This window comes from Caloenas nicobarica, chromosome 3 (genome assembly GCF_036013445.1).
Source record: "Caloenas nicobarica isolate bCalNic1 chromosome 3, bCalNic1.hap1, whole genome shotgun sequence".
In the NCBI taxonomy this organism is placed as follows: Eukaryota; Metazoa; Chordata; class Aves; order Columbiformes; family Columbidae; genus Caloenas; species Caloenas nicobarica.
This window is the reverse complement of record NC_088247.1, coordinates 113,299,154-113,443,332: the sequence shown is the minus strand read 5'-3', so window position 1 is coordinate 113,443,332 and position 144,179 is coordinate 113,299,154. Positions and strand designations below refer to the sequence as shown.

The following is a 144,179-nucleotide window of genomic DNA, read 5'->3' as shown; positions in this document are numbered from 1 at the left end:
AGACTAATAGAATTTCCTCCTACGATAGCATAACAGCCTGTACAGAAAGAGCGATAAGTATCACACACTACAACTTTAGTAAACTGTTTCTTATGACATTCTCATAAACAAATCGGGAATAACATGGTCTAGATAGAACTATCTGGGGCTAAGTGTAAAACAATTTCTTAAACCCATCCCCAGAAAGGTGTTCCCTACGATTCCCAGTCACAATGGCAAAACCATTCTCCAGGGTCACTCCCAGTCCTGGCCAGTATTTATTTGAGTGCTCCAACTAATAGGATAGAATATCCTCACTAAAATTGCAGAAGGGACCAGTCTGGGAGGGACTGTAAGAACAAGATTAGAACTCAAAACTGGAGAAGCAGCTTGCAGAAGATACCATGAAATTCAGTGAGGAGACATGTAAGGATCTGCACTTATAGGATGATCAACTGCAGTAAGGACAGGACAAGAAGACCCCAGGATAGCCCTCTTCTTCTTAAAATCTCTGATTTTAACCCTGCTATCTCACAAGAAATCCCTTAAGCACCTGGGGGTTAGGGCATCTTGAACAAGGGGATCACTCTCCCACAGCAATAATGGTAAGAAAAAATATAAACCAAAAAAGCCCCTACTCTTTAATGCAAATAATGCAGAAGAAGGGAAATGCTAATGTACTTAAAAAAAAAAAAAAAAAGCTCCTAGTCCCTTCCCAGTGTTTTTGGCCATCTGGTGTATGCTAATTCCCACTCAGCTGGCTGGCCTCATGGACCCGCCACGGTCTCTCTGTGTCACCGGGGCTCCGAAACCCGCCTGGCAGCAGTGTTTGGTGGAGTCGTCCTCCCTCCTTCTCCAATGAGGGCTGGAGGAGCGTTACTGTTCACCAGCGATGACAGCTTATCGCTGCTCCCTGGGATTTAAGTGTGTGTTTATTAAGCATGTACAAAAGCTCCACTCTGCTCGGTCGGGGCCCAGGGGTTCAGTGCTTCCTGGTAGATGGAGACATACCCCAGTCCCTCCGGGTAGGTTTCCTTTGTAGAGCAGGCAAGAGGTAGACTTGTGGCAAACAACATTACCCGTAAGTAATTTTCCCTTACTTTATATAAGCAAATGCCTTTGATATACAACAATCCCCGACGTGTTCAGGTTACATGCTTATTTTAAGATCTTTTGTTTACTTTATGATCTTCATAGGTCATTGACATCCCATTTAGCTCTGGTGACCCTGTTTATACAATTGCAATATACATTAAAAAGCGTTCCTTTGGATAACATTAACATTCTTGATCTTAATCCATCACATGGGCTAACAATAGCTCCAGCTCAGATGTGTACGTAACTGTTAAAAGCTTTAATGTAGAATCCAATACACATATCGAGTGGGAGAGGCCTGATCAAACAGATTGGCTTTCTTTTTTCCATTCTAAGTGGTAGAGGATCCAGAACTATGTAAACTCTCATGAAATGCACTGCAGGACCCCTCCAGTCACCACTCTGAGCAATTAGATTCCCTGAAAAACGAGGGTTTTTTTCTTCCCTCCACTCTCCAGCGTGTGATGCCTTTGCTGGAGCAGTCAACCACAACCACCACCAGGAGCTTCAGTTCCTGCTGTTCTCCCACTTGCTGAAAACCCAAGTTGGTGCCAACCTGGCATTTACCAATCTCTCCTGGCAGAGGAGCAAAACTTGCCTGATATCACCCTTAGGGCTGCAATTTCCCACACCTGATGGGCCAAGAGCACCTGCTGGCAACCTCATCGGGAAGCTATGTTGCCTGCTATGTATTTGTTTACTCATCTGACGTTTCTCTACTCCTGATTGCCATATCCTGCACCTCCGGTGGGAACGCCTGGAAGGCCACTATGGGATCTGAGGTACAAGCAAGCTCTGGGCTTCACCTAATGTTGACACATCCAAAAGACCAAAAAAAATATATCTCCACACCCACTGCAAAGGTCTGGCCGCCTCCAGCTAATGGGTGCTCAGTGATGGGAGGTCATGAGCACATGCTGAATGGCTCCTGCAGAACCTGACACATCCATAGGAAAATCAGCCAGGATGGCTTAAAACCACCCAGAAAACAAACATGGTCTTCTCGAATGCTGAAGCAGTGGTGGACCCTGGATGGTATCATGGCAGCAGTGTAAAGCTGTCAAGCTGTGAAACTGAGAAAGACTATGACAAAGGAGAGTTACATGCTTCTTATTTCACTGGGCCTGGTGCAGATAACACAATGGATTGCTGGGTTGGAACAGCACACCATTCATTTAAAAGTCTGCTTCTTTTTTAGTGTTTGGGTATGACTGAATTCAGAGAGATGGAGTCCAAACAGGACTGTGCATACTAGCCTCTGGTTTTTGGTCTAGTTGAGGAATGGCTACTTCTGTGTAGGTAAAGGTTTGGACATGGTGACCTCTTAAGGTCTCCTCCAGCACCACTTGCCATGACTTCTGCAACACTACTTCTGCAGTAGCTCCTATCATTTCAGAAATATCCACCTTATAAATGTGATGAAAGTTACAAAACGTGGCTGTACCTGTGGTGAGATGATCCTTCTTTTTGCCTTTCTTTTTTTCCTTCCCTCCATAGGTTCAAAAAATGACATTTTGGCAGGCGTGTTAATGTATTTTGGGCTCAGCCCATATTTCCCAGGAGACTGGGTTCACTTGCAGGGTAAAAGAAAAAAAGTACTAATAAAACATCTGACACAGTTGACTCTTTGACACACCAAAGGCAGGATGAAAACACTGAAGACGACATGCCACATGAAGAGAAAGGAGAGCAAGAGGCCACGAGAGCAGCAGAGAGAGCCAGGCAACATGTCCTTGAGTCAGATGGTTGCCACAACAGCTCCAACACCTTTGAGCCGCGCCAGCTGTCCCACCGCCAAACCCTCTGTCATGTCAGTGATTCCTGGGGAATAGGAGCAAGATTTGGGAAATTCAGGGTGAGGGCTGACTCTGCAAGCTGGGCTGCAGAGGGACACGGCCAGCACGCCAGTGCCTTTGCAGCTCCCACCTAGCAACAAGCAGCACCTCCAAAAATTAAATCCCTGGTCAGGAAAGCAGAAAGGTAGATGATGTCACTACCAACCAGTAATTATATAAACTGGTTTGTTTAAATTTTGCTTCCTGCTTTTGAGTGGCTGGCATGTTGGCGCTGTGCTCAGACAGAGTCACGCAAACTCCAGTGCTGTGATGCACTTTCAGCATGAAGGTCTTCCTTCTCACAAATGTCCAGTTGTTTTCTTTCTACCTTATTTGTTGGTCTGTGGTTTTTAGGTCTGTGTTTCTTCTGGATACAAACCAAGGCTTTGTTCAAGCTGAACAGTATTAAAATGTTAATTAAAATTAGACCTCTAATTCAAAGGAGAAAAAAATTCCAAGTGAGCAAAAAGCAGGTAAAGCAAATTCTTCCACTCTGACTTGAAAAAGTAAACTTGCATCTAGTCAAAACCATAGGCATCAAACCATAAGTGAGCAAATAACTGCAAAACGGTAAGCCTATAAAATTAGGCAGGAGGCAGCTTTGCTCAGTGACACAGGGACACAGGTGTGGGTCCAAGCTTCCAAGAGTCAGCTCTGTAGGGACGTACCTCATGTTTGCTGCTACAAGTGTGGAGACAGCGCTGCTGGTCCCTGGGATCTGCTTCAGCCATGCTGGCCTATTCCCAGCTGCCAATACCCCTCCAATGTCCCCATTTGGGACCAGAAGTGCTTTATTTACTTGCTCATTCCTTCAAATGAACAAGTTACAGGATGCGTGACATCTGTCCCAGAGCAAACTGAGTCCCAAATTTCGGAGAGGGAAAACTCTCCTGAATTCAGGCATGGGAGTTTTTGCAGCTGATGGTACCTCAAAAAAGTAACAGAGCTAAAACCCCCACTTACTCAGTGGAAGGACCAGATTGCCAGTAGGGTTAAGCATGGCACAAACATCCCTTTCTAGCACAAGAGCAAAGGCAGGCTTCAGCATATATTTCAGAAGCTACACTGCTGTGCCCATGAGAGTCAGGAATGGGGGTGAAGTGTGGGGAGAACTATCGAATCCCACAGCTTCACTCCAGCAATGACAAGATTTGTCTGATGTTCATGGACAGGTTCAAGTCTTGGACAAACTTCGAGCTCAAAAGCAACCTCTATGGGATGGGGAGTGAACCTGCCAGTTTGGCTTTGCCAAAACCACATTTTAAAATACTATAAACTGATTTCACACAGCTCTTTTCAACACCTTTGAGCTGCCTGAACCACGATATTATTTAAGATTCCCCCTTCCTCCTTTGTGGGCAAGTGCCACCAAACAAAATAAACAACCCAATGTTGTAAGGTTTCCCCTGCTTCACACAAGAAAGGAAGAGCAGCAAATCACTGCTGCATCTGGCTCCTACTCTCTGGTAAGCTCTAGGGCAGTTTTACTGGCAGCGTTTCTCCCAAGGAAGGTGTGAACAGCACTGGAAAGCTCTTTATAAATCTGGAGAGCCACTCTCCCCGAGTCCAACCCCTCAGCGAGCCAAGTTCTCCAAAATAACAGTTTCTATTTCCAGACGCCTGGTTCAGCAGCTATGGATAAACTCAGCTGCACCTTGAGAAAGAAGGAGAGTTTTGAAGCGAACCAATGTTCTCCAAAGATGTTTTCAGCTGGTGTAACAAAGCTACAGGAAAAGCCGGAGAGTAGCACAGCAGTTTTTTGGCTATCATTTTAGTTATTATTCTGGAATACAATTGTTATCGCTTCCATCCTAGCTTCTCCTTCTGCTCGCTCCTGCAGGGAATAGCGTCAGGATGGCACTGCACTCTACTGCCATAATAATGAAGATGTCACTAATTTACCATTTAGACTTCACTGCCTATAAAACAGGAGGAGGAAATGGGCTGCAAGCATGATAAGGAGCAAACCCTGATTTGAACACAAATATACTTGAGAGCTGGGAGGGGAGAAGGGAAATTAAAGATGAGCAGCTGAAAGCATCTTTCCAGCCACTGGGCATTGTGCTGAATATATAAGATGGTGCCAGGACCACCAGCTGCAGAAGTAGCCTCTACTCCCCCAGAAGATGGCCAAGATGAACATGTTTGTGATACGTTGGTGCTTAGCAAGCAGTTCTTAGAAGTACTCAGCCATTGTGTTTCTTCACAAATCTGTCAGGTTTTCCTAGTGAGGCCCTCTAATGCTTGTGGAGTCCCAATTAAGTAAATTATTGTAGCAAGTATTTAAATCTTAGCCTGCACTTAAAGCCCTGGTTGAGCAGAGACGCCTTGCTAAAATTAGACTTTATCGGAGGATGTGGGTACTCCTGTTAGAGGAAGGGATAGATGCATAAGAACTAAGATTCACACCAAAGCCAGTTCAGCCCTATCTCCTGATGAGAGAGAGAGGGAGGGAAGCAGAGAGAAGGAAGGAGAGAAAACTCAACCCTCAAGTCTTGCTCAGGTCAAACCTCAAGCTCAAATCTAGGAGATGTCAAAGACTTGGTTTCAACTGATAATAAACTGTCTATAAAGGGGAAAACAATTGCATCAGGAAAGACCAAGAGTCTCATGTGTAAATATTCAGCAGCCTCCAAGTTAGGATGTTCACCTGGAAGGCAGTAGACGTATTAAAACCATTGTTCTCAATCAAACAGGGGGCTGAGAAGAGCTCTGACTGTAGGGCTGCTGAAGCCAAGCCCAAGACTCCAACATCTGCCCATCTCAAATTCCACAATAGAACCAGACATGGCTTTTGAGAGCTGGCCAGTGCCCTAGGGTGCTTGGAGTGGGGGGCACCATGCTCTACCCCACTTTGGAGGTATGCTTCAAGAATAAAACAACCTTGCAAAAAACTCCAAAGTATTTCCTGAAGCTCCTCACAATTTGCCATATTTCCTCAAGATTTTCCAGAGATCCCAAATTCACCCAGGCTATTCAAGCTTAGGAGTGTGAAATCTTATTTTCCAGTTCTTCGCTCAAATTTAATGAACCATCCCCTGTATAACCTCCCTTGGAGAACATTTTGAAGCCCCATGTACTTCCCTCGCCCTCCACGGCCAACACGGCCAGCATCTGGCAAGAACCCCAGCATTTATCTTTCCAAACTGGGTTGCAAGTACTTGGTAATGCTACTCAGATACAAGTTATGCTGGACTCTTCTAGAGGAAAAGCCATCAAGAGAGGTCAGAAGTACAGCAAGGGCATCTATCGTGCTGCTTCTTGGGGAGGCAATGGCTAGAGAGCAATTTGAGCCAAATCTAGCTGCCACTTGGGCTGCAGAGCCTTCAGGAACCTCAACAGATCTGCCCCTAAAATAATGTTCCATTTTCCCTCTAACTACTACTGACTGATTAAATGAACCTCAGCCTACAGTAGGTCTTTGCTGCTGTTGTTATTTTCTGCATTACTGTTTTTTTGGATAAGATATACTTAGGGAAAACACTAGAGATCTCAATTAAGCAGCTGGGTGACTTATAAATATATATTTATGTTTGAAGCCTAAGTGGCCATTGGCTTCCCTACTGTTTTACTTAGCTAACAAAACAACTCTATCAAAGTAAGTATTATTCCAAAACCCAACTTCCTGCGCAGAATGCTCCCATGTGCTCCATCAGTCTGCTTCTCTGATGAACTACATCGTTTCTTATAAACTGTCCATGGCCCATAAATTTCCAAGCATAAAGGCTATTACTGTGCTGTGCAAATCTGCTGAGAATTTTATCCTTATAACTTCATTTTCTTCAGGCGCAAATGAGTTTGGTAAGAAAGTTAATCTGCAAACTTCTCTCTTTTTTTTTTTTTTTTCCTCCCCCGTCTTCTGCTTTTAGGCTTATTTTGAAAAGTAATACTTAATTGATTTAGTCTCAGGGTGGGCTTTGTTTGGACCATTTTTGGTTGGACTGCCTCTGCCTCAAATTTGCTTTCTTAAACTCAGGAAAAAACTTTTCAAGCATTCCTTTCCCCAAAAGCTTAAACACAAAATTCATAATAAATGGGCCACCTACTAGATAAATATTGCAAATCTACTATGTTTCGTGAAGAAAATAGAAGACACTTGCTATTTAGCTATTGGAAGCCATAGCTACTTTATAGAAATCTTTTTTTCCCTTCCTGGCCCAAGACACAGGGTGGTGGGAAACTGAGGAATTTTTTGTGTGTTCATGCAGATGAAAACCTCTTATGAATGTTTTGCTCATTTTTAGCTCTCACAATTGCCTGTTTACGTTCGGACTCCTGTTGTCACATGGAGCAGACAGATCTTCAAACAAATTGTAGTCTCCCTGTCCACCAAGTAGAAAAATGACTGAATTTTGCCATTGGGTGCAGCACGAGGCTTGTGCTTCCCCTGGCTTAATTCCAATTTCCATAACAATACAAATTAGACTTGCTCAAGGCCATCAGAGAGGTAGGGGGCAGAGGGGGGAAAGATGAAATAAGCCATAACTCTCATGGCTTTCTTCCTCCAAGCCCCAAAAGCAGTCAATCACAAGCAATATGGAAAAAAATAATGGGAATAGGGACGTTTTGATATCTTGATTCTGGAGACTTCTCGACTACCTCGTAGTAATTTCATTATGCTCAATTTAAGGGGCTTTTTATTGATAGATACCCCAGGAAATATGGCTTGGAAACAGTGTGCTACCTTGGGATATCACCAACCATTTGACGTTGGGGAACTAAAACAAAAACAGATGTTTTAGGAAATAAGCAGCTTGAATATATCACTCATAAACCAATTAAAACTTTCTGTAGCAAGTTGACATTTCCCATGAAGCAAGCAATGGGAGTAAACGCAAATCAGTTGGCTGCGAGCTATGGAGCAATTCCCAGCCACAGATTTGGTGTGGTTTTTTTTTTTTTTACTGCCTTGAAAATGATGCTTTAGTTTAAAAAAAGAAAGGTGTGATAAAGAAGCAGTCTCACCTTGTCACTCTCAAACCCAGAATCTGTCTTTTCACCTTCACACTTCCATTCATTGCTCATTAAGCAAACAGCGAGATATTCCCACTATTGTTCACCTCTTTGGCAGAGAGTGTCTGTGATTTCAGGTCCAAGTTTGCTTCAAAATAAGGCATGAAAATCGTTTCTGTTTGTTTCAGGTATTTAGTTAAAAATAGTTTGCAGGTTTTTCAGAGTATGAGGGGAAATGAACAGTTTGGGGGGTTGTTTTCTTATTTTAAGCTTTAAAAAAATTCATCCTTTATTGTTTTCTTTTTCCCAGGACACTCTTTTTTTTTTTTTTTTAATTTTGCAGAGCCAAGCAAAAACATCTAAGAACATGCTTAACTTTAAGCATTAAAAAGTCAATGGGATTTAAGCATGTGTTTAAAGGCAAACATATGCTTTAGAGCTCTGCTGAATAGGAATGGTTTCTTGAATCAAGGTTATAGACAGGTTAATAAAATGGGTTAATATATGCGATCTGGAAAAAAAAATTAAACATGTTTCTGGAATATTAGTGTTATAAGCATTGCCTCATTCTAGCTCAGTTCCCTGAATTACTATTGGATTTGTAATGTACTTGACACTGTCTCTCTCCCATTTCTTGAAGAAATGCAGATTATTGTACTAGATTATAATCAGCTGGCTAACGTACAGCTCAAAGTTTATGATTTTATCCAGAGCAATTCAGAACAATACGATCTTACTTCAAAAGGAGTTTATTCACCAAAATTCACTTTCAAAGAAAATCTGCCAAATCTCTTCCACTGTCACATATCTGTAATTCCCTCTGTATAAATATTCATGTGCTGTGAACAAAATGTAGAAAACATTGTGTTATTTTTCAATATTTACTCTAGAATTAGTTCCACAAAGGTGCTTATTGTATGACAAAAGATAAGAGTTTACATTCCCATCAAAGGTTTCTTTTAAATAGATCATAAAATCCATCGTGAATATTTAAGCCAAGAGTAATAACATGGTGTCATATACTCACACAGTAACACTCTGCATTTTGACATCTGCCCAGACAGATGTTTAGAACAAAGTTCCTCAGATTCTTTTTTTTTTTTAAGTTGCATGGAATAAAATGTGGGAATCATCTTTTATATCGAAGCTACTTAGTACAATTTAACTGTCAATAGTTTAATTAATTAAAATGTAGTCTTACTGTGGAAGCCAACAACTCACATAAGCCTTTCACAAAAGCAGTATAAAATGAGAAAACCTCCCAAAATATAGCCAGCAAGATCCTGACCTCAGGAAGGCTGTACATTTACAGGATGCACATAGACCAAGTACCTAAAATCCACAATTTACATGTATTACTTTCTGCTGTTACCACATCACCTTTAGCACAGACAATCCCAGCACCGACAGTCAATATTAGACATTCTCCCTCTATATTCCTTCAGAAGGACTATGCTAATTGGTAGTCACTAATTATTTTGCACCTCAGAACACTGCTGATAAATACAAACACGTATATGCACTTAAAGTAGTTGCAGAGGGATCTTTTTTTAATAACTCCATGTCTTGCAGTTTCTGGGGTTTAGATCCGTGTTCAAACATGCACATGACCACATGCTGACTGACAAATTCATTGTAATGTACAGCATGTTTCAGTGATAGTCCTTTAAACAAAGTTAGCTGCATTTTTTTAAGGGCTTGCTGGTTAGCTTATTTATTACGAAGATTTGTCAGGCAGCACAGTTAAGTTAATCAGTAACCAATAAAAAATTTAAGTTCAGAGATATAAACTGGTTGATTTAGTGCTCACAAAGGTTTTTGGCTTCTCAACAGGCACTCATGAAAACATGTTGTTATGGTTACATCAGAAACTGATACTTTTTTATACCCTACTAATATACAGGAATTTGAGAGAGGAACCTATGGTTCCCAGGAACGTATGCAGTATTTTGGGGGGGGGGGGGTGTTGGTGGTTTTTTTTTAATTTTTATTTTTCCTTTTTTTTTTTTTTTTTTGGCTATACAAGTATGTAGTCGACCCAAAACTTGCTTTGTATGAAATCCCTGCACAAACTGTAGTTTTGACTTTACTGCTGCCATCAGAAGACTCAGATCAGTTCGCACGCATCTCCGCCTTGTTTAGAACTTCTGCAATCTTCAACAAAAATCAATCTGACCACATCGTTTTAAAAGCAAAGGTGCCAGCCAAAGAGTACTCACAGCAGCAGTGTTGTTGCATTACAATCTTCTCCAGCATGTAAATAGGAAAGAAGAATATCACAATGCCAAATACAGTTAAAGTCGAATATAAACTGTCCTGCTGTCTTTTTTTTTTTTTTTTTAATCCTACTGAACATGTTACCCAACCTCACTTTGTGGCTGTTCTGGTAAATATTATGCAAGCTTTTTCCCTCCAACCGTGGTCGTGATCATCTATATGCTGAGCATGCAGTTTAACATCAGTGCAGGCTGCCTGGAATATGCATTGCATATGATTTTCCAAACGGCTGATGTGATTGGGGTCCCAGGGTCCAACGGAGCCACGGACAAGTTTTCAAAAGGCACTATGGTTGTATTTTTGGGAATATTTTTAGGCACTTGAAATTGCACTTAGGTTTTAAGACCTCACTGGGTTTTAGGGCCAGGACCAAAACTGGACCACAGGCAGCTCTGTCCATCCTGTATGCACCACTCAGGCCATCAATACCTCAGTATCATCAAAAATCACTCTACTTTCCCTCTGGAAAACATCTCCCAAACCATTTAGACACTTAGCAGGTTACACGTAAGCTCAAATCTTTAATCAAACTTGATCTCAGGTTTGTACCAAAAATACAGGCTCTGCCCCCCAGCCCCTGCCGAGGCTTCATGGAGAGGAAGGCGGCGCTGGACCACACACACCGCGCTGGATTCAGCCTACGAACCAGTTAGCTGTGTCACTCGGCATATAGATTATCAAATAAATGATGGCCAAGTGTGAATTGCGAGGTTAAAGATACTCTCTATCAAGGCGTTCTGATGACATCATCATAAACCCGGAGGGCAAAGCTCAGCTAGTTTATGATGTCACCAGAAGGCTTCTCCGGGTTGCTGCCATAGTTCATGGTCATTATTTTCTGTAACAGGAGGTGCATACGCACCTATGTCCCGGCAGGGCTTTGATCCACGTTAGCCTTCCCTTCATGTGTATATAGATATTTTTGTTTGCATATGTGTATACTGAATATAGGTAGTGTATGCATTTTGCACATATATAAGAATAAAATTTTCCTTCTGTATTTCATATATACATATGATACCTATAGACAGATAAAACCTATTCTCACTGCCAAGGCATGAGCCAGGGAAGTGCAGCTGGTACCCCTGGGCTGGAAGAAGCACAGCGGGAGGGCAGAGGATCTGGCCACCTTCCTGGGGAGCTGGAGCCCATACAAGATGGATGCTTGCTCTCTTTTTTATTATTTTTTATTATTATTATTACTATTTTGCAGAGGAGGCACAGCTACAAAGGGTTTCCTAACCACTACAATCACTGAAGCTGGCAGCAGCCGCAAGTCATTGATGTCTGGAGGATGCTGGATTTCCTGTACAAAGTGGCCATGCAGAGGCTGGTGCCTACCTGACACCAGGCAAATAACCCTGTGCTAGAAAATACAGCCAGGGCACAAAACAAGCCATAATAGGCTAAAAAATGAAACCCCTGCCCTCGTCCTCTCTGGGCATTTCAAGACCGGGATCCCTGCGCATCCAGCCCCTTCCTGGGGAATGCAGCTCACATTTATTTTACAGGCAGGCAGGCAGGAAAGCTGTATCATCTGGTGGCTTTGGCACAGCCAAAGCAGCACACCACAGCTGGATAGCTGATCTGTGTCTTTCGCCTTGCTGAGAGGCCTACCACATGCTATGAAATGCTTTAATGTCCCCTTAACATGCTGTATAAATAATTTCCGTATCCATTCAGTGGTGCTCACATGTGGTCCTTTGAAAGAGTTAAGTAAAAATTACAGTACCAATATATCTTTGAGATGAAACAATGACATTTATAGGTCATTGTAATCTATGCATTAATTAAATTTATTCCCAGTCTTCCATATGATCCATATGATGCCCCTTCAAGTGCTAAATTTGGCCTATGTAGCTGTGTTTTAACACAAAGATAAGTTTTAAAACTGGACTTGGAGGAAGCTTCTGAGTTGATAAATATTTGAACTAGCTCAGGAGGGGCAGGTAAATAAACTTGCATTCCCATAACAGCCTACAGAGTCCCTTTTTAGGGCAAACGAAGATTGAAAAAGTACAGCCCATCCATGTCCAGCCACTAGCACAAAATCTGGTCATGCACCATCAGGGGCAACAGATTCTGTCCCCCATTTCTGCGGTTGGGCCTGGGACGCGCCTGTACCTCCTCACCTGTGGGGAGGCTGCAATGCGCCGTGCAGGAAGACACAGGATGAGGAGGGGGAGAGCAGAACCACGTGCAACGCTTCCCTCTGCTCCTCGGGAGGTGGAAAGAACCAGAGCAAAGGCAGCCACCGGCCCAGCGGTGGTGGGATGCAGATCCAGCATGTGTTTTCTCATGGGGGACATTAAGTGAAAAAAAGGTGAAGGATGAATCCCATCAGGACTTTCTTTCTTCCACCTCCCTCCATCCAACGTGTTGATAATGTCCATCTCCAGCCACATCCCCCATCCCACCTCAGTGTCAGTGCCTGAGCCTGTTCTCAGGGATAGCCCCAGGTTTTTATATTTTACAGAGCTCTATAATGTAAGCATGAAGAGAAGGAGGCCTTTCAGTCGGCAATGGTTATAAGTTTCATGATTCAGGAATTCGTTCTTTTAGTGATAGGAGAGCCCTGATGTGATAATCTCCAATTAACAGTAAGGCATGCATAAACCCCACTATGCAGCAATGGCAGTAAATTAATACGTTGTTTTTTTTCCCTTCATAAAAGTAGGTTACAAGCCCTACTGCAGAGGGTGTAGGTACTAAGGAGACATCTGATCGACTCAGCTCTATCACTTCAAAAAACGTTTACAACTTCTTTACGTGCCTAAAGCACAGCCTCCTAAGACAAAGGTCATTACTCTTATAAAACTGGTGGGAGAGCTGCAAGCCCATTGCATGGCAAGACACCAGCAGGCCAAGGAACACCAGAAAGAAGAGGTTTCAAGGTAGCACTTCCCTTTCAAACTGTGCAGTTCCTTGTTTCTGCATCCTGTAGCAAACCCATTTGTTTAACAGCACGAGGTGCGTAGCCCGGATTACAGGCTGGAGCATAGCCTGTGTGTAAACCAGCGTAAGGGTATTTCTCTGCCCTCATGTGAAGGTGACTCTTGGGTAATCTGTTAATAATAACCCTCATGAAATTCCTTAAATGCTTGTGTAGAGATACAGAAAGAAATGCAGGTAGGGCTTCCTGAAGCAGCACATCAGGAAACATGATAAATACAGCTGGATCACTCAAGTGTAGGATGACAGAGAATTGCTGTTAAGCAGTTTAAATCCATCAAAACCCAATCATGGTATAAATTTCATGGGTATCTATTCAGCCATGTGAAAAGCATTGGTGGTTTTAGTGAGCACCTTAGTGGGACTTTCTACTTTCAATTGATGGGAAACAGGTACGTGTTGTACGCTGCCGCCCAAGTAAATGCTCCATTAATAGTAGAACAGCTCAGTTGGAAAGCCAGTCCAAATATTTTCCATATGTTTAAGGATTTTTCTTGCCATTGTTACAGCATCCATTCAACCCAAAACATTTCATGTTCAGTTTAGCCTGTGTGCCTGTGCGCATGTGCATGCAGGTATATAGGGAAAAAAACATGAACTCTCCCTCACCTATAGACATACACACACACAACTTAATGCTACAAGCAGGAGAATGAAAAGTTGGGTGATTTGGAGGCTATTTGCCTTGCCAAGCTAGAAATACAAAGGGCTGTATCCTCAGTTAATATAAACTCTCTCTGAAGCCAATAAAACTGCCCCAATTGGACCAGTTGAAACATCTGACCCAGAGATTTGGAAGAGTGCAGTATATTATAAGATTTCTAGGAAAAATTGTTGCTCACCGACAGGAGATCTGTATACCTCAATTTCATGGAAAAAATGGTTGGAAATTGAGTATCCCGTCACTCACCACCAGGAGGAAGAAATCTCTCTTCTGTTCTCCAACCTGAATGACCATCCATGCCATGGACGTCTTGCCTCTTTGGGAGAGAAGGAAAGCAGTGATGTCACTTAAATATCTGGAAGAACAAAACAATAATTGAATCATAATTTCAAAAGCAGAATTTTGGCAAAACCGTGCTCTGAAGTGGCTACCTCTGGGAGAGACATCATCATATTAAGTAAGAAGATAACAAGTATTGGCAAAATACAGGGTTAGTCTGTGCTCCTTCTCGGTTTCAGAATTATTGCTTTATATTTCTACATTCTTAACAAATTATTCCATTGACACTACAAAGCAAAGGACTCAGAGTGAAGGATAATACACAAGAGAGTCCCTAGGCTGTTACTTTGGATTATAAGTATCTAATTTCAGTCATTTAAAGTAAATTCACTTTTGTCAAAGGCTCCAGTCCAACCTATAAAACTCAGGTCCGGTGAGCATGACAGCATGCCTTGGAGGAACAGGGCTCCAAAAAGGAAAACAAACAGCTCCATTCAACTCCTTCAAAAGCCTTTCTTCATCTAACTATAAAGTTAATACTGACCCTCTTTGATTATGTGTACTGTAAGAGTGCTACTTACCACAGTAAGTAGTTTCAGTTACAAGTTGTTTCTTACACATCTCAATTTATGTGGGTTTTTACACCACCAGTAGAGAAACTTCCATAACTGAGCCCAACAGAGCAGACGAGGCTGAGAAAGAGAGGGAAGTATTAAGAAAGCAATTTCTGTGAAGGATGCTTAATGTCTTACTGCAACTATGTGCCATTCATACTGACACGCATCTATCACGCAGCCACCGTGCCTATGTGAAAACAGAAAGAACAAACCAAGTCCCGCTCTCCTCTGCACTGGGAGTAATTTGGGGTTGCCCCCTTTATTTCAGGGGACCACTTTAAATTTCCTGCTGAATTTGTCTCTGGACAACAATAAACAGCCATCCATAGGCCCTGGATAGCAATCAACATACAAATTCCCCAACTTTTAGCTGTAGCAAGTGCAGCCTTGATTGAGTCCTCTTTTATTAAGGATCATGGGCCTTGGAGGTCTTTAATAAATCAGAGGTTTCTGTACTCTGAATTGCACAGTTCACCCTCCCATATGGTTGTAAGGTCAACCTGTTCTAGAGAGCAAATCTTTCACCAAGTTTCTCTTTGCTCTGGTCTAAGAGGAATTCCCCAAGCCAAAATTCGAAGCGTGGTATTTCAACCTGGATGCACACATAGAAAAACCTTAGGCTACATATTCATTTCTTCTCAAACTGGGACTTGAGCTAACTCAAGGGCTTCTCCACCTGGAGAATACGAAGAGCAACGTCAGAGCCCTTCTCTGGAAAGCTCAGCTCAGCTGTTTTGTATTTCAACATTCCCAGTTTTGCTGGGGAGAAAAATACTGCTTGTTGACACTGAATAATATTTGCTTACTGCTTGCGTAAAACTTAGTTCATAAAGGTAGTTTCAAGAAGTAAAAACCAAGGAATTGTTGTATTATCATTACTGACAATAGTAATTCTAATTCTACATGATATTTAATCCTAAAGGCTAGCGAAGAATGGCAAACGGCTCAAGCAACAATTCCTCAGCATTTGTGCGCTAAAAGCTTGCACTTCCCTTGTTCAGATGATAACATGGTTTAGTGACATGAACTTGAAGAGCTTTGGAGGCCTCCAAACTGGAGCAGACATTTAGATGCAAAATGAGAATTCCCATGATTAGATGGCTAAAATATATATATACATATATGTGTATATATATATATATAAATTTTTTTTTTACACTGTGCATCAGCCAAGCAGTTGGGACTTTATAAAGCAGAAGCCATGGTGGTTTTAATCAAGAAATGCACTAAAAATCATTGATTATGGGCCTCACAATTTGCCTACCAAGGGGCTAGCATGGCTGGGAGAAGGGAGGCAGGTGTGGCAGGCTGCCATGATGCAAGGCCATAAAAAGTCCATTTGAAGCAGATTGGGGTCATGTCCATCGCAAGGCTGCAGCCTGCGCCGCCAAGGAGGTGGTTTTATGGTGCGTTCCTCCGTCTCGCCTGCCTGGCCAGGGCTTTTCTGAGGGAGATGTTCGTTAGCGTTGATGGGGTTGTGCCTAGTCCTCTTTGGTCCAAGGTGAGGAGATGCATCGCTTGGCCAGTGATGAGGGTCAAGAACATTGCTCTGCACTAATACAGAACGACTTTTGGCTGACTGTATGTCTCCTTGCTTGGATGCCGAGAAAGGCCTGCAAAAAATTTAAAAAAAAGTCGTTTCTCACTCTCTCTGTACTCAATTTCTTCATTGCAAGAGTTTTCCAGCCCTCATGCTGGGAAAAAACAGGGTGCCTCTCCCAAGAAAGGGCAAGAGCCCCCAGCACAGTCACGCTTCCCAGTTATAGCCAAGTGTCCAAGAGTTATAACTCTCTGTTTTATTCTGTGCCAATTTTGTCTTTCCCCAAAACACCAAAAAAGAGACCAGCCTGAGCTGCACCTGTGCTGCCTCTCACAGAAGAGGTGTGCCCTCCCGGCGTGAGAATGTTTTGCCAAGGAAAAGAGCCGGCCCTCCAACACTCGCATTATATAAACAAGATAAGATGTCCTTCCAGCACAGCCCCCAGGGCTTGTGGTCAGGGCAGAGGGAAGGAAGCTGGGAGGGGAGCCACAGCACGGCCATCCTGGCCAGGCTTGGGAACAGGGAGGTTTAAAGGGCTCCTTCCTCCCCAGGACAAAGATCTCCACCTTGGCTGTTCCCACCATGACCAACTCCTCGTTCGGACAACGGCTCTGTGAAAAGCAGGTTGCAGAGTCTCAGGCTGCTGCTTCCATGGGTCTGGATGGACCTTCCTCTACTCCAAAATGAGGCATCTCTATCTGCTGTTTCCTGGTGTAAACAACATGATTCTTGCTGAACACCCTCCATCTCAGCGCCTGGTGATGCCTGTAATGATGGATGCCTATGTCAGCTGCATGGCTCTGCTTGGCAGAGGGGTTTGGTAAAGCACCATAGCTTTGTTCCTGGCAGATATTGAGTAGGAGATAGGTGTCAATGACAGAAAAAGGGCGTTTTCTTATTGTGAGCCTGAACTGCACACTTTGGTCACTCCCTTTCCACGATCCCAAAGCTGAGCTGAAGAACACCACCACCAGCTGCCTAGGGTGCTGGCTTGGCAATGGCCAGCTGAGCAGAGGAGATTCCTTTTGTCCTCCAGCTGCCACGGCATGATGCCCTCCACTAGACAAGCACGGTGGCACTGAAGGAGAGGTCAGTCACCTCTCAAGCCACTGCTGCCAGGTTCAACAGAGGCTCAAGGACAGATGCTGAATTGAGCAGACACCTTACTTTTCAGTGCTGGCTTGTACCACATTCTGGTATGCATGGGGACACTGAGTCAGGAGAAGGTCTGGTCACATTCTGGCAAAAAAATCCCATACTAGTGCTTACCACTGTTCATTATTGTCCTATTGAAATGCAAGTCCTGGCTCTGATTCAGTCATCAGGCAACTCCTCAAGCTCAGCAGAAAGCTAAATTTCGTCCAAACCAGGGCTGTGCCCCCTCGGCATCTCTCTAATTACTGCCAAGAGCACCAGTGCAAGTAACAAACTGCTAACAAGTTCCAATAAAGAAAACATTTTGTAAGAGGAGATGGAGGTAACTGGGAAGAATAATTTTCTAGGTAGGAGGTTTTAATGCCATCAGGGAGGATATTGCTGATCCCTTCGTTAACAAGGTCTGTTGATAATTCTGTTCTGGGCAAAGGAATTTTAAGATAAGGAAGTAGTGTGAGGGAGTGGGGGAAGAACATAAAAAGAAAAAAAAGGGGAAAAAAAAGAGCAATCCAGCCAGAAAAGAGAATTTAGGTGATGGTTTCCAGTTCTGCTGTAGTCTGGGTAGGGCTCACAGCAAATAAATGCTGAGTCTTACTTGCATGCTGGGACCCAAGGGTGTGTGGGAGCTCTACCAGGCCAGCTACATTGCCATACATGACCAAAAATCCCTGTGGGTAGCGGCTGGGAAGAGGGATAGAAATCTCACTCACAGGGACTGCTGTAAGAGCAGTGTTTTAGGAAAAAAACAGGCCTGCTTTTTCATCACTGGTTGGATGTTCCCAGAAGCTGGTGGTGGCAACTCGAACCCTGGGCAGCAACCCACCTCAACAAGCCAGGGGATAAGAAAGCCACCGAGCACTCCCCATCAAAAGGGAAACTGAGGCACCGCAAGGCAGTTTGCTGCCCATCAGGCAGCATCGCCCAGCATTGGCTCTGTGTCACCCAAAAGTATCCCTGGAAGGTGAAATCCCATTGACTGCTGTTTCAACTTGTGCTTGGACATATTAGGTACCCTGCAAGAATAAGGTGGCTGCGTCAGGCTGAGTGATGATTAGCACATCAAAAGGCATTGAAAAGGGAAGTATGCTGTTAATTTACTGGGGTAAAAGACAGTGACAAACTGTAGGGGTTTTTGTCCTTTATCTCCATCCAGGACACGGGGCGGGGGTGGGGTACAGGATTTTTTGAACACAGGAGGCCTTGCAGAGGAATTCCCAGGCATGGGAAAAAGCCTCTGGATGAAGTTAATGTTTCTGGTCTTCTGTGAGTTACTGGGAACCCAGTAGGAGCCAGCTAAATGCACCTTTGCTAAATGCTGGCCAATGCCAGGGATCACCGCACCTGCCTGCACATGCTGGCCTCGTTCACTATCAGCAAAATAGCTGCGCGTTTCAGTAGCAAACTTGACTTCTGTAGCTCTAAAAGACAATATAGCTTCTATGAGTACTCATCCTGCATTGGGCCTTACAACCACTTTCATCCCCCCAAAAAGTAAGATTCTGAGATTGCAATCCCCATCTGAGCCTTGTTCTCCTCCACCTCCTTCCCAGATATACGTTTGCCCAAGCACTCACTTTGATCTCTGCACAACATGGATGTCGTTCAGGAAAAGTTATTGGGTGAGTCACTGGGCTGGGATCCGCCTTCAGCTCGTCCTCCTCCAGGTAGGCTGAGAAGGGAACAGCACAAAAGCTGCCACAGGGGTGAAACTCCATAGATTAACCCCTGAAGAAAAAAACCCTTTATTGCTTCAGGGTCTTCGGCACCTTCAGCTAGGTTTGCCAGAAATGCCAAGCTACAACTCAGCTGTTTGGCCTCTGCATTAAAGAAAGAGGGTGGGAATTAATTTGAAAGGTTAAACTGTGTATAAACCGCTGCAGTACGGTGGATTTCAAAAAGCGATGCTGTTGCTTAAAAATTTGCTTCTCCAAGCTAGACATAATAATTGGGGAGTGGGAGTGACAATCTAAACCTCATCTTGAACTGCCAGTATCTGTTGTTCCCTCCTAGAAGAGGAAACAACTCCCACAAACCCCAACAGCCAGAACCACAGTAGAACCAGACCTGAAGTCAGGACTGAGAGGACCAGATTCATTTCTGCCCCTCAAATGGATACAAGAGCTAACAAAGCAGTTTAAGCCTCTGTTCCTGATAAGTTTAATTATTCTTTCTACACGAATGCATTTATTTTCTCTAGGCACCAGCACTGCAAACCACTGTTCAGGCGACTGGTCCGTTGACACATGAGGTTTAACAACTCTACCTTCACACCTTAAGAATTACTGTTATTGAAAAGGCGCAGTGTCTGACAGAAGTTACAGTTTGCACAAACATCTCAACATCTATTAGCGTTGCTAAAGCTAGATCCATTCCTACCTTTGCAAATGTTAAATGCACTGGGTCTACTCTGTGAACTCTATCTGAGATAGTAGGAAAAATATACTTAAATTTATAGTCCCTCACATGGAATGTCAGGTACAGATAAGCAGGACCTATATCTTCACAGCTCGGTTCTACCTTTGCAAATTTGTTACTGAGGAAAAAAAAAAAATTAAAAAGGCTCCAGTGATTATGCATTACCTAGAAATTGATTGAATAGACTATAATAAATACATGCCAGAAAAAAATATAAAGAATGTGTGGGAATGCCTATACTTTATCTTAACATTTCTTAGTAAAATAACTTCCTTATGGTGTAATCAAAAATGGAAAGCCAGCACCTAACTAAATTAAGTGCCGCAAACATTAATAATGGTTAAAATTACCATTCAATTTATTTTTATATTGGATGATCTTCAAAGTTGTAGACTGAGAATTGCTGAAACCTTGTAGAGATTTTTTTTTCTCAAATCAGAATACTTCGGAGAAGCAAACATTAGCTTGAATTTTTACATCTAAAAATCCTTAGCGAAAGGAAATAGATGTATTTTTTTAAAAGAAAAAAGAAAAGAAAAAAGGAAAAAGAAAAGAAAAAAAATACTTTAAAAGTTCCCCTGATAGTTACAGATGGTTTAATCTTTGGAACCTATTATGTGTTCATTTTCCCTTCAGCATTAATTATACATAATTACCACCACTTTAGTCGTACCCTTTTAAAAACGAAATCTGTTTACATTTTTCGCATACGTTTCATAAATGCACGATTTTTAACGCAGTTCTTCGAGAAACGGGGCTCCTATTTACCCTCTGAAGGAGAAGGGGAGCCAGTGCGCGGCAAATCGGTGTCATTTAAGTTCCTTTAATATAGCTTAATTACTTTTAACCTCTGGAAACAATTAGGTTATCACCCTTTGAAGTGCGAGAGACACGTTGTTGCGCTGGGAGGAGAGGGCGCGGGGTTGCGCGCTGTTTGCGCGGCGCGCAGGGGGGACGCGCTCGGCCGGGGCCGGCGGAGCCGGGAGCTGCGCGTCCTGCGCGACAGAGTGGCTGAAGGATGGGGAAATTGTAACTCACGTTCGGCTGGAATGAGAGATTCTGGTTAAGGCTGAGAGCAGCGCTGACGCTGTAAAAGATTGAGGAGGACTGTTCGCACTTTTCAACCTTATAATTTTACCCTTGCGCGCAAACCACGAAATTATGTGACTCTATTCTCTCTCTCTCTCTCTTTTTTTTTTTTTATTTTTTTTTCCTCTCCTTCCCCTTCTTTTTCTCTATTTTCCCGCTCTCCCCCCGCCCGCCTCAACTCACTGTCAGGTGGTTTTTTTCCCGGCCGTGCAGGGATCAAAGCACCTCGGAGCAGAAGCGCTTATTGTGGGGCTGACACGCGATCGCCCTGGGCAGGGGCGAGGAGGCGGCAGCGGGTGCGGGGGCACCCCGGGGCCGCTCCCCTGGGCTTTTCTCCTTCGCAAGAGCCATTTCTCCAAGGGCTTGGGGCGGGGATGTCTTTATTGTTTTGTGTTCTGTTGTTTGGGTTTTTATTTTTTTCTCCCCACGGGGGGCGACTTTTTCCCCGTTGTGTCATCTCGGCTGTCTCCTTTGCGGGTGCTCCGGTGAGGGAGAAAGCAAAGGGAGGGAGCAACCCCTCACACCCCGACCCCAAACCCTCCGTGCCCGGCAACAGCTCCTTTATTTGCATGTCATGTTTATAACCTGGTGGAAACCAAGACTGATATTGTGGTCGGGAGAAGATGACTTTCACCTCTCCGGATCATTCTCTTAAATAAAAAAGAATTGACCAGCTATGGGCGTAAGCATTTATCTTGCGTTTGCGGTCATTATCTTTATTATATAGCCTCGGCAATAAATAAATCTAGTAGTTACTACCCCACAATAAAACTGTAGTATATGGGACACCTTACTATTACTTTCTTAACAATCTGCCATCTCTCCACCTCTAAATCTTCCCTGTCTGCCCGCCGGCCCGCACGGTCTCTCCCCGTCCGCAGGTGCGGAGCCTCCGCGCCGCTGCCTCAGCCCCTCCTGCCCTGCCCGCTCTCTCCCCCTTTTCCCGCTGATCCCCTCCCTCCCCAAACAGCCCCTCGGCCCCCGCAGGTGCCAGCCCTACCCACGGGCTGCCTTCAGCCCCGTGCTCCGGGTGGGCAGCCTCGAGAGGGGCCGCCCCGCGTGGGCATCCCCTGGGTGGGTGTCCCTCCGTGGGCCCCGCCTCGGGGGGAATATCCCCTGGATGGATGTCCCCTTATGGATGTCCTCCAGGTCAGTGTCCCCCCTGTGGGTACTCCCCGGGTGTGTCTTCCTCGTTGGCAGCCCCCGGGTGGATGTCCCCCTATGGGCATCCTCGCCTGAGCACCCCCTGCCCCTTGGGGCGCACCCCCGCAGGTGGGACCTGGTCCCTTTCGGGGATCACCTCCCACCCCGCTAATACACCATCCCCTGACTTTCTAACCCCCACCTTGGCCCGTGAGGTGCGGGGCAAGGGGGAACCCCACGAGGGTGTTCCTTTCTGCTCGGGGGCTGCTGTCTGACCACCCCTCTTTTTTTGGGATGAGGGGAGAATCTGCCCCAAAGCTGAGACTCAGAGCCGAAGGGAAGCGCTGCGGCTGCGCCAGGAGCCCTCACCTCCGCTCGCTGTTTCTCTGGGTTTTTTTCCTTTTTTTTTTTTTTTTTATTTCCCCGCTATTCCATGGGTAAATGTCCACGCAATAATACTTATTTACAGTCAGGATGGTGCGCGTATGTTTCTTTTAATTGTATTTTACCAGGGTGATTCCTTCTAGCTTTTAAAACAAGCGGCTTGGAAAAATATTCCCATTTGGGGCGAGGGGTAAAGGAGAGGGAAGGGGGGGCATTTTTATTTATACCTTTGACATTTAAAAGAGCATAATTAATTTGTCCTGCTTGCATTAACATTGTTGAGGAAGGTTTCAGAAAGCTAACCAGCAAAGGGAAGGGGGGAGGAAAAATAGAAGCTCGCCTAGAAAGCTTAGTATTTTTTTTCTCTTTCAGATGTGTAATCAATCATTCGAGTAGGAGGCAGCAAAATTGTAAAGATTCGATAGATTAAAATGCAAATGAAAGGTAGAAAAAGAAACATTAACATGGCAATCAAAGATTTAATAATCGTAAATCACGGTGGGGTTTTTTTGTTGCAGCTGCAGTTTGTGTGTTTTTTATGTTTTAATCATGTTCGTTCTATAAATAAATAATTTCTGAAACGAGACTAATTTTTCACTATTTTAACCGTGGGCTATGGCACTAAATATTTTTTTTTTTTTAAAGTGTGGAATTCCAGATTGCAAACTATCAGACCAGAAAAGGGGGAAAAATAGCTAAGTTGGATTAGTTCACATTTCAAATTTCAAGTGCAACATCTTTGCCCCACTGCTTCGCAGTGCCGACTGCTTTACTTTCCAATTGAAATCCTTATGAAGTTTATTTGGAAAAGCGAATGTTTATGTAAAAGCAGACAACCGGCGTTTCTTTACAGGGCTAACGGTAGCGTCAACCCTCGTTCCTGGAGGAAACACAGAAAGATTTTTTAAAAATGTATTTATATAGGGGAAAGAACAGTATCACTTAGGCTCTAAGTGTATTACTTCTAAACTAACGCGTTGCTAAATTTCCAAAGGGAGGGTTGAGGCGGGGAAACCTGAGGGGAGAGCTGAGCAGTGCGGGGAAGGACCTTGAGAGGCTTTGCTGGCTCCCCTCGGTTTAGCGCTGCGCGTTAAAGGGAGGCTGCGGGGCTGCCTGGGATGGCCGTGGCAAACTCAGCGTCTTTCTGCCCTGGCTCACACAGGCTGGGCTTTGGGTGCACCAAGTCCCGGGTTTGGGGGTGCACTAGCTCTTCCTCTGGGAAAGTGGACGGGAAATAATTATTTTAACTTTTGGGCACAGCACACGGAATTCATTTTGTGCGGCGAGAAGCGGGGGAAAGGAGTTAATCTTTACTTCGTTGGGAATCTTTATAGAGCAGGGGGAGAGAGAAGGGAGAGGGGTACAACCCCCCCTTGGCTGCTCAGGTTTGGAGTTCTTTAGCAGCGCTGCCCTCTCTATAGTGCGCTCGGCGCCGCTTCGCCGCGGTGAAAAGAAACCAGTAAAAAACAACTAAATGCGGGAAATGAGCATCGTTTCTGCCCCCTCCTCCTCCCCGCCGAGGGGGCCCGTCCTCGTCCTGCCTCCCCCCGAGCTGCCACCGTGTCCCCCGGCTGCGCTCCCCGCCTCCGGGCCTTTCCCCGGGGCGGCCGCCGCTCCGCGCCGCGGGGCCCCGCGCATCCTCCGCGGCCGAGCTCCGCGGGGCAGCGGGGGTGCTGCCGGGGAACAGGCCCCCGCGGAGGGGCCGCGGAGCCCCAGCGCAGCCCTCCTCCCCCGCACCGTCGCCCTCCAGGCAGGTACCCGGCCAAACGCTTCGGGATGGAGGCGGGAGAATTTACCGAGTGTCTTTTTTTCCCACACAAATAATATTAAAACCACTTTCATTATTCTCTCGGTGGACCTTATTTTTTTTTCCTCCCCCCCCTCCCCTCCCCAAATTGGGGTGTCCCAGGAGGACGACCCCGCCTGGGAGATGCCCCTGCCCTGCACGCCGGCTGCCGGGGCCGCGCTCCGGGCGCTGTCCGGGACTTGTTGTCTGCCAGGCGGGGGCCGGGGTGGGGGGATTTGGGGGGGCCCCCGCCGCCTCCCGCAGCCCCTGACCCCGGCATGCACGGCGCGGCTCCATTGATCATCCCGGCCCGCCACCCCCTCCCTTTATGAGATAATGCAATTACAAACATCAATAAGGAGCTGCGAGGGGAATCATTATGCGGTGACAGTGATAAATGACGGTGCAGAAATAGCATGCTTTTTTTTTTTTTTTTCCCCCCCTAACAATCCAGGGGCTTTGGGGGCTGAGCACAGTCACCAAGGTAACAGATGACATCCAAAATGGCACCAAAGGAAAAAAAATGAACAGTCTTTCTTTCGCCTTTCACTCTTTTCCCCCTGCTCTTCCAAAAGAGTTAGTTGGGGCTTCAGAAGCAGCTGCCACACAGGCACGCAGTTGTTTCCACACGGATTGAAGGGACGGGGAAGGTTTGCTGGCTGTCACACACAAAAGCAGCGCCCGGCCCGGAGCTGAGCAGCCACCTCCAGGCGGCACCTCGGCGGCAGCCGGAGCTGCCCCGCCCCACGCGTGATCGCGGCCAGGGGCAGCCTCCTCCTCCTCCTCCCGGCGCTCTGAAAACGTTGCTTTGCTTTTTTATATTTATAGATTTTTATCATCCCGAGCGGCACAGCAAAGTCAGGGGAGGGAGTAAACACGCTGCAGTTTTCCACGCGGGTTCAGGACGCGCGGAGCGATGGGCTTTTCCACACCACAGCACGGAACATCGCGTCTCCGAAAAGTGCCGTTTCTGAACCCAAAAGTACCTGTGGCTGGGGGAAGCACGTCCGGGCCGGTGGGGCTGGCATCCCCCACGCAAGCCCTTCTGCCTGGCGAGGGGCTCGGTCCTCCCCGCTGAGCCTGGCTGGGGTTTGCTGCCTCCCTCCACAACCCCCCTCCAAAAAAACGAAACAAAACAAACAAACCACAACCTCGTGCGCTGCGGATTTTCCCACCAGACGCAGGGCAGGCCCCGCGCAGCGATGCGCGCAAATACCGCGCAGACGGGTCTGTCCCCTTGTCCACCCCCGGCGACGCGGGGGTGCGGAGCGTTGCGCCCGCTTTGCGCGGCACTCGCGCAGCCGGCTCCGCGGGACGCGGCGCCCGGGAGTGGGGCAGGAAAAGGGGGACGTGGGAAGTTGGGGATGCTCGAAAAGCAAGAGCGGGGAGAACAGCCCCTCGCCGGCGGCTGCACAAACTTTGGGCCGTCGGCGCGCAATGTCCGCGGGCACTGCGCGGGCGGCCGCGGAGCCCCCCACCCCGCCCCCCGCGGCACTCTCCCGAGCCCCCAAGAGATGGCAGTCGAACCCGGCTTTCCTCCTCCTCCTCCTCCTCCTCCTCCTCCTCCTGCTGCTGCTCCTCCGCGGCGGGCAGCGGCAGGACAGCGGGGCCGCGAACCGCGCCCTCCCGCTCCGCCGGCTCCCAAACTCCGCCGCCCGCCCCCCGCGCAGCGCCGCGCAGCGCCGCGCACACTCTGGCGGGGCGCGCAGCCCCAGGAGCCCGGGCGAAGCGCTGAGGCGCAGCCTGACGGCCCCTCCTGGGCCCCCCCGGGCGGCCTCCCCCGGTGCGGTGAAAGGAGGGTAGCTAGGAAACAGCGAGCGGCCCGAAAAGGCGGAATTTCCAACGTGTAAAATGTTCTTAACGGAGCCATTGAGAGAGTGCAATAAGGCGTGAGGGGGAACTAATCTCCCCATTTAAATGTTTGTGGCAATTTTATCTAAATGAATTTTAATGCTAAACGAGGGATAATTCCCTATTTGTAACCCGTTTACTTCTCTTTCCTGTGCCTCTGAAGCTGTCTAACATCATGCGATGAACAATAACAATAAAAATACTGTCAAGGCATATTCTTCATTTTGAATGTGTTATAATTACAGCTGATTAAATGTCTTGGGATATAATAGTGGGTTTAATTTAAAATCTGCCCCCTCCTCCAAAAAAAAAGGTCCGATGGAGGAAGGTCTGTGCCCCACTTCTCTGCTGCTGCGAAGAGGAAGACGCGTGTGCCCTCGCATGCGAGAAGGCGGTTTGTTTTTGTCTTTCAAGAAATATTTAAAAAAAAAAAAAAACACCACAAAACAAAACCCCAAAAAGCAAAAAAGCGAGCCCCGTTCATTCACGTTTTGGCAGAAAAGTGTCATTATTCCGGGCTCACAAAGCGGGAGCCGGGAGATGCAGCCTCTTTGGCAGTACGGCGGCCCTGTAAATTAAAAAAAAGGAAAAAAAAACCTCAAGAGTTTAAAAAAAAAAAAAAAAAGAAGAAAGGGGAGGAGATCCAAGCTGCGGGCAGAAAGGAGGGAACACCCCACTTTGGTGGCTCGCTTAATTCCGAAAGGTCTGCGCTGCCTGCCGCCAGCCCTGCCCAGCCTGCATCTTTCCCAGCTCTGCCTGCACCCTGCCCGCATCCTGCCTGCACCCTGTCCTAGCCCTGCCTGCGCTCCTGCCCAGCCCTGCCCGTCCCCCGCCTCCTGTCCAGCCCCATCGCAGCCGGGGGCGGACACTCGATGGGGGACCCTCAAGGGGGGACCCGGAGCCCGGGTCGGGGGCAACTGCCCCTGCAGCATCCCCTGGACACGGACCCGCCAGGGGGTGCCGGCTGGCCTGGGAGGGGATGGGGGGCTGCTGCATGATTTTGCCTTAATTAAGATATTTGTGTAATTTTCCTACCGCCAGGAAACTTTTTTTTTTTTAATATATATATACCTGCGATTTTATTGAAAGAAAATGAGAAGGTATCACAGCCTACCCAGGCTGTTCGGTGCTATTTAACTCGCTGGCTGTGGCGCAGAAAGTACAGCTGTGCGAGGAAATTGGTTAATGAGGAGGGGACGGCCTGCACCAGCCTCCGCTTGCAGAGGTCCTGCAGCCCCTCGCACCAACACGTCATTTACTTACAAATATGCATTGCCTGGGCAATGTTTTCCCAGTTTTCTTTTCCCCCTTCCTTAGCACGTTCAGCTCCAGAAAGAAATTTGTCAGTGCAATTTAGTGGGAGAGGGTAATACTATTTACAAGTTTCTGTCTGATAATGCCCTATGATATTACATTTATTAACAGGCAACCGTCCCCATCCTGACAATTTACAGTGCAAGTTCCAAGGAAGTTTCTTTACGCAGCACAGCATAACTTTTACATTCTTTAAATATGAAGCTGATATTTAAATAGCAAATGATAGGCACATTTTTGGAGCTAGCTGAATTTTGTAGCTGCTCGGCTCCCAATTTGGGATGGAATGGCTACAAATACTGAAGGGGGACAGGAAACAAATTTTGCAAGCAATGGAGTCACCATGACAAAAAATAATTTGTTTTTATTTTAGATTCAGATTTCATTACTGCACTCAAACTACTACAACTGGGCTTTGAGTTATTATACAATCCAAACTGTTTCAATCAGAAACTCTAAGACTCAGTGTGCAATGATTATTATTAATAATAATTAGCTCCTTGGTTTCTTGATAGAAAAAGGCTATCAACAAGCATTTGTTTAACCACAACAAAAGTATAATTAGCTTATCCCACTTAGTAAATCTGTATGCATGCCAACTCATACCAAACTGCTACTTTTACAAAAAATTGCAATAATACAGATCATTTTTCCAGTCCTTTTTGCACAAAATTTATTTACAATGTATACATAAATGTTCCATGATGGGACTATGGAAAAAAAAATGCACACATGACCGATGTCTTGCCCAGAAAGAAAGTCAACATATTAAAAATAAATCTTCAGTCCATGTTTCGAGCTGCATAAAACAGGAAGTGATGTACAAGGTGGTGGTTGCTGCATGGGGACAAGGATGCTCTGATGTGACAATTAGGCTTCAAATACACTGCCTTTCCGTTTCCATGCTTCCTCCTACCAGTCTCCTTAAGACACTGCCTGCAACAGCTGATTAATCATTGTTGATGACTGCAGTTTTTCCCATCCTTCCCGATTTACATCTGTTCAGGCCAATTCAAATATGGTGAGTAAATGAATTAGACATGCAAATTCACGCCCCAGGCTAGAAAGAGAGAGAGGGAGAGAGACGGGGAGAAAGGGAGAGAAAGGAAAGAAAGACAGAGAGAGGAGGAGAGAGGAGAGAGAGAGTGTGCATGGCTGAAATCCTAGGATAGAAGAAAGATTCTTCTGCCTGACATAGTTATTTTAATGCTCTAAAAATCCTGCAAATAAGCCCTTTCTGTCATTTGCAGGGTAAGTGTAAGGCTTCTTTTTTAAATGTAAGGAGGCTTCTGGAGGAAGTGAAGAGCTATGGAAACAACACACATAGTGTGGAAAAATTTCACATTTTTTTTAAAAAATCTATAAGAAACAACGTAATATGGATAACAGTATAATAGCATTTTACAATATTTCACTCTTTGTTCTCTTAATGTCTTATATAGGTATTTAGCATGTCCCCAGAAGCTGACTTCGGTTGGTGTTCTCCTGCTTTTCAGGGTCCCCGTGAAGAATCGGAACGTCCCTTGGTCCAAAGTTGACGCCAAGAACTCCATAGTCATTGCAGAAAGACAATGTTTGAAATCTACCGTCGCTGCAGACAGTGCGTATTTCCCTTAAGCTACTGAGCATGAATGTCCATCACTTGTCCGCTCACTGCCGGCTCGCCGGTATGAAGCATTGTGGGGCTTGATGCTGACATGGGCATTCCAGGGTGGGGTGGTCCTCCATGCATCATCATCGCTGGGTGGTGAGGGTGTCCAGGAATGTAGGTATGCATGGGGGGGCCATGACGCAGCTGAGCAGGATGGGGGGGCATCTGGGGTGGGGTATAGCTTGGCTGTCCCATATTCATACCCATTGGACTACCCCGAGACACATAATCCCCTGGCATACTTTGCAGCCCTGTGGAGAGAAAGAGGTAGTGGTGAGTGGTGGGGACCAGCTACCGACATGGGGCCGCGAAGCTCCTCAGCTCGGGCACGGGAAGGACGGGCTCGAGCCAAAGGTGACCGTGGAGTCATGGGCGCCTGAGTGCGTTTGCCTTTGTGGGATCCAAGCCCACGTCTGGACTCACAACGATGGCAACAGGGATGATTGCCAGGTCAAAAAAACTCCAAACAAACCCAAGAACATCCTCCCCCTTCCAAATACAGAGTTTTGGGAGATAAAACCACTTTCTGCTTTTATGGTGAGGAACATATGTGATGGAGATGTTTCCAATCTGGAAGCGTGCTGGAGGCAGAGCCAGCCCGATGACGACTACAGTCGCACGGGGTGGTGGCACCAAGCTGGAGAAGCCCTCCAAGGGCTCTCAGGTGGGCTCCATCCCCTGTGGCTTGGCTCCAGCTACTCGCCTCTGTCTCCCAGCTTGTAAAAATGTGCTGGGGATCCATAGTGGTTAATGAGGGGCCTGGGAGGAGAGATGGGTTAAATCTGCATCAAGGTTTATCAACCTTTATTTAGCTCTTGAGCCCAATCACTTGGAATCTGTCCCAAGTATTTGTGCCATTCAAACGGCCACTATACAGCAAGCACATACATCGCTGAACAAAGGCCTTATACGAAGCCGAAATTGATAGGATTACTAAGGACAACTGTTACATCAAACCTGTATTTTTAAACACATAAAAAAAATATATAATCAATAACAATTATCAATTAATTCTCTCCCCCTGCTCACTTCTGTCCAAAAAAATCAGACGCGCAACTCAGTCAACCTTTGAGTGGGTTTGGGAGAACAATAAGTAAAAAATTGGACCTAAAACAATAAAACCTCCTGCTTTCCGTGGGCCTCTGCCTTCTGCTTGGATTGCTGTAGCTGATGGGAACTGACAGGTGTATTGTTTCGGAGAGCTATAAGCTCCATAATCATCAAGGGTGAAAGGCATACGCTATTGCTAAGTAGGTTCAATTGGCTTTAGTTCTAAGTAAGAGCGCACTGTGAATGCGCCGAACACCTTGGAATCAGGTCTCAAGGCTCTAGCAATGAATAGCTGCTTAATCTAGCCTAAAGGAACAGTTTTGAACTAATGAAAATTGCTTATAAAATATACTGTACTCACAGCTCTTTAATCAAAAAAGATGATAATATTTTTTGTAATAACCTATTAATTTAATTGGTCACGAAGCATAAAATACATCATTTAAATTTAATTGACCCAGAAACTAAGAAACAATATTTAAATTAACTAAGCTAGAAATTTCCATGATGAGGTAATAAGGCTGTTGCATTCCCAAGCTCAGAGGAATGTTTTCACAGCTAATTGTTAAAACTTAGTTTTGACTTGTGCCCAGAGAAGACGACTATGAAATACACTTGGCCTGGGTAACTTCAAGCCCTATGTTAATTTAGGCTGGGGGCACAACAAAGATGCCAAAATAACTGCTTTGAACTCCAGAAAGAGACCAACAGGAGCAGAATCAGGCACCATTTAAACATGTGCCTTGATATGTTTCAAACTGCTTTACTCTTTAAAAAAACAAACCAAAAAAATAAAGATTTGTATAATATATTTCCCTTACAAAAAGACAAGAGGGAGAAAAAAAAAAAAACTGGGACAGTTTTTCGAGGCTTTCTTCACGAGGCCTGCCACTGAAGATTGCATTAATGATCTCTATTTTTGTATACTGAATAAGTCAAATCCATTTGTCACACTGCAAGTGATGGCATACTTAATTTGGATATAGTCAATTAGCCTGGGCTAAGCTCCATAGCCTGCTGCGCACACCTCTATTTTGTATTCTCTCTTTTTCCTTTGCCACACGTAATCCCATTATGATGGACAGACAAAGAGAAATAAACTTGAAAAAAAAACACATTAAAAAAAAAAATCAAAGTTTCATCCACCGCCTTCCAAAACGCAACTAAGTGAAGCTGCCGTTTACTTATTTATTTTTTTTTTACCTACGAGAAGTCTCTGTTTGGCTTTTTTGGTGTCTTGCAGGTTAGCGGGAGAAATGTAACTCATGCATCAACTGCGGTTAGACAGATTTATGACACTTTGGGGACATGCTCTTTCCTCTCCCTGTGCTGCTGCAGACCGCTTACATTTTGCAAATCAGTCTGTTGCCAAGACGACGGGCTCCCCCACCTCCCCGGCTGCTTCTTGTTTTGTCATGTGCTCGGGGATGGATAATAGCATCAATGTATGGCGGCGTCGATGTACGGCGGCGTCAATGTACGGCGCACGCACGCACGGGGGGTTTGGGAGCTTGGAAAGCTTGAGCTGAACCGGAGAGAGAGAAACCCGAAGGAGCCCAGGCGTAGGATGGATGGATGGAAAGGAAGGAACAAGCATGAGGCTATGGGCAGGGAGAACATAGGGAAATGCAAGGAGACAAATATCCCTGGGACAAAGTGAGAACAAAGACCCCGTTTGTACTTACTTCCCCCTGGCTTTGCCATTGGTTACCTAGGTGAAGGTTACATGTAGTGCCACTGCCCCTCCATGCCCATATTCATGCCCATTCCACTCATAGGTCCTAGAGGGAGATAAAAATCCAAGAAGATGCCAGAGAATGAGCAAAGTCAACAGATAGTGCCAAAAGCCCCTTTCCAAAACACAAGCACAGCAGAGGGTCCAGGACCACTCGAGCGAGAAGATGCCTGGTTCTCCTGGGCGGTGCTGAAGGCGGGCAGAGGACAGGCAAGGCAAGGCAGGCAGCTGAGGCGACGGCGGAGGGCAAGAGGTGCGGTTACCTGTGGTGGCGCGACCGAGGTCACCCATCGGTGGGGCTTACCTGGCGCTCGGATGCCCATGTGCTGCTGGCCGTCCATCACGAAACCTCCCATCGGCTGCCCGTCAGGGTTATAGGGTGTTCCTTGACTTACTGGAAAAGTGCAGAACATTTTGCTCTTTAGCGACAGCCAAATGGGTCACCTCTTCTTCATGGCATCAAGACACAACCCCCCCACCCACGGACTGCACAAAACAACTATCGATCCTGGCTCTAAAAAGAAGGAATCGTAGAATCACAGAATCACAGAATAGTTTGGGTTGGAAGGGACCTTCAAAGCTCACCCAGTGCCACCCCTGCCATGAGCAGGGACATCTTCACCAGCTCAGGTTGCTCAGAGCCCCGTCCAGCCTGGCCTGGGATGTCTCCAGGGATGGGGCATCCACCACCTCTCTGGGCGACCTGGGCCAGTGTTTCACCACCCTCAGTGTAGAAAATTTCTTCTTCATGTCTGGCCTGAATCTTCCCTACTTTAGTTTAAAACCATCACTCCTTGTACTGTCATAAAAGGCCCTGCTAAGAAGTCTGTCCCCATCTTTCTTATAAGCCCCTTCTAAGTACTGGAAGATTAAAAACATCTACTTCTCAAATTTAGTGGCCGGGCTAACAAGCTTGCTTAGTTTTGGCTTGATTTCCTCCTGCGAGTTTGGAAATGAAGTTAGTGATCCAAAATCTCAAGACACGAGGAGCCCCGGCTCCAGCTGCTGCCGCTGCTGACGTCAATGCAAAGACCTGTATAGGAGCTGGATTTTATGGCTGGAATAGTCACACTGAAATCGCAGTGTGTTAAATTACGCCTGTGTGCCTTTCTAAGAGCAGGACCTGAACACATCCGTGCCAGATATTTACCTCTAATGACAAAATAATCGAATGTACTCAAAGAGGAAGCATGGCCCAAAGGTATCTTGGACAAAGACGAATTTGGATAGTTTGGCAGCGAGACTCGGAAAACAAAACCAATTGTGAATAACAGGCTATTCCTTGATGGTAAATACCCACACAGAGCTGTGAGCCAAGACCCCAGACAGAACCAGCATGTGAAAACTTAACATTTTTAAAAATAATAAATCCCCCCGAAGTAAACTCCAAACACTCAGCGATCCCAAAAGACAGCTACTAAAAAGAAGAGACAAGAGACAAAGGGAGCTTATACAAGTACCACTACCTGAACTCGAGGTTTTAACTGTACATTAAAAGCTGGCTTCAGAAGTAAGCTGCCTTGGGTTATTAAAGCACATAAAGCTCTACCTCATTGAATGTCTTTGAACTTTACTGAGTCCCACAAGCGATTCTGACCCCTTTGCCCTTTTGACAGGTAATAAAGTTTACAGCAATTCCACACCAAGCCATGCACCAGGGAGTGGTCACAGGAGCAGAAAGAGCTGGGAAGGAAAACTCAAAATAACTACTAAATAAAATAAAAATAACTTCAATTCCAAATGTGTTGAGAAAGTCCGGTCACGGAGCGGGTCATTTGAGTTTCTTTTTTTTAAATTTTCAATGTCTTTTTTGCCACCCAATATTTTAATAATGTTAAAATGATTAGGGTTGTAATGAAACAAAGCTGGTCGTATTTTAATTGTCAATCACTCCCAGCATTCATTTCTCGTTTATTTACCACGTAATGGACCTCCCGGTGAATGGCGTGAGGATGGTTTATGCCTCTGTGACTTGAATATAGTTACTATAGGGGACTTACCTGCTCGATTGGACTGGTCTATCATGGGCTGAACTATTCTTCTTCTAGCATTAATAAACCTGCAAGAAAAAAAGAGGAAAGCAAACGGTTATCGAAGGGGATGACTTCCACCCATCCCCGCCGTGGTGCTCTCCATCAGACTGCGTGGGGATGCAAATACTGCAAAACCTCTAACCCCGATGACCTTTGAGAGCACGAGCTTGGGGTTTCTGAGCTGATTTATGTTTGCCTGCTTTTTGCCACAGTCGGACACTTCCATTTCATCTTTTCATGGGGGAATTAGCGGAGTTTTCAGGAAACAATACTGGCAACACTCTTCTCAGTTCAGAATGAGACAGGAAAAAAAGGGTGAAGCTGGTGAGATGCTCATGAGGGCATCTGCTCCCTCCCCCTCATTAGTCCCATTTCTGCCTTATGTCCTCTGACTTCTTTTTCCCTTTTTTTTTTTTATCAAAACCTGCCCCTACCTCTTGCAAACCTAATTCCCTTTTAATGCCCACTATTAAGATAATGAACTGTGATGGCAGAACCCCATCAAATGAGGGAACGTCTGGAGTTTTATCACCGCTAAGTCACACTGCTGGGGACTTCAGAGCCCTGCATTCCTCGTAGCCATTTCTTGGTGGGCTTTCCCCCCCCTCTCTTTATGCAAAGTCTGAGAGGTCAAGGCGAGGTCATAGCTTTACAGTAATTGAATTTATAATCCTGTTTTCTCCAGCTAGGCCTGACCATTTACAGCAAACATCTTGTTAAACTGTAATTACTGGACTACCGAAAATTCCCCTCAAACAATGAAAAGCAGATCTTCGGAAAGAAAAAAAAAAAAGGTACAGTCGTTTTTAAAAAGAGCCATCTGCAACATTACTCTTTGCGTTTTTGCAGCTCTTCGCCTCAGTTTTGCAATGTTTATTTGGGAAAGGAATATTCAAAATAATTCGGAGCAAAACAGAAGGAGAGGCATCGCAAGTGCCCCGGTCCTCGTGGCGTTGCAATCAGGAGGCTCGAAACCATGGCTGGGAAGCTGTCCGAAGAGTGTTAGAAGAACTCTTGCGGTTTCACTCATCAAAAAGCTTAGTTAAAAACCATTTGGAAAACATCTCCATGAAGATTTAATCATGGCAAAGCCTCATAAACAGACTTTACATTCTTTACGAGAGAGAAAAACAATAATAAAACCACGTATGCCTTAATATTTACAAGTAAAGGAAGAAGTGTGAGCACATGTAATATTTACAAGTAAAGGAAGAAGTGCGAGCACATGTATAACCACACCATGCTTGTGAAACGCAATGGGAAAGTCTACAAAGGGCTACGCCGGGCTTGGTTTTGTTGCCTTTGCTTGGGGTAGCTTAGCAGGAGCTCTCCTACCATGGAGATAAAGCCACCAGGACATTCCTGCGGGAATCAGCTCTGCCCACCCTTCCCTTACACCGGTGAGGAGAAGAATCGCAAAGCACCACCCTGTGCTGTTTGTTTTGCCCTCATCAAAGACCAGCACAGAGATTTTGGTCCCCTCCTATCTCCCATTCCCAACTGACCCCCCCACTCCCTAAACTCTTGCAAAAATTCATCGAGACGTTGAGTCCTAATCTAACCTGTCTCAACAAAATGGGCTCAAAGGCACCAGTTCCAGGCGCCGATCTGGAAATGTTACATCTGAACTAGGTCATGTTTTGTCAGCAACAGTATTGGATCAATTTTTGCACACATTTCCAAAAAAAAACCCCCGCCTTAACTCCAGCAAACAGTGTTGCAAATCAGTTTATCATTATCTTGTACAAACCATGAAAATTAGAATCATGTGAGCAGAAGGTTAGACTAATTCTCCTTTCTCATTATAAGCACAGGTGTAGCACAAAGACCATGTGAAATAAGCAATTAAAAAAAATCTGCTTTTTCCCCCCATTAGCTGCCTTAGCTCCATGACCAATTAGAAAATTGTTTAATATCTGTAATCTGCATTTGCAGAAAACAATTTTCACAGTAACTCTCCTAAGTAAAACAACACCACAAAACCCCGGTGCTCCAGCCATTTCTTTCTGCAAGCCTGGCAGGATCTTGCTGTGTTTATTCCATCATTCTCCTGCCCAATTGCCAGGACCCGTTAGTGTGGCAGGAAGGCATTTCTTATTTGTATTTTCAGACATTTTGCGTAAGCCGTGAGATTGGCTGGTCACCGAAACCTTCATTTGCCGACAGCTTTTACCCCAAAGAAACCTTGAGCAAAATTAAGCACGCGCACCCCAACTTCACACCCTTCTCTTCCTTCTCCTCCAAACTAAAAGCACTTTTAATAAGAAGGGCAGTCTCATAATAACAAACGATATAGCTAGAGTTTACCAATAATTATCCACAAGATGGGCCTACAGTAAAACATATTCTCACCTGTTTGCCCCACGCTACCACTTGGGATGTCTGCTTTAAGAACATTTTACACAGAGGTACTTAGCAGTTATCTTCTTCCTACGCGTTCATATAAGTATTTTCTATAAGTAGCGATTCTGCCAAACAGCCCAGTGTTTGGATGTCTTCAGGGGGAATTCAGACGCAAGAACATTTTCCTTCTGGGTAAAGTAATAAAATGACATTCTCGCTCCTCCCACTAGAAGTCAAACGGAGGTCAGCTCCCCATCCTTGTATCTGTTTAAATAAACTGGTCCAGCTGTTTGTTTCCAGGATGCCCTTTAACCTTCTGTCCCATCCTCCCTGCCTTTGTAACAGAACGCTTTACTTTGCATTATAGTAGACTCCAAACCACTATGCATTAAAAAAAAAAAAAAGTATTCACTTTAAAGTTTCTTCCTGCACCCCAAACCTGGAATTCCTAAGAACCCATCAGATTAAAACTATTAATGTGGCTTGCCTTGAGAGAGCACAGTGCAGTGCTGTTACATTTGTAAATCACATTTGAGAGCTCCTTGCAAGCAAAATTGCGAATCAGCTGTTGCTGCAGAAATATACAGGCATGGGGGGACAATTTCCTCATACTCTCTGTTTTTTTCTTTGATAGAAGGGCCAAGATCTTTTGATTGCTCTTTGAATTTCCGAAGTGCTAGGCTGACGTACCACCAGCAAAAATCATGGAAGAGAAAAGCTAACAGGAAAAATCTTACTGCCTCTTTTCCCACGTGTTCACATTCACCTATTTCAAGAGAAAGAAACCCTGAATCACCCTTATTTTCAAAAGTTCAGAGGAATCAGGACCTAAACCAGAAATTTGCATATTAAGTGCTACTCAAATTGTCAGACTACGACTCAGTATAAAACTTAAGTTAATGATTAAGATGGCCACATAACCTTACCTGTGTGAGTAAAGACCTGCACAGGCTCAATGGCTTGCGGAAAGTATTTTTCCCCATACCAGTGCTCTATGCACTAGTACCTTTGCTTTGATATGGAAGGGGTTTTTTGCTTTGTTTTTGTTTTCCCCCAAAGAGCAGAATCAACAGCAGCACAAACAACATGAGATCCCTCAGTGTACAAGTTGTACCCATCTCCCTGCCCAAGGAGAGCTGAGAAATCTGCAAAAAGATGCTTTAGGTTGCTGTTTATCTTTTGTTTTCTTCTTTTCTTCTTTTCTTTTCTTTTCTTTTCTTTTCTTTTCTTTTCTTTTCTTTTCTTTTCTTTTCTTTTCTTTTCTTTTCTTTTCTTTTCTTTTCTTTTTCTTCTCTTTTCTTTTCTTTTCCTTTCCTTTCCTTTCCTTTCCTTTCCTTTCCTTTCCTTTCCTTTCCTTTCTTTTCTTTTCTGCAAGGGGAAGGACCTGGCACGGAGGAAACATTTGAACAGTTGGGCAAACACAGAAGTTTAAAGTATTTATTATTTTTTCCAAGTTAACTTTTCCTTGCCCTTTTGGATACATGAGATTGCGCTTTCCACTGTGTCCCAAAAAAGCAAGAAAAAACCCCAGCTAATCCACCTGCGTAACTCCCGAAGAGGACGAGGAAACCCTCTTTTTCTCCAATTTGCATTTTACTAGGATGTTTTCTCTTAGGCTTGTTGCCCGGGGTGTGTCTCCAGAGGTCACTGGCTGTCCCCCGGGTCGGTGCACGCCGGTCGCCGGTCCCACGGGTGAGATCCAGCCCCGGCCCCGGGGATGCAGCAATCCGCCTCTGCACTCTGACCTTCAGCTTGGCCGCCCTGGCTGCCAGGCACAAGTTTTGTTTCTTCTCAGCGAGAGGCAGCATGGCTGGTGATGACAAAAGACTTATTTTATTTGGAAATTGGCTACAATAATAGCAGCCAGAGAGCAAGGATTTTCGGAGGGTCACCAAACGCTCCGAAAGGCACAGTTCGCTACGGCTCAGGTTACAGCCTGAGTGACATTTTCTGCACAGATCTGTTCTTTCTCCCTTCCCCTTGTATTTCACTTCTGTTGAGTGAATAAAACAAGACCTTCCTCCGCTGTCACAAATTTCCAAAGTCACCTTTGCTCAAGAATCACCAGAGCGATTGTGGGGACTTCCAATTTGTGGTCTTTGAATGAAATTTTCCAGGACCAGCTGTCTGAAAGAAGATGCTAAGACTTTGCGGTATATTGAATTTTCCTCTCCCCCCAGCCCTCCCAAATGAGGAGAGTTTCACACCATTACTGACTTCTGATAGTTGGAGTTGCAGGCTGCTCCTTCTGAATATCGCCCCAAAGCGCCACATGCCAGAAGTCCGTGTATCACTAGCAGTGCCAAGAAATTCCCCAAAATCACTCTGCCTCATTTTCTCCTTGAGCTCCTTCTAGCAAACCAGGCGTAAGAACAATGAGAAACCCCACAGCACCTACAAACCTCAGTGCTAAAATCTCTCCTGCCCCTCTGAAAAAAACAGTGTCCCTCTTGACAACAAACAAATCATCATTTTTTTATAACAGATCCCAAAGTAACCAGAGCCCTTCAAACTGGCAAATAATTCACTTGTAAAACTAGCCGTACTCTTTTCTGCATACTGGGATCTTTCATTTATACAGCAGCAAAACAACCTTCTCTATTCAGCACTTAATTCCTCAACGCTTAACAGGTTTATCTCTAATAAAAACAATTTAAATGGAAAGTGTGCTATAAACTGGGATTATTACACTTCAGTAACTGCTTTATTCCTTACTTTAACATATTTTCATTTTTTTTTCCTGTGTATTTGTTTTCCAGACCTTTTTAAAGGAGTCAGTTAAAGAAAAGAAAAAACCCTGGAAATTATTTCACTGAATACTTTAAAATGTTTTAAAAACAGCCTTAAAAATAGCAAGCTCCCTCTCTAATTATGAACAGAATAAAATAACTGCAGGCTTGTGAATGGTAATCGCATCTGTGTGTCCCTAAAATGAGAAATAAATGTTAAAAGAGTGCTTACTGCCATTATTAGAAAGTTCTGATCCTGAAGTCAGTTAGTGTGCTTAATGATCCGTAACTACCAGTCATTAGCAATCCATGCTCTCTGTACTCCCTTTATTTGTAAAGAAAAAAAAAAATCCAAGACACTCAAGAAACTTTGTTCAATTTAAAGTCAAACCTCATGAAGTCATGTTTGGCAACTTTTCTTGGTTTCTCCTCCTCCTTCGAACCGAAGACAGTTCAGGACTGCAATACATCATTTACAACACTAAATAGAGGTAGGGAGGGAAGAGAGTACACGGGCTGCTAACCGCCCACTCCAGACGCGTAATATTGGCATATACTCCAAATGCAGGGAGCCCATCCATCAGGGGGTGGGGAAGGTCTCCTGAAAGTTCTCCTTTCCTCTCCCTCCCTCCTCCACTGGCAGCACCAGCACCAGGAACTGTATATAAGGCTGGGGGTGTTGCAAGACAATATTGAAGAGTGAACAAATAAAATACTATGCAAAAACTAGTGATGAAAAACCACTAATTAGCTGACAAATTTGATGTAAAGCACTAATGAAAGCCATGTGTGGTTCTGCAATTTAGTTTTAAAAATAGCATCTGACTTCAAGCATTACTATGTGACCCCACCGATGGATTCATGTTGTGCATTCAGAAAAGTTGCTTTAAAGCGCAAGAGTGCTATTGAATCTCTCGCAAGCCAGCCCTGCTAATGTAACAAGCATATCGAGTGCAAAAATAGAAAGCAGAGAGATGGGATCAGGTATGCGCTCCTTGTAAGAGAGCCGGCTATGCCCTACATTCGGCCGGCCCAATGTGCGCCAGCTCCACCTTTGGCCACCTCCTGTGCTTGCTCTTCTCCCAACCTCTTAAGCCTCGCTTCCCCTCCCGCTCCATGCCGTGCGTTCTTCTTAAATCACCACGGGATGCCTCCTGCCTCCAAATAAACAGACCAGATTTGGTGGAGCACCCTGCTGCCAGCCCCATGGGACACCACGCAGCTTCAGTGACCGCCTCGGGGTGGCAGTGAGCCCGGAGGTAGCTCGTGCTGTCGGTGCAGAAGGTACGGCTGATAGCTTTCCATCGAGGTATGACCCATGAGCTCCTGGCCCCACTCTCTCCCTGGCCCAAACACTCCCCTAGACCCATCTCTGCAGAGGAAACACAGCTGGTGGCTGCTCCATCGGTCTTTCTAGAAGAAAGCTGGGAACACTTTTCCCATCTTGCACAATTTTTCCTGTTCCCTAGCAGGATGGAACTAAAGCCTATTTGTATTTATTCAGCTAGTGTTGAATGATAAACAAGGGAGGGACTTGCTAGGGAGGAGTGAAGAGCCAACGTGCCTGGGGAAGGGCTCCCTGAAGATGCTCCTCCCTGCTCTGCCCATCTCCGGTGCCCTCCCACATCACAGCCCAGCTGCTGCTGGCCTTTCTGGTATGCTCTCCTCCTTCTCCCCCTCCCCTCCCATCCACAAATCCCACTCAGTCCTCCAAAAAGCCCAGCCGACATGGAAAGTTTCTGGTGAAAATCCGGGTCCAGCACCCAGACGTCTCCCCGCCGATGCCAGGGAGCCGGAGCAGAGGCCGTGCCGGCGGTCTCGCCTGTGCCAGGGAGGGCTCGCAGCAACCTCATTCCCTGACACCGCAATTCCCCGGGGGTTTAAAGCAGATGTAAACTCGCCCTCGGCAGCCAGATGATGTAAGGGGAAATCTTTACATGGCAAAGCGCCAGCGGAGCTGACCTCCCGTCTCTTCCCTGCTCCCAAATCCCAGCGCAGCTGTACTCCGCTGATCTCCGTGTGCCACAATTAGCCTTTAAGGAATATGGCAAGGATTCATCTAGTAGAGCAGCACTTAAAGGCTGCTCTAACTCCCGCCTGGACCCCAAAACAACACTGCAGTTGGGTACGCAACACACTACCAGCCAAAATCTTGCCTCCCACAAAAATGCCCAAGGACTGACGCTGCGTAGTTGTTTTTCCACTGCAGATCTGCAGAGCGATTCATCTCAGCAGCATCCAGTGCACTGTCTTTGCTGGGACAGAGATGTACGTGCTTCGATGTGCAGACAAAACCAGACGCCACAAACCCCAGGACCTCCCAAAGGCTCACGGCAGAGGGTGCACGATCTCTCCACGAGCTTTGAGAGCAGCCCAGACTGCGACACACATCTCCTGGATCGGGGTTTTCTCCAAGACTGAGGGGGTTCTGACTCTCAACTTTCCACCTGAACCTTCAGGAGAGCATGTCTGGACTTTGTAACTCAGGTCCTGCTCTGGTGCACGCCATCAGGGCAACCCAGCGGCTTGTCTTCAGAAGATCGCTTCAAATCAACAACCCAAGTCCCACGCCATGGCAGGGTTTACACTGGGAATGGGTGAGAACTGATAGCGAAATACTCGCTACTTCTTTGAAAACACTCCTTTCTCTTCCAGCAACTTCCTTGTCCTCTGTCAATCCAGCATAACCTCTTATTTAAGGGAATGTAGCGTTTGTGAGAGGTGCCCGTACGATCTCCCAGCTTTCTCCTGCTGCACAAGTGGTCTAAACACAGGAGTTCCTCCTTTGAGGTCCAAGGCTTTTTCCATACATCAAGTTGGGAGCCTTGTCCAAACAGTTTTCTCGTGTTCACTCCTACCTACAATGCACACAGCATGGGAGCTGGAAGCTGTGCATGGTCCTCCAGCCCAAGCGAAACCAGAGAGGCTGCTCCCACATCTGGCACTGGTTTAAGCATGCTCCTGCTCACTGAAGGATATGAGAAATGCCATGTCTGTGCTCCTGGATGGATCTCCTCACCCTCCTCATCTCCAGAAGGCCACTTAAGGAGTTTGGAGCAACTCCGTACCCTGTCACTGCACACCATTCCTCCTGCAGGACATGGAGAAACGAACCCAGGGTGGCCAAACCGAAAGCCTTGACAAGTGCCTTTGGGAGAAAACACCGCCAGAGCTCCCAAAGAGAAAACATAATGAACATCTATATGGGACTTGTGATTTGTATGCGAAATAGGCTTTGACATCGCTCTGGTCTACACCCCGACACATCGGTTCAGGACGGAGGAGGGAAGCTGTGATTCCTGTGGTTGCGTCCTCCTTACCACTACCGAGACAGCAAACATGAGCGCGTTGGTGTATTTCGTGTGATGTGGGCACCTGCAAAACTGGTTTCTTTTTTTTTTTTTTTTTTTTTTTCCAGAAACCACAAAAGATACAACTCTGACTCACAGCCAACCTGAAACACAACCCCACACTTCTGGACGAACTCCCCCCAAGACATCCTACTTCAAAACATTGTTTTCTAACCACTACTAATAACCTACTTTGTAATCTACTTTATCTAAACATAATTTCCCATTAAGTGAAGTAATTAATTTTGCTTATAATCCTACTCCTGACGGCATTTTATTCAGGGCAGAAGAAAAGACACGCTCAGAAAACAACGCAAACAAAACACACACAGGGAGGTCAGAGGAATGTCAAAGATAAAAAGAATTTGTGAGACTACGTGACATGAGAAGCTCAGGGATCAGCCCCCCAGATGGTACAAACCACCTTTATAAACCAAGTGACAAGTCAGACATCTCTGAGACAAATCTGAATTAAAAAGGAGCAATTGCTCCCGCACTTTATCATTAGCCAAAAAAGCCACAAGGACTACAGGGCAAGAAAAATAACCCATGAAACTGTTACATGACCTAGATTTTGTTGAAGACCTGCAGAAGTAATATTTTTTCAGCAGCATCTGCTGCCTTTTTTTCCTTTTTCAAAAGTAAAATAAAAAGCAGAAGCCTCGTTGGCTCTATTGCTGGTAAAGCCAGCCATACATCATTTACACCAAAATCATTTCAGGGCAGGCAGGGCAAAACGCACGCCCGTCCTCGCCCTGTGCCTCTGGCTGTGTTTCATCTTTTGAGAAGAGAAAATTGTTTTAGCTGAGAAGGAGGCAACATTTGCCCCATATTTAATATTTCAGGCTGACTTTTTAAGCAGGCAGTTTTGTTTTATGCAGGTGCAGCCCGGAGCTAGCACCTGATGTAAGCGCGAGAGAGGGTCTCCGAGGGCACCTTTCTCCCCGTGTTGGTGTTTCAGTTTGTGACGGTTAATCTCTCTACAGCAACCTCAGCAACTGTTGACACAAAATAGGTGGAGATCAGGTCTGTGCAAGCACAAAATACCAGAAAGGCAAACTATATGTAAACACACTTCAGATAGCTATGACAAGAATAGACCAAAACCTGACTTGCAAAGCAATGACAAACCATTACTCTCCTCTTCTCTCTCTCTCTCTCCCCCTTTTTTTTTAAATATATATATATTGAGGGTATATATTTTTATGTATTTATTTAATATATATTGAGGGTATTTTTCCTGACAGAAGCATCTCTCGCACTAAAGAGAAACCAACCCCCGAGAATTTTATTTACAGAAGGTGGCACAGAGCCTTCCCCTTGCTTGCAACACAGAATTTCCACACTACAACAGTGTTCTGGATGGGGTTTTTTAAAGCCAAACTCTTGTTTGAGACAATGCACACCTGAATCTCAGCCTTTTAAAATAAAAAGTAGCAACCTGGTCCCTATCCTGATCCTGCACAGCAAAGTTAAGGCAGGAGTAGAGAAAAGAGCAAGCAGCGAATGTTTGCATGGTGCCTTTTCATCTTATCTCCCTGACACCTGACAGTGCATTCATCACAGAATATTAATGCATCGACTAAAAAAAAGTTTGTCAGGAACAAAACCACCCCAGAGCAGGATGTAAGGCCCAAGGGAAAACAGGATATTTTTGGCTGTGTATTAACTTCTCGAGTGCCGAACACCTTTCATTAGTCAAGACCATTGGCAGGTAAAACTCGTGTGCACTGTATGATGCTCTGCAGTGGAAACCAACCTTTCTCCCTCTCAAAAAAGCATCCGTGTGGATAAAATAACACCAGATACTTTATTTGCTCAATGCTCAGGGCGCCACTAATGAGTCTGTCAGTTCATGCAAAATGATTCCACGTTTGCTCTTGAAATAAATGGTGTTTCCTCTGCTGGTTTTGCCTGGCCTGAACCCAGGGGACGTCAGAGCAGTGGTTAGGGGAAACGTCCTCCTTTGGTGCTCCTGGATGGGGTGACCCCTGTTTTGGGGCAGTTTGAGGAATGTGGAGACTGCCAGGTGTACCAGCGCTCCAGGGTGAACACCTTCCTCTGCTCCACCTGAAGTCCTGCAGGCCGAGAGCAGCTTTACCCCAAAAAACCTCTTTATCCACTTCTTCTGACCATCTGCCTCCTTTGGAAAAACACCCGTGTTTTGTGCCAAAACCGCATCGCTACTCTTTAGATCCGCTCACCGAAACCAAATCCTGCATGTTTAAACTACTGCGCTGTATTTTTAAACGGCTTTACTGAATTAAAAAAAATACCAGCCTAAAATCCGGTGATACAAGAGTACCTGATGGCTCTAAATTCACGACTCTTCCCCCTGCAAGCTATTTGCTCAGCTTTTCTAATAATACCTTGGCTGCCTGGCAGCTCTCCAGGGCTGTCTGAGGCAATATGCAATCTAAACATTTTTTCGTCTGATTTCAATATTTTCTTATGAGTAACTATACAGGATTTTACCTAGTGAGTATTCCTGATTGCTGTAATTTAAGAACAGAGAAATAGACTACAGATGTAATATTATTATTACAATTGGCATTCAAGGTGAAAGGTATAACAATTAGCTAAGACTTAGTGAAAACATAAATGTAAAAATCTACTTGAAAAGCCTAGCACATGGTACTTTCAGAACAGCTAATTTATCGCACATATTCCAAATTGCTCAAAGAGTTTAACAATTCACCCAGCAAGATGCTTTTAAAAATAGTTTTCTTGGAGGTTTGTGTTTGGGGTGGAGGGTGGGAAGGTGTGGATGATTTTCATGTTGCAAACACCTACCGTCTTATTTTACCCTGGAATAGCAAACAATATGTATTTGTTAAACCTGAAACACATATTCTTTCTTATTTCAATTTTCTCCTGTTTTTTCCACGTATTCCCATTAACGAAACAGTGTTTAAATAACATCTGCATACGTATTCTTGAATCACATAAAGAAGAAAAGTAAATAGTTTCCAAAATCTGATGGTTAAGTTTGTATTGCTGAAGCTGAGAGGATAATTTGTGAATGTTTTAAGATTTACAAGTAAATAAGTACTTGTATTTACTGTATCTGATTACTGAGAAAAGTATTTGTTATGTTCTTACACAGATTCAAATTGCATCTTGACCTTTTCTCATTTAATCTGTTTACTGCAACAAAAGCAGTAATAGATACATCTGAAAACAAGCAGATCTTTTACTTGCCTAGGACTAAAAACCCCTGAGTGCAACATGCTCTGCAAAGCAGCAAACCGAACAGCTTGCCTGGTTTTTGTAGCCTGCGATCTGGTGGAGCAGCAGAGGTGAAAATCCACTCCTGCGTGTAGGACCAGCACCTGCTTTTGCTATGCTCCCTCCCTGCCAGCCTCCTCCCCCGCTTACACCCTAAAAATAGTGCTCAAGTGGGACTAAAGCGGTGTGCTGGTCATGTGCTGGCCTTTTGCTCGGGGTGAGTATCGCCCTCAGCGAAGGAACTGAGTGAAGCTGAAGTCGATGCTTAACGCTCGGCCCCATGAAGGAGCCTTTCCATCCCCTCCAAGGGGCTGGCGTGGGGCTCAATGCATGGGAATCAGAGGACATCACCACTCGGATTTTGGGGTATTTCAGGTGTGCTTCAGATGCACTAAACCCTAGGCATGCTATGATTAAAAAAAAAAAAAAAAAATCTCAGCTGGAAAACAGCCTGGGACTGTTTTGCAAAAGGTGGCAAGGTGGAGAGCCATGCAGCTGCTCCTCCTTCCCCTCCATGTCTGTGGAGGGGCGGGCAGGGGTTTTCTGCATCTGCCCCCATCTGTATTCCCCCATCTGCCCCATCAGCATCCCCCATCTGCCCTATCTGCATCCGTCCACCTGCCCCATCAGTATCCGTCCCCATCTGCATCCCCCCATCCACCCCATCAGCGCTCCCCCATCTGCAGCCCTCCACCTGCATCTCCCATCTGCCCCATGAGCATCTTTCCCCCACATCCCCCCATCCGCATCTCCCAATCTGCATCTTCCCCATCTGCATCCCCCCATCTGCTCCATCTGTAACCCCACCATCTGCAAGCCAGGCCAGGTAAGACCTGCGAGCAGATGGGAAGGACACCCCTCGCTGTGGTGGTCCCCATTCATTGCTGGGTTCTGGGGTGCAATCCCTCATGAGAAGTGCAAAATCATCCCGTCCCCGCCACGTCACCCATGCCATGGCAAAGCGCTTCATCCCCTACCCCATGCAACTACAGAGCAAAGAAACAGAAGCATGAGAAAATTTCCTGCTGGAGAGGAGCTGTGATGGGGCTAAAAGTATTTCTGGGTGTCTATGCCCTGAAGTGGCTGTGATACTACATATAGTAAAGTGGTCTGGTCTATCTATCACAAACCCATCTCAGATATTTCACACTCATCTTCAGGCTGGTCTTGGAGCCTTTTTTAAAGTTATTCCTTACAAAGTTTCAGCAAAATAACTTCAGCTGTCTCCAAGAATGAGATTAGGGAAATTTACATTATTTGTTCATTTTTTCCAGTGTGTTTGGTTGGGATTATATTTTTTTTCAAGCCTAGAACATTATACACAAAAGTGATATTTAAAGAAGCCCAGGTCATAAAATCAAGAACTCAGGAGTTAGGAAACTGTATTAGTAGAGCTGCTTGCACCCTATTCTTTAATCTATTTTATAAGCAAACAGTCCAGTTACTAGCTCACGGTACAATTTTTGATAGCGCCCAATGCTTCAACCACCCCAAAGATGGTTTTGTTTGTTATAAGAACAAATCAGGGCACTATAATGCAGAAAAATTCATTTCTACAGGAAATAAACTTCATCAAAGTTGAATGAGTAAGGCAGCAAATGGCAAGAAAAGCAAAGCAGTCCTGGCTGAAGCAGCTGAACACTGCACTGGAGAAGAGGATTCAGCTCTGCTGCTGCCTTGGACTGCTTGGGAGCTACTGAGTAAATCATCAAAACCAAACTTTTCACCAGCAGTTACTGATTTCTCACATCTCTTCTCCCTACCCAACACCAGAGGTTGGCAATGTAAGACTTCAAGGCACTAAAAATGTGAGATTTTCCACTGAAAATGGTGGTTGTGCTGGACCTGGACCTCCCTGAGCCTCAGCTCTTCACCTGTAAACCAGGAAAACCCTCTTCTCTCTTTGCAGGGGAGCTGTAAAAATATCATGCAGACCAACAACCTTGTATGCACATACAGGCAAGCGGAGGTCAGGGGAGGACTTGGGTATTACAGCAGTAAGTGCCATTGGAAAGCCTAGCAGTAATTATTAATTCAATTTTCAAGCACGGTTTGAATACAGCTCAACAAACGAAGCACTGAAGAATGAGCGTAAGATAAAATATTGACTAGCTGCTCCATCATTGTCTGGTCTGTGCCCTAGATAACATGAGGGTACTTTGGAAAAAGCAGAATGGAAGCACCTAATAAAAGGCTGGAGCTTTAAGAATTTGAATTTTTAAGATCATTATAGTGCAGTCGTATGCACCTCTATGTAGAGAGATAGTTACATATAGATATGCACATACAGAGAGGCTATACAGGCACATCATTCTACAAGTACACAGACATTTGTCTGTGTGTACCTAGACTTTCCCAAAACATAAACAAGCATCTGACACCTAATGCAGCATTTGATGAGAATTGCTCTCTCTTCTTGGTAGAGCACCACCAGTAATTATTTACCGTTAGTTCTTAACAGGAAGAGATTCAGCTGGGACGTAGTCAACAAGAAAACTGTATAGATGGTTCAGTATCGCCTGGCTGGCTCTCAGCTGATGTAAGAAGCGATTGTATCACACCTCCTGGATATTTCAGTCACGGTTTTTATCACAGGGGAAAAACACCTTATTAACCTGCACTTGGTCAGGTCCCTTCAGTGTCCATATATGCAATGCTATCAAAACCATACAAGTGCCCCTCCTAGTTCACATCACCATGCTTCGAACCCTAAACTGCTGTGAGGTTAAATGACTAACAAGACAGAAACCTGAAGGGTTCATTTAGACTAAAGACATCTTGAACTCTGCTACCTTCCTACCTGCCATAGATTTTTTTTTTTCTTGCAACAGGGTAAGGGCTCTCTCTTCCCACGACAGAAACATCCCACTGTGGCAAAAAGATGGTCCTATAAGACAATGTTGGTGATTTGCAAGGAAAATCGTTGTGTGTGAAAAAAACAGAAAAAAAATCCTCTGCGTGGATTATTTTATTACTTTAAAAAAGACCAAAATAACCCAAGGAAAAAGGTCAAGTTAAAACTGTGGTATTTTTAAAGATGTGCCCTACCACTGATACATTTTCTGGCACATCTTGCATCATCACCCCATTCCTGTGACGACTCTACCATCAATAGGAATTGCGTGCATCAGCTTGGGGAGCCCAAACACCGGGCAGACCGTATGTGAAAAGCATTTTTTTTTTCGCTATGGCAGAGAACTGAAGTATGCAACTAGCACATACTGTAAAGGCATTCAAAATATGACCAAAAAATCTGTTCAAATGCTTTCAATCTGCAGAAAACAAATGCTCTCTTCACTGACTGCTCTGTGGCAAACTTCAAATTCCATCCAGAAAATCCAGCATTCCCAGTCTGGGCTAACGACCATGCTACCAGACATGAGTTTATGTTTTTCATGCACATTTCATGTATTCCCACATGCTGTGTTGCTGCCAATAATTTATGACTGATCTGCACCCAGCTTGCCCTTCAGCATTTTATTTAATCTCTGCAACAGTGATTTACAATGACTCATCATTAATACAAAAATGTACATGTGTGTTAACAAGTTTGGAAGAATCTAAGGAGGAAAGCAAAATTTTTTGCAAGTCGTGGCTGAATGACTTATGAGCCCTCTAAAGGAAGGCAAAGTCAACCAGAAATGATACGTTAGCTCTTCCTTGCAGCAAACGATTTAGGCAAAAAGAGTTTCTTCTCCTGCATACCACCTTAGAAGAAAAGGGATTGAGGAAAAGGTTGGGAGAGGGTTGCCCACATCCCCAGATTTGGGAAGGGATAAGTAGCTTGTCGTTCGTGCCACAGCTGGATGTTTCCTAAGGATGCCTGTGTGTGTGTGTGTGTGCAACCTGCACACTCAGCCACGGCCTCACAGCCCCCTTGTTCCCTAGCATCCATTACAAAAAGCAGGGGCTGAATGACCCTATTTTGGCATTTCTGCCCACCACATATCGATATCTGTTATTCAGAAAAGTCCTGACCGGCTCTACAGTGTTAAATCTTCACTGGGCTGGGAAGGGGAATTGCCTCAATAATTTATACAATTGTAACACCACAGCAGAATTACCAAACTAGCTCAAGCAGAGGAAGCCTGCCCTACATCCACAAGACTTCAGTTATAATGTATTTTGACCTACTTTTATTTCTTTTTTCCTTGCACATAAGGAACTTATAAAAACACATCTGACACAAAGCCAAAGTAAAAACTCCTCAAATCCGAGGTGAGATGGGTACGGAAAAACACCCTGGGAAGTCACTTGGGCAAAATTCCACCAGCTTTAGTTCAAAGCATCCCATGTTCATCATCTCGAAAATTTTCTTCAATGGAACATCCTAAACTGACGTGGTTGCCCACACCGAACCCTACGCTCCCAGACCCCTCGGAAATAGCACACGCTCGCTCCTCCCATCGTTAAATAAGACCCCTGACGGATATGCACAGCTTCTCAAATGGCCAAAGCACCTTTCGTTAAACTGCGGGGCAACCATATAAATTAGGGTATCACCTGCATGAACGAACGTTGGAGGACATAAACCTGAAGCAAACACTATTTTTCCTGGCTGAGCCAAAATACCACAGGTTACATTTCTTTATAACACCTATTTTATGTTTAGTGCCTTTTATCCCTCCATTTTAAAGTAAGTATCTTGGAAGCATACTTCACATAGACTAAGTATTTGCTATTTTCCTTTTATTCAGTGTCTTAAAGGGCTTCAAAAAATGGATCTCCCAGAGCTGCTGTGGGGTCACAGAAATTGATAACCCTTACAAGCTATGCTTATGTGAGCCTGCCTGCGTCTCCCAGATAGTGTACTTTGTAAATTAATCCTCCAAAGGCAAATATATTGTAAGTAGCTTGTTATCTCTAAAGTACTAAATTGAAGAATACATGGGATTATATTGACAGAAATTACATTTTCTGTAATGGGGTTTAATATATCTGAAATCTCTCCCATAGGCTCCTACTCTCTCTGAGAGAGGAGGGTTTGTTAATGTAGGTGCATTGGACATCAAGACCAAATTCATTCACCAAAATGGATTAGGCCATGTAATCAGAGCTTCAGTAATATTAATCTCTGACACTTATTGAACAGAAAAAAAATACTTTTGTCTGCAAACTGGCATTCCTCCCTCCCTTTTCGCCAGCAGGCTCACCATTTGCCTTGGCCATTTTCTGGGTATTACTTCAAAGAGGATAAGGTTTCCTATCATAAACACTAATCTAAAAATATTAGGACAATTAATTAGATACACTTAGTTTTACAAGGTATTAGATTGCAATACACTTCAAGTATGACACTTGTTCTGGAATAGTGGGAGAAACCTGCATTTCAATGCACTAACAAAGGGTAATAAACAGAACTTTTTACAAATAGTTTGCTGTTGTGTTTTTATACTTAAATTATGAGTAATTTTCACTGGTTGCCTTCGCCATGTCCTGGACAGTTAGCAATCCCAAATCCACTGCAGAAATAGCACAGATCCTGATTTCCTTCAAACAAATCCCTGGTACAACAGATCAGAGGTTCCAGCAACCCTTAGCTGAACAAACAAATAAAATTGCTCCACTGTACTTCAGCAGCTATGAGCCAGATCGTCCTCAAAGTTCATTCAAGATTGCAAAAACTGTACTTTTTAAATAAATTGGTAAAGAGATTGGACATCAGTCAAAAAGAAACCCCCCACTAACATCAAAAAAAGCAGGACAGCATCCCAAAACAACAATACAATCTGCAGAAATGGGGCCAACCACCCCTTTTTTTCACCCAATATCTCAACCTCTTCCAAGACCAAAGTTCTCAAAATGGATGTGGCTTTCTATTGCAGAAGACACTTCCTCAGCGAGAAGCAGGATTGGTACCCAAATACAAATACACTGAAATCTGCCCGCTGAAAAAGTGATGGGAAAATAAATATCACGTGTTTTCTGCGATAGAAAACCTCCGAGTTCCCATAATTGAAACCACTCCCCCAGCGATATCACTTTTGCATCAATAAACTGCTGACGGGGGAAGCAGATAACAGCAAGGTGTGCCCTCAAAAATGCAAAGCATTAGCCGGAGGGTGCCAGCAGCCCTATAGAAACACTAAGGAAAATTACTTACCAATTGTTCACTTGAAGTATAGTGAGCCCTGTGTCTTGTGCCAACTGCTTTTTCTGTTCTTCTGAAGGGTAAGGGTGCTATAAGACACCAAAATAAATATATACATTTAAAACAATGCTTTTTTTGGCCTACTTTTTTTTTTTTTAAATTAAAAAAAAGACCAAACAAAACTCAAAAAAACCCCAGAAGCATGACATCTATTATTGAAAGGTGAAAATGCTGAGGTGTGTCACTCGTTTATAATTATTAATGGGCTACTACATCACTTAATTAATGGCAGTAAAAGACAAGCCAATTATAAAGATTAGTGAAGTGGAGAAATAACTGCTTAGGATACTGGCAGTACCTTGATACTCAAGAAGGATATTTGTTGCATTAGCTGAAAGTTTTTGCACTTGTCTCAAATGACCAATTAGAGTCAGATCACTTTTTTTTTTTAATGTATTTCACAGAACAATAAAGAATGCGATGAAGCACTTTGCTGTAAAAATAAAACACACTGATGTTTTCTGAGATAGTGAAGACAAATCTTGCCAGTGCCCCAAAATAATTTGCAAATAAGATCAGCATCCCGAACATAAACAAACGCCTGGGTTTTGAACACAGGCCAACGCAAGGTCAATGATCAGCACATTTTTGCCTGGCATTAACATAGCTGTGCTGCACTAATCCTAAGAGACAGAAAATAAATACTGGTTTAATTGAAGATAATGTTAAAATTAAATCGTAAGTTTCTTGTGAGAACTTGATTGCTTTCTCAGAAAATTCGCTTTTGCATGAATACACATTGCTTAATAAATCAACAGCAAAAACCACATCCAAGTCTGAAATTTGGAAATGACATTAGCAATATCGTTTCTGTCCTTTCTCTCCATGTAAAAATGTCACTGTCCCAAAAGGAAATGGATAAATATTGCAAACATAACAATTCCCAGGAAAAACCCTGTTTTAAAGATCTGGCTCAGCTCCTAACCTGGACACCCAAGTCTCAGTACCCATGGGATTCAGATCTGGTCTCCTGCAAGGTACTTAATAACATTTCAGTACAGATAATTCGGTATAACTGGTTATACCTGTGCCAATATCCCCTTTAGCAGTTGGTTGTTGCTGTTATACACATATCCCCCTTTTTTTCTTTTTCCCTGAAACATTCCCATATTCTTTGGATGTAATCTTCAGCCTGATATTACACAAGATGTAAACTGAAACCTTGTAAAGTGTAAGAATTTAAAACCTCATAAAATTCCGCAATGTTATTGGTATCGTAACTATTTAGCAGATTTTATATATTCTTGTAAACAGCATAATCTGACATCTAATAGCTATGTTACATGGCTGCCTCACTTCATTTTACCAAATAGGGGGTTTTGTTGTAACTCTGGTAACTTCCCCTTGCCCAACGTGCCCATTTCAAAGCCCACTGCCATGGCCATCAGCTCCAAAAGTAGTTTGTTTGGGTTTTTTTTCCCCCCCAAAAATGGTAGGGACTTGCCATTCTTTTAAAATACTGTTTTCTTGACAGTAAACCCACAGATAATCTGGACAACTGTAAACTACCCCGAGTATTTTCTGCATGTACAGAAAACAGCTCCAGAATTGCAATGTGGAGGACACAGAGAAAGGGATTTTACTTATTTTTTAATGGGTAATTTGCATTTTGCACATGCAAAAATATAGCATGAATTTTATCGTCCACATTATACACATGTTCATCCACAACAGAGTCATACTTGACTTACGTCCATCTATCTGAACATAATATTTTGCATCTCTTAAAAAAAACCCCCTACATAGATGATATGTAACATTTTCATCTTTATAGCTTACTTCCCATTTCATTACTTTGCTATCAAGCAAAGACAAAATTATTCTTTTTTTTTCTTATTTCGCTTTGCCACCTTACATTTGATCTAATTTTAAGTAATTGAACAAACTGTATCTAATTTCATGCAGCAAGCAATAATTACTAGAAAGCCTCTAGCTATTGGAATTGAGAACTCTGTCTCCATTAAGCAATTTTCAATTGTTCTGGACTTTTTTCCAAATAGACAAGACTGGATAAAATTAGCCATCAAAATAATAAAGTCACTGTAAAAATCATTGCTTCAAAATCCCAACCCCCAAATTCCTCAAATTGTGGTATGTTTAAGGTCATCTGTTTTTTTCTTCATAGCCTAGCACAGCATAAACTTTTAATTTCATGATAAATCTATAATTGCCATAATCACATGACAGCCAGGACTTCATGTAGCTAATCCCTCTTAGCTAAAGGTTCACAATGCGGCAGGTTTTTTAACTACGATGCAGTGTGGTTTAAAATACCTTAAATGCTGGGCATCCTTATTATATAAGCTTTATGTGGATCGTACGAGTTGTTCCTCTGTAGGCAACGCCCCCCCCCAAAAATAATAAAAATGACTTGACAAAGAATCAGCATGCCACAGGCTAGGCTGCTATAAAAACATTCAAAGCCTTGTTGCATTCCCACCCACAGGGCTATGAAGGCCTGCGCTACAGGCAAAGGCAGACATCACATTGCAACAGAGAGAAAAGGGGAAACCCTGAGAACTGCCATTTTATGAAGAAATAGGAAATTCAGTCAAAACTGTTGCTGTTGCTCTTTAGTTCACCCGTGCGAGAACGACAGGTGCCTTCCAATAGCTTTCTAATAGTTGTTTAAAGGGATAAAGACACATGCACAGAGATATGTGTATGTATATTTGCATATATGTATATTTTACTTGTGTGTATAAAACATATATATATATACAGACATAAATATACATATTCCAGTTAAATGGTTTAGTTTTAGGTAGTTCTGTGAGGAGCAGGGAGTTGGACTTGATAATCCTTACAGGTCGCTTCCAACTTGAGATATTCTATGATTCTATGAAATATACACAAATTAAAATATATAAATATATATGGAAGTGCATGTCTAAAAACAACACACTGACTCCAGTTGGCAAGTCCACCTATCACTCTGGATCACTTTGGGATATCAAAGCAAATTGTACCACTGTTCAATAAACAGTGACTTGAGACCTTTACTTTGTTGTGTACATTAGCTCCTACCATTATCTCTTAAAAGCTTAATTATTTGCAAACAATTGATTAAGATGGGAATTGGAAAAAAGAGACGCCAGACCACCGGGAGAGCTGCAATGCATTAGGAAAGCAAACAGAATTACCTTTAGGTCTTATAATCAGAATTAACGATTGGGACCCGTACGCCAGGCAGCGCGAGAAGCTGTAACGCTCTCGCTGGAGTGTTTTCCATTTGATCTGCATTAACACCTCGAGTGAAAGCCATAAAACGGTGGTTACAGATGGGAAGGCTGACCCTCCTTCCCAGAACCAGCCCAGCTTGCGTATACTGGAAGACTGCAGACAGGCTTTCTTGCCAAGGCCAGGGGAAAAGGGCAAATCCAAGGCGGGGGGGCGCGGAAAGGTAGGGAAAAGGTAGGAAGCAGGCAGGTTAAAAAACAAAAAAAAAGAAGGCGTTTGAAAGAGTAAGGCTGTCAACTGATAAGGACTCTGAATCTGGCTCCGGTATTTTCTGATCACGCCTGCTGCTGCTACAGCACTACAGAGCAGCATCCACCGAATGGTATGAGACCCAGTGCTTTTCCCTTCCCATAAATCTAGTGCTGAAATGCGGATTGTTTGGCACCATTAATGTGTTTTTGAGGCTCTGTGGTATTACTTTTAATAATGACTTAGTACAGAAAGTGATTGCTTAATAACACCATCAAAGTCTGCATGCAAATGAAAATTATCCCTGGGGGATTTGCCCAGGGTAATATGAACAGTTAAGGAACATTTGAAAAGGTAAAAATAACTATGCAAAATATGAGTCAGAGCAGTCGTTTTAGCAGTAACAAAGAAATCAAAGTGACAGAGAGAAAAATGTAGCTTTCCATCATATTCTCTCGTCACTGTTTTATGAATGGTATTTAGAGAGCAGCAGTCTTAATAAAAGCCCCTTTTAAATGCAGCCGAGCTAATTTTTAGCAAAACAAACAATAAGAGTTTTGTTTTGTTTTGTTTTGTTTTTAACCACCTTTGACTATAGCTGGTGGGTCAAGTCTCCAGTACGCACAGATGGAAAGCATCCAAATTTGTCTCTTAATGATATCCCTTGTCCAAATGTACTCCTTTCCTCAAATTTTCCACCCCAGGCTGGAAACACTGGATGCCAGGACAGTGACAGACGTAATCTTATCTGTAACCTGGTATCAATAACGCTCCCTCCCTCTCTGCCTTGCCCACCGCAGCAGTGCATCGTAATGGTGACACAAAAAAAATACTAAAATAATCCTACCCAGATCCTACTGCTGAGATAAAGGGAGGCAAACCCATCCCTTCTCACCCCCCCCAAATTACTAATTCCTCATGGTACTGAATCTCCTCGACACCGACACCGCCAACCAGCCCTATCTACAGCACGGAGGCAGAAACCATCTCCGACCAAAAGGTCGACGTTTCGTTATAAGGATGTCGTGGCAACCGTCCAGCGCCGCCCTTATCGCGGCAGTGCTGTCGCTTGGCTGACCGCACCGGGAGAACCATTTCGGAAGTCCTTTTATCCCCTTCCTCCAGCCCTCTGCCTCCTCCGGAGCTCAGCCTAATGCACCCAGGCGAGATGACCTTGAGCTAAACTCTGGTAGGTGATGGGAGAGAAACTACCCCCTTCTCCCCCACGCCCCCCAATGTACGCCCTCAGGAGTGTCTATCAACTGCTTTCTAACCTCAAAATAAAAAGACAAAACCCTCCAACGCTATGATTTTGTTGCTTCTGAAGAGCAACACAGCCTACGCCTAACTCAGCAACCAGAATAAAGCCCCAGGTTCAGCCCTCCAGTGACACTGCACATCGGTTTTATGCTGAGCTCTGAATCCTGGCTTTACCCAAACTTATCCAGGGTTCGCTAAGGCAGCGGCGCCGCGGTTTGGGTCTCTCCCCTTCCCTTACCTCCTCCTGGTTTGCGTTTGAACTGTTTACATTAGTGATCAAGTTGATATACGATAAATGATTTTTTTTTTAATATCCATAATGCTTTCCTATTGTTTCTCAGCTTTATGAATTAGTTTTACTGTTGCAGTGAATGCTTTTTTTGTCTCCTGACTGCACATTATCAAAGGGACACTTTGTGCCTGCCATTTGCATTACAAAGGCAGTGCATGGTGTAGCCTAAGAACAGAGCTTGAATTTATAGCAGTCAAGTCCTGGATCCTCACATATGCTGGCCTCCAAAAGAATAACAGGGGTTCCTGAATTTGCGAAGTAGCCAAAAAATGGTTGGATCACTATCCGTAAAGTCACAAGATTTCAACCTGCTTTTTTCATCGGCTACCGGCGTATTTAGAGCGAGCGATAAAGAGAACGCGCCGAGTCTCACTGCTTATTTTGCAGGCTGTGTGAATCGGTTTACAGACCATCCCTGCGACCTGCTTTATATTCAGGCGAGGCTGTAAAAAAGTTGCCAAGTCGAGGAGAGCTGCGCTGTGGGGGGAAAATCAACTCGGAAGCTGCAAACTCGATCCTGTTTATCCCACGGGACCGGCTTGCATGTTGGAGGAAACACTAAACACCAAGAAGGAAGCTGTTTTATTAGAAATGCATCTATGAGGCTGAGAGGAAAAACAGCCTGTGCAAAGTTTGCACAGTCTTTTCCTTGGCCAAGAGCACTGAGTTAGCCTGATAATGCTGTTGAAGTGTGAGCTGGCTTTGGCATTTAAAACTCTTTGTTGCGTTTTAGTGCAGCAAGAAAATGCAGTCCACGTGACATGGTCATGCTGCAGATAAAGCCAGCCTTTCCCTCTTTCAAAAGAAAATATTTCCTCAACTTACTATAATAGTTTAATATCCCCACAGTAAGATTTCTTTTTCGTAGCGTTACTGTTAATAAATCCCGGTGTGGCCAGAGTTATTGAACTGCCAACTATGAACGCAAAATCAACAGGTGTATTCGGTCCTGTTAAAAATGTATCAAAATACACAAGGTGACAAGATGCTGCATCCCCGTATTGCTACGGCGGAACCATATGCTGCTGCTCAACTTCTGCATCAGCCAAATTCTATGAGATGGGGCTCTGAGACACTTCCCACCACCTCCCTTACAAAAGGTTCTGCAGGCTGCTCTGGCAACCCTGCTAAAAAATAAAAGGCAAGGGAAGGAGGCAGAATCTGACTCTCCTAAGGCAAACACGGGGTGTCAAATACAGAGCCAATACCGCAGAAGTTTTAACATCTGAATGCGTGTTCGCAGCACAACCTGATTAAACAGGGGTTGGGTTGGTTTTGCAGGCAGGGGGGTGGAAGAGACATTTTATTTGCAGGGGCTTACAAGGGAGGGAAGAGGCACTGGCAACAGTGACAATTTTTAATGAAGGAGTTATGCTGGGGAAAAAAATATTCTATGCTTCTCTCTTTTTCCCATTTGCCCTTTTGTAAATAATTTTCTTGCAAGAGTTGTCTGTGAACAAGTTTTGGCACTCGCTAACATAAATATCCTTTCCAAGGCTGATGGAGCGACATGGTATGGCTCAGGATGCACTGCCAATACTTCTCTGGTGGCCCCATCAAATTATTCATAATGCGAGCACTCATTAAAGAAAAAAAGTTCAGATCATCCCTTGCACAGGATATTACAGAAGTCAGAAAATGGAAAAACCTTTTAACTCATCTAATCCATCCCCTGGCTGCTACAATATTATTCCTTCCATACCATATATTATTACCCACTGCCTTTTCCAGTTGAGCTTTAGCTAGCCCAAGCAATGGTGCTTCTGCTATTTCCTTTTGGAGACACTCTGATAGACCTCAGTGTTTGGAGCTTATTCTGGCTCCCACCAGCTTCCAGCTTAAGTCAAGTCTATGCAGACACTCCCACGCCATACCCGGCTAATTGAGCAGAGTTTTTCCCATGTTAAACATTCCTCTAGTGCCTGTATGTATATGCATACAGAAACACACACAGTGCTTGCACATACATGTTAACTTCTCTTAATACACTTAAGAAGTGATTTTTTTGCTCTAGTGCCGAGATTATTTGTGCTAATGCGACACGGGCGGTGTGCTTTCCCATCCTCTGCCCCGTTTTTCTTTATTAGTAGTAGCATTTGGCTCTAACACAGCCTGAAAATATCCAAGGACAGTGTAATTAAAAGAAAAATTGCATCCAAAAAGATCAGCAAAACTGTCTTCAGCACAGCACACGGCCGAAAACAATGAAATATTACATGCAAGTGACACTGAAGGAAGCGAGGAAATGCATTATCTGATTTCCAACCATGTTCCAGCTAAAATTCACATTTTTGAAACCCAGATTTTCAGTTAAGCTGGTGTCTTTATCAGGTGGCCGCGGAAAAGCAGGAAGGTGAACCCCAGCATTTCCTAGATGTGTGGCTTTTGGGAAGGAGTAAAAAAATCCCCGTCCCCAACACGCTAAAGGAAATCCTGATTACCTGATCGCTCCACAAAAGCGCTCCTGTTGTTTTCAGAGCCAGCCTACGACAGATTAGCTCAGGTAAAAATCTCCTAACCAGAAGCCTTTTCTCAGCAATAAGTCACCATCCTTATCTACCTTAAGTGACTTTCTAAATAGGTGGGCTCGGAAATAACTCTGCAATCGCTGGGAAACACCAGCGCCCATGGTTGTAATCCCACAGAGCTAAGCCAAAAGCTTTTATTTGTTCTTTCTGCTCTCTTTCTCAGGCTGCATTTGGTATGTCAGGAGCTCCCTCTGCAAGTAGGGGATAAAAACGCTCCCCTGCCCTATGCACCGGAGTGACCAGGGTGGTGGAGGGTCGCTGTATTCAGCCTAGTCCCTTATGTCGCCTATGAGCTTTAGGATGGAGCAGGAGCTTTAGGCAGGTTTCCTGGGGTGGTAGTACCCTTGGGAGCAGCTACCAAGGAATTTGGGAAGTCTCCTGCCAAGAGCCCAGCCACCTTTTCTCATGGAGGGACCAAGCAGTCGCATGAAGAGAGTTCAAGACAACCATCCCGTCAAGGTATCAATCTTCAATGCCAAGATGAGAGGCGTTTTACATTTTTACATGCAAACATTTTCTACTTAAAAAAAATAGAAACAAACAAACAAACAAACCCCAAACCAAAGCACCACCAAGGAAGGAAATGAAAATATAAAGCTGCTATTTTGCAACACTGCTTAGTTGGCATGGGAAGTCCTTGAACAGATGCCCCATCCACCATTAAATATTCACAACATATCCTTGTAAAAGAATAAAGCCCACTCAACTTATAAGCAAGAACACAATGTGTTCTTCATTAAAAAAAGATGCATTTAAAGATCCGGGAAGAAAAAAAACCGAGGAGGGAAAAGAAAAAAAAACCCAAGCCAGTAAAACATTGCCGTTCTTCGAAGAAGCAGAGACTCTTGGAAGTAGTGCGCATTCTCTGGCGTTAATTTTCCCACTTAAATTACAGTGATGCTGTAGCCTCATCTCATTAGAGATCATTGTCCCCAGTAGACAGTTGTGTTTATGGGGGATTCTTGCTGTTCCACACCTGCTGCTCAGGTTGCTATGTGATAAAGCCTGCATACAAACAGCAGTCTTGAGGTTGCTGGACTGCAACTGATGAGCCCAGGCTAATTCAGGGGTGATTATGTAGTTTACTGGACCACTAAACCTCTTTAAGCTTGTAATTACTGCCTATTTGAGTAAAGAACATTCAAAAGCAATTCACTGCATCATGCCTGCCACAGCTGGAAGCAGGCTGCCAGCAGTCTGCAGGGACATTAAAATCTACAGGGACGGGGATTTGAGCACAGCTCGTAGGCACTGACGGCGGCGGCAGCCAAGTGTGTTCACATTCCAGCTCACCTTTTCTGACCAGGCATACTATTAAAGGTGCAATGAAAACTATAGAAAAGCAATAAAGATGACAAATAACGGGACGTAATTGAAAGAACTGCATTTTAATGACTCTCGCCCTCTTCCCTTTCCCCTTGTATTGGAAAAAAAAAAAAATTAAGCCTTTTTGTCATGACAAGGGAAGGGAAAGAAAAGGCCTTTTGCAAAAGGTGAAATGTGCTATGTTGATGTGAGTGTTTCTCTTTTGAAAGTTAGGGGCTTTCCTCATGGTTGGAAGTTTTAAAAAAAGTTTTCTTGTAAAGCAAATGCAGACTAAGTCTTATTACGCATTTGGCAGCCATGATGATGCGGAGGCATCTTAATCACTGAATCTTGATTAAAAACCTCCTCACCGAGTCTTCCTGAAACCCCCCAAGAGAATCTCCAGATCTGGAACACATAGAAACCCCCTGTCTCACTGCTGCATCATCTACAAGCACCAGAAAATGCCCCAAACAACCACTCTGCAAAACAGCTCCACCACGGGCAGCTACACACAACTCAGGCACGGGTCCCTATTGTTGAGAAAAGGGTGGTTTCTTTTTTAATAGTAAACTTGTCTTTGATTCAATTTGACTTCTGAGTTTTGAACTACTCGAGTCCGCCTTTTCAAGTTTGCCCCGAGCAGGAATTTATTTAAAAAGGTACCTTGGTTTTTGTTAGTTTTTTTGGTTTTTTCATAATTAGCAGCCTTTGGGAGCGGGGTCTCGAGGAAGACGAGGGACCTATGACACAGGTGGAAAGGTTGGTAATGGGGATTTTTACACGTGAGTAAACTAAGGCCTGGAGAGGATCGCTCTGGAGAGGATTGCTTGGGAGAGAACGGTGCTGGCGAAACGGGGGAAAGTTGCCAAAGTCGCTGCTGAGCCCCAGCACTGCGTTGGCTTCACCGGGAGCTCCGAGGAGGTGGCAGCCCCTGCTCCTGTGGCTCAGGTTGAAGAGCTGGGTTCTCGGAGCCCCCCCTTCCTCCAGCTGCCCCACAAACGCCGTCTCCCTGCTATTATACTTCCATGTGTGAGGTCCGCCTCGATGTGCCTAACGAGCCGTCCCTATTAACTAACTGCATGAAATGTACTTTAAAGCCTTGCAGGACCGCTTGGAGATCCAGAATTCATCAGTGTCGTTTCCCTGTCCCGCTAACAACTGCTGGTGGGGGTGGGGAAAAGCAAAAAATAAACAAGGAAAATAAAATAAACCATTGATATTGATATAATTAATCCTGGACTGAAGGGAAATTTGGAGACGGGGTTACTTTCTCTCCTCATCTAATGAATTGCCTTGTTTTAAGAAAACATGGAGATCTCCTCTCTAGTAATAATCTCACTATGTATGTAGAGAAGGAAATAGAAAAAAACCCCTATGCATGCGTGAGCATGCCACTGTTAACAAACATCAGCTTTTAAAAGAGAATATAAAAGCATTCAGGAAGTTTATTCTTAAAAAGCATGTAAATTCCCAGCAACAACAATCCTCCGACTAACCCCATCCAAGCTCCAAAGAGCCACGGGTTTATATGTTATCCAGCCATCACTCTTATTAATATTCATTAGGCAGGTCTACTTGCATTTTCATAAGCTGTGAAGGTAGCAAAAGAAACAATCAGAATTCTTTAACACACAGGCATTATCAACTCAACATCTGCCAAACAGGAGCACATCGAGATCTGAGGTTGAAATTCAAATGCAATTTACCTGGGCTAGAACTGGGCTTCACTTCCCAACACCCAGAAAGCTATTTCAGGCACTCTCATTTTATTCATCCCAGCTTTTACATCCCAAATAAGTTCACTCTCTATTATTTTTACCTTTAAAATAAGAGTTCCTCATAAATTACCTCCTTCATTCCTTAGCTCTAATGAGTTCCCTTATGCTAAAATAGCCCAAGTTCAGTAAGACTGCATGTATGAATAATTGTCGTGGAGGAGTGAGTGCATCCGCCATAATAATGCAGCCAAGTTTTAACTCAGTAAACTTGACTAAGCAATTCTGTTTTCTGATTAGAGAATTCCTCTATCTACACCCATTTTGCATGTGAAATCTCTTTGACTGGCTACAGGCGGAGGGCCTGTGCAGAAATACAGACTTTCTGACCAGCCTGGGTTCAAATTTAACTCCGAGAGATGAACTAAGAAGTCTCCAAAAGAAAAAAACTGCTTTAATTAATTATTTACCTTACTTAGCAAAGAAACCTGTCTGATAATGCTAATGAATTTAAGAATGACATTTATATGTGCAAGGACATGCACCAAAAAAAGTGTTGATTTAGACCTCTCAAGAGCTGGCAAAAAGCACATCCCGATTCTTCCCCAAATCTCCAGATTTAACTCTAAATTAACATGGATTTGCCCACTAGTTCACCACATATTGATTCCTGTTCTTATAAAAACCTCATTAAAAAGGCTTGGATGGTCTCCAGGATGTGACTCTTCCCTCTTGTCAACCTGCTTGGACCAAGAGGGCTCCCACATAAAAAAATAACCTTTTCCCCGTCAAAGTCAATGCAGCTCTCCACCAATTTTGTCTGGTTTTCAAAAACCTCTAAAGACAAAACTGCGCCCTCCTTCACAGAGGGTTGGGAGGACTGAAGTTTGCATTTCAGTGGGAATTTTAATGGAGCGAGGCACTTCTCAGGGTTTGGTGTTGGCTGATGCTGGGGGCACGAGCCCTGAAAAAGCAAACTCGTTTGAGCCTGGGTAACTCTGGATATGGCGATGAGCTGCAGCAAACTCAACCAAAGTGTGGGGTTGCCAAAAGGATATGTCTTCATCTTTGTAAGGCGAGACCCTCAGTGGGCATCTTCTATGGGATGATGGATGGATGGATGGATGGATGAGGTCAGGACAGGGGTTTTTGGAAGGGGCTCTTTAAAAATCCACAAAAGAGTCAGCTACAAGAAGCCATTGCCCACCCCAACCCCAGCCTAAGCGTCCCCTCCATCTTCCCCTGCCTGGTCTCCTTCAAGGACCAAGCACATCAAGCACTACACACATGCAGATATCTCCATAGATACTACCATAAAAGAGACAATCAACATATTTGGCAGCAAAAGCACTGAGATGGCATGTAATTTTCAGCACATTTATGATGCGAGGGCCATTAATAATTCGCGAGGATAACAACACACAATCAACTAATTTTCTCAATACCAAACTCAAAATCTCCCTCTCTGCTTCTCCCTCCTTTCTGAATAAAACTCCACGTTTCTTTTAGAAAGACCTAAATGAAAGTAGCTAAAGACCAAAAAAATGTCACCACCACCAAGTCATAAAGAAAGAGAGACCAGGCACATTTGATCTTGTTCTATACATGAACCTGTCTGACTGCTCCAATTTAAAAAAAAAAAGTCACATTTATCATTTAGATGATATGAAATGATGAACTTGACTATTATATGCATATATTTTGTTTAATGGCTTCATTTATTTTAATAACAAAGAGAAACTAGATCTCTACAGATGAAAGCTTTATTTCATGGCTTCAGTGCAACTGGGATTTTTAAAATCTGTGATGTTAACCAAAATGTGATAATGGATGTTCTCAAGGGCCCTATTTTATAGCATTTTATGCAGAGCCAAACTATACGTGAGACATTACAAACATGATGTTTAGCCCTATTTTAAGAAAGTAGAACTGACTCCGGTGTCAGAGGCCCCTGTAATTGTTTTCCGTCTGCTTCTCGTTCCTCTGAACGTTTACTTGTGCAGCAAAGTCTGGCTGTAGAAACACCGTGACAAAGGCATTAGGTCTCTGAAGACTTGTTATAAAATTATATTGAAAGGTACTGTTTGTGAGATTATGGCTGCGAAGGGACAAGAGTGATCACAATGTAACTACTCTACCAACAGAAGGCTGCCTTGAAAGGTCTGTTGACATCCAGAAGAAGAGAGGCACAAAAAAAGATGTTAAAAACCCCAACAACAACAACAAAATCCAACTAATTCTGCTACTGTTTTTACGTCAGTTAATTCCCATGATAGAGGTAATCAGAAACACCTCATCAAACTTGATCACGTTCTCAATCCTTCTGAAGAACTTCTCACCTACTGCACTTTATTTTTACGTTAGCAGATTGAAAGCAGTTGTTTCAGACAATGGTGGCGCTCACGCATACGCAGCATTAAGGATGCTCTTGTTTAATACATTCTATACACGAATATACGTCTTCGTGCACACAGAGGTGTGTGTGCGCGTAGGTGAGTCCATGTAGTTTTGCAAACTACGCCTTCCACCCTCAAAAGCAGGGACTCGACCACTGTTTTTGGGAAAGCAGCCCAAGATGGCAGCTCATGATTAATGGCCATATCATCCCCTACTCGGCGGCGGCGAGGCCCCGGGTCTGATCTGCCAAACGTCCCCTTCGTCTGCAGCCGATCAGCAGATGTAAGCACATAGGCCCTGTCAGCTTGACATATCATTCCTACGACAATGTCAACGAGTATTAATGTTCAATTATCTGTCCTAGAAATAACCCTCGCCTTTACGCCTTGTGTAACTGGGCGCGTGGCACGGCGGTAATGCGAACGACAAGGGCAGAGATGCCCGCGCTCACCCGCTCGCTGTGAGTTGGCTTCCCAACATCGTGATGACATTGCCTCGCGGTAGCACGTGGACGCCTTCCCCCTCCTTCCTCTCCCCGGTTGTAGTGTTTGTGGTTTTTTTTTTTTTTTTGTGGAAGGACCTTTCTCTTCTTCTTCGCATGTTGCATGTCGCCCATCAGCACTATGAGATATGCTTGGAAAAGACGTATTTTGATCTCACGCCCATGCAGAACCACGAGGAGTTTGCTTGTTTGCTTTTACGGAGAGCCATTGGCCACCCATCACCTGGCAGCCTCTTTTTAGGTCCCATGCTTGGGTATATATATATCATTTACAATCAAACGCAAATGTCAACAGTGGCTTCTTCCAGGGCTGTACCAAGATCAATTCAACCTCCAACTGCAGGGCTGGAGTAATTTGTCCAAATGAAACATTACATCTTCCCTTTGTTAAAGCAAGTTAAAAATAAGAGCCTCAATAGAGAGATCATTTGAAGAACAAACACAAGCTCATTCCTGGCATCTTTTACTACTGTTCGAATCTTAAAATTATCGATCAGGCGAAATTCAAATAAGGCTCTTGGAGTAAAAAGCTTACCAAGTATTTCTTCTTTTAAATCAGCCTTATGGTCAAATTACTGCTTGTTCGAATAGGCTGTGATGGAGCTCGCAGGATTTTTTTTTTTTTTGTTACTATGGCACAGCTTCCTTGAACTAACATTCAAAGGTTATCGGCTGTAAGTTATGCTTGCTAAGTCTTCTTATACAACTCACAATCAGAGGGAGGGAGTGGGAGGAAGTGGTGTGATAACCAGTGCCAGCTTTGAGATAAAGCCCTCCACCTAATCTCTGTTTATTTAGACAACCATCTAACCGCAGCGTCGGGTGGAAAAACAAGCCAGGTGTAGGGCTAAGAGAATTTCTCCTGCCGTATTGTGACTGCATTAGATTTTGGGGCAAAGGGGAGCAGCGTCTTTTTTTTTTTTCCCCCCAAGATAACTCTGAAAATTTTAATAATTCTGAAGTTTGAGGTTTTGATACTTGGATTCGCTCAGCTGGCCAGGCTTTTTTGCTTTGTTTTGTTGGGAGAGGAGGTGATGGCAACAAAACACATTTTATTCTGTGCTTCTGTATTTCCGGAGGCTTTGGAGAAAAGGTTTGCCATAGCACATTTAAGAACGAAGATCCTGCATTGAAATATTTCCCAGCAGAGGGGATTCAGAGTGTTTGGAACAAATATTACACATTGCGGGAGCAACCTGGAGCAAACTGAGTAGCGTTTGATGAATATTTCACCCTAAAGAGCCGACAGTGGCTTGGGCACCCAGCACACCTCCGCAGCAGCGGTGCTGAAGCTGCTTTTCCAGTGCTAGAAGCTGCTTTTCCAGCACAGGTGCCAAAATAGAAAAGCTCTTGCAGGTCAAGCCACAAGAAGCAGCAGCACCATAAGGCGTCTGGCTGGAGGATATACTCACTGAGCCTCCCTCCAGCTTCAGCAGCAACATTAAACTGCAGTGGGAAGCCTGCACGTCAGCTGATGGCTCTATTTCTCCTGCCGTACGAGCCCAAAATTGCCTCCGACATATCCAAACTCATTTTTCCCCCTTTTCTTCCCCCTCTGATAATTCACCCCACCATTTACTCAATCATTTTAGGTAGAGAGAAGTGATGAATGTTGCTGAGTGCCAGTTTTTTTGGTGCAAGATGAATAACCCCAAGGAGCAACTTAGACGGAGTCCCAGGCTCCTGTCAGCCCTATAATTGATGATGTTTTCACTGTAAGGGGTGGGGACTGGGACACATTAAGGCTCAATAGGGGAAGTAAACGGAGTGAATTGACTCAGCAACTATGCCTTTTACCACGGCTTCTAATAAGGATAAACTGATTACTGCCAAATGTACTTTAACATCACAGGGAGGAGGGAAAAAACTAAATTGATCCGCTCCAAGGAAATAAATGCCATACCAGAAGTTTTTTTAAAAGTGAACTTTTACATTCAAAAGCGTAGAAGTGTCTTTCAGCAGCACATAGCTGCTTCTTTCCAAGTTGCCATTTGCCGCTAAACCAAAAACGAGTTTGCAGCCCTAAAATGCATCCTGAAGATGAATGCTGCAAACCGATTGCTACAAAGTCAACACACCTTTTTTTTTCTAATCCCGCTCTCAAATGACTTGGATAACAAAGAGGTGCACGGCGATGCTCGAGCTGTATTTCAAATTCTGACTTTATGTCAGCATCTTTTTACGGTGACTGGGAGAGCGGATGCTGCGCCCCTGCGCCAGGCGGCGGGGGAAGGCAAGCGGGCGGTCGCCCAGGTTGCCAGGGGTGACTACGGAGCTGACAACCCTGGGATCCAGCAAAACTCGCCCTGACTGATGGCTTCTGGGTTCCCGCTGACCTTTGAGCCCTTCTGGTTTGGCTGGGAACAAAAGAGCCTGTTCACTGGGGCCCCTCACACGTATATTTAACAAAAGCGGTCATCGCCTAAAGTCTGATTAATATGTTTGCTTTACGTGTGGCAGGAGGACGACCATGGCCATCCCGTGCCACCATGCAGGTAAGCGCCAGGCTGTAAAAACACAATATATCCTAGCTTGTGTGTCACACAAAATAGATCAAGAAAAGCCACCATGAGGCACATAAAAATGACTACAACAGGTAAAGACAATTTTTGTTGCCGATGCAGGAAGTTGCTGAGGCTGGCAATGGCACCAGGAGCAATTTCCCTGCATACCCTAAAACCTGCACGGAGTTTCTGTCATTAGAGATTTGGTGCAGCTCTGACACCGAGGGCCATCAGCAGCATGAACACGCTGCCAAAAAGATGCTGCCGGCTACGGCAACCATGGAGGATGCTGTCCGACCCTTAGCGGCAACTTTCATCACTGCGTATTGTCACCATAGCAATGCAGCTGGATGCAGGAAAATGACAAGGCTCTGTCATCACTCAGCCCCGGCCTGACAGCCTTCAGCACCAGTCGCTCTCATCTAGTCTAAATACACAAATACATCCTCAACGGGCCCAAAAGTAATAATCTGCCCTTCTGCAATGTCATCGTTTTGCCAGCGCTTCCAGTAGTGGTATGCAGCCCTTATACCCCGTGGAGATGCTTCGCTTTATTCCCCGGTGAGTTTTCATGCTTTAGGGAAAGGGAAGAGAAAAGCCAGGAAGCGGGGAGTCAGAAAGGAGATAGCAGTACCCAAACCTCAAATATCAGAGATAATCAAGAAACAAAGGGAAAGGGAAAAGGGAAAAGGGAAAAAGGGAAAGGGAAAGCAAAAAGGGAAAAATGAAAAGAGGAAAAGGGAAAAAGGAAAAAGGAAAAAAGGAAAAAGGAAAAAGGAAAAAAGAGGAAAACGGAGAAGGGGAGAAGGGGAGAAGGGCAAAGGGGGAAAGAAGGGAAAGGGAAAGGGAAAGGGAAAAGGAAAAGGAAAAGGAAAGGGAAAAGGAAAGGGAAAAGGAAAGGGAAAAGGAAAGGGAAAAGGAAAGGGAAAAGGAAAGGGAAAAGGAAAGGGAAAAGGAAAGGGAAAAGGAAAGGGAAAAGGAAAGGGAAAAGGAAAGGGAAAAGGAAAGGGAAAAGGAAAGGGAAAGGGAAAGGGAAAGGGAAAGGAAAAGGAAAAGGAAAAGGGAAAGGGAAAGGGAAAGGAAAAGGGGAAAAGGGGAAAAGGAAAATCTGTTGCACAAAGAGCAGTAAAACATAAGAATTTTTTGCTTGAAAGGAATACGGTGACACTTTCCATGCAAGGGCGTCAGCAAGGAATAGGAATGTTATTGTGAAAGTCTAAAGCTCCCTTTTAATATTAAACACAGTCATTGTATATAAATTGCATCCGCTGCTCCCTTCACAGAAACAGGCGTGTTTGGGGTGAAGTCAGGATAACTGGCAAGGTACACCGGGCTGTCATCGACAGCAAACACGCTGCTCTGCCTTCCCACCAACACCGAAATCAGGGGTCCCAGCTATTTTCACTGTCCTCCTGCCAGAGATGCCACGAAGAGACACTTGGTCTACTTCTCTCACTGCCTTGGTGGAAGTATGGTGAGAAACGACAGAAATCAGAGGTGGCAAACACCACCTCATGTAGAGCTCATCTGCCTTGTTGGATTAATCACGATGTCTCTATTTTGGGAGAATTTCTGCACGGGGTCAGTTTTTACTCATCCCACCCATGCAAGTCGCCCTTTCCAATCGTGGTGCGTACAGAAGATGGAGAGAAAAATTTGGCGCAGTGGTTACCTTACTTAGCCTATCTCGACCACGCACTTCGTATTTTACTTTGTGTTTAGTCATACAGAATAACCCGATTTAACAGCGATCCTATGTATCACGCAAGCCCCCTCACCATTTAGAAAGCTGCCTTTTAATGATATTTAATTTAGACTCGCTTATATGCTACATTTGCTAGTGAATACAGTCGCCACATGGCTCTTATTTAACATGTTCGCCGTATCCCCGTAGCATGCAGCACGCTCACTGGTCCACGGCAGCCCTGGAAAGACAATTCACTGCTTGAACATTTTTAAACCTGATTTACCGTTCCAGAGAAACAACTACGCAACTAATCTTCCAGGACGGATGTAACGCTGAAGAACAACTAAACTGAAACGTATAAATTCCATATATACTTAAAAATATTATTGTCTGTAATTTAATATAACAATATTTCTAGGCCTATAACCTTGCACGCAGAGGCAATTTCCCAAGCATTAATACTTAAATGGGTCATATGCACCACATCTGTCATTCTGTCCTGAAGTCTATGAGGCACAACCAAGACTCTGCAAGCCTATTGATTTTTCTAGCATTTGCTTTAATTTACTTAACCATTGAGAAATCCATCAGTACATAAAGGGCAACTGTCCATTACTGCCTCATTTGCAGACATTCTCTCCCCTCATTTTTTTTAGTAAATATTTCCCCTTAAATCGCTGTGTGTTTACAGTGTAAAAATGAATCCGGAAAGTGCTCACACCTGTTTCTGTTCAGTAACTGCTGCACTGAGGTATATGTAATGTGCTTAAAGATAGAATAAATATCTAGACATTATTACATCTGTGTGCAAAGGGTGGTAAATTAGATCCTAATTACATTAACAGGGATTCTGCCTCCCAGCTTAAATTTTACATGAGCACTCTGTAAAAATCCAAAAGCTCTGCTGTGGTTTCTTTACGAGCTGGTGATTACAGCTACTTCCTATGCGGTCACTAAATATTCTGTTTACAAATAAATGAAGAAGCTTTGAGCCAACTTGCCAGGGTAATAATCCACGTTGCTGTTGTTTTTTCTTTTTTTTTTTAATCCTCTAGCAAACCTTTACCACATAAGCATGGCAACAATCAGAAGCCCTGGCTTCATCTAATTACTCTATCACATAATTTCACAAATTGCCTTTTCACTGGGGAGCCAAGTGCAAAACACGCTCACAGTGGGATTTCAGGCAGCAGCTTTCATTTACTACTCATTTCTTGTTAAATTAAACACAAAAACACCAGTTGTGCGAAAGAAGTCAAAAAGAATGCTTGCAAATGAGCCAGACAAGTGTATCTTATATTTATACCACTCGCACAAAATAGCTCATTGGCAAGCTGGATTTTTAATGGCACCATTATCGCCTTTAACCCTTTTAAAGCCCAGTGCCAGGCTGGTAACGGGATCATCCCAACCAAACTCAACCCGGTGAAACGGCACCAGGCAGCACATCAGCTTTATTAGCCAACACGCCATTCTCTCGTTAATAACCGGCGAGATGTGGCGGCGTGCCCCGACTTTGCCTCCACGTAACCCCTCCATCTTCCAGGGGGTTTAACGGGGAAAAACAATCCCGGGCAGAATTTGGCCTGCGAATTCCTGGGTATTACACCCAGCTAATGCAAGGGAAGGACACTCCTACAAATACATCAAGTGGGATTTGTAAGCGCAATTCCTATTTCATCCTGGCACGGCCCAGTGAGGCGCAGGGGAGCCGGTGGGACTTGAGGGCAGAGGGACCTGGAGGCCCAGACCCCTGCTAATTATCTGAGCGCTAACAAGGCAGGATTTCAAGCTGCCGCCGAGGAACACAAATTATTTTGAAAATAATTGCAGCCAGTGTACCACCGCCAGTGGAAGTGAACCAGAGGTTATGCCGCTCTAAGATGACATTTTTTACATCAACAAGTACAAAACTAAAACACGGCCATTAGTAATTAAAGCTGCTCCTTTTGTAGCACCAGAGCCAGTAGGTCAGGTACCGTTTTACATCAGACACCAAGCCTTGATGGCTGTAGATTTGCCAGCATTATCTGCACAGGGAGAAAAAAAAACCCAACAAAACATTAGCAGCAGCTGTCTGTGTGCCTCAACATTGAAAATCCTATTCATACAGACAGGTGGAGTAATTTAAAAGCCAATGTGGTGCAATTTTGATGCAACTAATGCCACTGTTTACTAAAATGCTGTTATTACTGCTGTTTATGAAAACATTACTAAAATTGCATTTTATTCATAAGAATCCTAAGATTCAGGTTATTAGCAGTTTCAAAATTATTCTGTCCCCAACTGTAGTTTACAACGCTCTGGGGTTTACAACCTGCTGCACTGATGGACCCACACTTGGGTTTCAACAACAAAATCAAGGGTTTATCCTCTTTGTCTTCCCCATGCAAGCACAGTGCAACTCCTGGATGAGCACAAAATCCACGGCAAATAAGCAGAATTCTACCAAGAAATCTAATAATTAGTCAGATTCATCTAACGTGGAATTTACTTTCCCAAAAATACCACTAGGTACCTCAAAAGCTCTGGCTGACATGAATGAAGGTGGTCTAGGAAGAAGAGTTTCACTTCAAAGCTGACTTTAGGTAATGAATAGTGCAGGCCATCTCAGGCAGAGTCCCATCATTCCTCCTCTGACTTCAAAGAAAGTTCATGGAAAACATATTTATACCATGAGCAGACCCTTGGGTTTACTACTGTGACTATACTGACATTTAGTGCCACTAATGTGACCACCTCACTTTTTGCATCACTAATACAGAGCATCATAGCGGGAACGACTTGGTGGCTTCTTGATGGTTGGTTTGTTTGTTTGTTTATTTTTTGTTTTTAAACATATTTCCAAAATGCCTCATGCTGTACAGGCTGGATTAGAAAAGGTCGACCAGTAGCCAAGAAAGGAATATTCATGCTCTCCCTAAAGTCTGAGAAGTGTTTTCTGGGTGGAAGTTTCTGGTTCATAAAGCAGAAGATGCAGTGGCAAGGCTCCTAGAGCTCGCTTTATTAAAATGATGGCCCACCACTGAAGTGAAACAAGTACCCTACTAAATACTATGGGTCTAAATCAGGCAATGATGCAAAAGGCAAGGTAAATTAGATAACTACATATTAACTTAAAGTCTTTTCTGCCTACTTACCTTCTCTCTACACATATATTTAGCATTGCTGCAGCTTACAGGATGAGGAAATGGACGTTCAAACGTGAGTCTGATCAATATGTTTGCTCATATGTTGAGATATGGATGTTCAGCTGAGCACTTTAGGGGAAAAGATGGCATTGCCCATGGAAATTCTTAGCTTTCCATCAACAAAAAAAATTCCCTTCCACAAGAAAACTTTTCTGTGGGTGATTTTGATGGGCAGACAGCCAACATAACTAGTTAATACTAGGAAATGGGGCTTCTTGAATATACGCAACGAGAAAAAAAAGCTTCTGTGTAGCTGAAGGCAAATGCATTAAAAGAGAAACAAAACTTTTTAGACGGGTAAAAAAATCCCCTCACTTCTCTCGCCTGTCCTGGAGCAACAAACAGGCTAAATTCACTGCAATACGCTGTTGTGTTTCATTCAGACAAGGGTTAAGTTCACGCACGCAGATGTAGGACACTCTACGCCAGAGCACGGGAATGCATCTGAGATAACTTGGTGTACCACTTCCAAATGTGACCCTGTTTGAAAGGCAGCTTATCTTACACCGCAGATTAACACATCTCATCAGATATGCGCCCAACTGGTTTGGTGCCTCATATTTTGGCACTTCACCTGATCTGATTAAGTCACTCGCTAGCTTACACTAGTGCGCCGTGAAACTCCTTCAAGAGTTAGGAGATTGCCAATAAAAAAATAACACTGGCACTTATATACATAAGCATATCTGAGAATCAACATAGGCCCTTTTGTAGCAACTGTGTTAGAGGACAAGCTAAACAAACAACTAATAATGAACAACTGAGCCCATGAATTTATCCTCATTTCCTGCTCACCCACTGCTTGCCAAGATACTGCTGCTGCCTTTGGTGTACTTAGTATTGCAATTTATTTGCCAAAATATTTCCGTGGATACTTTCAGATTTACAAATCGGTGGTCAGACTTTTCCCTCCTCCTCTCCCCCTTCAAAACGTGATACTTGAATTTCGGATGCCTGCTTTGACTGCAGAAAGACAGTACGTCATGTAACACATTTCTGTGCCTTGACTGGAGCAGGCTAATTTCAAAAAATGAAGTTGCGCATGCAAAATATCACAGCTGCAGATGTAAAAAGAAAGGAGAGGGTGGAGAAAAAAAGCCAAGAATCTACTGTTGACTTAAAAAATCTTATTACTGCAAACATTCTTGCTGGTAAACTCATTTCCCAGGATATTTATGCAAACAAAAGGAGTTCTAGTACAACCAGAGCAAGTGTAATTTAACATATGAATTAATGTTTATCATGTTTCAACTTTTCAGTATTCCCTTGCTTCTACTCAGATGTGAAATTCTTCTGGTGTGTAAATACCAAAGTAGTTTCAGCAGCTTCCAAATAATTCAGATTCTTTAATGTGCTGGTGGCTTCCACATTGGTACAACAGTGCTTCCAAAATGGAAACTGGGGGAAAGTGGGAAAAAGATAAGACAGCCCTTTGGGAATAGACACTCTCTCTAAAATCTCGCCCAGGCTATTGGCTACCTTCTGATTTCAACCAAAATACTTCCCTGGATCACTGTTATTCCTGAGACCTGTGAGGATCTCGGGATGAGATGCTTTGCACCATATAGTTTAAGACAACACAATGGTTGTCTTCATCAGAAATGAGACTGAATCACAGATCTGAAAAAACAGATGTTGTAACCACACCAATCTTCAGAACAAGAGAATAGCCTATAAAAGGAATCCGGTTTCCTTGAACCAGTTCACTAAAGCACCCTATATTTTTCCCTTCTGGTCCGAAACTAAAGGTTTGTAGCATAGCCCAGAGCTGGCAACTTAAATAATCTATAGGACAGCACAAGATCTCAGTACATGAGACATGAGCTTTCCAAGAAATCATGAAATCAGACCAACAGCAGCATTGCCAAGGGTATCACCCAAAACACAACAGCTTTCTTTAAAAACGGCAACACTCACCCATGTTAGAAAATGGACCAACCCTTGGAGGCTGAAGAGCAGGTCAAAGCAACAAATTTGAGGACGACTAAAGAAAATGCAGAAGGTTTTGACAGTCAGTGTCCTCCATCAAACTCTGGGAGGGCTGAAGGGTTAAGAAGTTAATTCAAAACAAGTTACCTAAATCCTGTTAGTCCTCCTTTCTGTAGCGCTCAATTCAATTCTGACAGAGTCTTGGAATAATTATCTTCTCCCATAATAACATTTCCCATTTTCTTGCTCCTGTTGAAGATGACTGCCACAGCACCTCCACCAGCAGAAGGGAACTGAGGACCCTCATTGTGGGTTACTTGCACCAACCTGCCATGGATGCAGGAGGATCCCCGGCTCCCACCTTCCCAGCCGAGGGAATGATGGTGCATGGGTGACCAAAGGCAAGCTAAAAATGCCTGGCTTTGCACCGGAATTTGGGACAGCTGGCACTAAGAAGCCTCGCACATGTGGAAGAAAGTTTTTTACAGCTTTGCCCACGACGAAATCAAGTGAAAGAGGAGACTTGCGTATGCGGGATGAAGAGGGGGAACGCCCCCCTCGCCGCTCCATTCTGAGTCAAATATATGGAAATATGAGCCCTGTTACACAGATGAGCTCCAGGAGCCCTCTGGCATTTTGCAGAGCAAGTATCAGTCGGTGCAGGATGCAGACTCACTGTAAGTTGGACTTTCGGGGGGGGATTGCTTTGTTTCAATGACTCCGAACCCTCTCAAGAGTAGAGCAAAGGAAATCCTCGCTGGCTTTAGCCAATTATTTCCCCTTTTTATATTTCCAGCAGCCTAATTTTGTACTCATCTGCCCTCTTGCTATACCCCTTTTTCCAAACCCAAACAAGCATCCCGCTTGGAGTTCAGGCAGGCAGCCAAATTAACCCCACACTCCTCCTCCCAAGGAGATACCTCATAAAAACAGAGGGATAAAAGAAGATCTGAAATCTATTTGCTTTAACCTTAAAAAGTTGCTAGCCTGTAAAATATTCATACGTGAACAAAACTTACAGAATTAAGCAGTGTAGTAGTATTTTTCTATCAGAATAACATCCTCGAAGCAATGGGGGCTGTTTTTCTGAGCTAGATCCTGATATGAAGTCCCTCCTTTAAATATCCGTCTCCAAATATTCTTTTATACAAATAGCAGCTTTGCTAAATTGACTGCATATTGCTTATTATAACTTTTCTTGTTTAATAGAATGGAATAAAGCAATCAATAAAGATTCAAAATCCACATACATAATAGAAAGAAAACATTTCACTTTTACAGCAAAGTCAACATGTTTCAGCTGTGTCTTTTACTTTCTGCTCAGCCTCTCATTTCAGTAAGATTTTACTTCCTAAGGAAATTGTTTTAAAAGCAGTTAAAAATAATGATTAAATTATGGGATTTACATGAAAGAAATCCTTGGCCCATTCATTTTTTAAAATCATGGTAATTTGTTTTTTAAAAGGTGTTTGAAGTCCTTGAATCTACCTCTTGGCACCATTAAAAAAAAAAAGTAGTTTATAGTCCCCTAATGTGCTTAAATAAAGCCTTCAATAGTTTAAATTGTTATTAAACATCTTTTGGGATTATAATTTTATGGCTTTTTTTGCCTGATTAGATGATGAACGTGAAGATCATCAAATACTCATCATATAACAAACCAATTACATCGTATAATCCCCAAAATGAGGTTTGAAACCCAACATTTTAAATTAAGCTGGATTTAAAGGATGCAGAGAATTCACAGAAATGAAACACTTGAAAAGACACCCCCCCAAACTCCCTTCTTCTAGTTTTGAACCAAAAGGTACCGCTGCTTGGACAAAAGCACAGTATGGGTTGAAGCCGAAACTAATCCTGTTGCCACAATTAAATTTACAGAGATCTGGTTGTAGGCAAGATTCTTTTTTCCTTCCTCCAAGCTTTTCCCTTATTTTGCAATCCCTGCTGAGGGCTATACATTACAGTGAGATCTGCTTGAAAAACGGTGGTGAGATATGATCCCTGCATGTTAAGTGATCCAAGGAGCAAAAATAATAATAATTGTAATAATAGCAGTAATAACAACAAAAGAGAAGGCCTGTAAACTGTTGCCAGGCTGTGGCACACCCAGAAATTATCCTTAGGGCAACTTTCCGGAGCCCAGCTCCAGCACCAGGCTGGTTCGCCTCAGTCCCTCCTCGAGACCCTGCCATGGCATTCGACGTTCGTCTGACGCCACAAACCTCCCCTCATTTTTGGTTCCACTTTTGTACTTTAGGGATGTCCTCACCTCTTCACAAAAGTATTAGTAGCCTTATTTATTGATGTTTTTTCCAAAGAGTAACAGGACATGCCTTCCAATTGAAATTTCTAGCAAAATCCTAAGAACAGATTTCACAAACCTCAAAATTTACCGGCTGCTGTCATAACCTACCATCAAAAATTTCAACAAGCTCCACAGCTAACTAATGGCCAACCTGGGCAGCTCTTCCAACCCAGAGATTTAATCCAAATTAAGTCAGAATAGCAAATAGTTAAAAATTAATCCTGCAAAGTCCCGTGTATAAGTCTGATCACTGTTTTAACTATTGTTTTAGCTGATTTTTTTGTTGTTGTTGTTATTATTCCAAGGGGAAGAAAAAGAAAAAAAAAGGCAATTTGGATGAATTTATCCCCTGAAGTGTTTCAGAGCATACTGCCTGCATCCGCAGAGGACAGCACTTGCCTACCCTTTGGGCATATGTCAACTCAGTTCTGCACATCAGTCAAAATAATGGGGGGCGGGCTGCAGCCTGACACTGAACGGGAACTATTGCCCGAACACTTCAACAACTGGAGAGGTTATAGCCTTGCATTTGATTTTTTTCTTCAATAAAGCAAAAAAGAATTTCCTCCTAAGTGAGAAATGAGAAGTACGGGACAAACCATAGGAAATGAAGTCAGTACACAGAGAAAGACTTTATACTCTTGGAGATGGAATAACTGCATAGAAGGAATTAAACCAGCCTATACACTTTTAAAAGATTATTAGTTCAACATTTATTTTAAATCTTTCCAACCATTAATCATTAGTATGACAGACACAGCAATTACTGTCTATTTTGTTTAATTCCATGCCACTGATGTGTATTAATATTACAATTGTGAGGGAAAAAAGTTGTCTTTGAAAAGGAGGGCTTCCAACTAACACCCCAATTAGGAAGCACCAGCAGTTAAGGGGATGCTGGATTTCACGCTTAATCACTGCTCGTTTCTTCCCTGCCATTTTCCAGATGGGAAAGTGAAGGTGGGTTAAGCACTGAGGCCAAAAGGGAGGTATCGCCTGTCCTGACCTGTCCCCTGCCTGAACAGCACTCCCTATTTATCTCTCCTCACCTCCCGCTTTAGGGAGGACCTTGTGTCCACCCTAGGGAAGACCAAGTTCCTGAATAATAAATAAATGATGTGGGATCTCTAGCTTCCTCAGCTGATGACTCCTCAGGATGGCCTCCCTCCTGCAGCAAGGAGCCCAGCCAGGGACACTGTGGTGCCCATGTGTAGGGTCATAAGAGCAGTCATGAGGCCCAGGCACTCTCAAAAATGAACGGGAGTCTTAATTCCTCCAGTCTCTCACCTCCTTACTCCTCAGCTCTGACTGTAGCCATGATTTGGGCCTAGGTGTTTTTGCAGAGAGGACAGCACCCCAAGCAGCTTGCTCAACATGTTATAGTGCTCTAGCACTAGCTGTTGGGTTGATTCTTCCCGTGTTACCAACGTGCTTGCCTGGAGGACGTCTTCCTCCACACACAAGACCCACTGCCCTTCTGGGTGTATGAGTTCTCTGGTGCCTTCTCACTCCAGCAAGTGCACTCCCAACTGAAACACTATTTGGAAGAGCCTACATGTTGTCCAAATATTTTAATTTGGGGAAACCGTCCATGACCCCACCTAGAGTCAGTTTAAAAGTCCTGTCCCAAGGTCCTAGCTGGAGAAGGCTGGACTGAGCAAACCAATTCTGCTTTACTGAACTGATCAGACAAGCCTGGAGCTACCCTGATGCTGCCAGAAGAGAAAGCTGCCCTGCAATAAATCTGCACAATTCACCTGCCTGGGCTGGATCTGCACAAGTGGTAGTGGATTTTCAAAGCAAGTGTTAAGTCAGTGCTGCGAGGTAGAAAATACAGCAGCTTCATTGCATCGGTCTTGAGAGGGTTCTTTCTGCATTTGAGCCTTCAGAAGAAGAGGCCACCTTACAAGCAGATACCCAGTTCATGTTTCCCAGAGGCAGCTCTGCAGCAAGCTCCACAGGCACTCTCATTTTCTCTTTTGCACACCATTACCGCACAGCAGAAGAGTGAAAAGCCACTTGCACCCTATACCTAATCTAGATGCAACAGTGACAGGGTCCATTCTTGGGTCCTGAGACTGTGCATGAAGCCAGATGCAGGGCCAGGTCAAGCCCATGTAGCTAAACCCTCACCACAGAGGGGGTCCTGCCATGAGGTTTTTTGAGAGTCGCCCCTGCTCTCTTCTGCCGTACTCTCAGGAATGGGTTTAGAGGGTGGTAGCCGGCCCGGGCTAAAAGCATGCTAGTGACTGCGTAAGCAATTTAACAGGATAGACCATCACGTTCCTGTGCCCAGGCCTGGGTGATGTTAATTTACTAGCACAAACACAGCAACAGGCCACTTTGAGGAAAAAACACTAATATTATTAATAATAGTAACATATCCTACTTAATTCTTAATTCCTCAACTGGGAGCTATGGGGACTGACACGCAGTTGCTCAGTGTCCCCTGGTGTGTCTTGTCCTGACTGCATGGCTTCCAGGTCATCTCCTTAATCCAGAACCTAAACCAGCTGCATCAGGCTGGTGTGAGCATCACTGCCAGCACAGCATCCCTGGACCGTTTTGGAGGCAGATGTCCTTAACCTCAAAACTACCTGCAGAGACACATCAGGCTGTCAGCTGTTCTTGGGCGAGGAAACCTAGAATCAGGGAGCCACCAAAACCAAACGGGACCTCAGCGTTTGGGAGCCATGTGCCCAATGCACCAGGGACAGGGCTAAAGAGCTGGCAAAGCTGGGGCACAGCTGACATAGAGCCTGCCAGAGAGAGAGATTAACTTGGAGATATCCGAGGCCCTCTCCGGCCTCGGAGGAGGAGTGCTCCAGTACGAAGGTTCATTCATAGCAACCCCGGGCTGCGCGGGGCAGGATTCCCAGCCTGATCCCCGTGCTGACAAGAGTCACGGCAGATATCTGGTTTCTTTGGCTCAGCAGGGGATGGAGGGGTGATGTGCGTGAGCGCTTCCTCCAGTTTACGACTATACCATTGGCAGGGCTCCCACCGGGACTGGGCAAGCTGGCCGGCTTCTGGTTTCACCCTGACCCTAACTACAGGCAGAAGAGAGAGTCAACTGCTGGGATTAGAGGCTAGAGCCGTTCTTCACTACTGCCCGCAGACCCCTGGTACCCCTTGCCTGGCCCTTAATCCTCCTGGCACAGAAAAGCGCAGACAGACAACCCAAGGCCAAAGGCCCACGTGCCCACAGTGGATGAAACACAGTGACAGACCACCACAGTTTGACGAAAAAGAATGGCATTAACAACACTGTTCTAAATGCGAACATTATAAAAGTGTGGTACACAATATAAACTCTTGAAAGAAGCTCCAGCATCCAGATTAACCCCACACACCTGTCCAGAGTTTTGATTTCTAATCCCAGGAATAAAAAAAATACAGGTAGCTGTGGCAACATAAATAGCTGCGCATCCCCCCACTCCTTCATAACGTTAAATACAGGGGTAACTTACACTCTGGGAATGAGAACATCCCAAAGAAAAAATTATACTTTGCTGTTAAACCAGATACATTCAGACCTTTCATCATGAAGCTTCTCATGATCTCTGACAAACATCTGAATAAGGTCTTTGTTTGCTTTTTGCTTTGTTTTTAATCTCCCCAGTTATTTTCCGCAGTTCTCCAGAGCACAGAACCACGGGCTGAACGCTGCTCTCTGCTCCGAAGCAGCGATTCCCACGTCAGCTAAGGGGAGCTGCAGCTGTGCGAGCAGCGGGGCAGGACAGGTCTCCGAGGTTATTAGTATAAGCTTAGTCACACTTTGCGGTGACGTCCTGTTAACAACTGCAACTTGAACAAAAAAAAAAAAAAAAAAAAAAAAATCTAAAAACAACACACACAAACCCCCCCCAAAACCATAAAAACATACACTCTGTGCTCTTCCCCTGGCATCTAGCAAATGAGGCAACAACAACTCTGCTCAGCAAAGTTCCCTGAGCTGCCTGTCAGCAACATCATATGTATTTTTTGCTTTCTACGACTACTACAACTATGACATTTTCCATGTTTTATTTTGCATATGTGATCTAGAGTTCACTTACTGTTAGATGCTGGAACAGCCATGCCCTCATGATATTTGTGGCTACTTTGGGAAAGATGCCACGCTTTTTATGTCGCTTTTTGTCCTTATCTGGATCATCATCATCACCTGTGCTGGGGGAAGCTACACTGTTGTCCAAGCCGTCACCTGTAAATATAGTGAATCAAATTTTGACTTATGCTACCTTTATATACTTCAGCCGAAGCCTGGCTTTGGGTATAAACTGCATGAATATTTAAATGAGGTATAAATTCTTTAACATCGTAATTCACCAAAGGTTGAGGGGATGGGGGGGAAGAGACATGGGGAGAGGGAGGGTCTCAGGACTGTGTCAGCCCCGTTCTGGTTTATCCTGAAGGACAGTGTGACCATTTCTGCCACCGTAACCCAAAACAGAAAGTGCTTTAAAAAAAATAATAAAAATAATTTTTTTAAAAATTGCAAGCATCCCGCTTACAAAGGTGGAAACAGTGGCTTTTCTTCACACTAAGTCACTTCCCAAAAATTCAGCCCAGCCAGCTACTTTGGTTGAGATGGCAATTAGGAAAGTATCAATAGCGTCCCATCCCCACGACGTGTGTGAAGCTGGGTGCCCCGTCCCGCTCTGGCATGTGAAGAGCAGGGTGAGTGTATCTCTCTTGCAACATCATATTCTCTCCCCAAATTCAGAAACAACCACAGGATTGGGGCATCGCATCTATTAAGTCTTTTATAGATGTCCAACTTCCCCTGACTTTTCGATGGGAGGTGGGTAGCTAACTGGCCTCCCCTCTTCCCAGCCCCAGCCGAAAGAAATTCATACTGGGATAAGTGGGTACCAATTTGACATACACCGTAGGAATGAACACCCTGCTTTGTGCCGGTGTGCCATATCCGTAATAGGTGTCTGCTCCCCTTAAACAACAACTGATCCAGAATGAATTTCCTCAATGCGGAGAAGGTCTCAGACAGTTCTCATCACATTAGCAACATATCTACAGGAGGACGTAACTGCATAGCAGCCAGCTTGGGTCTGGGCTGACAGGCTAGCGGTCAAAGGAAAACAAAAGTTGCAGTGGCCAGCCAGTTTGCATGCAATTTTTGTTTCAAACGCTGAAAACAGTTTATAAACAAGTCCACATAACAAATCAGTCTTTGCATTCTCTGTATGTGGATTGGACTGGCTTCCAAGGACGCTGTATTTGTAGCAATGTGGAGCTGTAATGTTATTAGGCAAGTGTTTTTTATACCCCCCAGGCAAGAATGATCAAGAAAGTCATCTGAATTGGGCTGAATCAAAACTATCTCTGTTAGAAATAAAAAAATAAATACATAAATTAAAAAAAAAAAAAAAGTAGAGTGTCAAAATTATGATTTGTTAAAAAGCTTCCGGCACAAAAATTTTAAAAAAGTTATGATTAGTGTTATATTTTTAGTACCTTACTGACCGTGGCAAATTTATAATTGTCCTTATGACTTGGCCTGTGTCTTTAATCAAATGGTAGCCTTGAGTAGTTACAGAAGCAAACAAGATTTTTATGAAGAAATCAGATATCCGATAAATTCTTTGAAAGCCCAGTATGTAAAAAAGGGCTTTTATACAGAGAACCAACTCACCATATAAAATAATAATTCATAAAAGAAACATGAGCAAAAGAAACAACTCAACAGCATTTAGAATTCCACGGGCTAATCCACTTTCTGTCTGCGAGAGGCAAACAAGGAAAAGAAAAGTATTACGCATTCATTGATTAAAAATGAAAAGCTTCTAACCTAATGACACTGCCTTTCACCACCTCCCTGCGATCATCCACCCACCCTCTCCCCCCCAGCCGTTGGTTGTTTTTTTTTTTTTTTAAATATACTCTTCTCCTCATTTCAAACCCCCTTCAGATTAATTTAGCAGGCATCGCCTCGTGCCTGATGGGCGGAGGACTCATTGATAATTTATGGAAATATCTACTATAATCTAAGGGAGATGACTTTTTTTTTCCAGCTTTGTGCATCAATAGATAATCAAGGCCTTCAAGCAGCCTTAGCTTCCCATTACCTCGGGCAAGAGAATTCCTGAAAGCATGCCTCCGGGGCACCTGAATTATATCCTCCATTAGGGGAGGAAAAGCTTTCTGCATTCCACCTATAACACTCCCCAGAACCTTTCCTGTTTATTTCTGCTGTATGAAAGCAGAAGCATTAGGAACAGGATTTTTTAAGTGAAGACTTATGTAGATACAACGGAGAAACCTTTCAAGCACGAGCCAGATCACCTCCTTCAATCCCTGGCGGTGACCTATCCCAAATAAAAGGTTTCTGTTACATCATTAGCTCAAGCCAAAAACAGCCTTGGCTTAATGCACAGTTTGTTCTTCCTACTGTTTTTAGGCAAATACTGCTACTTTACTCCCATCTGGGAGGGAAATTACACTGCTGGGCTGTAATCTAAGACAAGATTTTCATTGGAAGCAAATGCTTTCAATCCAGTGTAAATACTGGTGCATGTTCAGAAAAGCCTAAAACAATAAACCCTGGCCCCGTCTGACACAAGTTGGAGAAAGTGAAAGGCAGGGAGAGGATAAGAAAGCACCCAGCTATCCTAAGAGCAAACGCTTTGCTAGACTTTTATAAATTGTTTAACCTCTTCCACTTTTTTTAAATGGAAAATTGATCCCGTAAAGACTGAAACCACAGAGAGAAGTCTAAATGGTCAATTGTGGATTTTAGCATTTCCATCTACTTTGCAACTTGATACACTCACCTCTGTGAGGTCTCCAGAGATTCACTCCCCCCTTCCCTTTTTTTTTCCCTCTCTTTTCCTCTTTTTAAAGATCTCTAAACAAACTTGAAGCACCACTGACCAGCCACACGGTAGCAGCTACGAACCGCATTTGTAAAATGTCAGCGGCAACTCCGTTCCTGAAGTTGACTTCTCCTGCCGCCAAATGAAGGCGAACTGAAAAGGTGGAAATAATCATAGAAATGATGCTAGTCCATAAACAAGCTTAAAGCCTCATTAGTATAGCGGGAGGCTCCACTGGGTGATTTATGCTTGTTTTGCTGATGCCATGAGGAAATGCCATAGGGCAACTTTAGCCAGCTGCTAATGGTTTCTGACAGCTTCTTAGCAACTAGTGCAAGCAACGCTGTGGCGTTTGCTAGTGACAGAAACCGAAAATGTCATATTATCTGCCCATGTGTCACGAAGTCCGTGTGGCAATTAACTAGTAGGCCAGTGACTGAGGGGCCAGAGGCTCTCCAAAATGGCCCGTGGCTATTCGGGGGGCAGAGCAGGCGCACGGCTCGCGTTTATGCCGCACATATGCACGGCCCTATGCACGATCTGCATCACGATCCCTCTGCCTTGGTCACCGACGAGCTTGGTCCACACGGATCCTTTGTCCGTGGAGAAACTCCATCTCGCTTTCTCTTTAGGCACGGTGTGACATTATCAGAGGAACTGCAAGTAATCTGTCTTGATATGATGGTTGGAAATGGCACTTTAATTGGCAATACCTGATTCTCTGGTTTTGAGCACTGGATCCGAAGGTGCTAGCTGTTTTTCTGCTCGCTCGCAAATTAGTCTAAAAGGATTTAAGATCACTGAAGCAGACTCGTTGCCTGTCAAATTGCTGGGAGCGCAGAGACTCTGCACAGCAACTAGATGCTATTTAAAAAAAAACCTGGAGCCTGTAAGGAGCAGGAGGAGAGCCCGAGCTCTGCACGCCCATTCCCCAGCGAGCAAAACCAGGCGCTATATGTCAAACTGTCAAACCTTTCAGCATGGCCGTTTGCCCTTTCAAATAATATTTAAGAATTGTTTTTACACAATTTTTTATAGGCCATGGTCTAGTGAAAGAGGCCAACCAACAAAGAAAGGAATTTGTACTACAATTCGCCTGTGGACGATTTCTTGCCAGACCTGGGCCGGTCCCCATGGAGTGAGGCAGGTGACCTGTGGCAGCTCCCCGGCTGTCGGGGAGCTCCGATTTCAAACGCCCTCGACTCCGGCGTCCCAGAGTTGCCCATTTAAGCACACCCAGGCATTTAGGCCGCGCTATCTTGTTCCTTTCAAGAAAGGATAAAGCAGCATTTATCGTATTCAGCCCTGCTGAATGGGTCAGGCCAGCCATGCCAGCGGGGGCTCCTCTCACCGTGTCCCCCTCCCCGCTGCCATCGCCTCCTACAACTTCCCTTCCCCTCCCACTCCCCCAAAAACCGGAGGCAGAAGCAGCAAAGGGCAACCGTGTTTAGAGCGGCTCCTCGAGTAGGTAATGCTCTCTTTGTCCTGGGTGATCTGTTACAAACCTTTGTTGGCAAAATAGGTGCTTCTGGAGAGCAGCCTGGCACATGCGCTCGCCCTCAGTGGCAGCGGCCCTTGCAGGAACCAGGTGGGAATTCAAAGCCTCCTTCCTCGCTGCCACACCGAACCAAACCAAAACGTCATCGCCCTGCTATTTTGGAAAGGCACAGCTAGGTAACATTCAGCCACGCAGCTCCTAAATCCATCCTCAGACCTCTAACATAGACATTGCTCAGGTATGACATAAATAGTCCCAAGCCTGGCCTATTTCAGAAAGGCTGGAAATGCAGATGTCTCAAAAATCCCGGCCCTTCACTCAACTAGAAAATCTATGCCTTTGCACATGGCTCTTTACACTAACATCCTCAAATGATTTTAAGTGACTAGAAATCTCAACAGCAAAGTGCCCAATACAGTTTTACTACAGGTATCTTCACCAGACGCAACAGGTTATTTCTCGCTGCATGTAGCCCTGTACTAGGATCGAATCTGTATTTGGAGCACAAATATTTTCATATCAAAGCAAAACCTACTATTCCTGAAAAGCCTGCTTCCTACACCTCTGTCATGAGACCTGAGAGAGGTTTTTGGGGTCCACTCTTCAGTTTGCTAAGAGGGAGCAAGAGAAGGTTACTGGCTTTACTGAGGTCTACCAAACCATGGGATGAACACTCCCTTCCAGCTTTTACAGTCTACCTCTAGATAAGCATCTAAATCCACTGCTTTAAGGCTTTCATGGAAGAAAATGTGAAAGATGTACTTGGAAGCCCTGGGAAAAATCCAGAGCAACTTTTAGGTGCACCCTGGACTGGATGGCTCCATTAACAGGCAACTAAATCGGTGTCCTCTAGAAAACTCAACGCTCCCTAAATTGAACTTATTTTTATGTTTCCAGATGTCTCCTGTTAAAGGTAGCTTCTGCCTCCTGGAAGAACCTAATGGTTTGCACTTCTGCATTTATTAAACTTATATAACTCAAATATGCATTGTGGTTGGACAGAAAGTATTGACTTCTCTACTAGATTTGCAATGTTTTCAGTGCTATGAACTGAAACACCTAACACAATGCCCCAAAGTTTGTGGGCTTTTCAGTAGTGTGATTTTTTAAAAATTCTGTCATAATCTTTTTTAAAGCATTTAGATATGAGCTCCTCAAATTCCTGCTTCTGCTAGCATGAGAAATCCTACATTGTCTAAGCCAAATATTTAACTGTTCAACTGTCCATCCACAGCTTTGTTGGTTCCTTTCTCTTTTAACCCCTCCAAGCACTCAAATCTCTTTAGTAACCTTTCCAGTCAACGGGAAAGCGGGATTCATTAGCAACTTTAAGCAACATAACGTACTAGAGAGATTTTATGCAGCAAAATGACTTTCCTTAACCTTTCTTCAGTGCCCTGTGCTGATTTAGGGTTAACTGTTATAATTTCCGCATCTTTACCTATGTTATCCCTTACAGAAACACACCTCTGGTTTCCCAGATACCCGCACACATCCACCATGCTGGCTCTTCACAGAGCAAAACCAGGCCTACATGGGAAATGTAGTTTTCCTGTAAACTACAAAACGATGAACTCTCAAAAAGCAGGTCCAAGGACGTAATAAGTTTTTCTGTAACACAAGAGCAAGAGAGAAGGAATCTGCCACAACCTACAGTTCACAGGACTTAAGACAAGGATCGCCATTTCAGACCACCGGTATTTTATGGACCTGGGCAATCAAAGCATATGGACTTTTTGGAGTTTTTTTATTCGTTTCTGACACAATCACCTCCAGCTTTGGCAAAGGAATGTAGTGAGCAAAAGTCACACCCCAATGACTCTGGCGTGAGTCAGGGAGGCCGGTATTCATGTCAATGTCAAACTAGAAGTTTTGACATAAAAAGGCCCATCAGTTCAAAAGATTTCCACAAAATACATTATTTTAAAATTTACACATGTACATGCACATATATATTCACAGGTAACATTAGCCCACCGCTGCCTGCTCTCAACGTGCCAATGCCCAGGCAAGGCACATGAGCTGATGAGGGGGCTACAAGCAAAACAGTCCTTCAGAAAGCTTGAAGTAACTGTGCAATTTCTTTATTGGGAAAAACGTTTTCTATTAGTTTGGACCCATGATTTGACAGATCTGACACAAGTGCCGAATCCAGGAGTTCCTGAGGTCAATGGCAATCATCTCAGCACATTGAATGGCCTACAGGACAGCCCCAAAAATGATTTACAATGGTGATGTAGGTCTGCTTGTGAATCTGAAACATGATGTTGATGAGGGGCTGGTTTTGTTCTTTTCTTATTCTTTAATGAAAAATCCCTCTCAAATATACTTAAAAAGTTAATGAGAAACAACACGGTTGAAACTGAGCATTACCAAGGAACAACTACCATGTGTTTGGGTTTGCACGCATCTCTTAAGGAGATGCAGTGTATGTTTGATACAAGGATTCAGACCATGACATAAACAGTAGGACATTGTCAACCACAGATAGCATCCATATTTACAAGATATTAAAGGAAACAGTTGCAGAAACATTTTACACAAATATTAATAGACGAAGTAACCTGGACAAGCATAAATTACACTCTGGCATTTGACAAATTTTCAAAGTTTTTTTTCTTGAATCATTGTACTTTGTTCTTTAGAGACAGGAACACCTTTTTCTAGTAACTCAATCCTCCTTTTTGACTCGAATTCCCTTCAGGCAAGCAATGAGCAAATTAGCTGTCTACGCAAAGAGTGAAAACAGCATTGATGAATGGGGGGAAAACCCCACAGAATTTACTCTTTTTCATTTGTTTGGCAGCTTTTTACAGCTGAAATGAAGGAAACCTCTTCTGCACAATACAGCACTTCTTGATGGGGCTCAGAAAACTCTGCTATTATGGGTAAGTTGTGCGATATTTCTGAAGCTGTGCATCTATGCGCCCAATGAAATATTCAAAAGAAAGCAATTCACTGTATGGGAAGCAAACAACTTTCTGCTGCCAGCAACAGAAGTTTACTTTGAGCAGTTGGAAGCAAATATCCTACAGAAAAGTACCTGGTTAAACAGAAAAACATCCTGCTTTAGCCAAGAACGGTAAAAAGCTTTAACAGTTGTTTTTTCCCTAACCTGAAAGCCAGCTTGATGACCCTACCACTTCTTGACAAAAGCTGTTTTCCAGTCATTCTCTCAATTTGTTCAAATATAGGTCTTTTTTTGAAACGTATTCTCTCCAACTGCTGCTGAAGAGCTGGCCCTCCCAGCTATGGGTCCCACCAGTTGCGTTCTCCATGAGAAGTCAACTGCATACAGCTGAGACACAGGTAGATCCACCATTAGATTGAGTTGGTTTTACTCTCTTGCAAAGCAGAAGCACAAGAAGCAGCAGGAACACAGGACTGCTCTGCCGTGGGGGAAATACACTCAACTAATACCCCAAATGGCCACAAGGTCAACTTCTGTAAACCTCAATAGCTCCTTAAAAACTGGCTCTATTGTTGTGTTTATCCAGCTCCTGAGACACTTGACTCTTGGACTGAGCACAAGCAGCTATAAGAGGCTCAAACCAAAGATCAGAAGCATATCAGGTATAAACTAAGGGACGCCATTATCTGTAGAAAGAGTTTATTCCAGTGGCGCATTTAAGTAGGCTTCCTTCCCTAAACACAGCTAAATTGCCTTGGGCCCTGCCTACATGCCTTTTCCAGAGGAGACAATGCTGTAGATTTCACATTGTACAACAGAAAATATGCACCAAAACCTTGACACTGTCCAAACCATTCAAAATTAGGTTCTTCTAGATTAAAAAAAAAAAAAAAAATCATAATTAGGCAAGACAAAATAAAATGTTTAGGACTGTTGAACCAAACTAAAGCATTTTATTTTGGGCTGCTTCAAGAGTAACCAATGCTGGCCCAAGTTGGATTCTAACTACAGTTCAGACGCTGTTTACCCCAAATCCTTTTTTGTAGGGCTGGATCCCATCTGTCACAGGCGTCATATAACCATAATGAACAGGAGAGAATTAGTCTAGATGTGGCTCAGGCAAGTCAAGATTCATGACCTACCAAGCCCATGAGATATTTCCAATTGGAAGTTCCCACATGGTTTGAGTCAAGTGAAAAAGTTCTTGCTGATACACATTGTATTTTCTTCTGTCACCCACTCTGAAGAAGTATCAAAACCAATGAATTATTATTTTCCCTGTCTCTAGTCCATCAGTAACATCTGACAACAAAAACCAAGACACAATTGAAAGAAAACGAAAGAAAACTAACATTAAACTTCACTTTGCATGCCATGGCGGCACCACATACTCTATTCCCCCCCCCACAGCGGTCACTTTGCAACTACAAAATGCAAAATTAAAAGGGATGAGAATAAATCACCCCCCCATCCCATCTATCTTTCCTCTTTTGACGGTAAAAACATCTCAGCTGCCACTGCCTATGCTTCAAAAAAATACCCATCATCTCACACAACCTTATAAAGATCCACTTGCTGTACCCATTACTCCACCAAATCATAAACACTGAAACCTCTTGATTAGGCAGTTGACAAAAAGACACCTGGCTTTGAATGTAAGGCTCAAATCCATTATTTCTTTACACTTAAAACAAGAGGAAGACAGTTTTGATTTTTTTACGGCAGGTTAATCTAAAAAACCCCTCTGAGGCAGCCTGGTGATTCCCAATGCAGGACCCGGTCTCTCACAGCTGTGGAAAGGAGGGCAGAGAAGAGGCACGGCCACATCCACCGAGAAGAACCATTTCTACAAGGTGTCTTTGAGGTCTGATGGAAATTAGGTACCTGTGTGGTGGCCTAAACTCCTGGGTAGAGAGCAGGGCAGAATGACAGGGACATGGGAATCTTCCAGTACCTGGGCTCCACATGAACAGGACAGGAGTTGGGCCCAAAACACTTACCCTCCTCTTTTCTAAGCAAGTGTTATAAATATTTGCCATCGCGACTGAATGGACAGCATTTGTGCTGTACAGGGAGTTTCCTCCCTTCACCTTGCCCTAGCACTGCCTGGGATGCTCAGAAGGAACTTGCTTTACTCTCCAGCCACAAAACCGTATGTTACCACACAAGTAACCAGCTCAGGAAAAACTACCTTAATGACAAAATAAGCAACACTCAGTCAGACCTTTTAAGGGAAGGGCGTAGACAGAATTAATAATGTTTTTTTTTCCTTATGCTGTCCCCACTGCTCCTTGCTGCCTGGTGCCCTAAATCCATGGCTGTTGTTCTTCCAGCAAAAGCCGGTCACTTTTGCGACAATAGTGGGAGGCTGCTCCTCAGGAAGGAGGTGCAGCAGCCAAAAGGAGATAAGTAGATTTGACAGAGCCAAGCTCACACAAAATTTTCTTCCACTTGACTGTCCCTCTCCAACACAAAAGGCAAATCTGCTCTGATGAGGTGGTGCTTTAAAAAGGCCACAATGGGAAAAACAAACCTGAAGGCGGGCTTTAGAGCGAAGGCACGGTGGTGTCAGCTCTGGCAGCCAGCAGGCAGGCGTGTTGCTCCTGCTCGTGCGGTTCCCGCTGCCCTCTGCTCGGCAGGGTGAGCAGGACAGGGCTGCTTCCAGAAATCATCTCCCACCACCCTTCCTGCATCGCAACATGGGCAGCACCCGGTAGAGCATGGTGCCGCAGATGGAGGGCATCTATGGGTGTCATTCTGCACCACCAAGCGCAGCACAATCGCTAGCGGTAGCCAGTGTAAACTTCACTCAGGCTCATCTACACAAACAGCGGTGAGAAAGCCCCAGTTTGGGTAGGACACAGTAGGAGTTGCTGGAGAAGGGGGCTGCTTGCTCTGCCCAGACTTCCCTTGCTCTGCATGGCTGGGAGGGATCAAGCAATGACCACCGTGGTGCTAAGGCCACTAATTCCCTTTCTGCTACAAACACTTCCCCCCACAAAAAAATGGAATCTGCTTTCTCTCCTCTGCTAACATCCCTTGGGCGCGGGGAGCACCATGGGCAGGCAGGTATAACCCCCGCACATCCAGGCAGCTGGCGTGAATCCAGCGCCCGCGGCAGAACCTGCAAACGCAGAGGGCTCGGAGAGCCCTTCGGTGAAATAACACTGATGGGGAGGTGGTCTTGACCTTGCTCCTCGTGGTCGGGCACTGGCCACCAGGCTCAGCAGTGAAGCTGAGCTCCCTTCACGGTCCAACCCAGGGGCACGCAGGCACTGACAGCCTCTTCAGACACTTCAGTCCCACTAAGTTAGCGTGTCCCCTTTGGCTCCAGCTTAATGTATTCATGTCACTGCCACGTTTTTTGTTTCCTACCACTTTCTATCACAGCTTCTGGTGTTTTGCTGTTTGCTTTACAGCACAGTTATAGGCTAGGGTGTTTTTTTTTCCAAATTAAAGCAAACAAACAACAAACCCAGATGCAAATCATCCAGGAACAAACAGATGCCAGAGGGTCCAAAACATGCAGGGAAGGTGAAAGCAAAGTCAGATCAATGCTGGACACTTAAAAACTTCCCCTGAATATCACCTACAGGTGCACATGTGGCTTATTTTCACCTCTATCTTCCATCACTACATATTCCTAGAAATCAGCTACCTGGGATTACCCTGAATAGGCAAACTGATGGGAGGAAAAGGAAAAAAAACTTCTGGTGCACTCCAGAAATTGAATATTATTTATGTCACTACACCTAGTGGCATCAAAGTTGGGAAACCACCGTGAGACAGAGGAACGATGGGAAGGAGGTAACTCGGCTATTTCGAGTTCATTTCTGACTCCACTCCTTTGCAATAAGAGTGTTTAACCAAAATCCCACAGAAAGCTCAAAGCAAAGCTTGGTCATAGCAAAAAGCCATCCAGTGTCTTAAAAATTAAAGAAAACATGAACAGCCTTCAAAAAGCAAGCCAAAAAGATTTCTGATGTTTCTTTTTCAATTAACGGCATTGGTCACTATCTCTAATAGCAACAGTAGCAGAAATGGATAGAAAGCAAAACCTGCCTGCTTTTAGTATTTCGATGTACTTTAAATTACATGAATGGGTAACCAAGGAAGTTAAAGAAAACCTCAGGTTCTGACAGGCTAAAAACCACAGGCCATCAGCTTCCCCTAGGCAGGTATAGACCACACGGAAGAATAACCTTGCTTTTCTGCTGAAGCAACCTCATCCTTGTTGGAAGAGCTGAGGACCCTGTCTCGCCCCTTCCACCCACCGGTGATGGAAGAGGACTCTCATCTGCCCAACCCAGCACTCATTTGTCTGCTCCTGGGGCAGTCTCACAGTGCCTACGTGGTCACCGGCTTCACCTTCGAAATGGTTCTGCCAAACATCCTGTTGCTCAGGTGGTACCCACTCAGCTGAGGTTGCCACGGAAAACATTTCTACCGTGTATCCCCGTCTTTCTTGCTCCAACTTTCAAGCCATGCTTCTCAACTGATGAATTTTGTGTGCGAGGACAGTCCGTGCACACGCAGACAGCCAAGGCTGCTCCTGGACAAACAGCAGGGATGTCCCCCTGCCCTTCCTGCACGTGCAATATCAACTAGAAGGGTTTTATAGGCACTGTTTGCCGTGCTAAGGAAAAGGCTGGCTTTTCTCAGCACCCTGTAAATGCTCGGAAAAGAGAAGAACGGAAAGGAAATGGAAGGAACAACCTGGAAAGGAGAAGGGAAAAACAGGAGACCTTGGCTCAAAGGAGAGAGCTGACCACACTCTTAGCCCTGCCTTCATCTATAGAAGATGTTTGCTTTTATAAATCTCGGAAAAAATGTGGTGTGTGAGCAAAGTCAGCCCCTAGGCAGATTTAACTTGGGTGACCCGAACTTACTCTGCAGATCACCATAGGTCTCTCTGACCTTGGCAGTGACACAAGGATCATATTTTCTCATGGCTGAATTACTCTGGAATAATTCTGCCAATGTATTAGGCATAAATAGCCTTTTATTTAGCATTGGGCAAATACATTCTCTCTTTCTGCCTCTTAACTCCCCAGACAAAATCTATTTATTGGGATAAGGAAAACCCTACCCTCCATTAAGATCTGGGTACACAGCTCGAGGGCCAGACAGAAGCTTGGCTGCTTCATGCTCATGGAAATGTATTTTCAGCCATTACCTTCGGCAAGATGCATTTTGGAATTAACTGGTAGGATTTGTTGCTTTTGATTGAAGTGGTCAGCCTGAATATTTTGAATATTCGTAGATGAATATAAAAGTATCTTCAGACACAAAGGAGGGGGAATACACAGACTGACAGTGGGGAGGTTCAGCTTTGATTACCTAAACAGAAAACATGATCCTTATTGTACATCCATATGTAAGTGAGGAGCAGCTTCACTAAAACCAAACAAGTTGTACTGAGATTAGCCAGAAAAAAAAAAAAAAAACACCACATTTTAGTCTTGCAAAAAATTGACCAGTTTGGAAGAAACAGGTAAACAGTGTGTTCTTGGACAAGAGTCAGCACAGTTTGGATGATGCAGACCTTTCCGTTCAAGAGTTGCACTGGTTTTTGCATCTGGTCACTTGAGGTCACACCATAGCACTCCAAGGCTTTGCAGGAGCCCTGTACGCTTCCTCTCCATGATGGAGGTGGCTAAAGTGGCTATTAGAATCACTTGTTATTCTGATGCCACCTGATTCTTAATTGCCAAAGAAACAAGGACTGAAACCACAGAAAGGGCTTTCTGGCACTGGCTAAGGAAGTATCAGTTTTTGAGGTCAGAATAACGTCCCTTAAAAACATGAATCAGAGGGATCCCTTCATGCTTCATCTTGATAAAGGCAGGCAAAACATCAGCAGACTATTTTGATGAAGTTTTGTAGTACATATACAGACACACACTCAGACGTGCATAAAAAGGAAAGAAAATACTTGCAAGCCCATATTAAAATTATCTTGTGACAGTCAAATAAACCCTAGTAAATACTACTTCCAATTTTCACCATCGCTCTGAATGATAGTCTCTTCTAATAAACTCATCGCATGTTGGGCAAAATGGAAATGCCATTTTCCAACTGTTTGTGAACTGCCTGCTTCATCCGTACACAACTTTTGCTGTATGGCTGACCACTGGCAACCTGGAGGCAAGTGTCTCAAGACGGGGTCATCAAGGCAGAAAAGGAAGTCTCCAGCCACAGGCCTGCACTCTTTCCCATCGTAATGCTGCAGCAATAATCACTGATGCCAAAAGTGGCGATTCTCTTGAGACTAGGAAATGCTTTCACAAATATCTGCCAATTATCTGAACAGTCGCCAACAATGCCAGCCTCTGAACCAATGCTAATCACACTGCTGTTTTCTACGAAAGGCAACTTTGAGTTTTGTCATTTATTTTAACTGCCTGACCAGCTTCACCTGCAATTTGTGGCTTAGGCAGATCAGAAGGGAAGACAGCAATTTTCATCTATAATCACTGGTTGAATTTCAAAGTTCGGCTAAAAAGCATTCTTACCCACACTTTATTTACCAGTTTCTATGGAAAAGACTTTGACGTAACCACCATATTTGCAACGAATATGATCTCAGCAGTGACCTGAACAAGGAAAAATCACAGAATGGTTGGGTTTGGAAGGGACCTCTGGAGGTCATCCAGTCCAACCCACCTGCTCAAGCAGGTTCACCAGAGCAGATCACACAGGAATGTGTCCGGGTGGGTTTGAATGTCTCCAGAGAAGGAGCCTCCACAGCCTCTCTGGGCAGCCTGTTCCAGGGCTCTGGCACCTCAAAGAAGTTCCTCCTCATATTCAGATGGAACCTCCTGTGCTACATAGACCTGGAGAGGACAATACGCTCTTGCCTGTAAGACCGCATGGAGGATCTCCCTTACGCTCCCCTCTCACCAGCCCAGAAGGCTTCTGCACATCCGAGGTTGCACAAGAACCTCACGCAAGGAGAGGCTCACGATGGCGTGTGCTCTACGCGTTAGCTCAAAGATGAGTTTCTACGCCCCACGGCACAGAGAGAGATATAAAAAAGGAGGCTGAAGTCTCAAAGCAGTCAACAAACATGCCAGAAAGCCCAACTTTCTGAGGTGCTGCAGAGATCTTTACAGGTTATGACTCCTGTGGGGCAAGCAGAACAGTTCTCAATGAAGCCTCTGCTGGGACATCCCTGGAAGCACCTCACTCAGCTCCCTTCCCAGGGTTTACCCTGGAGAGCCATCCCTCAAGATCCCAGATGAAGCACGCTAAGAAGGAGCCGGATGAAAAAAAGCTCACGCTGCTGCTGCCAGCAACCTGCCCTCCCTCTGCGCCCACGAAGCTCCTGCCCTCGAAACCCAGCACCATCCCCAGGCTTTGCACTTGCAGCCTTGCAAGGAAGCAAGACCTGAATTTAATGTTTCTGGGGCACAGCGGGGTCATGGTGCACAATTCAGAGGTATTTTTCAGGACACCATCTGAAGTGGACTTAAATATGAAAATAAGCGTTCAATATTCTGCATTAAAAATACTTCTAAAACCCTCTCCACCACATCTGCTAGTGAGGATTGCTACAAATATGACTATAAAACGAAGCAGACAAATGAGCCTTTTTGAATGCATGTTAGTGTGCTTAAATGGACCGAATGTGCATCTTGTTAGTTTGGAGTGGAAGTAAGTTGAACTCTGGTTTTACATTTAAAAGCAGACAAGGAAGGTACATGGAGAGAAGTCCCAGCAGCTGCCACGCCAGCAGACAAAGGACCCCGTGCCCAAACAGCACAACAAAGCAAAGCCCTGAGTTGCTTGAAAGTGGCCATCCCCACATCAACTCGGCAACGAATTTTGTTTCAAGGCTTCGTTCATGGAGCCTTTCATCTCATGAAAGACCTCGATGCTGTTTAGTTGAAAGTTAAGCAGACCCTTGCTACCAAGTCTCACAAGCCTGCCTGTCAGGTTTTACACTTAAATCCCCAGCTCTCAGAGTCACGTGAAAACCTTCCACCAAAATCACACATGAAGCAAGCGACCTCCCGATGGCAGAGAAAGCTTGAAACCTGGCCTCCCGAGAGCTAGGCATGGGCATACAGACACTGCCCCCACCATTAAATATATATGTCTTTTTCTAGGCACATCAAAGTTTTTGAACACTTCAAATTACTGATACTGGTCACTAGAGACAATGAGTTCCATGAGATGCTCAGGAGCTGCAGAGGACACAGCCTCTCCAACACACAACACCTGAGCCCACTCCCCAGCAGTACCACACGCTTTATTCTGCTTCCCCATGCAGAGCAAACATTTCCTTCCTCAAGAAATGACAAGTTTTAGCACAGATTCATCCCTCCTTACTCTAAGCATTGAAGTCAGGCTGCCAAGCCAAGTGTCTGAGCAAGGCAATTAGTCTTCCCCGAGCCCCTCCACAGTGCATAGAGAGAAACAGAAACTCTCTGGAGGGAAATTCAAGATTGAGATGACTACAAGAATATGCGCGCTATTAGCTTTGAATACTGCACAGAACAGTAAAAACTTACGAGCAGTGAGGCTATCACAAGGAAATGATGGCTAATGAAGGCTGAATGTGCCCATCTCTGTTTCTAAACAAGATCTGGACTTCAGGGCCCCTTCTAAAATTACTCAGGATGGAAAGGCTGAATTTAGCTCCCATCCATCACCTTATCGTGAGGACACAACCTCATGCTTCCTGCCACTGAGAATCTGGGAAAATGCAAAATTCTACCTCTTATCATCAAATCAGAATTGATTTCTTCTTCCTATTTTGCCTCACTTGAGAAAAAAAAAAAAAAGCCCTCCTTGATAGATAACTAAATTTATGTCTTACCAAACTGAATGTAAATGCAAGAAACAGGAAGCTTTTACTTGGAAACTGGAATTTCAAGCACTCAGCAGCAAACAATGCACCGGAGAGATAAAGATGCAATGGCAATGGTAGGGGACAGACCTGCCAAGCTTCCTGCCCACGCTGCCTCAAGAGCATGTGTCCCACCATGATACGAACTGGCCACACTGCTTGCTTTTATTTTGGTAATTGTTATTCGTTCCTGTGAAAACCCCTCTAAAAACAAGTCAGAAGATGGGACAATAGAAGACCCACCATCTCTTATAGCCACATCTTTTACTTAACACTTTAGCAAAAGATGTAATCAGTGGATCTTTGTCCATTTATACAATTCTCTCTGCTGCGATGAGGATTGTATTACACTCTCCAGCACCAGCCAGATCAGAGCATCCAGCCTTCCCCATCGCTTCAATAGATCGATCTGATACTTGAAAGCACATTTGCTATTATGTACTACAGCCCTTTGGAAATGACATTACACAGATACAGGGGGCAGGCAAATATTGCCACTCTTTTATTATTACTGCTGTCCCCTCGCTTGTAATATCTGAGAAGTTCCCAGGTCAATGGGATTACTTTATCTTCCTCCCCCTTCCTTCATCTCCTCCCTCACCCCACAGGTATCCTTGTCCAAATGGGATCCTTCGGCAGGGGGTTTGCTTGACCTGGGTCAGCCGAAGGTCAAGCTTTTCACCACTTGCTAATGCAAAGCTTCCCCCGAGCCCTCCAAAGCCCTGGGGGCCAGGGCACCCCCTCCCACGCACCCCTCTCCCGGCGGTGGGTGCAGATGGAGAAAGCAAATGCTTCTTGGTGAAGCTGCAGAAGCCAAATCCTCCCCATATGGAAACTGGAACATGTTTTGTGCTTTTAAATAAACAAAGCAAAAGCTCCTGAAAAAATCAGCTCAACAGAGACTTTATTCCTGCACTAAACTTGAAGGATGGGAGGCTTAACTAGTGAGGAGCAACTCGGACTATATTTTTGCCTACCAGAATGAAGATCGATTTTTATTTAGATTGATTTTAAGATTTACATGTGAGAAATGAATACAATTGGATCAAATATACACTAAAACAAATTCTTGACTCCCATGAAAGCAAATAAAACCAAAACAAATTTCACAGATCTCATCTACCTGCGTTTGAGATTTGTTTTATGTCATTATTTTGTATACATTTACGAAGCAGAAATTTGCTTAACTCTTTTCCACTTTTCTTTTACTGAAACAATAAGGCTCTCTGCAGAATATTTTCTACTTGAATATTATCACCAGGATAGCATATGGCAAACTAGCAGCAGGCAGTTTATCTTCATCCTCTTTGTAAGCTAAAATTAGCACAATGCTTTTGCAACAGTGTATGATGTATTCAGACCAGTACGATATACCTAATACAACTTCAGATCTATCCCTGGCTAACCTCCAATATTCAAGTAAATTGATTGCTAATTTTAACTGAGTATAATATGCTTAGTATCAAGTTGGCATTTATCAACTTGAGAGGCACTTTTAAGTTTAATACAGTCGTTTCACCAACTGCAACAGTAAATAAAATGTGTGTATTAGTAACAGATAGAATTTCAATTTGTCTCTATGAGGCAATTCTAATTTATATTAAAACATTCTATATGTAAAGCCATGCTGCAAAATTGCATGACTCTGCATACCCGGCTCTACAGTGATACCATACAATTCATCATGGTGAAGAGCTGATACACCCCTGTTATGATGAACATGCTCCTCCTGCTGCAGAGTGTTAGCTGGTTACTTTACTGGGATTAAATTCAACCAAGTCACTACCTTTATTTCGATTAAATTAAACTGAGTCACCAACTCTGCATTTCCTGACTATGTGGCTACGCCAGCCCTCTCTGCGCACCACTCTGCTTTTCAACCTGGTAAATTTGTGGCCACCTCAGGGGTTTTTTTAGCTGGATTAAATATGTGGTGAGACACTGATGTTAGCACCGCTTGCTAATTTGTTGCTCGTAGCTGTAACGCCAAGGAATTTAGCACAACGCTCTTTCTAAAGGAAATAGAAAAGGTCCTGAAAAAGCCCTGTACTTCAAAAGGGTGGTTATTTTACCACCTTTTTTGGCAGGTTCACAGAATAAAAATGTATAATAGTGGAAGGTAGTCACATCCAAGCGTGTATACCAACAAATACACACACAAACGACAAATATTTATACACTGATGGTCGAAGATTTTGTGGCTCGGTCTGCTCACCAACTGACAAAACAGCCCCCTGCTTTACCTACAGCCCATCACAAAGCTATAGCGCGGACCAACTCCATCTGATAGTCACACTGAATTAATATTACTGCTATTCTTGTTTTTACACAGCTGGCCTCACACAGAATTTGCATGGGTCATTCCAGACAGATACAGAAAAAAGAGAAAACAGGCAGAATCCTGTGCCAAAGCCTCTCCCAGGGCATCTTCACTGCCACAGCCAGGGACAGCAGAGGATAAATAGGAGATGGGGAAAGGAGGAGGAGTACGACGTGAGTATAGCATTTCGACCCCACTTTGTTGCCTCTTTTCCACCCTCTGCAATTTGCCTGCACCTGATCCGCTACTCTTTAGTAAGAGGCTGCTACACTCTGAAGTTACAGTGTCCTGAAAGAAATTCAAACACGATTATAAACTACGTCACTTCAAGCAGTTCAGTTAACACTGATGGCAGGATCTCTTTCCGCCGCTTTACGAAGGCAGTCGATGCAGAAGCGCACGGGCTATAACGCACGCCAAGAGCACCACGGTGGGGTTTCTCCCCCCGTGCAGTGTCGGGAAGGGAGCAGATCCTTTTGGCATGGCAATGAGAGCAACAAAAGGTTCTCCACCCTACAAGCCTTGCTTCCATGACCTTCAGTTGCTGACCAGAGAGTGCTAAGATATTACTTCTTCTGAAGTCCATCGGGACGCTACAGACTCCAGAATATTTTTAGCATGCATCCATGTGACACTAACTGCTATTCAGAGAGCTGGGGAAGGTTTAAGAATCAGTTCGGTTACGTCCACCACCTTTAGCTCTTTTCTGAGGACATAACCTGTGCCTCCTAGTAAGTTTTCTCCTCCTCTTCTACAAAAGACAAATTTACAGCCCCGAGATGACACACAGTATTGGGGTTGCAAGGGCCATCGCTCTCTTGTGGCACAGGATCAGCCATGGAAAAACGAAGTTGAAAAGGCTGTCCCTCCTATATTTTTATTTACTTACATGATAGTTCTTTCCGAGACCTCCACATTATGCTTCTGCCAAGAGAAACCACAAAAAACTGCCTGCAAACTGTGTATGAGATCTTCAGCGCTCATGAGGAAGAAAATAAAAGATATAAATATATATATATAATCTGTGGCTATTAAATGCCAGAGATACCACCTGGCGATGAGGAAGCTCCCAGGGCGCAGAGTGCCGGGGGGTGGCAGAGGGCCCTGGGGTGACAGTGCTCGCCCTGAGGTGACATCGCTCCCATGGCACGGGCCCGGCCAGGCTCTCCTGTGTCCTCTCCCACCTCCTGAGCCCTACCAGCTAAAAACTCAAGCATGCCAAAGGCAAGATGCAAAGGCTAAAGGCAGGAGGCATCGTGGCTAAAGAGACAAGCCAGGGAGCTCAGAAGGTTTTACCAACAACACCCTCAAAGACCTGCCAGAGCAGCGTCAGGCATTTGCTTAGTCACAGCCCCGCAATCCCCTACCAGCTCGGGGAGAAGAGACATCGGGCTTCTCCCTCTGGTATTTCGCCTGGCTCTGACTACTGGGTCACCAGGCCAGCGAGAAGCGGTCCCTGATGAATTATATGGTGACAGGTGGCTCCGCTGCAAGCCGCAGGGGCTGCCCCCATCACCCAGAGAAGGTCCCCATCTCATTCATGAATTTAAATTAAAAAATAAAATAAAATAAATAAAAGCCCACGTGCATCAATGTGCTTAGAAAAAATGACGTCAGCATCTTACAGTGTTGATCCTATTAATAAATCCCTTAAAGAATGCCCCCTCGCCCACAAACATATGTAATGCTGGCTTAATCTTACCTAAAAAAAAATACAATGCAATAAGATTACTAGCCTGACTCTGCTAACTGTTACAGAACTGCTTAATCCTGCATTTCAGTGCTTTAACAAGCTCCTGCAATACTGCATGGAGTTTATCAGAGCATTTGCCGAGACAAGAAGGACTTATGTTTTAAATAATATAATTCCATGGTCTTTTGTCCTCTTTATGCATTATTTTTATACAATGACTTTCATCCTGGAAGATCTGAAAGCCTATTGCCTGTTGCTGTTTCCACTGAAGTCTTTCCTTCTGGTTTCATATTTGAGCAAGATTAGAAATGAAGAAGATATATAGAGATAGATATATATATATATATGTATATCAGGGGGAGTTTAGCAGCAAGATCTGCTGGAGCAGCAGGCTGATCGCTCCCATCCCCCAGATGCAGGTGGGATGGGTGACACTGAGCTGGCCCCCTCCTCTCAAAACAACTGCCAGGGAACCTATCTGGGACCCTGCCCGAAAAAACAGGTGGAAGCAAGACCTACCAAAGTATTGTTCCTCCAACCCTGCTATAACTTTGTCTTCATCCCCAGGCCACCCTCCCACCGGTGCGGCTCTGCTCCGGCAACACGCGCCCGCAGCCAGATATTTCCCAATCTTTGCTCGTTATAGACATATTAATCCTCCCATGGAACAGGAGAAGAAAGCTCTGCTCCCTCTCTGTAATTATCAAATCAGCCCGAAATTGAGGAAGAATTGTGAATCCTCATTATAGCACATCATAAAACACGGCAAAGTCTCGCGCTCGCTGTATGTTATTGGCGCAGTCTGCCAACAAAACTTTACAGAGAGCGCAGGAATTCGTGTTTGCAGAGATATTAAAGTCATAAAAGGGAAAATTTGTATTTTATTTTCCCACAGCCTAAATGAAGGTGAACCAAGCAAATTTGGCAAAGAGCACTAGTCAGATGCCATTTCCCACAGCAGCGTGGTATTTTCCTCTGGGAATAAAACATTTTCCTTCAACTACTGTTTATAACTCTTATCAGCTCAACAGCAATAGAGCCATCAAGTCCAATATCTTGTGGAAAAAAAGTCAAGGTCAACAAGTACTTGCATTTTCGTTTATCTTTAGCTGCAATTGCTACTGACATTCAATTGGGTAATAAACATGAGGACTGTCAAATGCTCTCAGCAAACAGGTGATCCAAAAGCTATCAGAGAGAAAGAGGCTACTGCCAGGTAATCAAACAATTCTGTTGCAACAATTATGATTTGAGTGCATTCATTTACAGAAGCAATCACCTGTCAAATTTGAATGAATAGTGTCAAACTATTCCCACCACCGGGGTAATAAGGGCGAGAAAATACAAACTACGTCTACTTTCTTCCCAACAAATGCATGCCAGCATTAGCAAGAGCCATCAAAAATAGTGTAAATAAAAAGTCCAGTATCTTATTTCCTGAATTTTTTAATATATATATATATATATATATTTAAACCAGAGGAGATCAGTCCAAGTAGCTTGATCTTGTGTTGGTCTCCCCCAGGAGCAATAACGATGCTGAGGAAACCCAAGTAGAAAGGGGGGTTACAAAGAGCGGCTGTGCCATGCTTGACAATCAGCACTTGAGCAGCTTCCTGAGCCAGAGGTTCCATCTGGACCAGGGGTTTTTTAATAGCTACGGAAGGACCTATTTTTCCACGAATTGGTCTAATCTCTTTTTGTCCCCTGCTGACCTCCACAGCACACTGTAGCAATAAATTTAACCCAACACGTAAACCATTTTTGTTTGCTTTAAACCTGCTAATGCTCTGGAAAGCTCCCGTGCCATGAGACTGGGTGAACACCTACTCTTCGTTCTTGTGTTACGGGACAAGCACCTGCTTTCTCCATACACAACTAATTATTTTAAAGACTTCTCTTCCAGTCTTAGTTCTTAGTAATATTTTTTTTTTCCCCTCTCAGCATTTAATGTGAGAGGTAGGAAAATGTTTTAGGCCAAGCAGCCTGACGGCACACCCTGTTGCATCACTAATCCGAGAACACTGCGTGTTTACAGGTTTATACTCATTGCAATAAAATGTTTCTCAAAAGTGGAGGCCATCTCAGGAACACGAATTTGCTTTTTTAACCTCTGATTTAAAGAGGTTAATGATGCACACCTGAAAATCACACTCTGCCGGCATCAGAGAGCAAAAGACTCAGCTGAAGCCACCATGACCTGGAGAGGCAAAGGGGAATCAGGCTGATGCCTCCAAGATGGAAAACATATGGGCCATATGGAAAACTCATTGGTTTCAATGAGCTACTGCAACCAAAAGAAGCGTACTCAGGATGTGTAGGGGAAAAACAAAACAAACAAACAAAACAACAAAACCCCCACAGACAAACAAAAAACCCAACAAACAAACACACACAAAGCAACATTTTTTCTAAATCAAATCATATCAGGGATCTTCAAAACACAAGATTCAGGTACTGCTAAAGAGAGGTATCTTGGACACCAAAAAACTTCAAACCTATTTCTACAACTACTTGCAACCAAACCTCTCGTCACCCCAACCAAGGAGGAAAGCAAAATGCCCTTCAGTTCTACACCTGATTTTTTAGGTAACAGCCCCGTGCTGTGATTAAGCGATGTGGTATTTTCCACCACTGTTCCCTGCTCAGCATACTCAGTATCTCATCCTCTGTAACACATCTGGGGGCTGCAAAAGCCCTGTACTGCTGACGGGACGCTCGGTTCAGGGTCAGGGCCATGTTCTTACATACACATCTATGTATACATAGACTTGCCTACAGTCACACAGATGTTTAATGGGATAGACATTTCTAAGTTTAGAAAAACTTGCCAAGAAAAAGAAAAAAAAAAAAGACTCCAGCACACGAATTTTGCTGCTTGATTACAGACAGGCCGAGAAGTCAGGAATATTTGTATTTCCATAGCCACTTCAAAGGTAAACAGTTCCCAAAGTCTTTTTCCCCTCCTTTCGCTCTGCCAGCGATGGCAATAGCTGCAGCCTGAGGGATCTGCCTCCTGACGTGATCGCCTCCCTGCTCCTCTCCTGGCTGGAAGCTTTTCCTAAGCAAAGACTAAAAGTCGCATTAAACCGTGCTGAAATGGTTGTGCTGGTTTTGAGCTGCTTATTATCTCTGGGGGCTGACCTGAAAAACAAGTTGGTACTTAGATGGAGAAATTCAGGTTTCCCCTGAAAGGCAAATGGGAGGAAGGAAGGTTTTTTACAAGGAAAAGAATTCGCTTATGACTGCGTTACCCGCAATTTAGGCAAAACAAGCAACATTTATAAGTATTTAAGTTAGCTTTGCCAAACTGAAAAGAGAAACGCCTGATAATAACAGACGTTTGGAGCTAATGTGAACAATTAAAACAAATCCTGACACCGGGAATAGATGGATGCTCGAATCACGACAGATACCCGCTTCCAAGCAAGGACTCTCTCCCATGCACCATACTGGAAGCATAACCCTGCCTAGTTAAGGCACGGAGCCTTAAGGCTGCCGAAATCTAACTTTAACAGCTGAATCAGGCTGATGAGACCAAAAAAAAAAAAAAAAATCCCCAACCAGAAGGAGGAAAGAAACAGTTTCACGCCCTCCGGCTTTAGAGCAGAATGATAAATTGACATCATGTTGTTATGAGCATAATCCTCAACTACTCAATCACTGTTAAAAAATAAAACATGATTCTGGGGAGATAAAAATAATTAATGCTGGTGCTGCTGAAGAATACGCACCTACATGAAGGGTTTCAAATAAATATGGGGCTGTTTTATATCTTGTATCTCACATCAAAGGAAGAGGCACAGGTGCTCACGCTGATTTAAAGCAAACCAAGCGCTGCCCACTTGATGGAAAAGCAAGGAAAGAAAAGGGGATGGCAGAGCCTTGGCAAGAAAACTGATACCGCTCCATTTCCAAACAAGCCTATTACGCTTAATTCAGGATTCACAATACATAAAGCACCAGAAAAAATAACGGGAGCAGCCCCTGTTGACTAATGCCCTGTCTTTTCCAATCGAGGGTCACATCCAGTCTAACCGATCGCATGATAATGGCATCAGAAAAGGTCAATCAAAGACAAGCCGAAGCTTCCACTGCCTGGCTGACCTTCGGAGCTTGTGACAAATTGCTATCAGTCAATGTCAACTAATGACAGCAGCTCTTTGGCTAATCAATTGTTCTAAAAATGATCAAGAAAACTACTCACAGGACAGCTCATTTTCACATCAATGCCTGTGAAGTATGAAAAGCTCATTTTTTTTGAGTTTTTAATAAGCTCATAAGTAAAGCAGTTACTTGGTAACAGGGGTCACCTTAGTGAAAAGACAGTACCTTTGTCTGCCTTTTACATATTCTTTTATTACCATATTATAGTAAAAATATGCCATGCCATTACTATGCCAGAGGGCTACATAATAAAGTAGGTAATACTTCATACTTTTTTTTTTTTTTTTGAGATAAATACTTCTGTGGTTTAGGGGCCTCTGTTTGGATGTAAATAATTGTTGATATACTCTCTGCGTATCTAAATGCAAAGCAATCACCGCTGGCACGCAGGTGACGCGCCCACTCATTACTCACACAAACTTCACGTGACAGAGCCGGTAGCAAAAGCCACGCAGCAAAATCCAGCGGCGCTGCTGGGAAGTTAAGGTCTAACAGCAGCTATTTTGTTCTTAAACCCACCCACCCCATGCAAGCGCAACTTGGTCCGAGTATTTCCGACAGAATTTACATTTGGTAGGAAAACCGCATGCTCCGAAACCCCCAAAGCCCTGCAAAAGCAAACAGCCGTTTCCGCCCTGGAAGGATTCTGCATGTAAAAGCCAATGTGGAAATGCACACAGGCTTGGGCTGTGGCACATAATATCATGGCTCTCCCGGTACAGGCCACAGACTGGAGATTTGTCCATCCATCCATCCATCCATCCATCATACCTGCCTCTCCCACCAGTATCTTCGGCCATTCTCAAAGCCCCACAAACGGGCCTTGCCCTAATCTGTATTCATGCACTAAATATTACCAAACCCAACAAATCCACACGGGTCTAAGGCTTGAGCAGTGCAGGCACAATCATGCTTTGCTTTTCCGTAAGGAGAGCGTTGGGCAAAGTACATCGCAAGGCACTGCATCACAAGAAGCCCTCTGAGAAGACACCGCGTTGAGAAGGAACAAGGAGCCGTCGTTCAAGCACAGCACCACTTTTTACTTGGGTTTCACTCTTTACTTGGGTGACTCCCATCCACACTGCCAAAAAGGACTGAACCCAAGGAAAACACTCCTCACCAACCCAGAGCAATCCTCTGCCTCACTACAGAGAAGGGGGGAAAAAAGCCCTAAACAAGAAACATTAAAACTTTTGTTTTCATCGGAGAAACTGCAAAGTGACAGCAGTTTCAGGTTACACCCTAAACCTGCCTTGCTATGGTAGTTTTTCAAATTAAAATATCTTCTGTGGCCTCAGCCACTCTCGAGCCGTCCATGGGCAAGAAAGAAAGGAGGCAGGGCAACACTTAAGCTCAGCCATAATTGGAAGTATGTGAAAAATGAAGTGTCAGTTCGGTCAATAAAGGGCAAAGGTGAAGGGGAACTGCAGCCCAAACTCGGTGCGAAATGTGCTCATTAAGACACCCAATCCGCGGGCTCCTGCCCACCTATCCCATTAGTCATCGGCCATCTGACCGCTTCAAATGCCTCGCCTCCCCGCTCTTATTACTTTTCTTCTCCCATGTTAAAAAAAAAAAAAAAAAAAAGAAAAAAAAAAAAAAGAAGAAGTAAAAAAAAAAAGGCAAGCTGGTATATAAATCCTTGCTCAGTCATCTGGAACATAATGTGGCCCTTCTCTCCCCCTCCGCCTGGCTCTGCCGCCTGCCTTCGCAGCCTCCAAACAACTGCCTTGAGATTCCCGGCAATAACAAACGCGATTGCCTTTTTGCCTATAGGTTGCCCAAACTCCTACAAAAGCCTAAAAAAAAAAAAAAAAAAAAAAAAAAAGAAACCAAAACCCAAACACATTGCAGCCATTGATACATTTTTATAAAGAAATATCGTCGCTTTATACTCCCAGCTTGAAAGAGCAACAATTATTTGGAGGTTAAAAAAATGTTTTGAACCCAGGCTGAGGCTTGCACAAAAAAATGGGAAAGAAACAATATGCACGAGTAGGAGACATGGATGGATTTATTTTCTTTTGCTTTTAAGCCGTGTAGGAGAACTAAACATGGGAATTAAAGAGCCCAACCCTGGATTACAAGTGACTGTACAAGGGCTTTGTTCAGCAGCATCCTTGCCCGACTATTTGAAAAACAAACAAAATAGATCTGTTAATACCCCAAACAGGAATCTTCTGAGATTAGAATATGCAGTAAGATAAAATAGTATTATTATGAACTCAGCATCACCTGCCTGTACCTAAGAACTTGCTTCTCTCTTTTTTTAAAATAGAATTTAGCAAGTTATTTCTCCACTCTGTAAATTCAGATCTCTTCACACTATTTGGAGACAGAGCTCTGAAGGCCCTTCACGATAAGTTCAGAGCAATGGGAAAACGGCCCACAAAACTTTTTCATAATATTATTCTGCATTCCTGTACTATAACTATCCCCTACAATGACACAATACCGGGCCTTTATAAGAGGTTGTGTCAACGTGCTATGCAATAACATATCCTGCTGTTCAGTAGCACGAGACCCCAGAACAGCTCCCTTGCAGTTAAATACAGGTTTCTACAATAGACTGGAGCAGCTGGGAGTCCTTACTACTTACTAAGTAAATAACTTTACATGTTAAAAAAAAGTTTCAAATGTTCAGAGGAAAGAGCATCTCTCCTGTTTTCAAAGGTAATCATTCAATGTATATAGTGCATAGGGACATAAATAGGCAAAAAATGCACTTTTGGAGGATTAAAAGCAGTGAGGAATCATGTAAAGAAGAAAAATTTCTAAGTAGTCTAAAAATAGACCTTAACATAGTCTGGGTTAAGGACTAAGGGAGCGAACTCTTGCTAAGAGGCTTAAGCTTTCCAGCCTGTGTGCCTCTCTGAAAAGTTCACACTCGCATCCTTGTGGTACCTTCAGCCAGGCTGGAAGCCCAGCCCAGAAGGTGCTTTTATCTACCCCAACAGCAGAAGCTGGTTGTGGGAACAACCTAAAAAATAGACAGTTTTAGAGGGTTATATTTCTGGTAATTAGATTTGTTCTTTTAAATGGCAAACGCGCTCTTGACAGATGGAACCAAAAGGAACTTTTACAAACTCCTAAAAATAGGGAAGCCCATAATATACCGAATATATGTCACGCGAGGCGTGCATCTCGAGTTAACTCCTGTGCTCACAAGCATGAACGTGCGGGTCCCCAGCCTCTCGCTGCCACTCCGGTGCAGCAGCACGGCCACACCGGCCACTTCTGCTGCCAAGAAAAGCACCCAGCACAGGTGAAAACCTGAGTTTGAGCACGGTGCTGCCGCTCCTCACATCGGGACACAGAAGAAAAACCTCCGAATCGCGGCATTTTCAACTTAAATGTGGTTGGGGAAGAGGTAGGGTATTTGCTATCTTTTTCTCCTCTTCCCTTCTGTCATTTGGGATCACGGTATTTTACTTATTTCCCATGCGGGAAGGCTAAAACAACACCTTTTTTTTTTTTTTTTTTTTTACACAAGGTGTATATACAGGCATGGGTGTGCTTAAACAACTGAGATTCCCCAATCATCTCAGCCTTCGGAGGGCTTTCAGCAAACAAAACATAAAGCAAGGCTCAGCAAGACCACTGCTACCATTCCCGCATCCCCATCCCTCAAAAAACCCACCGTTCCCATAGGCGGCAAGTGGCCTGAAGGCAAGTCTCAGTAACGGAGACCCACTGGGCAGGGTCTCCTTTCCAAAACGCCTTTCCCAAACTTGACCTGAGAGCTCCAGTTAGCAAATTCCTGCTTTTGTGCTCTTTTCCTGAAGTTTTAATGCAATGAGTCTTCTTTGTGAAACCCATCTATCAAGTGCTGGCAGCGATTCCAGCCTCAATAAACTGTACTCGAGGATTTCGGTAAAAGTTTCAGAACCAGCTGAAGCACCACCACCAAGTCTTTCTGTGGGTATTTAATAGGAGTTAAACTCTAAAAATCACTAATGCCTTCCAAAAACCCTTCCTGACTAAAGTTATAGCATGCACCTTGCTAGGAGCAGACCAGGATGGCAATGATAAAACATCAGACATGACTGGTGCTCTGGACAAACAAAATGCCATTTTAGGAGAAAATGAAGCCTGAAAATCTTAGAGAGTACATCAGGAACTGAGAAGCTCTATTTCCAAAGTGCCTAAGAGGTTTAGGAACATGCTGGCAAGCCATCCTCTAGATGTTCTGTCCACACACACATACACATAAACACGCCGCACATCCATCTAATAAAAGATCAGCCCCATCTGAGTACAAAAAGCCCCTCCAAACACCATGTTTTAGTTCGAAGTTCATTTTTGCAGCAGCTTTTTCACCCTTAAAAAACCCAGGGACTTCAAGTTTGCCCTGAAAGCAAGGGCCTCTAATGAACATATTGACACCACTTCAACTATCGCATTGTGAACAGCACCACTAGAATATATACGTATACATACTTGAAAGAAAAAAGGCCCCCTGAATTTACGTTCCATATCATTTTCCAGTAAAAGTCAGAGGTCAGAAGGTTACCAGTTTCTGCCTCAGCTCTGCAACAGTTTACTATTCCAGGCCCCATTTTTACTAGGCTATACTTGCGATGAAGTCAGCAACTTTTCTTTAAACAATAAAGTGTCTCAAATATTTAAAATTCTATAAAGAGATGTTATTCACCATGTACGTTAGGTCCACGCGTATAAAAAATTAAAATATACTGGTTTAGTTTAAAAAATAATCTTGTTAAACGCAGACTTTGCAATGCTAATCAGTACTGCTCAACCTTTTTTTGGGAACACAATTCCTTTGTTGTCTAACAGCCCTTGAATGAAACATGATCATAAAACCAGATTTAAAAGTATATACCTATTGTGAGTTCAGAGTCAACTTCAATAACACACTCTCTTTTATATTCAGATTAAGGATCTTTTTAAAATTGTAATTGCGTTAAATTAACACTAAATCCACTGCAGTTGGTCTCTTCAGAAAAAGTACGAAGCATTTAAGCAGCTTCTCAGAAAAACCCAGAACTTCAGTTTTTTAGACTTCGGAGCATCTGAGACAACGCTCGTTATTTGTGGTATGTGCCACTTCAATTGTACCAAGCTTGTTTCATACTCGCCCTGCTAAGTCAGTTACTTTGTTTGGTTTGGCATTCAAACAAAACATTTTTGCATTCAAGTAAATTGGAATTGAGTAAAAAAAGTAAATACAAGCACTGCTCAGGATTTCATAAAATGGGCCAGCTAACATCTCTTCTTCATGTGCAGTGGAGTTTTGATGGCATCTTTGAAATATTAGCATGCATTTCTGTAATCTTAATTACATTTGCTTTTGAAGATTTCATCTTTTAACCCATTTGAAAGAAGAAAAAAAAAAAACCCAAACCCTTCTCATTGCTTATTTTTATTAAGCACACTGCAAATTTGGTACATATGTTGCTCTAACATGTGCCTGCTGGCAGGGTTGAAGAAATAAAGATGCCAATCGTTTTACTACAAGGAGATGGAAAAAAAAAAAAAGTGTCAAAAAAAGGAAGATAGACCTTTAGCAGCACAAGCCCCCCAGTACCTGAGCACATTTCAACATCGGAAAGAGAAAACTGGTCCCCGAGCGCATCGGTGACATCTTGCCAGCTAAGAAAGCGTGAGTGCTCCGTTCCTACCTTGCTCACTGCTGTTGTCCCCACTGTGCGATGTGTGTCCCCCGCTGGAGGGCCCGGGGGTTCCGCCAGAGCGCGTTGATGCCGTGTCATCATGGTCTCTGTTCCAGGAGGGCTGTGAAGCCAAAAAAGAAACAACAAAAAGTTAAAATCTGAGATGGCAAAGAAGCACCCGGTCTGCACGCTCCGGGGAGAGCGGTATCGATGCCCAGACCCATGGGAAAAGGCTGGCAAATACGTCCCCCAAATTATTCCTTCTTTCCAGATAGCCGGATCACCGCTCCCCAGCGGAAATAACATAGTCTGGAATATGTTTACCATCTAAATAATCCCATGCTTTATTACCATAGAAAACAGAAACATTCCCGGCCAGGCTGGGGGAGAGCCAGAGAGTGAATCGCTGGCACTGGGCTCCGACTGTATTTTTAGCATCCGCAAACGCTCTGGCGCAACAGCCTGCTAACTCCGCAAAGGCAAAATGAGAGCGGTGGTCGAGAGCAGTGCCGTTTATATAGGCCTCCCACTCCTCGTACGAGGCCAACGTGGAAGAGCTTACAGACTTTGCTGGCAATTAGGCCTGGGTCCATAATAGCTGGGATGTGTCAGCTGTTTGCCGGATGGTATATGGCAAATGGACCAGGCATGGGGACAAAAAAGAAATGAGAATAACAATGGCTTCACATAGGCTGTGTACACTCAGCCCCATGCAGAGCCTCCTTGTACTATTGAACAGAAAACAGATGTTGCTTCTTATCACTGGGCACATTTGAAAGTAACATTCAGATAGGAAAAATTGGCTGTAAATTAAATTCTTAGGGAAAACAATCATGGCAACACTCCTCCCAAGTCTCCCTTTATCACCAGAGAAGATTTTAATTAGCTTTTAGTACTAGCTTTTAAAAACATCACAGAGACTCACTGGTCATCCCTCACAACCTCCTGTACGTAATTGAATAGTTTCTTCTTTACCATGAAGTAATATTGCCCACTGGAAATTATTGCCAAAAAGAAAACCCCTGTGTTTACAATGCACACACATAAGTCTATTGGATTTAAATCATACCACAATATGAGCCGAGTCTGTATACTATTAAAGTTGACTGATACTGCCAGCTTTTTAATAAATCTACCAATGGGCTAAACCCTCGCCATTTAATACCACATTCACACACAGCCGAATGAGATTTAAGGCAATCCAGATGAACTTTTCACACACACACTCAGAGAAGGAAAATTAAGACAAAAAAGTCTAATCTGAGACAGAAGATAAATAGGATTAGGAAAGCTCAACTTTTTCCAGAAAAGAGAAATCTCTCTTCCATTTTTTATAATCCTGGTTACAGCCATGATACATGATTACAATTAAAGAAAGCGAGGCCCAGAAGATACGCGTGAATATTTTAAAGCAATTATCATGCATATTCCTTAAAAAAAATAAATAAAAAGTGCTAATTGATCTGGTGATTCTGTGATTGAAAGAATGATGTGTGAACTGTGAAAGAAATGCTTTTTTTTTTTTAAATTTTTTTACAAATACGCATTCTCTGGCATACCAAAAGAATGCTGTAAGAGGTAATCTGGAACACATGCTCAGAATGCAAACAGTTAATGCATAAATTTTCAGTTTGTACAACTGCAGCTTTAAAAGAGGGACTTGTTTATTCAGAGCTCTGCAGAAAGAATGGTACAGCACCCAGGGGACAGACAATGCCAAGCACAAAGCCCTGGTGCCTCAACATGTAAAAGGATGTTTTTCTATGTGCTACAAATCCCACTTGAAAATATAATTAGAAGGAGAAAATGGCAAACTATTGCATTAACTGTAATTGAACAAAAGACCAGCAAGGCATGTGGGAGGTTGCAGGAACCCGTGGGAGTTCCAGGATGCATCAGATCCTACGAGTGACATCTCCAGGGCACTCTCATTCTATTTATGTTGTCCCTCACTACTATTGTTGACTAGTGAGCTGACTTGTAATTAATAGAAAAGCTGCAGATAACAAGGTAAAATATAGAGCGCCACACTAACCTCAGCAGAAATGTTTATTAATCTGATTAAGAACACAACTCCAAAGGCGGGGAGCGAGGGGCGAGCAGAAAAGAAGAGGCTCCGGACTGAAGAATTATACCGTGTTGTGCAGGAAACGGCCCTCCTTTATGCAACAACAGACCTGATATATTCACTATCTTTTAATGAGCTCCCCTGATTTATTCAGCTCTGTTCAGTTCCCTCCCCCACTTTTCTACTGTGCGGGATGTAGATTAATTCAATGCCTAATTGTTTAGTAAATTCAATTTTCCACATTCTATTCTGCATAGCTTTAGCTAAGGTTCTTAAATCTTCAGCGGCGAGCCCGGAGCCCAGTGTTTGTGATCTGTGCCTACCTTTTTTCATCACCATTTTTCTTCCTCCATCACTTAATTCACCATGAAAAGATTTTCCTTGCTGGAAAGTCTGATTCCGCTATGATCTGTGAGGCATTCCGATTCATTGCATTTTCATTGTGTTGGGTCTTAGATGCTGGGCTCCTCTTTTCTCACAGCTATCGCCACATTATACAAGCACTCATGCAAGAAATGTTGGATTCCACCTCAGTTTATCAAAATTTTGTGCATCCTAGATGTTTACATTTCTGCATTCAGAAGCAGGAGTTAATATTTTCCACCTAACCTCACTTTTATTAAGCTATTATTTTTATGGCCTGTTAAAAACGAATCTGCTCGGGATACCGCTAACTTTTTTTTCCTGGCTGCCTCCGTCTATTAGCATTTCAAAAGTATTAGTATTTAACTAAGCATCTCAAGTCTTAAGAGACTAGGAATTACATCTTTAGTCAGTTTATTAAACATGATGAAAGATTAGCTATCAAAGTTCGTATGCAAATTCTTCAGAGATAACTGCGTTGAAAGCTGCATTATTTTTTAAACAGACGCTACACAGCCCCAGTTCCAAAAACATCTCTCTCCACTGAGGAAAGAGAGATCCAAAGCACAAAACCAAGTGTAATTTTTCTTCTCCTGACTATTTCAGCAAAGTTCCCCCATCCACAAAAGCAGGGAGCCAAGTATAACATTAATCTCATCTCTTTTTTTTTTATCTTCCAGGGAACTTTTAAGTCAACAAAGTCTCTAAACCAACTTGCAAACTCACGATCCTCCGAGTACTTTTACATTAAATTGTTTCGACAGTGATGTGCCAAATATTATTATTTTTCACGCTGTGAACCACCTCCTTCTTTTACAGAAATATTTCCAGTGCTAGTTACAGAGAAAACTCTGACAGTAGTCATGACAATCTATTCCTACACAGAAATAGAAATGCCTCATTTATTTCCCTTCTCTGAGAAGCTGCGGTTTATCACTTGATGGGCTCCTTAGCGATGATAGTGATTTTTTTAAACTCACTGTACGAAGGCTGCCATGAACAGGAATGAATTCCACGTCATCTTCTACATGGAAATCCTGCATTCCTGCAAATTGTGGTTGCACAGAAACTAGAGGACTTGCTCCTCATTTCTGTAAATGAGCAGTGTCCCTCGGGAAAGCCGCCTGGCTCCCAGGTTAAAGCCCGCGACCCGAGCTCACCCAGGGCCGAGTAACTTGGGATGAGCCATGGGAATGGGGTCCCTGTGCCTCAGTTTCTACTGAAGGAACAACAACAATAACAACAACCACAACAAAAAGAGAGAAAAAAAATAAAAAGAGCACTTCACTTATCTACAGCACTGATATTGTTGGGGGATTAAATTAATTAGCGACTGTAAAACACGTTGAGTTCTTCCAAAGGGAGACTTTAGAGAAGTGCAAAGTAATATAAATTAATCACTCCATTACATAGGCTTGCTCATTCCAGAGGAGGGTCTCAGCCACGTGGTCGTGACAATAGTGTATAAATAAGGATAATGGCCCATTATGACTTGGGCTTATACATTAGTCACCATTTAGCTGAGAACGGACACCGCGGCATGGACTGGGAGTCACTGATAATCCTTTTTTTAGTAGCTTTTATCTTTCTCTTCCAAGTTCACCCTTAAACTCCAACACTCAGCTGAAACTTTCAGCCCAAATCCTTGTAAAATCAAGAACACAGCAGCAAAATCGAGAATACGCGAGCAAAATAATTTCGGGATTTCAAGACTGGGCTGTAAATTCCCATGATTTAAACTGGTTTTGCACCACTGCCTTTCTTGTTGGTCAACAGTTTCTAGTGCCAAAACCACGGTCCAGCTAGTGACCGATTTGAGTCATGGTCGCATGACTGATTTAAAATAAAAGAGGATTCAGGTGCCCTAATGCTGCACCACTTTAAGGGCAAAAGATCTTCTACAGGGGATGTTTTATCTTAGCCTGTGGCATCTGAAATACATTTCCTGACTTTTGTTTTGGTTCTGAAGCTTGTTGAGTACGCTGATACAAGTAGGGGGAAAAAGAAGGGAGAAGGTAAGGAAGCAACAAAAAATGTTTTGTGCATTTAAACAATCTCAGAAGAACCACTTGCCTCCCATGACCATTTCCAGGTGCTTCATCCACTTAGGGGATAAGCTGGGCTAAAAAGCACAAGCCCCAGCAGGTACAAGCACCGATGGCCCCGTCAAAGTGAGAACTGCATCTGATGAGGCCTCCAAAGCAGTTATTGACTTGTGTCACAGTGAACATCAAGCCTTAATGAACAAAAAAGCTACAGACAAAATTATTTGGTTAATGGCTGAATGGGAGAGTCAATATAAATAACATTACATACACTTATTACTGCAATCCAGCAACAGGTGGGCTTTGAGTCAAGTTAACACTAATACGCAGTGGGGGAAACCACTGCCTTCTGCTTATATTATAGAATAAAATGGATTTTTTTGATCGCCGAGCATGCGAAATGGAAAAAAAAAAAAAAAAAAAAAAAGAGTTCCTGGCCAAGGAACAAAAGGCTTGACCATAAGTACATAAATAAAAGAAATCGCTTTCCATTACAGGTGATAAAAATTGTACTCAGCATCTTTTGATATATATCTTCTCAAAAGTTTTGTGAGCACAGCCCTCTTGTGGGCTCATTTGTGTTTGTGTAACAACTGGAGATGGGGAACGGCTAATTCCTTTAGCTGTTGGACAAACCTCCGCTCCTCCAGGCTACGAGAGAACTGGCTGCAGGTATAATCATTCATCCCTTCGCCCTGGAGGAACTGAGCCGCTGCCAGCAATTTGTCAACATAATTTGGGCTTATTGTTTTCCTTCTGAAGTTTTATCCTATTTTCTTTTCCTAAATTAAATACTTATTCATTAGGAATAAAAAAGTAATGCATTATGTTTTAAAAGTTCTTCCGATTTTTCTTAACTCCTCCCTTCCAAAAACCTTCTCCCGATCCTCTCAAGGGTACGGACGCACCACGTTAAGAAGTACTTGTGCTCACTACAGGCAAGAACTCGAAGTGATGAGGGGGCTGCTTCATCACATCCACCTCCTACAAACCCATCTATTTCGCAAGGATTTACTTTTTTGCATATTTCATCCTCCTGGTCATTGGCTATACTGATGTCCTCAACCTCAACCAAAACATTCAATACGGCTGTTCAATACTTTAAGTGCATAATCCACCGTTCCAATGTTGAAACTAGAGCTACATGATAGACATGGTCTTTGCAGTCCACAAGCCTTATCCCGCTTCACTTCTGGAGGGCATGCCTAGTAACAATCCTCAGGTAGCCTGTTCCTCATCCAGCATAAAAGACAGTTTTTGAATTCTCTCTTAATTGGGAAGAAAACCTTGGAAACCATAAATTGGTAAGCAGGACTGAAAATATACTTGGATAATGTTAAAAATAGAATGCCATGTATTTCCTACATTACACACACATAGTTTGTTCCAATCTCCGTCACGTGCGGACTTTCAGGGACCCTGAAATTCACAGTCAGTCATGACTACCGTGATTTTTGGAGAGGACCCACTCATGGCTTTGCTGTCTGAACATCTCGTGGGGCTAACCAAGGCTGCCAGCCAGCAACCCCACCTCCCAGTCTGCCCAAGCCCAACAGGGACATCGCACGCAACACAGCCAAAACCGAGGGGGTCGGAACAAATGATACATGTAGGAACCTCAAAATGCTGCAAAACAGATGCTTTTTAGTGCCAATAGCTCTTCCATAATCTGCTTCATGCACCCTTGATTCAGAGGCAAATGATTTTTAACAGAACAACAACAAAAGGCAGAAACAGCAGGTTCGGATGGAAAAGAGGTGCCCCAAGTCGACAGAAATAAGGTCGTTGGAATGACAGACAGGCGATAACTCCGCCTGCAACTAAGCAGCACAGCGAGGGCGACTCTTGCACAGATGGAAACCTTTGCAGCGTTAGAGGCGGCAGAGCCCGTCGAACTAAAAAGCAGAAGAAATTCTGCGTAGAAGTCTTAGCTCTGACCTGGATTTCCTTCCTAGCCCCTGAAAAGTTGCAAGCTTTCTATCTTTAGTTTCCCCTTATTTCAAATGAGGATAAGACTCTTTGACTCTTCACAGCCTCATAGGAGGCTGTCTTGATATGTGCAACACAGTACTGTTTCTGAGACAAATAGATAAAAGGAAATGAGAGTGGGTATCAATGCAAATACCACAGAGGATAGAAAACTGGAAATAAACAGGACTTTAGCCACTGATTTTCACAAGACCAGGATTTCACCTGAAGGGACGAGAGGCCCAAGCAACATTGCATAGCGCAAAAATCAAACCAACATCCACCAAACAAGGCGAGCTCTCTCCATTAGCCCTGCTATCGCAATTCATTGCTGAACCTACCCAGGTTCAGAGAAGGAGCTAACACCTTCGTGCAGCACGACACCGGCTGTGTACCCACATAGGTATCTCTAACACAGCAGAGCTTTCTGATCCCCCCCAGACCCTCAGAGCATGGAGGACAAGCAGGTATGGACAGGAGAGGAGAGGAGAGCCCCAAACAGGCTGAATGGAAAAGAAAACACAAGTGCAAAAGGACAGGCTGATAGCGCTTTCCAAAGGAAAAAGAATAATTAGAAGCAGCAAGCATAAACCACAAAAAAATAAAGGAGAAAGAAATGGAGAGCTTCAGTCTGGGTGGGACATAAAGATAAAAACGAAGGAGAAAAACCGCAGCTGTTCTTCTCCAGGAGGCACCAAAGCCCTGTCAGTTCTGCGGGGGGAAGACTTCCGAAAAAACCATTTGTGCGTGTCTGTGTGCATGCAGGGATGTGCGTGTTCACAGCTACGGAGAGGCCCCCCGGCCCGGGCTGTGTTCTGCCAGAGGCACAGTCCCACCACCTTCCGCATGTGCTGAAATCAAACCTGCTGCACTTGGGCAACCATCTCCGAAGCCCCTCTGTGGGGGACAGCATGGGCAGCCGGACTTTCCGAGAGCAGGCTCCAGTGCAACCCAAAAACACCTCCAGCAATAACAAACTTCTTTTTGTGATTTAGACCTCAGGTTTTCCTTCTTGCACTGGTGGTTGTTGCATGTGGTAGCTGTGATGGACACCCGCAAAGCCTGAGCAGCACGGGTCTCAATCACAGCATGCCTTACATTTGATTGACCGTACTCTGTTCCTCATTTTTTTTATCTCAGCTCAACATTAAACACTGCCTGCCCAGCCAGGTTAACCGAGCCAGCTGATGGTGATGCGGGGTTTTTGTCTCCCACACAACAAACATTGACTAGTACTTTCTATTTAGAGCAACTTCGCATTGTAAACCTGTCTCCTCCCTTTGATAAGAGCCATATCGCTAGATAGCACTAATCCCTGTCCCTTTCTCAACACAAGGAAAAACAGCTTCGCAGTCAGGGTAGATAAAATCACTGCTCCACATAGATTTTCGTAAGTCTAATATCATGCAGAAATACACACAAAGTTGGCCCCAGACACACCGCTACCTCCTGAAGGCTGGTGTGCGAGGCCTTGAGGTGTGTTAGTCCTCCTTGGCTCCTACTGAATTTAATAGGACGGGAGTATTTTCCACAACTTTCTAGACCAGGAAAAAGGCCTTCAGAGACAAATCAGAGTTTCCTGTTCAATATTTCACGTAATGATTCCTCCAAAGGTGTAAACAGGAAAAACGCCTCACCACTTAGCCAGAAAAGGAGCGTCTACTGTCGCTTTTATTGCGTTTACGTGTTAAAAGTCATTTAGAAGGGGATCTGCCAGATGCCCAGGTCCGACTGAGATGGTGCAGGCTGTCAGGTGGCTGGCTGGGGTCCCACACCCGACCTGCTGGGAAGATTTGGGGTGAGAGGGAGCCCTCAACCTCCCCCACCCCTCTCCCCTCTCCCCTACGAGGAGTTCGGCAGGAGAGGCATTTTGGAGAGATCTGCGCTTCACCCTGAACATCTGTGCTCAGGCAAACAGCGAGGGTTTACTTACAGCAAAAACCCACATCTCTAAGCATTGCCCTTACAGATTTTTAGGGTTAGTATCTTCTGGGAAGACAAAGTTAACCCATCGGGGCACCTGCTGCAAATTTTGTCACATGCACTGAAATACAGGCTCCAAGTTCCAGCATCCCAGCGGCTCAACTCGGGATTCTTGGGGAGGGAAAACAGAAGCACAGCCCTAGCTCTGCAACAGCCCGACTTCATTTCGACTCCATCACAAGCAAAAAAGCCGAGCGTATGTCACAACTATCAAATGGTCTTTTTAGCTAACTGACAACAGACGCCATTTGGAGTCAGCGTATTTTGATTAGGGTGTATTGTTAGCAGGATTCAAGAGCCCGCTCGCCTCTCAGTGCTGTTCAACACCAAAATTAAATTGTGGTATAATTAGCTCCGCTCCAGCTACACCTTTCCGTCCGAATGGATACAATACCTGCAAAGGCTGCGCTGGGTATAAAATGTGTTCCTGATTATAAAATATTTGCTTAATCTTGAGGGCGCCGCCTTGTTTTTTAAGGCTCTCTGCAAGTCACGCACTCCAGTATGCGCTGCCCGTTATCTCCAGAAGGCTTAAAACTGGAATCCCCGTGATTCACATTTTCCAACGCTCATGGCCAAACCCTCCCGCGGATCAATTCCTCCACTTTCTACCATTTCACAACAAGCCAAATCCGCGGCGCAGGCAGAAGCGGCCGAGCGGCCTGGCTCTGCCAGCCACAGGCCAGTGAGCCGGCGGCCACAAGACAAGCCAAGCCCGGGCCGCGGGAGCCGGAGGAGGCCGAGCTCCAGGGGTGGCTTGCCAGGCTGAGGTGGCCGTGGCTCCCCGACGTCTCCACCCGCTCATTGAGGGATGGCTTGGAAGCACGGCTGGCTGCCGGAGCCACCCGAAAAAGTTGGGCTGAGAGGTCGCTGCGGCCTCGCTGTGCCTCCCAGGGAGGTTTTGGAGAACCCAGCAGGGCTCATAGCAACGCAAGGCTCCCGGCATGGCCCCAGGTGGACCTGTGCCATGGGACAGGCACACCGGACACCACCCCGCAAACACTTCCAGTCAACTCCGCAGCTCCGCTCCTTCTGCAGAAGTTACTGACAGCATTGCTGCTCACCCCATCCAGTGCTTAAGTTTATCCCCTCCCCCTTTAAATACATTTAAAAGTGGTAATTACACAGAAGATAGCAGAAGGGGCCAAAACCAAAGCACAAAGCCACTAAAAGCAACTTTCACCGTCAGCCTTTCGGTTCAGCATAGCGCTTCTCTGTGACAACAAACAGAAATGCTTTGCTTTCTTTACGCTGTTTTCCTTAAACCATACACAGAGTGAAATAAATCACTTTAACATATCACTTCTTATACATCTCCTATACCTTGCTCTCACTATATGACATATAAATTAAGGTATCAACCCTACCTGATGATAAAAGAGAAGTAGAAAATATTAGCTCATGAGCAACTAATCGTCTCACCTCAAAACCTCCGTGATAGACTTGGGAAGAGCATCCGTAAGTCCCCACATGCTGTCAGCAGAGGAGGGTTACCCATCCCTGTCCCTCTCAAACACTTCTCCCTGCAAACCAAACCCCAGCTTGATGTACTCATGTGCATTTAAGAATAAAATAAATCCTGCCTGCATGTACGAGTCATGTGCACACCATCACTCTGGATTTAGGGAAAAATTATAATAAAAAAGAGATCACTCGCAGGGGTTATACAAATGTAGCAGGATGTGGTCGTACGTACCAGACTTCTGCTACAAAGCTGTGCCACAAAGCACTGCAGCCACTCACAAACATGGGAAAAGCACAGCAGCGCTCACCTAAGAGGTGGAAACCACACCAGTAAAACTGGTTTGTGCAACAGGGAGAAGGGCCCAGACCTTCCTGGGGTAACACAGCTGCAAAATCCTTCGCCAGGCAGAGAGGGGCAAAGGAGGGAATGGCTCGAGCACGGCAGCCACGCTGCCTCCGGTGTGTGTGGGCAGCCTGCTCCATGCACCTCTTCCCGAGCATCTGTACAAACGCCGGCACCTCTTCATAGAATCATAGAGTCATTTTGGTTGGAAGAGACCCTAAAGATCATCGAGTCCAACCACAACCTCACTCTAGCGCTAACCCATGTCCCTAAGAGCCTCATCTACGTATCTTTCAAACCCCTCCAGGAATGGTGACTCCACCACTTCCCTGGGCAGCCTGTTCCAATGCTTCACAACCCTTTCTGAGAAGAAAATTTTCCTAATATCTAATCTGCACCTTCCCAGGCACAACTTGAGGCCATTTCCTCTCGCCCTGAGCATCCGTGCAAACACCAGCACCTCTTCCCGAGCATCCCTGCAAAGAGGGGGCAGCACGGGGAAGCTGCCTGCCACCAACTCACCCGTGTGCTTGGAAGGTTTCTCTCCCCATGACCGTCAGCCTCCCACCGCGGTGACGCCCAGCGGTGTCACCCAGCCGCAGAGCCCCTGTTCATGTCAGGCACTGTCCAAAAAGCCTGAGTGAACACGAGCGGAGAGAGCCAAGTTGTGGCTTCAAGCGACCTTGTGGTGACATGGCTGTACCCATCGCCGAAACGCAGCCGCGGCCGGGACGCAGCAGAGCTCCTCCCCTGCAACACTGCACGGCAGCACGCAAGAGAAGTTGCTTAAACTACAAGCCACAGGGACACTTCCCTCATCCAAAAATCTGGCCAACTCTACCCATGCTAAGCACCTCCACGGTGCAGAGGCTAGTGGAAGAGCTTGGGCCAAGGCCATCGTGGCACAGCACATTCCTGTGCCTGCACCCTGAGGAGCGGAGGGGCCCTGTGCACCGGCTCAAGCCTAAAACCAAAGTGCCACCTACTGAGCCTGCAGCATCCATGTCCTCCCGAGGGGGTTTCCAGCAAGGGGCTGGCCATGGCTAATACTTGGCTCGCGAGATCAAGCCCAATCTTGGCAAGCAGTCACCGTCCACGCGAGTGCACAGGCCTCGGGTTGCTGCCAAGCATCAACGAGCCCACCTGAGTATCTCAGCCCACATCTCTGCACACCCCACCACAACACGATGGGACAGGAGAATTTCACATCCAAGGGTAAACCACAGCTTGTGCTGACAGAGCCAGCCCCGGCTGAGGGCAGGGTACAACGCCGATGGGACAAAAACTCCTCGTGTGTCAGCCTTTAGATGTTCTTTTCTACCATTTCCATTTGCACAGACGACTGTCGCCCTGCATCCCTGCAAACAGGACGGACAAAGCCACCGAGTTTTTAATCCGCTCTTCCCCTCTCCTCCCGAGAGCTACACAGCCTTAAATGGAGCTATTTAAAGCCAGTGTTAAAAACACCAGCGATGATCTGACCTTCTCAGTAACAACAAAACCAGACCAAAACCTAAGGACCAAATGAATGAAAAGAAAATTACAAGGTAAAGTTTGCCTTCCCTGAATGTGTGCCAGCTGCAAGACTCTAAGATTACATTGATGCAGCTTTCCAAATTTTAAATACAATAATTTTCTGTATTAAGGGCCCAGTAACCCTAATGGAAGCATAATTAGGCATTGATGCCATGCCCATATGAGAGAAGCTTGAAAAACTTAAATAAACTGTGAATGGCAGGATTAATACCACAGCTTTTCATTTTGTACAGCTGTTTGAATACAGTACACTGCCTGTGATGGCATCAGCTGTTGCTTTACTCTGGGTCAGTATTTCTGAAGTTAAAACAGGCAGTTCTTTTAAGCAAATTACAATCCACCCCTCTTATTGTTGGCCTGTTTATTTCAGCAAAGAAGGTCTGGATGCATATTTGCTTTACATTAAAAAAAAAAAAAAAAGGAAAAAGAAAAAAGCACGTCAAACTGCAAATAAAATTAGCTGGCCAAATTCAAAGCCTGGTGACGCTAACAAGAGAATTTTAATTTACTGCGATGGCCCTTCAGGACGGAGGAGTAAGTAATGCAGTTTTGGAGATCATCTGCACAAGTGGGAATATCATATAGATGCCTGGAGAGTCCTTGAGAAAATAGCTCACCTCAGCCGCGATTGAAGAGGAAAGACAATACTTTGGTGAAATAGAATTCTGTATTTCTAGGAAAGGCTCCAATAGCAAATTGCTTACTAATGCAAGAAGCCTTGTAAATTTTATTATGAATGGAACAGCAATGGCAGGAGTATGACATGGCACAGCATTTGCACACACGGCTTAGCCAGTAAAAAGTAAATAAATAGGTTACTTATAAGCTTTAGAAGACATTCAAAAATACTTCTGACAAAAACCTAAGCTCAGTGAACTCCACGCAAAAATACAAAACAGATTGCAAAACTATCTTGCCATTATTTTTTTCACTAGGTAAATTAGTAGTCCTACAACTTAATTTTCAGTCCTTGGTTTTATGGTTGGAAATATCCGCTGAAAAGAGTTAATCTACATTTCCTCGCTGTCTTTAAAAACTGGCTTTATCAGTGGACGTGGAAGAAACGACCTATGCAGGGAGCATGTCAGGATAGCAAACCACCATCGCAAAATAAAATTCTCAAGTTACCGGGATGAGGACTGATACCGGGGAGAGCCTCATGCCATATTCACCTGGGAAACACGACCCCCAAACCGCAGCCCCCATGGGATGGGTGCAGGCAGCTCCCCCACCGCCTCACAGCCTGGCCAAGCCATTCTCTGTGCCATCTCGTCCGAATCCAGCCCCACATCCCCGGCACTGTAAAGCTTTCCGATTTTCTTCCCAGGCAGCACTAAAAAACAAATATCCCTCTTGAGCTGTGGGAGCAGAAGGAGAGGAGCAGCCCCGGCCGGGGCGATGACAAACACCGGCGCTTAAGCGTGGCTACAGAGACAAAAATGCCTAATGAAAAGCTCACCTAAAGCACGTAGGGAGCCCGTGCCCGGCCGGACCTCTCCAGAGCGGCGGGCATGAGGCTGGGAGGACGCTGGGGAAAGACGAATTAACTAAAAGTTAATGTGGATGTTCTCATTCAAAAGAAAAGTGGCCTACTCCAAAGGGGATTAGGCTAAAGTGAACTAAGGCCACTTTACTTCTGAATGAGAGCATCCACACAATAGTGCAATGCACTTTAACTAATGCACTTTAATTTTACACCCAATCAATTTGTCTTACCTCTCCTGAGTGTCCTTGTGTGGACAAACCCAGAGATTCATCGAGTTTTGAGGCCAGTCGGGGACCATTAGATCAACCCATCTCGCTCACCACGCGTTAAGGGCCATTGCTTTCCACAGTTATCTCTTTATTGATCCCCAAAACTCATGGATGACTAACATACAACCTCCGATGGGGGAAAAAACGTTTCTTCAACGGGGCTCCTGGCCTGGATTTGAAGATACTTGCAAAACATGAAGCCACTTGGAAAACAAGAAGCCACCGTGACTTTCGGCAGTCTGTTGCGCCGCCAGCAAAAGAACGAACAGACAAATTTGGGTGCAAATCCATTTCTTTTCATCCTGCCTTCCACATGCTCCAGAAGTTAGCAAGGAAATGGTAGTGTCTGTACTGTAACTTAAATATACATATATATTTTTAAATAGCAAACAGGCCCTTTGCCTTTAAGACAAACTCGGGGTTTTTTAAATTCACCTCACCAACGTTTAAATTTTCAACATTTGCCCAGATGTCTACTGATGAATCTCAAATCCTCTTTTCCAAAATCCAATAACCCTCAGAAACCACTCACCGCCTGCGCTATCGCCTTCGTACGTACAACAACCCACGTAAGCCTGAAACCTCCACGTCGCTCTTCACCTCTCCGACAAATACACCCGAAAATAAATAAATGAAGCCGCGATGGCAACAAGCAGCGAGGCAACTCAACGTGTTGAGCCTGCAGAGGCAATGGGGATCCCCTGTGCCAGCAGCCCCCTTGCTAACAGAGACAAGACCCCCCCACACTGCCACAGAGGGGCTGAAGCGTTCCAGGGATCTCGCCCGAATTAACAAAAGGTGTCCCAAAGACACCAGCCTGCATGGATTCTGCTCTCACCTATGCTCCGAGGCTGGGTTACATCTCTTTTACCTTTTTTTTCTCCTTTTGAAGGTAATAAAAGGGAAAAGGCAATCACACTAAGCACATGCCAAAGAAAAGCTGAACCAACAGCTGGAAAGCTGTCTGTAAGTCATGTTACAGAATATCAGCGGTGGGTTAGATATGGGGCCGTTAATCGGGGACAGAAATACACTCGAACACGGCAAAACACAAAATATTCACTCTGTTAGACTTACCCTCTCCAAATATTGCTGCGACTGCAAGAAAAAAAATATATATATAACCACTAATTTCCAAATTTGCTGTGTGAGTCAAAGCAACTGAGCATCAGGAGAGGAAGGTAGCATGCCAAGGACACGAGGTGACATTGCAGCGCACCCCGTTCTCTCCTTCTCCAGCATGCTCCTCTTTATTTTCTTAAATTTGTTTAGATGACACAAGATATCTCCTAACTGCACGCTCATGTGACCAAAAAAACCCCTCAAACACAGAAATGCAAAACAACAACAACAACAACGACACTCACTAATTTGAAGAAGCTGTGCTGGATTTTCACTGCTTTTTAAAGCAGTATTTATCAGCACAACCTGTGCTCACTCGTTTTGATTGAGCACGATATAATCTGATTTTTAAGTGCTAACCTTGCCCACTCCAGGCTGCAGTAACCCTTCTGCGTGCAGAGCCCATTACTGTTATTGCCGCCTCCGGATGAGCAGCCAGGGAGGACTCAAACCCTCAGCCATAAAGCCTAAATTTAAGGTAAAACTCATTTTTTCACAACTTCCTTGCAAACCTCCAAGTTGCCGCCAAATAACAATTCACACCGCAAAGACGCCGCGAGCTCCTGCTTATGGGAATGCCTTGAGATATGCTTGCAAATGTTTAGGATGAGTTCCAGGGTTACCTGGGGTTTAAACTCAGCTCTGTCAGGTTTGACATTGAAAAGGATGCAAAGAATTAGGAAATTAAAATTATCGTTTGCAACAAAGGTAACTTCGATCTGAAAAACTTCACTTGGAAGTTAGGCCAAGCATTCAACTTAAGGAAGGCAGCAAATACTGTACCCAGCAGTTAGGATGGACACATTTGGGCTTTTGAACGATTTAGAACACAAAAACAATCAAATATTCTTGAATTGAAATGAAATAATAAATTAAAGAAAATAGATTCAATCTCATGTCTACTTAACAATATATTTACTTACTTAAAGAAACAGAGAGAAAGGAAAATCTTATTTTGCTAATACAATTTCAGCTACAGCGTTTTGGATGATAACAGGTCCGGAATATAAATTAACATGATTTATCATTACATTAAATAGTCTGCCAAACTTAGGCATGGTAACAGCTCCTAAATATCACAGCAAAAAAAATTACCCAGAAAAAAGGATTCACTGGCTCAAGGTGGCATAAAGTCAAAGGAAGAAAATTAAACTTTGAGTCTTTTAAACATTATTTTATTGGACCTCCTCAGATGTAACACTTTTATTATTAATTCTACCTTGCACCCTCTGCACCACATCTATTATATTGATGCCTGTCCTTCTAATATGGGAGTATACATACTGAAGGCAGCAAAATTTTTAGCTCACCCCACTTAAAACCATACATGGTTTGAAAATACCTGTGAAAAAGTCCCAAATAAAATAGTATTTTTCAGTATTTTTTCCCTAGGGCATTATTTTTGTATTGGCTGCAAGGTATAGCTAATATATTTGAAATATCTGGGAAAGTTAGTCTAGTCATAACCGGTTGATGTCCTAAACAACCCATCCACCTTCAGATATGCTATATATTGCATTCTAGTTTATGATTCTTTGCAAAGAACATATTTGAAGTAATTTTTCCATTTTAAAAAAATGCTGTCTACTCGCATTTTGTTTAGATAAACTCTGCAACTGCATGCATTAAAAAAAATCTACTGTAACATAAATAGAAGTGTTGCTTTATTATACACATATATATACGATATACTATCATCCAAGAAGGGCCATCTAAAACGCCACAGTTGCAAACATTTAAGACTGTAACAAAAATGACTGAGACTCTAGTATCAGTTTACTATCCTCCAACAATTTCCCTGACAGTGGAGTCAAATAATGTTGAATTACGGACCTTCTTACAGGAAGTCTTATTTCATGTTCATTTTTTGATCATTTCCCTCCTAGTCTCTATAGGAATTCGGCTCTTTGCTGATTTGCCTTTAAAAGTTTCTGCACACATAACTAGCTTGTGCATTATTAAACGATAATTTTTGTCAAGTAACACTACTGTGGATTTGCTCAACAAGTTTATTTTCCATAAGAAAATACTGGCTTGTCCCTATAAAATCTATCTTATGCTGCTAATGCACTTTATTTGAATGTGGTGGGTACTTCATACAGTGTTTTTCTTCAATTACTTTCTGTAGAGACAATCTCGTAGGGGAATATTACGGTTCAGACTAGAGCACCTGAGTGCCAAGGTGATGCGGCTTCAAGAAAACAGCCTCACGGTAATACTTTAGAATTACCTAAGAAACTGCATTTCTGCTGACTACAGTCTTTGAGGCTTTTTTTTTTAATTGGAGGGAGTTTTCCCAGTCACAACACGCCACAGCTGTGTTTTAAATCTTTCCGGGCTCCGACAAACATTTGAAAATTTAAACACGCAAATGTTTGAAAAGCTAATGATTAAAAAAGGTTTATTTTGAAACTTTTGAGGATGGGTGCAATCCTTCAGCTTAGGGTTTTTTGAAAGTTCCGGGGCCTGGTTGATCTCGAGTTCAATTATCCCCAACAAAAACCCCAAACTCCTGCTTTGTACTTTCTGGGGCCGTAATGGTAAACAAGAACTCTGCAGGTCCCCCCCTGGCAGGCAGCGGGGTCACGCCCGTGGGAGAAGGATGCTATTTTAGTGACCTATTGCCACTGAGCTAGTTAAATCACTGAACAATGGTTAGTGTTATGGGGCTTTACTTTGCAAAATCTAGCATTAGTGTCATTGCTTTCCATTAACCGGGGGGGACTTAAAGGCACTGGCATTGAGGGGCCTATAAGGAAAGGATAAATAAGGGGAAACCAATAAATTAAAAAACACCCACCCTGTTAACTGTAACCTTTACTGCCACAATATAAGAAAATGTAATTAAATCCGTAATAAAAGCTTTTTACATACTTACTCTTTTACTACTCTCAACAGCACAACCGTGGCCAGGCAGAGGGACAGCCCGGACCCGCACCCGGGATCCAGCCCCTCTCTCCCGCCGCCCGGCCCTGCGCACCCGCGCTGCCACAGGCGCGCACCGCGCAGGGACATCCTAATTAGCCGCCCCGGCGACAACCACTCAACACCTTATTATTTAACCATTAAGGCCCAGATACTGCCGGCCTCGGTACCGGAGTTTACCGGAGGCGCGGGGTGGCCGCGCATGCCCTCGGTAAAACCCATTCCCCACCCGGGCACGACCTCCGCGGTCCCCCTTGTGCCGCCCGGCCGCTCTCCGCGGGTTTTATCCGCCGCCTCGTCGGCCAGAGGAAAGAGGGGAAAAGCGCATTTTTCCGCCTTTTTCCTTCGACGGGGAAAGCAAAGCCCCGCTCGCCGCGCAGCTCCGCGGATGCGGACTGGTGGCAGCGGCGGGGGCTGCGCGTCCCCCTGCCCAGCGAAGAGTTCGGGGTCCCCGGGGAGGCCGCCCGGCCCCGCCGCTGGCGCAGCGGCCGCGCAAGCCGGAGGTGCCGGGGCTGAGCCCCGCGGAGTTGCGCGGCCGCCCCACGCAGTGGGAGAGGGGCCGGCGCCCGGCGCGCAACGTCCGCGCTCCTGGCGAAAAGGGGAGGGGGGGGAGGTACGGACACTACACGACACCCCCCTCTCCCGACAACCCCAAAACTAAAGCTTCATTTCTTTAGCTTTCACTTTAATAAAATAATGATTCGTTGGGAAAATGGGGTATAAATCTTCATTTTGGAGGCAATTAAAGTGTTGATTTCATTCGTGCCCCTGAGCGATTCTTGTAATTTGCTCAAATAGCTTTATGTACCCAGCACTCCAGAGCTTTTAGAAACCCATTTTCTAGTTAGACTTGTTGGATTACAATTTTTATTCAACAGCAGCGAGCCGAGCTTCCCTCAGCTCGACCCTCGCTGTAGGGCTCCCCTCGCTTTAAAGCACCGCGCCGGGCGGCCGCTCCCCGGGAGCATCTTCCCCGGCCCCAGGAGCATCTTCCCCGGCCCCAGGAGCATCTTCCCCGGCCCGCCTCGCCGGGCACCTCCCTGCCGCACCGCCCTCCGCCCGCCCCGCGAAGCTTTTCCCCTTCGCAGCAAAATTGGGGAAAAAAACCCCCAACAACAAAAAAAGGCAAACCACATACGGGCACGTAGACCCCGTTTAAGAAAGTTCATGCCTTCCTTCAAGCCTTCCTCCCCCTGCCACGGCACGATCAGCGGCACGATAGCCTTTGGCACATGGGAGAAAATATTTAAGATACTGCCCACGCTGCAATGCAACGCACCTTGATGTCGGTAATCTATAAAATAACTCCTGGCTGACAGTGCTGGTGATAATGGCAAAGCGGCTGAGGAAACTCCTGTCTGCTTGACTGCGCCTTGCTTGAACAAAAGGAAACCTCCAGAGTCGGGAGCTGATTACTCCTAAGACTGTATTTACGAAGCTGATCATAAAGAAACAACTTGAGCTTTTTTGTCGGGATTTTTTTTTTTTTTTTTTTTGTCTAGGGTCCCCTCTCTCGCAGCCAAAGCACTGCTACCCCTCGGTTGAGAGAAAGAAAACCCGCCGTTTTACCCAACTCGGAAAAAAAAAAAAAAAAAGCCAAATCTCGGCCACTTCCATCATCTAGGAGCTTAATTTAGCTCAGAGCACCTCCTGAATTAGCCCCAAACGCTCCCATTAAAAGGCAAGAATCCCAGCCTCAGCCCAGCGCAGGCGTCAGAGGCAGGAGAAGGGAAAGGCGGCTTTTCCCAAACCATCCAGCTTTCCCAAACCATCCATCCAGCTTGCCCAAGCCATCCCTATTTCCCACATTGGCTACAGCCAGCATGAAAGGTTTGAATCATCCCAGGCAAAACCTGGACACCGTCAAAGACAAGGGCTTTTGCTGGCTTGCTTCTGAGGTTTGGATCTAGTTGTTTATTTATTTTTTAAAGAGGGGGGTTGAAAACTTGCAAAATCAAGGAAAATAATCTAAAACCTGGGTCCAGCTTTATTTTCTCTCCCCCCCTCTTGTTTTTTTCTATTAAGTAAAATAAAATGGGCGCGTTTGCAGCAGGCAGGCGTGCACAAAGCAATGTTCACTGAAGTCTAAAAGCGTTCGGCCAAGGAAAACTGACAAGACTGACTAATGAACCGTAGAGACGGGAAGAAAATAGCCAGTATTTGCTAGATTTCAAACTCTCTCTGTCTTACCCGGACCACCTATCTCGGATTTTATTATTATTTTGGTAAACGGCTCCAGCCCTTCCTTTCCTAAGCCACCAAGAAGCCAGCGATTCGTGGATACCACTTCTATTATTGTAAAGGGTAAATAAAATAAAGACAAAAATTAAAAGCGACAAGGAACAGGTCGAGTTTGCAGGCGATGCTTTTACAAGCTCATCTCGCCAGGTCGAATCCGGGAGCAAGCCTTAATGAAGCAATAATAGCCACATTATTCAAAAATTTTCATTTCGATGGAAATTTATCTAAAAGGGACTTAATCATATGCAAATAATAAAAGGAGGCGTAGTGACCCAGCAAGCGATCTGCATACAAATTTCAGCGTGTGCGGCATTGGCGAGATCATACCTGATCTGTTAGATTTGCTGATCTTGTTATGTCTTCACTGTCCGATTTTGATCCGCCCTCTCTATCGTCTATGACCAAATCGATAGGCATTTTTCCTTTCAAACAGCTAATATACCGGTGGCAGAAATTGTCACATAATTCGTGTACCTATATTATGACAGAAGTTAAAAAAAAAGGAGGGGGGAGGTGGAAAAAGAAAAAAAAAAAACAAGAGAAAAAGGAAGAAAATATAATCAGGAATATGTAAGTAAAATTGACAAGTGCAACCAGTCTCCCCCTTCACCTCTGTGACATCAAAAGTCCTAAATAGGGGAAACACACTGCAATTATTCCCCCGAGACCTCTAGACGCATCCAGAATTAGGAATAACTTTCTTTTCTCGCAAAATAGAGATATCCCAGAAAATTGACAGTGACAAGATGATTCACAGGCTACAACATATTCAACACCCGTGTTAAATTCATCTGCTCCCGGAGCTGTGGCCATTAGAGAGGTGACCTGCATGGGTGACATTTAAGGTAAACTATTTAATTTCATCCAGTTATTTCATCATAAACCCTTTCCAAAGGGGTATGAGGACAGAAAAAAAGGATTTAAACAACAACAACAAAAATCCTGATGAACTGGGCTGAAATACATTCTAGGCATCTGTGTCCTGAAATCCCCAGTTGCCCTGATAGACTCATACCTGAGCCGCCTCTATTAATGGGCAGATTTTAACACATTTTGGGTAGAGCAAGAACAACCTGCCAGTTATGGTTAGATAAAGTGGCTGAGGCTCCCAAGAAACTTTTCAACTATTTAAAAACCTCTCAAAATGTTTATTTTTAGGAGAAAGGGAATTCTCTTCTAGGCCAGCTATCAATGACACGTAAAAAATCCTCAGGAAACCAGAGCACACTTCCAATTTAACGTGAGCTCAGATGACACCACCTTCTTAGAAATTAGCATTCTCCCTCCTAAGATTTCTAAAATAGCCAGCAAAAAAAAAAAACCCTGCATTTAGGCTGCAATCTCTTTCTTCTGCTCAGAGGTGTACAATATTCCCAGGAACAAGAGACAGACACAACTATCAACTCTGCTTTGTCTCTGCAAAATGTTACAGGACAATCCGTGCCCTGAGCCTGACCTGCAGATGGCTCTTAAAAAAAAAAAAAAAATACATTCCCCATCCTAACTAACTGCAACCAAGGTCTCTTCCTCATCACCACTACCACCACGAAAAAATAAAATATATATTTTTAATAAAAATCACAATTTCGGGGGCTTGGCTGAACCAACCGTTTCAAGTCTCATCTGCGGCACCACAGAACTGCAACTATTTATACAAAGCCAGCAAAGTATTACAATGAACACAAGGCCTGTGCGTTTGAGAGCCCGGTTTTAGAGGCTGAAATTGTAATTAAACTGCGAAGAGAAATGGACGCCAAGATTGGTCTTGACACTAATTACCAGAAAGAAAGACATTTATGCAAATTTACCAGAAGCCTGAACTTCAGCAGTACTGAAACGGAGGAGGAAGAAAGAGACAGAGACAAAAATTACCTTCTCTAATTCCAACAGATGAAACCTTAATACTTGTATGGCTTGAATCATCTGCAAAGATACAAACAACATAAGTATTTATCTGATTCCTGGATTTGAGGATATTTCCCACAGCCGCCCCTGCCGCACTTTGTAGCTTGACTTTTCTCTAGTAGTAAATAAGAAGTTGTTTTGATTTATGGCAATAACACTAAAACTTAATAGCGGTGGCTTTGTGCGCTGTTTAACGAGAAGTGATCTAGAGTCAACCCCCCCACCCCCCAAAAAAAAATCCCTCTTGCAACGAAGCGACCAAATTATACGGATCATAAACATTTCTTTAAAAAAACCCAACCTCTAAACACCATTACTGGCTGCTCGTTTTGCGAAAGCAGGAGCAAGACTCCTAGAGGGAAGGCAAAATATTTGTTTATCCTTAAGGAAAAAATTTAAAAAGAAAAAAAAAAAAAAGAGAAGAAAGAAAAGACCTCATTTTCGGTGAGTTAGCGAACGGTGTATCTCCAGCCACAGCGATCCTCTGGGTTTCCCATCGAGCTGCTTAAAGGGTGCATGGAGAGGCTACTACAGCGTGGATAAATCCACGCTCCTCTTGGGTAGGCGAGCTCGCCATCGAGCCCGCAAGCTCCCCTTTGGATGGGGCTTTCTTTATGTACATCCTTATGGGATTTTTTTACTTCCATGCAATTACCGCACCATATTTACTTGGAATTATAAAAATCACCATAATAATAATAATTTTTTTAAAATCCGTATGAGAAATTTTCAATTTAGCACCACCAAACCACTTCTCCAGAAGATACAGAAGGTTTTTTTTTAAAAAAAAAAAATTAAATGGGGAGGGAAGGGAGGGTGGTGGGGTGGGGGTGGGGAGAGGAATAAGTGTTGTTAACTCTTACCAAGTTATCCAGTTCAGGATTAGAGGAAAAGAGGGGTTTCTCTGCTCGGATCTAAATATAAGAAAGGGGAGGAAAGGGGGGGAAAAATAATAATAAAAAAGATTTGAAATATGGAAGCAGAAAAAGCAGACGTTATTATTTCTTGCTTCATTACACTGTCGGGTCCATTATGTAACCTTTCGTGCAAAGCCCTGACTGCTGGGTTTAGTACATCAGCCAAACACTTGAACAAGTGACTCAAATACACAGAAAAATACCTACGGAGCTCCCCGGGCAGAGCCCGGCCCGGCTCCCGGGGCCGCGCAGCGAAACTCCCGGCCGGGCACAGACCGCTCCGATCCATTCCTTTCTTTTAGGGGCTGATAAATGCCGAGATTTCCCGATTATTTTGTTTTGGTTGAGTGTTTTGGGTTCTTTTTTTTTTTTTTTTCTCTTGCAGTAAGAGAGGGGGGAGGGGGAAACGCGCATCTTTATCTCAACAGAGACTTGTTTTTCTCGTTACGATTTTTTTTTTTCCTTTTACTGTTTCAACCCGGTTTTGCTGACCTGTTTGGCGAACACTGCTATGTCTTCATTGAAAGACTCAGAGGAGCAAACATCGCCTCCCGCTACCCCGGGCTCCCTGGGTGTGCATGTAGCTAGTTCACATTTCTCAAAAATCAGTGCTAAAAGAGGGAACAGGGGGTGTCTGAAAGAAAATACAATAGTCACACACACACAGAGCGGGGGGGGGGAAATAATATATATGTATGTAACGAAACAAAACCCCAAACACAACAGTCGTTAGTCCCGCAGCAGCGTGCGTGGGGAGCGGGGCACCCACCGCGCCGGGCTCCGGCTCCCCCGCCGCCTCCCGGCCCCTTCCCGCCGCCGGCAGCCCCGCATCGCCCCGGCCTTGCGGTGTGATCTGGGCGCCAGATATTGTTCATAACAACCTTAGGACAGGCTAAGAATAAAACCCAAGCCGGTTCCAGCAGCCATTTTGAATTAACTTTGTCTTGAGGGGGAAAAAAAAAAAAAAAAAAGCAGTAATGATAAAAAATTAAAATCTCTGGACGGTGCCTTTCGTGCTTTTAATTCCCATTTTCTGCTGGAGGACTTGCGAAGGAGAAAAAAAAATAGCAAAACGCATACCAAAAAAAAGGAGAGAAACAACCTCTATCCAAATTTTAAAATAAAAAGCCCCTAAACCCACCGGCTCCCCAAGCAAGCCGACCCAGCGGCCGGCGCTGCCCAGCCGGGCTGCCTCTCCGGCCCCCCAAGCTCCACAAGCCCCGACCCGCGGGGGGAACCAGGTGCTTTTGGGCTCTCCCAGCTTTAAAAGCCTCCCTGGAAGAAAGGCTGCGTGTGCATCTGGCTCCCTCGGCCGTTTAATAATTTAAATAAATAAATAAGCGTGGCATACACATATAGTATGTATATTTATAACAGGGAGTTACATTTTCATACTACTTTTTTTTTTTTTTTTTAAGGGGGGGAGGGTACCGTACACTGCTGAGTTTTAACCAACTCTACAGATTTCTGAGAAATCGATAAAGGAACGTGATTTTTAATTTTTTTTTTTTCTCTCTCCCTTCTCACTGTTTGGGAAGCGATTTTAAAAGGCTCTTGAACTTCCCTTCAAACTCAAGACGGGCAGATTCATTTTAAAAGCATCTGCCGCCAAACACATCCCATCAGCTCCCATCGCAACGGCCTAGAAACTGCTTTGCAAGTTGCTTCATTGAGAAGCATTCAATACTGTCGGATAAAAAGTTTCTAAAAAATTAGAATTAAAAAGAAAAAAAAAAGAGGAAGAGAGTCGTGAGAAGCAGCTCGAGTTTTCTCCTTCATAGCGCAAGGAGAGACAAACAAGGCGGAAAGTTGGGCGAAGCGCTCCAACTCTTCCCTGCTCCCAAACTCCGTGCAGAGATTTACCACCCGGCGCAGGTTGCGCCCTGGGAATATTTATTTTTCCTCCTCTTCCTCCTCCTTCTCCCCACGGTGATGCCTGCCGCCCCTCCAGCAAGCTCCGGCTCCCATTCTCCGGAGCCCCCGCCGCGCCAGGTGGACCCCAACCCTCTCTCCCCCCTTTAAAAAATAATAACGACAGTAAAAAATTAAGAACGCGACCCTTTTCCGCGCAGCGCTCCCCAACCCTTCTTCCCCATCTCGCCAAAGGGGCAGCCCGGCCCGCACCACCCGCACACCCACATCACCTTCCGCGCTCCGTCCCGCGCAGGTTGAGCGGGCGCGGAGCCTTTTACGCGGCAACCTACCCGTAGATGGCATCTTTATCTCTCTTGAGGGCGTCGTTGACGGAGGCGCCCATGGCGGGGGCCATGGCGTTGGCGTGGGCGGCGTGGGGGTACTGGTGCGAGTGGAGCGGCGGCCCGTGGTTGAGGTGGTGGACGGGCTGCATGGGGCGGGCGCCGTGGGGGTCCCCGTACATGGTGGTGGGGATGCCCACCCCCTCCATGCCGCCGTAGTGGGGCAGCTCGTCGTACTGCGGGGCAGAGAGAGAGCAGAGAGGCGTCGGGGGGGTGGGGGGGGTGAGGAGGGAGGGAGCAGCGTCCCCGGCACCAGCCCCGCTCCCGTGTGTCCCCCACCTCCGCCGCCCCCGGGGAGAAGCCGCTTTCCCCCCGGGCTCCGCGCAGCCGGTTCTGCCCCCCCCACACCCCTCGCTCCGTGCGGCCGCTGAGCAGCCGCCGGCCCCGGGTCGGGGAGCAGCAAGGTTGGGGTTGTTGGGGTTGCTCCGGCCCCGGCTGCCCGCACGACCCGAAATCCTTCGAGTCCGGGGCGGAGAAGTAATAATAACAATTAAAAAAAAAAAAAAAAGAAAAAAAAGAAAAACGACCAAAAAAAAAATCTTCATCCCAAACCTTCCTGTGAATAGAAGCGGTTCACGAAGCCCAAGTCTCTCTCCGCTAAAGTTTTCCCGCTGATAAGAAGTCAGGTAACTAACCCAGCGAGGATGCAAAAAGTTCAGCAGAAAAAAAAAAAAAAGAAAAAAAAAAAAGAAAAAGAGCGATTTTTGGGGTTTCCAGCAATTGCACGCGAACGCACTTTTAAAGCCGAAAGGCTGGAAACGTTTGCCCGGGCTCTCGGGATTTTGGGAATGCCTCTTTTTTTTTTTTTTTTTTTTAGGAAAAAAAAAAGGGTTTTCTTTGTTAAAGATTATGGAGCAAAAGCTAACGCTGTTCCCAGGCAGCGGGGGAAACGGCCACTTCTCATCTATTAAAAGCGAAGGTGTGAATAAACACTTTTAAAGATCCCTGACACTTGCTTGGACCGAAAGAGTAAAAGGCAAGTTGTCAGCAGAGGAACTTTCTTCCCCAACCAGCACTCGGAGGGGCGGCAGGCAAATTAGGCGAGAAAACATATTTCCAGGGCTTTTCCCCTTCCCCAAATTCTTGCTCGCCTGACTCTGGCAGATATTTTATTTTCTTTCCACAGAACTTCAATTTAGGAGGTAGTTGGAAGAAAAAAAAAGATATCGCATCCAAAATAGAAACAACAATACACATGGCAGTGCATACTGCTAACCTCTAATTCAAATTAAAGGGACTTTATTTTTAAAAGAGCTTTTTTTTTCTTCCCCCCCATTGCACTGCACGTTTTGTGACTGAATATTAAAAAGGGGGGGGGGGGGGCGAAAGGAGAAAGAAAAAAAAAGAAAAAAAAAAGTTGTGCTTACTCCCAGCTAGAAGTTATCTTCCAAAAGTGAGGCGGTATATCATCACTAACACAGCAAAACGCTCAGAGACATGCACACATTCAAATATTTCAAGCACTGGTGATTTTAAAAAAGACATTGGTAGGACTAGAGCTACAAAACCAACAAATACAGCGGCTCGGAGATATTCACTTACATGCCTGCATGTCATTAATGCATAGAAAGCTTGCCTTTTCTGTGAGAGATCCGGGATGGGGAGTAAAAGAATCAAGAAAATATCAATATATACGGATTTAAGCCTACAAGTACAACTGACAAACCCTCCCGCTCTAGGACCACCGCTTTGTGCCCCTGCTCCAAAGAGGAGGGGGAAGAAAAAAAACCACACACACAAAAAAGAAACTTTTTGCAGCGTCTCTGTAAGCCACGTTTCAATATTATTTCACATTTGAAATCCATTTTTTTTTTTAATACGTACCCTTTGCGCCATCGGCCTGCTTGCTCCCTTTCTACTTCAACTTCTAATATATCCTCTTTAAGGCCAGTGTGAAAAGAAAGAAACGCGAAGTTCCCCCCCCCTTACCCCCCCAAAAAATGCAAAAATCCCTTAGCGTCGCCAGCAATGAAAGCAATCGAGTAAAATCTTCGGCTTGCTGGATCTCAGCGAAGCGATACGGTAACTCAGCATTAAAAAAGGAGAAAAAAAAAAAATAAAAGGAAAAAAAAATTCAACTCTCCCTCCTTCCTTCCTTCTTTTTTCTTTCTTTCTTTCCTCTCTCCCTGTCTCTCTCTTACTCTCCCCCTCTGGTTTCCAAGACAGCAGCGGGGCGAAAGCAAATATCCTTTCCCCAAATCAGTTTTTTTTTTTCTTTTTTTTTTTTTTTTTTTTTTTAAAGTGCCCCTCAAACCCAACTACCAAGTCTCATGGCTTTTTGCCACTCCGGCTGTCAATCACAGGCGAGGTTGTCAAGGTGGTGAATGACTGATGATGATCCGCTGCGTGCGCTCCCACCGCGCAGGACACCTCAAATGTTAATTTTCGAGCGCGCTCACCCCCCCCTCCAAAAAAAAAAAAAAAAAGAAAAAAAAGAAAAATTTAAAAAAAAAATTGAGGGAGGAGGAGAAGGAGGAAGAGGAGAGGGAAAAATTAAAAATTAAAAAGGCTCGCTAACGCGCCGGCTCTCCCTTTATTATGGTTATTATGATGATGATGATGATGATGGGGGGTTTTTTCGCTCCTCCTCGGATCGCTCCTAATTCCTCGCCGGCGCCGGCTCGCTCTGCCCCTGCGCGGCCGCCGGGCGAGGCTGGCGGAGGCGGAGGCGGGCCGGGCGCGGACGCGGGTGCCGGGCGGAGCGCCGCGCCGTGCGGGGCGGGCGCGGGGAGGAAGGGCAGCGGGGAGGAGGAGGAGGAGGAGGAGGAGGAGGAAGGGGGGGAGGCGCGGCGCTGCCGCCGCGGGCCGCGCGCTGCCGGGCGTCCGCCGCCGCCGCCACCGCCGCGGCGAGCGCAGCGCAGCGCCGGGCTGGAGCAGACTGCGGGAACCCGGAAGTAGTGGTGGCCATAACAGGTCGCGTCTTACACAATGCGCTGGGCGGCAGCAACTCCGACACCGGCGCGGGGGGGGGCGCCGCCGCCCGCCCCCGCGCAGCCGCCCGCGCTCCCGCCCCCGCGGGGAGAGGGGGATTGGATACAACGCCCCCTCCCGGCCCTGCCCTCTGCACGCCCCGCTCCGGACGGTGCGTCCACCCGCCCCCCCCACCCCCTTACGGGTGGGTGTGGGGCCGCGACCGTCCCCTTTGTCTGGCGGCGCCGCCGCCCCGCTCCGCGTCCGCGCAGCGCCCCGGGGCCGCGCCGCCGCCCGCCCCCCCCAACCACGGCGGCTCCCCCCGCGGCCGCCGGCCGAGTGAGCTCACCCGGCCCCCGGCCGCCGCTGCCGCGCCGCCGCCGACCAATCAGCGCCGCGCCGCCCCGCGCCGCGCCCCCATTGGTCCGAGCGGGAAGCGGGGCTCGGACCGGCGCGACGCCGGCGGGTGGGGGGAGCGCGCCGGGGCGACCCGCGGTGCCGGCCCCGCTGCCCCCTCGGCCGCCCCGGCGCGCTCCTTTGCCCCCCGCCACGCCGAGCTCCGCGGCCACGCGGCGTTGCGCGGGGAGCGGCCACCCCTTCGGCGCTGCCGGTGCCCCCCGTCCAAAAGCACAGCCGTCCTTTTCCCCCGGGCCCCGCCGGTCGGGGAGCGAGGAGCTCTCCGTGTCCTTTCCTTCCCTTGTGCCTGCGGGCCGGGCTGCGCGGAGCTCCCAGCGGGCGCTGGCGGGGAGAGCTGCCCCGGCCCCATCACACAGCCCGGTCCCCGAGCGAGCTGCTTGGGGCGGGGGGAGCGTGGCGGGGGTGGCGTGGGGGGATACGCCGGTAGAACCCCCGTGTCAGGGGGAAGCTGCTCCGCTGCCGAGGGTGGCGGGCAGTGGCTCGGCCCCCGCCGCCACGTCTCAAACTTCAGGGAAACCCGTTTCTATCCCCCCTCCCACCCCTTTCCCCTAGGACCGGCCTTTTATCCCGGCGAGGGAAATAAAGACCGTTCAGGTAAGAGCCATTTTAATACACTAACCCCCCACCCGCCCCACGCGTCCCTGGTGGGAGCCGAGACACGGGCGTGGGGTTGATGTCTGTATTTATTTACCCGGGGAACGGCGCTCGGTAACGATTCCCCATCTCACAGGTCTCTTGCAGGGGGGGGCTGCAGCTTAACTCCCAGAGATGCAATCTCCTCTCCTCATCCCTTTTCCTTCCCCTCCTACAAAATTAAGGGAAAAAAAAAACCCAAAACTTAAAAAACCCCTTTTAAATGTCTCCACCAGGCCTTTATAAGATTAATTCAGCACAACCCAGCCTAAAACACTTTTACAATGTAATTACAGTCGTACAAATTGTTTGTCTAAGCCTCATTCTGGATAAGAATTTTACAATTAGCAAACAGTTATTACTCTTAGGGCTTGCTGCGAGAAATTGCGCTGCGCGCCTCTCCGCTTGCAATATACCGGCCATAAAAAAAAAAAAAAAAAAAAAAAAAAAAAAGGGCCAGCCTAATCCGGGCAGCAATTAATCATCTATTAAAAGGGAAAAAGTAACCGGACAGTTCCGCGCTATTTCGATAAACTCCTACCCAGGCGGATGGGCTGCGCGGCAGCACCGACCCGCGCAGCATCTCGCCCCGCTGCCTTTTTAGGCAAGGTGTCTCTTCTTTAAAAAATTATTTATTTTTCCCCTAAAACTTGCTGTCTTGCAGGAATCTATTGACACTTGCCCATCGCACTGTGGAAAAGGAGAGGGGAGGAGAACAGGGATTGGGGGGGAATATAAAAAGCAAAGAGCGAGGGGTTTTGGTGGGCGCCCGGGCCGGGCAGCAGCCTCGCTGCGCAGCGCGGTGCATTGCGCGCTACTGCGCGGCCCCGGCGGTACCCCTGCTCCCCCCGCCCCTTAAACCGGGCCTTTCGCGGAGGGGTCCACCGAGCTGAGGCAAAAAAGGCATCTGGGGAGCAAGGCAGCCTCCTCCGCGAAGTGGAATCTGGGTCCATTTGCTTATCGGATAATAAATGAGGCTTTTAATCAGGCTGAATTTCCCAGTTTAAGGAAAGAATTAGTCATACCTAAGAACAATCCAATGTTTTCTAGCTGGCTTCCCTGCCGCCTTCCTAGCAGGGATTTGTGGTGAGGGGGGAGGAAATTAGCATCCAAGTGTGCTCTTTCACCATTAATATTGAAATTTGAAAACTGAAATAGGAACAACCAGAAGAGCCAAACAAACAAGAAACCGCAGAAGAAAGCGTTTTTAAGGCGGTCGAGAGATAATCCAGGAATGCTTCAGATAAGGGGGAGGGGGGGAAGCGATACGTGCGGAGATACCCGAAAAGTCAGAGCCTGATGAAACGGTTGAAGGAGAGATGGGGAAAAAGCAAAAAAAAGCAACCAACCTGTTTAAAGACCTATTAAAGGGCAGACCCAAGGCGGGGTGGGGGGGAAGTGCTAATAAAAGGGGGTTAACTGCAAGGGATTTCAGCGAGCAGATGAAGCGCAGCGCCTGGAGTTTCGGGGTTTGTTTACTAGCTACCGATTCAGAAAAACAAAAGAGCGGCTGGTCGGGCTGGGGAGTCAGCCTGAGGTCACCCTGCGCTCCTCCGGCAGCTCCGGGAAACCCGCCCGGGCCCGGGATGCCGCCGGGACACCGGGACGGGCGATGCCGGACCCGGCGGCCCGGAATGGGGATGGGGGGGCGGCCCGCTCCCGCCCCACCGCTGGCCCTGACGTTTGCAGAAGTTATGGGGGTCTTTTGTTAATTAAATGGAGGGCTTCATAAAATAATCCCAATAAAATTTACGGTTGTCTTAAAACTTTCTTAAAACTTTCTAAACACCGCTATACATACGTATATATACACATATATAATAAAATTAACTGGGAAATGATTTACTGGCCGAGATTTTTGTCATTTCGACTTCTCCGGCGGAGGGGAGGGAAGGCACACGGACACAAAAGGAGCCTTTCAGGGACAAAAGTTGCGGCGGCTGCCAGGTTTACCCCGCGGTGGCACCTCGGGGTTGCCCAGGCGAGGCAGAGCCGACCCGAGCCCCTGCCCGGCGGCGCCTTCCTATTTCACACTACAATTAGACAATTCCAGCCTAAAATCCCCAGAATAACCTCAGAGCCCGGCAGCACGATAGTGTTGGGTGTTTTATTTTGTTGTGTTTTGGGTTTTGTTTTGTTTTGTTTTAGTTGTTGTTGGGGTTTTTTTTCCTCTCTCTCTTTTTTTTTTTTTCCTCACACGATCTAGGCGCCACAAATTCATTTGTATTAATTTGGAAACGCTGCTCCGCTCCGGTGTTTGCGGTACCTGTGTTTAGCCCAGATTTCCACCGCATTTCTTTACTCCCTGCCGATGCCAAGCCCTCTCCCTTTGCTATTGATATTACTATATTTCTCGTTGAATGCAATAATAATAATATCAACAAATTGCTGGACAAAACTCTGGCTGCTTAATTAAAGAAAAAAAAAAAAGCTGCCCGACGGTTTTGAAGGATTGAGCTGTTGTGCCGTCTACTGGGCGATGGAGAAACTACAGCCAGAAATGCCTTCTAACTTTCTGCGGGAAAAAAAAAAGTAGGATTTTCGGCAATTTGGCGCCGGAGGTGCCCAGTTTCTTGGTAGAAGAAGAAGAAAAGCGACCTCAGCCAGAAAAGCCGTAGACGCAATTATTATTTCCTTCGGTTACACCCGTAATACGGTATAAAACTCCACTTTAAAGCTCTCGAGATTTTATTGACTGCAGAGAGCGAAGCCATCGGCTGCATTCCGGGGGGGGGGCATGGTAAAAGATGGTTTGAGTTTACCCGTGGAAGTCAGCTGGATATTAGCTAAATACGTAGGAGAGAGGGGAAAAAAAAATCTAAAAATAAGGGGGTAAATATTTGGGAATGGTTTAAAAAGTTCTCCGACTGCAGCCGTGGGGCAGAGGGAGCTCCCAGCCCCGAGGATGCTCTCGGAGGGGAGCAAAGGCAACCGGGTTTGATGCCTCGATAGCAGCCGCTGCTCGGTGTGGCAGCAGGAGGGGGGTTTGCGCCAGCACAACGTTTAGTCTCGGTTCAGACGAAGCCCGCACGTTGCTTTTTTAAATTCCCGAGCCGCGGATGCTCCCAGGCAGACACAGCCAAACTGGGTGATTCCCCTCTCCCTGCCCGTTTGGCTCTCCAGTCTCCTCCAAAAACAAAGTTCAAGAAGGGATGCAAAATTTACAGGTTGTCGTTTTGTTGTTGTTTAAAAAAAACCCCAAACAAACCAACACCCAAACCCTTGACTTTTGCGAGGCGAGAGGCGCAGAGGGGCAGTGAAATGCAAAGCCTCTGTCGTATTTACAGACACTGTCGGCAGCCGACTGTGCATGGAGATAAAAATCTACTAGTCTACGTGAGCTCAAAGGAGTTTTTTAAAGCAAAGATCTCTAAGCATCTCTTCTCCATCCACACACATCCATGCATGTAGCCTAAAAGCCGGAGACACCCACGTAGTTGAACAATAGGGTTTTAAAAAATGTGTTAAATGAAGGTATAAGCAAACCCTTCTGCCACTTATAGCAGACCAGCTCCGACAGCTCTCTACCTTCAGAGCCACTTGCCAGAGTTCAACAGAGGGTGACATTAGCCTAAAATATTCGATACCTTTTTTGCTGGAGACTTTCCCCACTTTTGTTGGGCTCCGAGTTTGTCTCTGCGGGTACAATTGCTGTCTTTGAAGGAAAACAACAACCTGCTCCATTTTTTATCAGCCAGGGATTACGGATACTTTCCTCAGAGTACCTAAAGCAGAACTGAAATGATTCCGTGCCCCTGGTATAAAAAAGTTGAACGGTCCTCTTCTAAAAAGTTGAACGAAGTATCTTACCGTTTTAAATAAGTCGGAAAGTACTTGCAACATAGTACGAGAAGCAAATTAGCGAGTAACAAAATAAAACGCCTGTTTCAAGCCACAGGGAATTCAATATCGGTATCTGACGGTACCTCGGCTCAACTAGAGCAAAACGGAGTTTTGTCAGAGCCTTTCCATTTGATGCTTTCCTCCAAACTAATTTTCAATATTGCTCCCTTTCTATTATCCTACCCCGTATTCAGCTTAGCTAATGAGCCCATTACAGAACTATTTCGGGCTTGCTTCTGATGCCGACTGCAGAGGACAGGCATTAATTGGAGCGGGGATCTGGGGTTGTTAAGCACGGTGGGATGGGAGGAAACTCGGGGACTCTCTGAGGGCTCGCCTTGCCCTCCAAGCCGCGGAGATGGGTTACTGCAAACGATATCATCTAGGTAAATCTGAGTGTAAACCATCGACGCTTTTATAAAACAAAAAAATGCGAAAGGAAAGGAAAGGAAAGGAGAGAGAAGAGAGAAAGGAAAAGAAAGGAAAGGAAAAGAAAAGAAAAGAAAAGAAAAGAAAAGAAAAGAAAAGAAAAGAAAGAAAAGAAAAGACGACTCGGCGCGGCCCCGGAGAGGGCGTTCGACACCGGGCACTCCCGGGACCCGCAGCTCCCCCGGGGCCGCCCGCGCCCAGCCCAGCCCGGCCCCGCCAGACCCCCCGGCACCGGGTCCGACCCGTTCCTGGGCGTGCAAGGGGCCTGGGAGACAGGGGAGCGCGTCGGGGTCCCCGTAACCCCCCACTCCGAGAGTTACCAGCTGCCCCCAGTTTCCCCAGCTCCCCTCAGGACAGCACAACCCGCTGCTATCTGCGTCTGTGGGTGCATTATCACAGACTTCTGCATAATTGCATATTGACTTTATTAAATGGATCTGCAGAGCTATTTAAACATCTTCCTTTTCCACCCGCAAACAATTCTCCCGGCAAGGGAGAAA

The 144,179-nt window shown here is 44.7% G+C and overlaps 2 protein-coding genes across 5 annotated transcripts; one reads left to right on the top strand and one right to left on the bottom strand.

Moving 5' to 3' along the window:
* Nucleotides 1-27,722: 27,722 nt before the first annotated feature.
* Nucleotides 27,723-137,362, bottom strand: MEIS1 (Meis homeobox 1). 4 transcript variants are annotated; one of them, XM_065630599.1, is made up of 14 exons: nt 137,272-137,362; nt 135,397-135,623; nt 133,685-133,826; nt 133,139-133,189; nt 132,243-132,293; nt 130,698-130,844; nt 125,160-125,180; nt 110,567-110,678; nt 80,707-80,852; nt 51,551-51,627; nt 33,765-33,823; nt 32,069-32,158; nt 31,715-31,810; nt 29,151-29,230 (listed from the first exon to the last, which is right to left on the bottom strand). In XM_065630599.1, exons 1-13 carry the CDS (start codon nt 137,281-137,283, stop codon nt 31,752-31,754), a joined length of 1,194 nt encoding a protein of 397 aa, XP_065486671.1. In that variant the 5' UTR covers nt 137,284-137,362; the 3' UTR covers nt 29,151-29,230; nt 31,715-31,751. The 4 variants fall into 4 exon arrangements, with proteins under 4 accessions (XP_065486669.1, XP_065486670.1, XP_065486671.1 ...); XM_065630597.1 differs by lacking the exon at nt 31,715-31,810 and having other exon boundaries at nt 27,723-29,230; XM_065630601.1 differs by lacking the exon at nt 125,160-125,180.
* A 1,013-nt stretch (nt 137,363-138,375) lies between these two features.
* LOC135986957 (uncharacterized) lies at nt 138,376-139,326 on the top strand. Its single transcript, XM_065631515.1, has one exon. The coding sequence runs from the start codon at nt 138,376-138,378 to the stop codon at nt 139,324-139,326; it is 951 nt and encodes a 316-aa protein (XP_065487587.1).
* Nucleotides 139,327-144,179: the final 4,853 nt, after the last annotated feature.

Bases quoted from the DNA above. Each gene is read 5' to 3' on its own strand.
- MEIS1 (XM_065630597.1), bottom strand. The intron at 130,845-132,242 runs GTAATTTTTGTC...GTCATAATATAG, and splicing joins ATCTGTTGGAATTAGAGAAG to GTACACGAATTATGTGACAA. The intron at 33,824-51,550 runs GTAAGTAATTTT...TTTTTCTTGCAG, and splicing joins ATACTTCAAGTGAACAATTG to GTTTATTAATGCTAGAAGAA.
- LOC135986957 (XM_065631515.1), top strand. From the start codon at position 138,376: ATGCGCTGGGCGGCAGCAACTCCGACACCGGCGCGGGGGGGGGCGCCG.